This window comes from Capricornis sumatraensis, chromosome 17, assembly GCF_032405125.1.
Source record: "Capricornis sumatraensis isolate serow.1 chromosome 17, serow.2, whole genome shotgun sequence".
Classification (NCBI taxonomy): Eukaryota; Metazoa; Chordata; class Mammalia; order Artiodactyla; family Bovidae; genus Capricornis; species Capricornis sumatraensis.
Window position 1 is genome coordinate 74027749 of NC_091085.1, and position 138566 is coordinate 74166314.

At 45.6% G+C, this 138566-nt stretch overlaps 1 protein-coding gene across 2 annotated transcripts; it reads right to left on the reverse strand.

The window, feature by feature from the left end:
• Positions 1-44675: 44675 nt before the first annotated feature.
• PITPNB (phosphatidylinositol transfer protein beta) lies at positions 44676-108530 on the reverse strand. Of its 2 annotated transcripts, XM_068989573.1 has the most exons (12): positions 108444-108530; positions 103578-103608; positions 100664-100809; positions 89754-89845; positions 88837-88844; positions 88248-88322; positions 86567-86650; positions 66487-66564; positions 53007-53117; positions 51212-51334; positions 47837-47922; positions 44676-46666 (listed from the first exon to the last, which is right to left on the reverse strand). In XM_068989573.1, the coding sequence occupies exons 1-11, from the start codon at positions 108461-108463 to the stop codon at positions 47875-47877; spliced, it is 816 nt and encodes a 271-aa protein (XP_068845674.1). In that variant the 5' UTR covers positions 108464-108530; the 3' UTR covers positions 44676-46666; positions 47837-47874. The 2 variants fall into 2 exon arrangements, with proteins under 2 accessions (XP_068845674.1, XP_068845675.1); XM_068989574.1 differs by lacking the exon at positions 47837-47922.
• Between the last annotated feature and the right edge of the window lie 30036 nt (positions 108531-138566).

Consider the following 138566-nt stretch of genomic DNA (forward strand, 5'->3'; position numbering starts at 1 on the left):
GTCCCCGCGCTCCGCAGCCGGAGCCTCAGCCAAGCACGATCGGCTCGCACAGTCCCCGTCGGCCCCAGCAAGCGGCTACTGCTTCTTCAGCGGGTCGGAGGACTGGAAGCTCCGCTCGGCATCACTGGTGCCCGCCCCCGAGCCGGGAGCTCAGCGGGGCTGAGGAGGAGCGGCGGGCGCCCGAGGTTGAAACCGAGGGTTGGTGGAAGGCGCGGCTCCCCTATTCCGCGGCGGGTGCGCTGCACCCCGGCGCGCCGCTTCGCGGCCACGTCCGCTGCCTGCCGCTTCTGTCCTCTGCTGTTCGGTCTCTGAGTTCGCGGGGATCTCCGAGCCCCGTTCCAGGCGCGGGCGGGCAGCAGACGAGGAGTTAGGACGCTCCAAGGCTAGGTTCCCTGCCTCCGCGCCGAGGTGCTTCGCAAGTCGCCCTCGGACCCGGGGAGGGGGGCGTATGCGGGTTGGGGGGCCACGCTGGGCTAGCAGGCTAAGGCGTTCCGGGTGCGCTTTCGGAGCCCGGAATGGGAGGGGGCGGGGGCAGCTCTGGGGGGTCCGCGCACCCCTCTCCTGGCTGGCGGGGGGGCCCTGCGTGGGGCGTTCCGAGGGTCTCGGCTCCCCTCTCTGTGTCTGCCTCTCGCCTAGAGCCGGGAGAAGCAGCAACAAGTTTTGCATTTCAGCAATCAATTTCAGCCATTACATTTGCACCAATCAGCGCAGCCCGAGCTCCGGGCCCGGGGCGGGGCTCGCTCTTAAGGTGGTCCTGGGTGCTGACTGCTGAGGCCCCCGCCACGAACCCTCACTTCGCCTGCTCCGGGGTCCCCCGCACCGGTTAACCTCGGGGTCCGGTGCCAGTGCGTTGCGGGCGCGCCCTGGCCTCCCCGCGCACCCGGCTAGAGAGGGCGCAGGCGGAGAATGGCGGGAGCTTGGCTTTGTTCACCCCGCTTCCCATTCACCACAGTTCCCAACTCCCCACCCCCAGCTGAAGCGAGACCTGCGGGGTGGCTAGGGGGCGGGGAGGCCGGCGGTTAGCGGTGCGGGGCGCTCAGACAATGGGGTCGCCAGGCAAAGATCCTGGACTCACCGCGGAAAGTCGCTTGCTGTCGACTGCACTTCAGCACTGGAGCGAACCTTCGGCTCTCCACCGCTGTCTGCTTACTTGTGGCACCCAAGTTAACCGACCCTTGGATTTTCCTGGAGGTGAAAACAGACAGGGAACCCCGAAGTTAGGGATCTCCTCGAGAGATAGGGGTGCTTGACTCGCTCCTCCCTCATAGGGCGCGCACAATTGTTCCCTATCCTCGCTGTCCAGGGTTCCCGGTTCTCAGTGACCGGCTTCCATAACCACTCTGCCACTTTATGGGGGCGCGTTTCGGATGAGCTCAGCGCCAGAGCGGCGAGGCAGCGAGGAGCCCCGAGAAGACCAACGCGCCGACGGCCACCCTGGCCGGCCAGCGCACCCTAGTTCAGGCACTCTGGTCAAGGCCCAGGCCCTCTTCCGGAGCGAGGTTGGCTTCCTTAAGAGATCAATTAAACTGAAGAGGCCAAGGAACGGAATTGGGTTGTGATACTAAAATCAATGGGAGTAATTTAATATCTGCCCTGCTCTTTATGAAATATTTATCCCAATAATCTTAGTTAAAATGTTTAGATCTTCCTGATCCCCACTGAGGCTGCAATCTATCTTGCAATTAGAAGTTAGGAGTTAGAGGTGATGGAGGGTAGAGGAAGTGTTTATTCTGTGTGCCTGCGTGTGTTTGTGTGTGTGTGTGTGTGTGTGTGTGTATGTGTGTGTGTTTTCCTCCCTAAAGCGTTTGTAGGGGAGGAAAGGGGAGAAGGCCTTCAATTTTCCTTGCCATAAAATAGCACGAGGTGATTTTGCTAGCAGGCCAGCATTCTTAGGAGAAGGGGGTGGGGGGGGGAGGAACTTCTTTGAAGTGCCCCTGAAATCGCTATTAAATCTAAATAAAATTAAGCATGGTGTATAAAAATGCCTTTTCCCCCCACAAAAGAAAGTGTTTATCGCCCAAGTCTGTCTAGCGTTTGCTAAATTGCGCATGAAATCTGAAATGAAATAAACGTTATAATAAAACCAACCCCTGAGCCCTTTTTATTTAAAAACCTCAGATTAAGCACTCCACTGTCGCAGGCGGGGAGTTAAAAAGTTACCAGGAGGAGCTGAGCAGATTCATTGCTCCCCGGAGTTACTGGTGGGAAGTCTGGGTGTTCTAGAGCTAAAAATGCCAAGAAAATGGGCTCAATTTAGGGCGAGGGGAGTCAGGAAGCAGGGTTTTCGCAGACTCTGGAAGAAAATAACACCTTCCCCCCACCACCCAATAAGAATAAAAAATAAAAGCAAATGATAAAAACGTGCAACTTTAAAAGTCAGAGAGCAGAAGCCAGCTCAGATCCCAGGCCCTTCGTGGGACCTCCCTGTAGTGGATGTCTGCAGATTCTTTTTTTCTTTTTGAAATTAAAAATGAAAATTACCCCCACCAAAAAATGGGGTCCATAAATAAGCATCCAGGAAGAAGTATTTGTACAGGGTGGTGGAGTTTTAAAAGGATTTTTCTGCAGGATCAGGTTGTTGGTCTGTGATTAAATATTGATTTTGTGTAATTAGTTTTCATGTGAACTATCCTCTTGCTGATAGCTTAGAGGTTTCAGAACTAGAAAAGAAATGGAATTGGACATGGAAATTATTACTTAGCAAAGTGACAGGAAAGTGAGGGCCGGAGAAAAGACTGAGGCTTGGCTGATTTCGGCACAAAGAAATAAAGGGCCTGGGTAGGCCTCCAGGGACCACCCCCAGAATCCCCACCCTGGGGCCCCAGGCCAGATCAGGGGAAGGGCCCCCTGAGCAAGGAAGGGGAACTGAAGAAGGAATGGCTGCCAGAAAGAGAACCCTGCATGGGCAAAGACCTGTGCAAAACCCATGACACCTGGCCACATACCCTGGGCTCTGGGTGCCTCAGGAAGCCCCCTTGTGAGGATCCTTACATCTCAGGGTGTCTGGAGGGAATATAGAGAGTCCGGGCCTGACGGGAGCCCTGGGTGGGCAGGGCAGGCAGTGGGAAGAATGGCCCACAGCCCTGCACTCTGGGGAGACCCTGCTTGGACTGTGCTCTCTGCTGAGGCATGACTTCACGCAGGGCTGGGCGGGGGTCCCCTGAACACCTGGGCAGGTTTCCTGTGGAATAATTCTGTGCGTTCCAGGGAGGAGGGGGCGGTGGTGTGGGAGTATTTTTCTGGGGCTGTTTCCAAGAGTTAAGTCTACAAGGTGTGTGAGTGTCTGAAAGCAGGGTATGTTTGGGCCGGGCTGCGTTTCTGTGCAGGATGTGTGTCTGGGTCACCTTTTCTTAACACTGAAGAATGTTGTGCGGGTGTGCAGGCATGCGGGTGTGCAGGCATGCGCCTGCGTTCGTGTCTCCGCCCAGGTGCGGGTGCCCGGCATCCGAGCGTGTCTGTGTCCACATCTGCGTGTGCCCGCGTTGCTGTGGCTCTGTGAGGGGCCCTGTCTGTCCCCCAGCCCCTTGCTTCTCTCTGTGGATGCCTCTGTGTTTGTATACCTGTGTGTGTGTCCATGGCTGTGGGCCTTGCATCTTGTGTGCCTGTATCTCTGCTCACGTGGGTCTTGTTTTCCCCACTAGTGTGAGAGCCTGTGCCCCTTTCTGTGCCCATCTGTGCCCGTGGATGTGCTGGTGCGTACGCCTCCGCGGTGTGGGCGCCCCTGCGCGAGTCTGTCTGTGTGTGCGCTTAGCCTGCACCGGCCCGGCGGCTTCTTTGGAACAGACACACTGCCCCCTAGCGCTCAGATGAATTCCAAGTCCCCGCCCGCTGGCGGCACACAGCCCCAAGCAACAGGAGCGGCAGGATCCAACCTCCTCGGGCTCTTTCCCTCCTCTTCCCCTTCTTTCAGTCTTTCCCTGGAGAGGGGCACTGGGTCAGAGGGGGCCTCCAGGGCAAGGAAAGGAGGAGAGACAGCTGGACGGTGGGCCCCAGATCTGAAGACGGATGCTCTCTGCTGCTGACAAGTGGGGAGCTGCTCGGAATGGCCCCCAGGAACTCCAGTCCCAAACTAGTGAGCACCCCCACTCCATGAAAACACAAAGCAATCGACCCTCAACACCCTTTCTCCAGTAGACACACAACCGTCACCCTCGCCAAAACCAGGCAGGCCCCCCCAAAACTAATACAGACACACACACTCACAGTCACAGACACACACACCTCCATGGGGGATGCATCTGCACACTGGCTGCAGGCTACTGACGGCTCCTGTGTGTGGGGCCTGCGGCTTTTTCATCCAGAGTCCCATTTCATCCTTTGTAGCAACTCCTTGAAGTTAGGATTCTGAACCCGTTTTACAGATGAGGTCATGGAGCCTCAGACTAATCAAACGGCTGCCAGCAGAGTGGCAGAGCTGGGATTCCAAATCCATCTGCCCTACCCTGAGGCCTGGCTCTTAACCACTACCTGCTCTACGTGTCTGTACTCGTTCAGGTAAAGTGATCAGTACAGCACAGAAAACGCAGTAAGTGCCAAGAAATATTTACTACCTTTATCACTATTGCCATTGTGATCATGATTAATATTATTGTGATTATGATTAGTACCATTCTCAAATTAGTGTGTGTGCACACACATACACATTGTTTTATCCTCAGCCCTCTCCTCACTAACCTCCATGCCCTTTAGAGCTGGAAACTCACAAGGATCAGAGTGGACCTGGTCTCTCTTGCAGACAAAGTCCCCCAGGACACCTGGAGGGCAGGTCTTTCTCCTGAGGGCGGTCACCTCTTTCTCCTGAGTCAGTGGCAGAATGTATGTGGGCCTTGGCATTGCACACCCTAATTCAGATCTTGGTTTCACCACTGCTGATCTGTGTGACCTTGGACAAAATACTTTCCTCCTCTGAGCCTCAGTTTCCCCTGTTGGGAGGGGGACTCATCGCCAGTACGTATGGAGCATAAGGATTGGAGACAATGTTTCAAAAGTGGCACAGAGGGTGGCAGATGGCGGGCATTCATTAGAAGGTAGCCTCTTATTACCATTAGTAACATTATCATTTCTTCTGTATTTGGGTCCAGGGACGTAGAAAGCAGTACAAGGATGCCAGAGAAACTGGGTTTATTTGATAAATCAGTTCTGCCTCAACAGCCTGTCTGTGAGAAAAAGGATGACTCTCTTAGGTACTCACATCAAACTCTCGCACCCCCAACTGTGCTGGTGTAAAGTGGGTGCAGACCCAGCTTCTGTTCAAGGAGCACCCAGGGCTGAAGTCTTTGGGGAAGGTCTGGCTATGGCTGGAACCCAGGATTCAGTAGCTGGCTAGCGGTTGGAAGGGATGAGACCTCCATGTAACCATGGGCTGCCAGGTGCTAGGCAACAGCATCCCCCCTCCCTCTATTTTTGACGCCTGCTATCTTTAGGGGTCTCTTCTCCATTGAATAAATACATATTGAGAGCCTCCTGAATATCAGGGTTCAGTCTAGGAACTCAGAAGAAAACAGTGGAAGATCTAGCCCCAACCTTCAAGCCAGATCAAAGGGAACCTAGTATTCTATGCAAAAGGGACTATTTCACACACTATAAGGAATAAAATAACTGTCCTAAGAGAGAGGGATAATCCAGAAGTGTTCCCAGATATGGGTTTTGAAGGTAGAATAGGAGTTCAACAATCCAACCAGGGTGCAAAGACTTCCCAAGCAGAGGAATTAGATTAGAAGGCATGTCGAAAGTTTCAGGCAGCACTTTGTTGAGAGCAGAAGAGGGAGGGGCAGGATCTGAAGTTCAAGAGGTCAGCAGGACCCAAGATCAGGAGGGCCACATAAGCAGATGGGGAATTTTGGACATTGTTCTGGGGAACCAGCCATGAAAGGGTTTTAAGCAAAGCCAAGTGACATAGAGGTGAGTTTTAAAAGGACCTTGGAGACCTCAGGGTCTCCCTCTTCTTTGCCTTTCAAGGTGACTCCAGAAGCCATCTTCACTGGTTTCCCTGGAAACAAGGTCTGGGAGATGGAAAGTTCCAAGTTTGTCCCCAAGGAACAGCACAGATCAAGGCAACACAGGCTGACTCTCCCACCGGGGTTGGTTGAGTGAACAAGAGTCTCCTTGGGCCCCAGCATCGAGGAGAGAGAGATGCTGCTTCCCAATGTGTAAGACTTCCCACCCTCAGCCGGGGGAGGGGAGGCCAGGGAGCATTTACAAAAGAGGCATCCTAGGTTCAAAGCCCAGTTTACCACACCTTAACCACATGACTGTGAGCAAGACCTGGACTGGAGCTCCTCTTTCTGGATTTACCAGTGTCCTGGGCTGTCTTGGGGCTAAAAGTGTGGGAAAATACCCCGCCTACACTCTATAACCTTTTTTATATAGACTAGATATTACCACAGTCTATCATAGATTCTATTATTGTACTGTATAGGCTTCCCTGGAGGCTCAGACAGTAAAGAATCTGCCTGCAATGCAGGAGACCCAGGTTTGATCCCTGCATCAGGAAGATCCCCTGGAGAAAGGAATGGCAACCCACTCCAGTATTCTTGCTTGGAGAATTCCATGGACAAAGGAGCCTGGTGGGCTATAGTCCATGGGGCTGCAGAAGAGTCGGACTTGATCGAGCGACTAACACACACGCACCCTTACACCCTGTGAGGTAGGTTCTGTTGTTTAGTCGCTAAGTTGTGTCTGACTCTTTTGCAGCCCATGGACTATAGCCCCACCAGGTTCCTCTGTCCATGGGATTTCCAGGCAATAATCCTATAGTGGGTTAACATTTCCTCCTCCAGGGGATCTTCCTGACCCAGGGATGGAACCACATTTCCTGCTTGGCAGGCAGGTTCTTTACCATCTGAGCCTCCAGGGAAGCAGGTTCTGTTAGTTTTCCCATTCTATAAAGGAGGAAGCTAAAGTACAGAGAGATGAAGGGACTTGACCGGGGGTCATCTGGCAAACGAGAGGCAGAGTGGGACTCACATCAGACCTGCAGTGACCCCCACTATTGGCCTGCAAACCAGTCCACAGTCTGTACAAATGTGGGCCAGGGCTGAATCTCAGAGGCAGGGGCTGGGGAGGGGCACGGGCAGGGCCTGAGAAACTCCCCTGGACACACCCAGCCTAAGGTGGGGTCTCCTTCCTCTCTGCTCCTTCCTGCACCTTCCTGCTTCCAGGAGGCCCCCTACCCGGCCCCGGAACCTGACACAGGGTCTCAGTATGGCGAAGCCATTGCCCTTTCCCATGAACAATAGCTGGATCGAAAGTGGCTGTTTCCCAGCTCACCTGGCCGGGAAGGGCCGCGGGCACAGGAAAAGAGCTCTGGCCTCCATGAGGCATTTCGGCTTCCCAGCATCGAACCCTCCCTGGCAACCCAGTCTTCCCTCTGACACACTTTTTTTTTCAGGATCTAGCTCAGAACCAGTTCAGACATCCAAATAGCAGGGCAACATCCTGGCTGATCAGAGATTGGGACCACTGCCTGGAAGTGTGAACAGCAACTTCGATAAGAGCTTCCCCTTTTTCTGAGCGTGGAAGTTCTCTGAGATCTTGTTTCATCTCGAAGACACTCCCAGGAAGATGGTGTCACTTTCACCCTTGGGAACTTGCTGGCGGCCACGAGGCTTGTCCGTGGCAGGGCCCAGGCCCAAGCCCGGGTCCACAGGGTCCTGAGGCTATTCAGCAAACTTCTCCATCTATGACGATTTCTCTTCCGCAGACAGCATCCAGCTATGAGCTTCTATTTTCCATTCTCTAAGCGGAGTGCACTGAACCCAGGCCCTGGTCCCAAAATAACTCAAACCAGCCCCACGAGCTGAGGCCCCGGCGACTCCAGAGCCCAGTCCAGCCTCCCCTTGAAAAAGTTCCCATTCAGCAAAAAAAAAAAAAAAAACAGGCATCATACATCATGCATCATGCACCACACAATTAGTCAGAAAATGGGAAAGTTCGGGAGCGTTCATAATTATTCAACAAACCTATTTAGCATGATCCCCGCCACCCCCACTTCTTCAGTTTTCTCTCCCTGCAGCAATCAGCTATGTGGGCTCATTACCACAGAGAATCTATCTGGCAAAGCAGCTTCATAAACGGAACCAAACAAGCATGCATGATGGGAAAACTCTGGACCAGCCAGTCATTAGCCAAAGCTTTTCAAGTCACATCTCTGTGGCTCCCCCCATCCCCACTCCTCCCCTGCTGGGGAAGACTGCTGTTCAGTGGTGTCTCCATGGGGCGGGGATGAGGGCTAGTAGCATCACCCCCAAGGCAAGGGGAAGGTCACCCAGACGTGGTCCCACAGTGCCTGGGGTCACAGACTTGTCTCCCAGGAGGGAACCTCTCTGGGTATCAATCAGCAGCAGCTGCAGGGGCAAGGGTGATCAGGTAGGTCCCTGTTTGCTCAACTCTAACCCATCCCTCTTTGCTTTCCATCACAGAGGAGTGGGCTGGTGTGACTCAGAGCACCACATAGATCTGAGGTCTGTGACCAGGTCATCCCCTTCCCTGTGCCTCACTTTCCTCATTGGGCACCTGTGAAGATAGATTAAGTGTAACAGGCTCACACTTCCCCTAGGAGGTAAGTGGGGCGGGGGGGGGGGGGGGCGTTATAAGGACACAGAGGCATCCTCTATAGGACTTTCTGGAAATGTGAACTCCTGTGTAGGAAATGCAACCCTCCCCCAGCAACTCACAGTAAGAGGGAAGCAGTCTCCAGCCTTGAGGCATCACAGTGTGCTGCGCTCCATTTGGGTCTTTGTCATGGGCTATTTCTCCTATAACAATTGCCACAGCAACCCTGCAACAGGGGTCCTAGGCGTGTGTGCCCATTTTGCAGAAGGGAATGTAGAGGACTGCATATCAGTTTGGGAAAGAGCATGGGGAGAGTTCCTCTGAAACCAGAGCCCATGCAGTTCGCCCAAAGCATCCTGGCAGGAGTCATACAGAACTTCCCCAGGGAAGGCTCAGACTCCCCCGACTCCAACCGCCCCCCACCACGCCTTGCACTCAGGCTGTGAAGTGGGCTCGGGGCTGTTGGGCTTTGAATGCCCTCCCACTCTGACAAAGAGATAGAGCCCAGGAAGAGTAATGTGCTTATTTGAGTCAGATCCTTGGAAACGTTCACAAATTATCACTGTTTGGCCCATGACAGTACGAACAGATCTTCCTCTGAACGTTGTTTCCGTTGTTTGTAACGTGTAGGACAGCGTGGCCTAGGGGTGAATGTGGACAGCGGCCTCAGGCTTGGCCGCTTAGAGCAGCTTTCCCGCTTATAGCCTCAGTCTCCCCATCTGTTCAATGGGGAGAATGATATTCCCAAGGGTTGTTTGTGAGGGGGCACCCGGCACAGAGCACTTAGCACATAGTTAACACTCAATAAACAGCAGTGCTACTGCTGCGGGAGCAGGCCCCTGCCGGGCGGGCCCAGCTCCCACAGGGCTGCCCAAAAAGGATTGATGAGGTGGCTGTGTCACACGTTTGCTCCCTCCCCGACCCCAGCTGTGAGGTCCCGAGGCTCCCAGCTTGCATCCAGAGTCCTCACGATGCCAATGCTCTGCCAGCTCCCACGAGGGGCGACACCCCCTCTACCTCACCCACCTCGGGTTCTCCCGGCCAGGCCCCAGCTGTGCGAGGCCCACCCTCCCGGGAGCCGCCGCCTTGCCACTGGAGGCCCAGCAGCCTCTGACATTGGCCACCGGGCCACCTGGTGAGCTCCGGGTGGGCTCCAGGCGCCAGCTCCAACCCCCTCCCCCACCACCCCCCACTTCTGGCTTGGGTGAGCTCATCTGGGTTTGGTAACATCCAAAGCAGCCAGGAATGTTTGCTCAAATGTTCCAGGCCCAGCGAGCAGAAGAGCGCAACGCCGCCCTCCGCCCCCCTCGAACATGCAGAAAGCAGTGTGCTATAACTCAGACAGGCGGGCTTCACCAGGCCCCAGGAGATGGATGCGGCATTTGGGAATCTATATCACCCAAAAGGAAAATGCCTCTTAAATCACAGGGAGCCGGCAGAGGACAGGGGCTCTGGGGGCGGGGGTGGGGGTGGTGGCCGAGACCCAGGGATGCTCCCGAGGCGGGGCTGAGAGGGAGGGGCGGCACACTGGGCACTGGACCTCCTCCTCTCATTGGTCATAGCTTCTCCCCCTCGAGGAGTCTCCAGGGGAGGCAGGGAAGCCTGAAGGTGTTTGGCCGATGTGGACACTCATGGGAGAATGTGTGGACCTGCACACATACACACACGCATGCACACACATCCTGTCCCTCCCCAGGTCCTGTTGAAATCTCTCCTGGCTCCATCCCTTCCCTGGTCCTGCCCCGCCCCTCCCCAGCCCTGACAACAGCCAGGATCTAAATCTCATCAAATTCAGTCACACTCAACCCTCCTCCTGTCCCGACACCTACATCCTTAAAATGTGCCAATGGATCTCACCGTTTGAAAATACAGATCAAGTTTCTCCCCGTGCCCTCTGTGCCCGGGCCCTGGAGACCTCGCTGTGCCCACCCCAGTCTCCCCAGTGGAGCCCACACTGGCCCCAAGTCTGTCCTTGCTTTCTCCCTTCCGGGACTTGGCAGATGCTGTGCCCAAGGCTGAAGGGCTCCTTCCTGCCCGCACCCCCTTCGCCCAGTTGAGAAGGCACGGCCATCCCGATGCTCGGCTGCCACATTCTTAGAGAAGTCTTCCCCAGCCCCTCCCAGGATGCTCTCCCAGCCCAAGGACCAGATAGTGTGACATTCAGTAAGTAGCATTACCTCTTTAATGAATTTCTGTCCACCCCACTCGAAAGTGAGCATCTGCCTGCTTCTGGGTCCTTGCTGTTTGCAGGTACCATGTAGGAACTCAGGACTTCCCAGGTGGAGTTAGTGGTAAAAAACCTACCTGCCAATGCAGGAAATGCAAGAGATATGGGTTCGATCCCTGGGTTGGAAAGATACCCAGGAGTAGGCTATGGCAACTCACTCCAGTATTCTTGGCTGGAAAATTTCAAGGACAGAGGAACCTGGCAGGCTCCAGTCCGTGGGATCGCAAAGAGTCAGACGTGACTAGGGGATTGAGCACACACAGGAACTCGATGGACATTTGCTGAATGAAGGTACTGTACCAGTTACGAGAAAGTGGCAAGGTTAGGGGTCCACAGCAGCATTTCTAAGACTTATTAGAATCAAACCCAACAGTTTTGCTGGCCAATAAGGACCCCTGACGTTTAGATTTCTCTGTTCAGTCCCACCCACTCTGGGGCCTTTTTGTCTGGTCTCACTGTTACTTGCCCATCCGGGCCCAATAAACTCCTATTCACTCTGCAAGACCCAACTTAGTGTTTTTCAAACTGCAGACTGTGATCAATCCATAGATTATAAGTCATTTAGGAAGTGTGGTATATACATTCAATGGAATATTAGCCATAAAAAAGTGAAATTCTGGTACCCAGCATCCTGGGAGGGACTGGGTATGTTCACCGTGAATATACCTTGAAAACTATATGCTAAGTGAAATAAACCAGACACAAAAGGACAAATAGTGTGATTCCACTTACATGAGGTAATTAGACAAGGGAAACCGGTAGACAGAAAGTAGAACAGAGATTACCAGGGGTGGGAGGGCAGGGGCAATGGAGAGTTAGTTTGTAACGGGGACAGAGTTTCTGTTTGGGATGATGAAAAATTCTAGAGATGTACAGTTGGTGATAGTTTCACAACATTGTAAGCATGCTTAATGCCATTGAACTGTACCCTTGCTGCTGCTGGTGCTGCTGCTAAGTCGCTTCAGTCGTGTCCGACTCTGTGCAACCCTGTAGACGGCAGCCCACCAGGCTCCTCCATCCATGGGATTCTCCAGGCAAGAGTACTGGAGTGGGGTGCCATTGCCTTCCCTGGAACTGTACCCTTAAAAATGGTTAAAATGGTTAAAATGGTAAATTTCATGTTATATATGTTTTACCACAATTAAAAAAAAAAAAAACCTCTTAAGCTAACCAAGTAAGTACACAAGTAAGAATAATCTGGTGGAACTTTTTTCCATGTATGTGTGTTAGTGTGTTTGTGTAAAATATATTTCCAACACTGGGTCAAGGTCAACTGATTCTGAAAAACACTGCGCCCTGGGGTCACAGGTCATCAGAAGCCTGCCCTGACCTCGCAGAGTGGCATCCTGCCCGCTCTGTTCCCTGGCCCCTGTGTGCCAGCTCTCAGCACTCAGCAAGCTTCCCCCTGTGGTCTAACCTCACACCCACCTGTTGATCACCAGCACCGGACCCCAAGCTCATTGGGCCCAAGGGCTGTGTCCCACTCCTCTCTGTGCACTTGAGATGTCAGGTCCGTGCCTGGCGCATAGTAGGTGCTCAGCATTTTTTAGACATGAGCAAGGTGTCTGTGAGTCCAGCAGTCCCAGCTTTGGATTCACCTTGATGTCCACTCCTATTGATAGCTCTACCACTGATATGCTGTGTGAGCTCAGGCAAGTCACTTCACCTCTCTGGCCCTCCATTTCCCGTTAATAATAATAATATGACCTATTGCCAGGCTGAGTGTTTTATAAATGTTGACTCGTCCATTCAACAAATGCTTGAGCACTGACTATGGGCAGCTTTGCAGATTAAAAAGTCAGCAGGACATGCAGGTCCTGGATCTTTATCTTTATGGATCTTTATCTCAGCAAACCCTCCCAGCACCCCACTGTACAAACAAGAAGACTGAGGCCAGGATATTTCATTTGACTCTGAGTCTGACCTCTTTGCTGCCTCTCATTGCCCTATGAGGGTCACGTGGTCACAGCCCCAGGTCTTGAGAAGAATCGATTTCTTCTTCATCCCACAGAGACTTCATGAGCCCTACTTTGCACCAGATCAGTCCTGCACTGGCTGTGCAGATAAACACAAGAATGGTCACTAATGCCTGTATGGGGGAAGGTCTGGGCCTGCGGGAGCACGTAGGAGATGCTAGAGGGAAAAATGAGTCAGGGTAGGCCCCCTGGAAGAGGTGACACTCAAGCAGAGTGCCGTAGGTGAAGCAGGGAAGGGCATTGGAGCCCTGAAGACTCTGGAGGGGAACTAGATGAACCCATAGCAAAAGACTCTGACTAAACCTGGGCACAGAATAAGCAGCTAAGAGTTAACCGGGTTAGAGAGAGACAGAGAGAGAGAAAGGGAAACTGCTCCAGGCAGAGAAAATGCCACGTGCAAAGATCCTGTGGCAGGAAGCAACAGGCAAAGTTCAAGAAATGAGGACGAGCAGAGTGGCCAGAGACGATGGCAGGTTCCAAGCCTGCAGGACTCATTGACCAAGGCGCCCATGGAAGTTTAAGGGGCAGTGATATTCATTCATTCATTTAACAAATCAATCTGCAGTTAGCATCTACTGTGGGCCCTTCTTTGCCCAGCTCAGTTCCAGGCTCTGGAGACACAACCCTGAGTAAAACTGAGAAGGTCCCAGCACGCACAGAGCTCTTGAGGTCAGATTTGTGACATCACATAAGCCTTCTTTGTCTCCCCTCTTCCCTCCCTCCCTTTCCGCTAATTTCTCCCTCCTCCCTCCCTCTCTCCCTTCTTTCCTTCCTCCCCTTTTCTTAACTTCAGCCATCCCTTCCTGTCAACCTCAATGTTCTTACTTATGTCAAGTCACCATTTTGGAGAAAGAGCACCTTTCAGCAGCTAAAACAAGAGGGGTAGTGACCCGTGCGTTAGTGCCCTAGACCTGCCGTAAACAGAGCACCGTAAACTAGGTAGCTTCAAAGAGCAGGAAGTTATTGTCTGGCTGATCTAGAGGGAAGAATCCCGAAACAAGGGGCTGGCGGGGCTGGGCTCTCTCCAAAGGCTGTAGGAGGGACTCTTCCTTGCATCTTCTAGCTTCTGGTGGCTCCCGGAAACCCTTGGCCCTCCTGGGCCTGTAGACGCATCTCTTCAGTCTCTGCCTCCATCTTCACGTGAGCTTCTCCCTGTATCTCTGTCTTGCAGCGTCCCTCTCCTTATAAGGATACCAGTCATACTGGCCGTGGGGGCCAGCCTAATCTAGTATGACCACATTTTAACTTGATGACATCTGCCAAGACCCTATTTCCAAATAAGGTCACATCCACAGGCTCTGGGTGGACATGAACTTGGGGGTACACTATTCAAATCGGTACACTCTGCTTCTTTTAAATCAGCTAGAATGTCTTCCAGCGACACCAGCTTTTTTTCCAAGATACACTGGATAAAACCCATGGATAAAAATTTTATGCAATTTTGTCCAGATTCAGCATGTGTTATTCAATTAGGTGTTAAAATATCTTTTGTCGAGTAATATCACAAAGCATTTCATTTCAGTTACAGTCAATCTGCATTTCATCTCACACAACATTTAATAGGTTCAATTCCAATTAACCAAAAAAAAATTTAATAGCTAATTGCAGACTGGTTAAATATGAGTATCCTTTACACTTACTGTTCACTCAAGGTAGAAGAAAGGTTTGATCTTGATTCATCTCATTATGGGATACACTTCCCAAAATATATAGTTAATAATTATTTCATAATATAGCTATTTTATACTTAAAACATATATTATAGGAAATGTATAGTATTTCCTATAATATATTTGATCCTTTTCTGTTATTTTGATCAATTGAATGCCAATAATTGGGCTTCCCAGGTGGCTCAGTGGTTAAGAATCCACCTGCGAGGCAGGAGACGCAGATCCAATCCCTGGGTCAGGAAGACCCCCTGAAGAAGGAAATGGCAACCCACTCCAGTATTCTTGCCTGGGAAATCCCGTGGACAGAGGAGTCTGGAGGGCTACAGTCCATGGAGTCACAAAGAGTTGGATATGATTTAGTGACTGAACAGCGACAGCAACTATGCCGGTAATTACTGAAATAACTATACAATCACAACTCAAGACAGAAGGAACACTGTAACCCTTAGAGCTTTACAGTCACAGAAAAGATGACAATTGTTAAAAGGTTTTTAAAAGTCTGTGCGCAATACTTTAGCCTGGAGAGGATGAGGGCTGGGTTTGAGCGGTGACGGTACCATTTATTTCTATAGTACACGCCACGGGCTTAAAGAGCTGAATGAGACCGGCCTGCCATTCTGGATCTTTCTCATGTTCTGGCCAGGACATGGCCCAGTGAGAAAGATGCAGGACACCTGGGGAATCGCCAGCATCTCAGAAACCACTCCCCACCTGGGCCAAGGTTCCATCTCTTGAACCCTGATGGTGAAATTCTTTAGGCCCAGAAAATCAGACCGCCCCCCATCCCGCAACCCCCAGAAGGAGAAATGTCAGCACAACTCCTCCAACCAAAGACAACCACCCAAGAAGTACTTGCGACCCTGCAGGCTCTAACTTGGACCCAGAGGCGACCAGAAGCGCGAGGGTTAGTTCTGCACTAAGGTAGAGAAGCCAGAGTGGGAACAGTCAGAAGGGGCTGCTCTCCCCTGCACATCTCACGGTAGACGTGTGTTCCCTGCACCCTGAATGTCCAGAGAAACGTGAATTCCCCAGGCGCAGATGTTGGGGTGTCTCCTGGCAGCTCGAGACATGTGTGAAGGCAGGCAATGAGCCCAATTCACCTGCCCCGTGGAAATATTAATATGTTTCAGTAACAGACGTTTCAACTTGGGTCAATAGGCTCTCCCCACAAGGGTCCTCATTGCGAAGACAGTTTCCTAACAGAACCCCTGGATCACTCATCTGACCTTGGACCTTTGAGGGAACCTCCATAGAGGGCTTGACACAAGCCCAGGGTGGGGGCGGGAAAGGACGGAATGCAAACCCGTTGCCAAGGCCACTGCAGGAGGCGTGGAAAGCAGGGCTGGGCTGCCAGAAAACCATAGGCCAGCCACTGCACAGCCAGCAAGCCCAGCATCTTCCCAGGGCCTCTACTTTCTGATCTGTTAAATGGAGCTGCAGAAATCCTATCCTTCCAGAGTCACTGTGAGGGTCATTTTTATTTTAAATGGAGGTGAAATTCCTGTAACAGGAAATTCACCATTTTAAGGAAAACAATTCAGTAGCGATTAGTATGTTCACAATTGTACAGCCACCACTTCTGTCTAGTTCCAAATGTTTCCATCACCTCGAAAGGAAATCCTGTAGCCATATTAGTCCTCATTCCTTCTCCCCGCAGCCTCTGGCAACCACTGGTCTATATTCTGTCTTTCTGAATTTGTTTATTGTGGACATTTCTTACAAATGGAATCATTCAATGTCTGACCTTTGTGCCAGGCTTTTTCCACTTCATATGATGTTGTTGAGGTCCATCCATGTTGTAGCCTACGTCAGGACTTGATTCCTATTCGTGGCTGAATAATATTCCCCTGCCCAGACAGACCACTTTTGTGTATCCATTTCTCCACTGATGGACACCTGAGTTGTTTCTACCTTTTGGTTATTGTGAAGGATGCTGCTAGGAACATACATGTACATAACCTACTATGTGCCAGGCATGGTGATAGGATCTAGAAAAACAACAGGGAATAACCTGGAAACACGTCTGCCCCTTTGAGCTCTTTGCAACACAGCATGGGATGAGATATGCGAATGATAAAGGGGGTTCCCTACAGGACAGTTCCTCTTTCGGTTCTCCAGCTCCTGATCCATAGTAGGAGCTCAATAAATATTAGCTGAATGAATGAATGAATGGATGGATGGATGGATGGGTGAACTTTTGTCTTTGTCTTGTTCATTACTGGATCCCTAGGGTCTGGAACTGAGGCTACATGTAAGGTACTCAACATCCAATTGCAAATGACTGGGCCTGAAACCTGGGGCCTGGTCCCACAGAGGCACTCAGGGCTTTGTGTTTAGAACCAAACAGAAATTCCAGCCGTGCCATTCACACGTTGGGTGACCTTGGCCAAGTCTTCCGCCAGCCCCTCGTCTGGAAAGCAGAGATGAAGCTACTGCCCTTTTCCCTGGCTGCTGCTGGATCGCCAAGGCCAGAACACACCAGGGAGGGCTGTCAGCCCCTGCAGGGTTAAGGCCGTGCCGTGTCACATGGCTGGTTGCCCTTCTTACCCGACAAAAGGCCAGTTTAATCCATTTGCCGTCACCGCTGCTGAGGCTGGGGGTACAATGCAGCAGGTTTGCCGCCAGCGTCTGCCGATCAGGTTCCGTGTAATATCCCCGCCAGGCTGCCCAGCCCAGCAGACAAAGGCCTCTTTGTTGCGCATATATTTTTTAAATCCCTCAAGATATTAGCAGTGCAGGGCAACTCACACTGCAAAACAGTTCAGAAACTGTTTAAGGAATAGGTTTCAAATTTGGGGGGTGATTGTTTAAATGGAAGCTGCCCTACTGCTTTCTTATCAGGAACAAGATTAGCTCAGGACAGACTTGGCCCTTGGACCTGAGTTGGGACGTCTCAGTGGTGAAATAATCCTAACAGGCGTCGTAATGACAAAGCCAGTTGTGATTTACAGAGTCCTAGACAGGTGCTGGCCCACCTATGTATGTTAATTCCGATCCTAAGCACTTGGATTTGGACCGGTGATACCATTTTATGGATGGGAAAACTGAGGCTTAGGGAAGTCTTGGCCCAGAAGGACAGCTGACGGCCACATGACCCCATGCACACCAACCTGGTTGAAGTTCACCAATTGGATCGCCTTCCTCAAACCTCTGCTGCAAACCTCCTCAAGTAACTCCAGCAGTTCCAGACCACACCTACCCTTGCGTCTTTAATAAAGGACAGTGACAGTTCTTCAGGGCTATGTAGTGGCCTAAAGCATGCAGACGCTTCGTACCCCTCAGCCTCAAGAGAGCAGATGGGCAAAGTACTTGACCTTGGATCAGAAACACCAGCTCTACAGAGATTTTCACAAGCTGTGTGGCCAAAAGCAAGTTAAAAGTGAGTTCAGCATGGGGAAGGGTTAGTTGGGGTGTCTGGGTTCAATGTGTATGCTCTGTTATGTTTAAAATGGATAAGCAACAAGGTCCCAGTGATAAATAGCACAGGAAACTCCACTCAGTGTTATGTAGCAAGCTGGATGGAAGGGAAGTTTGGGGGACAATGAATACATGGATGTGCATGGCTGAGCCCCTTTGCTGTCCACCTGGAACTATCACAACATTGTTAATCAGCTATACTCCAATATAAAACAAAAAGTTTTACAAAATGAGTTCAGTCCCTCCACAGTTGAACTTAGAAACACCTTGCATGCGTGCATGCATGCTCAATCACTTCAGTCATGTCCGACTCTTTGTGACCCTATGGACTGTTGCCGGCCAGCCTCCTCTGTCCATGGGATTCTCCAGGCAGGAATACTGGAGTGGGTTGCCGTTCCCTCCTCCAGGGGATTTCCTGACCCAGGGTTCAAACCTGAGTCTCCTGCATTGCTGGCAGATTCTTCATCACTAAGCCACCAGGGAAGCCCTAGAAACAGCTTATGGCCCAGCAATTCCACTCTTAGGTAGACACCCAAGAGAACTGCAAACAAGTGTTCCAAGGAAACTTGGACGTGAATGCTAGAAACAACCCAATGCCCATCAACAGAAGAATGGATAAGCAAAAAGTGGTTCATTCATATAATGGAATATTATATAAACTAGAAAATAAAAAATGAGCAAAATACTAATACAAGTTACGATATGGATGAACACTGAAAACATGCTAAGCGAAAAAGCCAGACACAAAAGGTTGTTTGATTCCATCGATATGAAATGTTCAGAACAGGCAAACCCATAGGAACAGAAATCAGATTAATGATGGGCTGGTGCTCGGAGGAGGTGCAAGGGAAGGAGAGGGACCGCTCATGTGGATGGGGTTCCCTTTCGGGGTGATGAAGACACTTTGGAAATAAACAGAGGTGGTGTTTGTACTCTGCTGCTAATGTACTATTAAATGCCGTGAATCATTCCCTTTAAAATGGCTAAGATGGTGAATTTTATGTTATGTGAATTTCGCCACAGTTTTTGGTAATTTTACTTATTTATTTTTATTTTTGGCTGTGCTGGGTCTTCGCTGCTGTGCGGGCTTTTCTCTAGTTGCAGCGAGCAGGGGCTCCTCTCTAGTTGTGGTGCTCAGGCTTCTCATTGAGGTGGCTCCTCTTTTTGTGGAGCATGGACTCCAGGGTGCGGGCTTCAGAAGTTGCGGTTCCGGGCTCTAGAGCACACGCTCAGTAGTTGCGGTGTGGGGCTCAGTTGCTTCACGGCACGTGGGATCTTCCTGGATCAGGGATTGAACTTGTGTCTCTTGCATTGGCAGGCGGACTCTTTACCGCTGAGCCACCAGAGAAGCCTCAGTTTTACTGCTATTTTTAAAAAATGTATTTGCCATCTCTGTGCCTGCTTCTCTTACCGTCACATATTATTGTGAGCTCTCGAGAAGATGACACATTTAAAGAACCTGACACCAAGCAAGTGGTGACAGCTTGTTTATTTTACTTTAATTGTCAAAACCACTCTTTGGTTCCCTTTATAGAGCAGGGAGCCAAGATTCAGGGGTGAGGTGGCCCAGCCAGTTGCACAATTGGGCAGGGGCTGTGGCAGACCCCAAACACTGCTCTGCCTGGGCCTCTGCAGTGTCCACTATGCCCTGGTTACATCTCCAGGAAAGAGGATAGTCTGATTACAAGTTGCCTTCAACTCCCCACTCTGTGCTGGACACATTGGCAGTGATTAATCTTTTTAGTGCAAAGTCAAACCAGGACTCAGACCCTGTGCCCAGCCTGGCCCTCGAGTCTGACTTTCCTCATCAGATCAGGCCCTTTGCATTGCAAACATCTGAGAAGAGTCTCCACGTGTATGTACTGAGAGCTTTTACTCTGTGCCTGGATCAGCTGGAGTCCAGCAGAAGCTGAGAATTGGGGCGAGGTGGGGAGAAGGTGATGGACGTTTAATAGAAAACCATTCACGGGAGAAAGGGCCAGGGGACAGGCCTGCAGAGGAAGTGTGTGCACCAAGCACTTCACAAACACAGGCGTATGCACACGGATGTGTGTATACACGTACATACATGCACACGTGCACACACACATACACACACCCTCACCAGGAGGACTCAGGGGACAACACATAAAGGCCCCTCTCATTCTCTTAAAACTGGGCAGGGGACTTCCCTGGAGGTCCAGTGGTTAACACTCCACACTTCAACTTCAGGGTGCGTGGGTTCAATCCCTGGTCAGGGAACCAAGATCCCACATGCTGTGCAGAGATGCCAAAATGAACAAAAACAAGCAAATAAAATTGGCTGGGATCCTCTCTCTCACGTTATGAAGCTTCATGGCAGCATTATTCTCCTGGAGAAGGAAATGGCAACCCACTCCAGTATTCTTGCCTGGAGAATCCCATGGACAGAGGAACCTGGTGGGCTACAGTCCATGGGGTCATGAGTCGGACACGACTTAGCGACTGAACCACCACCAGCAGCAGCAGCGTTATTCACAATAGCCGAAAAGTGGAAACAACCCAACGTCCATCAACAGATGAATGGATAAACAAAATGTGGTCTAGCCATCCAAGAACATTATTCAGCCATGAAAGGAATGGAGTACCAACACAGGCTACACCAAGGATGGGCTTGAACTCATCACGCTATCGAAGGAAGGCAGTCACAAAGACTGATCCCATTTCGAATGATTCCATTTATATGAAATTTCCAGAAGAGGCAACTCTATAGAAACAGAAAGTAGATTAGTGGTTGCCAGGAGCTGAAAGAAGGGAAATTGGGAGTGACTGTTAGTGGGTATAGAGTTTCCTTTTGATGTAAAAATGTTCTGGAACTAGTTGGAGGTGATGGTGGCACAGACTTATAAATGTACTTGTAAATGCCAATGAATCATTCACTTTAAAATGGTTTAAATGACTATTTTATGTGGTATTTTAATACACACACACACACACACACACACACACACACCCCTCTATGACACTGCTCTTTCAGGCAAGAGGTGACATGAGGGAACAGGAAAAGAGCATCAGAAGATGTAGGTTCCAACTGAGCTCTGCCCAACCTGCTGGGCACCCTTGGGCAGGTCAGTGCACCTCTCTGGGCATCTTTGTCCTCCCCTATGTATCAGGCAGATTGCCCTGGGCTCCACAGACCTCACCAGGCTCAAGACAAACTCATGCAGAAGACCACATTTGGAAAAAAATTTTTTTTCATATTATGACATTGAGAGCAAAACAAGAACAGAACCCTTGGGTGCCACACAAACATTGCTCAAACTTCCCTTCTTTTTCCGAAGGGCCCTACTTCACTTTCTCCTCACAAAATCCCTGGAAAGAAGGCAGGCCAGGGCTGGGGGGCATTCTCCCAGCACAAACTGCTGGCACATCCGCCCTGGCTGGCTTTCCAGAGCACCCCAGGGTGGGTATACCGAGGGGAACCTTCAGACGCCTGTCTGTGCTGGTAGGTGACCGTCCATTTCATCGGTGATCTGTCTGGACCAGTAAGGGCAAGGAGGCGCAGCAGACACAGCCGCCTCAGGTCCTCTGCTGGCTCTGTGTTCCTCTGGACTTTGCAGAGGCTGCTTCCCCTGCCTGGAACTCTCTTCCACAGTATTAGTTTCTGTTGGTGCTGTAACGAATTACTACACACTTACTGGCTTCAAGCAATACAGATTTATTATTTCAGCTCTGGAGGTTAGACGTTGTTTCCGGTTCTGCAGGTTAGGGTCTCCCTAGGCTAAAATGCAGCTGTTTCATCCTGGAGGCTCTAGGAGAGACTGAGTTTTCCTGCTTCTTTGAGCTTCTAGAGACTGTTTCATTCCTTGGCTCATGGCCTTCTTCTTCCATCTTCAAGGCCAGCAGCACTGTATCTCTCTGGGCATTCTTCCACAGTAACATCTCTCTCTGAACAGAGTCGGGAAATGTTCTCTGCTTTGGAGGGCTCATACAATTACATCGCCCTTACCCCAGATAATCCGGGATAATGCCTCCCCCTCCGCCATCTGCAGACCCCAAATCTTAATCCCATCTGCAAAGACCCTTCTGCCATGCAAGGAAACACAGTCACAGGTTATAGGGAATTAGGATGCGGACGTCTTGGAAGGCTGTTACTCTGTCCACCACAACCACCTCCTCTTTAGCTGTGCTGTGCTTAGTCGCTCAAAATGTTTCTGACTCTTTGTGACCCCATGAACTGTATACCCCACCAGGCTCCTCTGCCCATGGGAATTCTCCAGGTAAAAATACTGGAGTGGGTTGCCATGCCCTCCTCCAGGAGATCTTCCCAACCTAGGGATCGAACCCAGGTCTCCTGAATTGCAGGCAGATTCTTTACCATCTGAACTACCAGGGAAGCCCAAGAATACTGGGAGTGGATTCCAGGGGGATCCTCCCAACCCAGGAATCGAATCGGGGTCTCCTGCATGGCAGGCGGATTCTTTACCAGTTGAGCTCCCAGGGAAGCCCCTTACCTTAACTAACTCCTACTCATTCAGTGGTTCAATGTGTACATCTTGGGTGCCTACAATGTCCCAGGAACCATGTTGGGGACATAGCAGTGATTAAGACAGATGCAACTTCTGCTGTCATGGATCTCCTAAACTGGCAGGTCTCAACACAGACAATCACTGCCTCCAAGAAGCCTTCCCTGACTGTCCTGACTTCTCCTTTGACAGGCAGATTCTTTACCACTGAGCCACCTGGGAATCCTCAGCCAAGAGACAGGGCCCCTGGAAATTCCACAAGGTCGGTCTCTGATTTCCCGTAACTTGGAGACTCCTACTAGACTCCTAACTTTGGAAAATATTCTCTTAGCATTTGCAATTCTTGATCTGGGCCCAACACTGAAATTACTGCAGACTTTTTTTTTTTTTTTCTTCTTCTCTTCTCCTTTTGACAGCTTGAGCAAAAGGAGCTGTTTTTGAATTTCAGAGGGGAAAAACACACACACTCACGCACACACCCTAAACAGCATCATTTTGCAGGACAAAATGTCCCCTGTGCTCCAGAGCGGGCGGCCCGGGCCCCGCGTTGCTGGCCTCACAAACATTTACTGTCACTGGGGGTTATGTAAGCGCGGTTTGGGCCTGGGAGGTTGGACGTGGCCTTGGGTTTAAAAAGGAGGCAGAGGAGTTTGGGTGAGGAGACGTTTGGCTCAAAATAAGCCCAGGAACAAAATGCAGGAAAAAAGCATAAGAATAAGCCCCAAAACTCTAATGGAGGAATATTTAGATGTATCGTTTGGAACATCAAGAACTCAGAAAAATCCAGCCAGAGTTTGGCCAATGTGGCTTTCTCAGCCTTCTCGTGCACATGTGTGAGGCTGAGAGGCCAAGGGAATGGGGGTCAGGGTGGGGTGGTTATAATGTGACCCCTTCAGAGGAATAAAGGGCAACATGCAGACCGCATCCCTCCTGGAAGGAAAACATTGATTTGTAATATATCTGAAAACTGTTTGTGCTTTTGTTCACTACATCTCTTCAGTTGGGGTTTCCAGCTCCTCAGCTGGGGCCCCAGATTCAGCGATTTCTACTGGCCAACAGGGGCCAAGGCAGGCAAGCAAGATCATTGATCCGAGGAGAAGAAAGCAAGAGATGTAGGGCCCCCAACTCGTCCTGACTTGCCCCAAACCTTCCCAGTTTTAAAAACTAAAAGCCTTACATTCAAGGAAACCTCTCAGCCCAGGGTGGATGGGGCAGTTGGTCACCCTACAAAGGAGAGTAATCTTGATGGCCCCTCATAACTGTTAACGGTGGTGGTGGTTTAGTAGCTAAGTCGTGTCTGACTCTTGTGACCTCATAGACTGTAGCTCACCAGGCTCCTTTGTCCATGGGATTTCCCAGGCAAGAATACTGGAGTGGGGTGTCATTTCCTTCTCCAAATATTACACAGCATCTGCTAAGTGTTCCTGGCCATACTAGGGAATCTATATAAATACTCTTATACTTCATCCTCCCAGCTACATTTTCACGTTGATTATGCCCATTTACAGACCAGGCAACTGAAAGAGGGGAAAGTCAAACAGTAGGAGCAGCAGAAGACCATCAAGGACCCCAGCTTATAACACAATCCCAGTGATTCTGAGCGAGTAACTTCAGTGTGCAAAACTCACCAAGCTCCGCCGGGGATGGCCTTGGAACTGAGCACAGAAAGGCAGCTCAACAGGGACAGGCGTCTGAGTGGAGGGAGTGGCATAAGGAAGGGCGACTGTATAGCTGAATACAATTCTCTCCAGGAACGGAGCAGGAGGAGAGGCTTGAATTCCAGGCTAAGGAATTTTGAATTTATCCCGAGGTCACTGGGGATCCCTTGAGAGGATGTAAACGGTAATGACAAGGTCAAATTTGTACTTTTATAACCCACCCTCCCAAGTGGGCCCCTAGCAAGAGTCCTTCTGTCCAGTGTCGTTGGAATTAATAGAATGAGACCAAGTTTAGTTCAGAAGCAAAGGAAGCCTTTATCCTTTTTTTCTTTGTGTTGCAGGGAATGTGGGATCTTAGTTCCCCGACCAGGGATAGAACCTGCACCCCCTGCCTTGGAAGCACAGAATCTTAACGACTGCATCACCAGCGACGTCCCCGTTCTTTGATCAAAGCATGGAGAGATGCAAACTCAAGCTTTACAGTCCAGGGTATCCGGGCAGGCTATGGGCGGGGCAACTTTATAGGGTCAAAGGGGAGAGGGTGGAGTTCTACACAGCTGTGCTGCTCCCGGCTCCAGAGCACGTGGCCCGCCGCCGCCATCTTGAATTGTGTCGTGTGCCGCACGTCTGCACACCGCCCTCCGAACTGAGGTATCTGTGCAGCCATTTAGCATCAGGAACTCTGGCTCGAGGTCTGAAAGGTTTGAAACCTCAGCATGTGTGTCTCTCTGAGTGAGTGAAACTACGCACAGAGGAAAAACGAAAAAAAAAAAAGGGTTAGACTTCATTATATCCAGATTCTACTTTTATTTCCCGAGAACTGTTAGGGGCTTTGCTGGTGACAGAAAAACCTCTCCTCCGCCCTTCGTCTGGCTCCTCAGTCCGTGGCGGTGCTGAGGGAGCAGGTCTGCCTTCCGTGCTGCGTCCTCCCGGGAGGCACGGGCCTCATGGTGGCGGGTGGGGGAGCGGAACTGCTCCCGCCACGTTCAGTTCTGTTTGGTGGTCACCCGGCCCTGAGCGTCGGCATCTCTGAGGGACCCGAGGTGGCTCAGTTGTTCCTGAAAGAGATAAGCCCCAGGTCTGGGGGTGTCGGGTGGCGCGTGCATCCGGGAGTCTGTGTAAACACTGAAGATCTTCTGTATGGCGAGCTCGCAAGCTCCGGGAGGCCTGTGCGTTCAGCATTTGGGGCAGAAGTCCCTGGGGGAGGCGTCGTGCCTGTGTGACTTGGGTCTGGCGGTCCCTACGTGTCCGGGCAGCCTCTTCCCCTCTCTCCAGCTGTGAACCGCTCCCCGTCAGCGCTTGGCCGGGGCTCACGTCGGAGGCAGGGGCGTCTGGAGTGGATTTCATCTGTGTCCGTACGATCGTGCTTCCGGGCCCCGTTTCTGGGGGGAGCAGGGTGGTTGGGTGTAGCGTGTGACAAGTTTTTCTGGAAACCACTGGCTTGTCTAAAAGCACAGCCTGAGCTTGAATCCACCTTTTGGGGGCAATATCGTTCTGTTCCCTTAGAACTTAGCAAAGCCTGAACCTGCTGTGGAGTCCATACCGCAATTGGAAGACCAAACCACACACTTCCGCTGCCGGTAGGCAGGGAGGTCACTCGTTAGTGGTCCGATCCAATTGTTTAGAGAAATAAACAACCCCCTCGGTGAGGGGTCCCAGGTTTTTGGGTTTTTTGTTTGTTTGTGTTTGGGGTTGTGTGTGTGTGTGTGTTTCTACCTGCTACATAGCTCAGTGAGATTTTATTTTTCCGTAGTCAGGAATCAAATCTGTGCCCCTTGCAGTGGAAGCCCTGCGTCTAAACCACTGGACCACCGGGGAAGCCCAAGGGGAGGTCCCAGTTTTTGAGCTCATACCCCAAGGGTGATCCCCCTTCTCTCATGAACATAAAGGTCAAGGGTTTAGCTAAATCTGGGAGGGCCAGGGTGAGGGCCTGAAGTAATTGCTTTTTCGACTCTTGAAAGGCCCCTTCCCATTATGAATTTCATTCAAAAGGATCGTCATCCTTTCCTTTCAATGTTTCATATAGAGGCCCAGGTATTAGATCATAGTTAGGGAACCAGCTGTGGCAAAATACAGCCATCCCCAGGAAACACCCTGAAGCTGTCTTCCAATTCTAGGAGGGGCAAGACTGCAAGTAGCTTCTTTCCTTACCTGGGGAAGGCTTCTCTGACCTCCTGAGAGAATGAAGCGTACCTAGGTCACCCTAGTTTGTGACATCTGAGCCTCTTCCTTGGACACCTTATATCCCTTATCAGCTAGGTGACTCAGGGTGGTTACAGCTGGAGATCTGATGTCATCTAACATATTGGAGGAGGGTTCCCTCCTCCAGATGGAGATCTTTTAGGTCTTCAGCTAAATTTCCCCAAATATGGTGGGGGAATTTTTGAACCCTCAGGGTAGGACAGTCCAGCAGTAGTATTGTTTTTTGGTTGTGTGTTTGGGCCCTGCCGCCAGAAAGCAGAAATGTCTTGTGACTCTGGGGCTAACGAAATACAGAAGGAGGCATCTTTTAAATCTAATGTTGAATAGCAGGTCCTGGTGGGCAGTAGAGTGGCCAGCAAGGCATATGGATTAGAGACCACGGGACATGTATCCTCAGTGTCTTCACTGGCTGTCCTGTGGTCCTGTGTCATCCGGTATTCCCCACTGGGTGTTATTTATTTATATTTTGTCCATGAGCTTCCCTAGTGGCTCAGAGGTTAAGGCATCTGCCTCCAATGCAGGAGACCTGGGTTCGATCCCTGGGTTGGGAAGATCCCCTGGAGAAGGAAATGGTAACCACTCCAGTATTCTTGCCTGGAGAATCCCATGGAGTTAGAGGTCTGGTCGGCTACAGTCCACAGGGTCACAAAGAGTCGGACACGACTGAGCGACTTCACTTTCTTTCATGTGGCACGCAAGATCTTAGTTCCCCAACCAGGGATCGAACCCACACCCCTTGCAATAGAAGCACACGGAGTTTTAACCGCTAGACTGCCAACGGAGTCCCTCCGCTGAGTTTCTTCACAAGGAGACTGGGGGTATCTCAGGTTGATTGACCTGGTCTAATAGGGTCTAATGGGCTTCCCTGGTGGTTCAGATAGTAAAGAATCTGCCTGCAATGCAGGAGACCGGGGTTCAATCCCTGGGTCTAGAAGATCCCCTGCAGAAGGAAATGGTTACCATTCCAGTGTACCTTGCCTAGAGAAAGGAGCCTGCCGGGCTATAGCCCATGGAGTCACAGAGAGTCAGATACAACTGAACAACTAACACCTTACTTTCACTCTTTCAGTGAGGCTTAACAGGGTCAGTTGGGCCCTGTATGACAGGGCAGTGCCCAACAGAGGGTGCTGTTTTCTACTGGGCCACATACATCCAGGTTGTAGATGGACGATCACAGGACTGGTTCCTCAGCTTGTCCCACCCTGGGGACTTACTCCAGAGAGGTCGACTTGCTCTGTACAGGGAGGTTTGTCTTCAGCTATGAACACTGTCATCCGTGCCCTCTGTCTAGGGGACACCAGTCTCCAGCTTGTCTCCCAGTAGGTGGACGGTAGCTCCCAATTTATGTAGCATATCCAGTCCTAGCAGAGGTATCAGGTATTCAGGGATGTATAGGGAGGAATGGCGTATATTCATCCAGTTTGTGTTCTGATGGCTCTGTGACTGCTCATTCTCAGGCCTTCCCTGATACTCCCGTAATTTTGCAACTCTTGTGATTGAGTTTGCCCTATCTGGTGTTCAGAACCAAGACCATGTAGGGAGGGAATGAAGTAGCCCAGCCTTGAGCTGGAACCCACTGTATTACCGTGCCCCTTTTGCCTGAAGTGGAAGCAGAGAGGTGAAGTGAGTGGCAGAAGGTCACACAGCAACCCAAGGTCTCTCAATGTCGTTCAGACACCGCTAAGGCCAGTGGTTCACCTGTGGCTCCTGTAGGGTGGGGCTTGTGCACACTCCTTGGAAACAGCCTAGAGAAGCTGCCCAGGGACTCTCAGCAGTTGAACAAGCACCTCCAGAGGCCGCCCTCACGCAAGCCCCGTCTCAATAGCCAGTCATTCTGCAGGCGCAGAGTAAAAGGAGGAGTCCTCAAGAAATCTCTGGGCCCGAGTTAGGGATTGAGTGGGGCCTGGAAGCCCCCAGGACAAATCACTTCGTGTGAGAGGCCTGAAGGAAGGGCTGCAGGCCGTGGAGCCGGGGTCCCTGAAGCGTGGGATGGCACAGTGACCTGGCGCCCGGGCACAGCTCACTCCCACATGCAGAGCTGTGGCTGCCTGGAGTGGGGTCTTCGCAGCATGAGAAGGGGAGCAGACAGCCTCAAGCAGCCCCGCAGAGGACCTGCTATGAGGCCACCGTCCTTTACCTCTCTGGCTCCTCTCCCTCTGCCTCCAGGAAGGCAGGGACTGTGTCACCTGTCCTCAGCAACTAACAGGCCTGACACACTGTGACACCCGACAAATAGTTGTCAGATAGTGAATAACTGCCCCAGTTGTCCTCCGCACCTCCAGGCACTGGAGGCTCGCTGCCACCAGTGTGGTCTGTCCCTGTGGAACAGCCCTGCTGGAAATGCCATCCTTAATGTAACCCTTCTCCAAAATGGCAAAGTAACAGAGTAAGACCCAGGGATCTCCCAATTTGAAATTCATCCCCTGGAGATAATTTTAAAACGGCAAATATAAATTATCCATATGCAGATGTTGTCTGCCATGGTGGAAATGTAGGGGCAGTCTGAACACCTCACAGTTGACAAAAATTGTGTGTGTGAGCATGTGTGTGTGTGTGTGTACATTATGTGTCTGTGTACATGTGAGCATGTGTGCTTTAGTTACTCCTGAGACACGGCTATAATGGACAATTTAGCAACCATTAGAAATGTAAACCGTGGGAATTCCCTGGCGGTTCAGTGGTTAGGACTCTGTTCCACGGCAGGGGCCATGAATTTGACCCTCGGTTGGGGAACTAAGATCTCACATGCTGTGCAGTGTGGCCAGAAAAAAAAAACGAAACACTGTAATCCACGAGAAGCACGTAAAAATGTGGAGAACTGTGATCTCACAGAAGGTTAGGAAAAGCAAAATGCACACTATGCCTGCAGCCACGTAAGCCAAGTGTGTGCAGACAAGACGGAGTGGGAACGTGGAAGGAGGGGGCAGTCAGAATGGCAGCATCTTCGGTTGTTTATTTAAAGTTTCTTTCCAGTTGTAGCCCCTCATCCTACAGATGCTATTACTCCCATTTTAGAGATGAGGAAACTGAGGCTCAGGGAGGTGACACTATTTGCATGTGGCTGCTGAGATGAGCCAGGCCGCTGACTGAGTCCCTCTGTAATCCTGTCTGCCTCCCCACCCGAGCCTTCAGCCCTTGGGGGCTGAAGACAAAACTTGCCTCCAAGGTCTTCTCTCCTCCTCCTCGACCATCCCTGCGCCTCTGGCCGTCCCCACTAAGACTCAGTCTCAAGTTCCCCACCGCAGCCCAAGAGGGAGCAAGACCCAGAGAAGCCCCCACACCAGATAAGAGTTACCTGAAAAATACCCTCATGGCCACAGCCTGCCTTTTGCATGAGTCTGGGCACAAAGGCCCCCGTGCCCACCGGGGTGGCCCTGCCAGTCGGGCAAACAGAGTGATGGGTCAGAGCTGCCCGGCGTGGCCATCTGCTCTTCAGAGCGCAGTTAAATCTGACCCAGCAACTACGACCGGAGAAGGCAATGGCACCCCACTCCAGTACTCTTGCCTGGAAAATCCCATGGACGGAGGAGCCTGGTGGGCTGCAGTCCATGGGGTCATGAAGAGTCGGACACGACTGAGCGACTTCACTTTCAGTTTTCACTTTCATGCATTGGAGAAGGAAATGGCAACCCACTCCAGTGTTCTTGCCTGGAGAATCCCAGGGATGGGGGCGCCTGGTGGGCTGCCGTCTGTGGGGTCGCACAGAGTCGGACACGACTGACACAACTTAGCAGCAGCAGCAACTACGACTTCACAGTAGACTATGGCCTCATAAACGCGACACATCCCCAGGCTCCAGGCTTCAGGCTCCAGTCTCCACAGAGAACCCTAGAGCCTCACACAGTGTAGGGTCAAAAGCCCCTTCTTTGAAGGCAACTGGAAGAAGTGACTTGTGTCCACAGAGCTGGCCTTGCTGGGCCAGGCTGTCATGCCAGCTTACTCACTCTTCCTGAGAACTCGTTAAGGTGCATGTCTTTCTCCCTGTTTCACAGACAAGGAGCATGAAGGCAGCCAGTCTGGCCTGGAACATGCCCCTGTCCTCCAGCCGAGGCAAACGAACACAGCTCTTTCTCCTCCCCTACCCCAGCCCCACATACTTTGCTTCTGAGTCACTGAGTTTTCTTTAGACACAAGCTCCTCTGCAGATATTTATCAAGTGTTGACCCTAGGCCAGAATCTGTGCCTGGAGGAACAAAAGGTGCCATGGGCAGGGGAAAAAAAAAAAAAGACACAGCCCCTGCCCTCATGGAGCTTATGGACAAAATAAGGAGGAGGCATTCAATAGTGCAAGAAGCTATACAGTCCGAACAGAAAAAGGAGGGGTATATGATGCCCTGAGAATGTGGGATTCACGGAGGGCTTCCCTGAGGAAGTGCCACACAGGTGGGAGCTGACAGCATCGGTAGGTAACAAAACAAAGAAAAGGAAGAACAGTATCCCAACAGCAGACACAGCATATGAAGAGGGCCTGTGGTGGGACCCAAAACAGTCAGTGTGATGGGGGCACAGACAGTGTGCAAGGAATAATCACGTCTTTCCATCCACAAAAAGGGCCTGGAATCAGTATTTGCATCAGCACGTTGTTGAGAGGATTAAACTGAGAAGTTCCTAGAAATGGTGCCTGTCGTGGAGTGGTGGTGTTCAGTCGCTAAGTTGTGTCCACCTCTTTGTGGCCCCATGGACTGCAGCACAGCAGCCTTCGCTGTCCTTCCCCGTCTCCTGGAATTCGCTCAGACTCACATGTGTTGAGTCAGTGAAGCCATCCAACCATCCCATCCTCTGTTGTCCCCTTCTCCTGCCGCCCTCAATGCTTCCCAGCATCAGGGTTTTTTCCTAAGGAGCTGGCTGTTTGTATGAGGCGGCCAAAGTATTGGAGTTCAGTTTCAGCATCAGTCCTTGTGATGAATATTCAGAAATGATTTCCTTTAGGATGGACTGGTTTGATCTCCTTGCTGTCCAAGGGACTCTCTATAGAGTTTTCTCCAGCAACACAATTCATGGCATGGAGTAAGCATTCCCTAAACAGTAGTGATTCTTGTATTTTTCTCTTCTTATCACCATATGTCATCAAACCTAAGACACCACATCCCAATTTTAGAGGTATTAAAATGCAAGAGGGAAAGAATTACTTTTTTAGAATTGATGGAATACAGCATAATCCCTGTTGCCCAGACTGAGGCTGTGAGGCTTGGGGCAGGGATATGATTTGCCTGTTTTTCTCCCCATGTGCCCTGGGACAGGGTCCTCACCGGGTTATTCTGGTGTCAGGTTCAGGCAGATTTTTGCTGTTAATGACATGTTGCAAGAGGAGACTCAACCGTTTTTTGAGCCATGGATTAACTTATTTTACTGCCATGTCAGAGAGAAGCAGAAGTCGGGAGCAATTATGCTGATGGGGGCCCCACCCACCCCCCCAACACCCTCCTCCTGGCCTCTGCCAAGATGACTCAGACCCAACTATCCCCCTAATTGTCTCAACCTGTGTGGACTCCCCACTGAGGGCCCCCTTCCCCCAAACTCGCATTACTGGATCCCTAAGGGCTACAGGCAGGTGGAGAGATCCTCTCTCTCTGAAATGGACTGTGGGCTTCCAGGCCCTTCCGCCATTCCTCATAAACCCAGTTCCCACTTCCCTCTCCTTTCTGCCCGCCCTTCTCAGCATGTATGCCCTGCGGTTGACGGCATTTGTAGAAGTCCCTGCTTAGCGCTCTTTCTTTGGGCATCCCTGTTTCTCCACCTCTGGCCTTTCTTGTCAATCTGCCTGGGAAAGGAGAGATACTGAATTTGAATTCCACCTGAGAAGAGAAACTATCTTGCATTGACATCTAAAAATCCCACCCAGAAGAGCTCATGGCACAAAGAAGTTCTTCAAGACAAGTCAGTTGATATATGATATTCATTTTTCTCTTTCTGACTGACTTCTCTCTGTACAACAAGCTCTGGGTTTATCCACCTCATTAGAACTGACTCAAATGCATTCCTCTTATGGTTGAGTAATATTCCATTGTGTATATGTACCATAACTTCTTTATATATATGGAATCTAGAAGGATGGTACTAATGAGCCTATTTGCAGGTCAGGAGTGGAGACACAGACACAGACACAGACACAGACAGACTTGTGGACACAGTTGGGGAAGGAGAAAGAGGGTGGAACGGATTGGGAGAGTAGCATTGAAACACACACTTTGCCATATGCAAAATGGATAGCCAGTGGGAAGTCGCTGTATGACTCAGGGAGCTTAAGCCAGTGCTCTGTGACAGCCTGGGGGGCTGGGATGGGGTGGGAGGTGGGAGAGAGGCTCAAGAAGGAGGGGACACGTGTATTACCTATGGCTGATTCATGTTGATGTATGGCAGAAACCAACCCCAAATTGGTAACTATCCTCCAATAATAATAATTAAAAAGAAAAATACAAGTGGGTTGAATAAAAGAGAGGGAAAAAAAAAAAGAAGAACCGAAGAAGAACTTTGGTCTCAGAAGAGACAAGAAGGCCTCCAAGGAAGGGGATGATATGGCTGAATCAGATTCCTGTAGTGGAACAAGCAGAAAAACAATGGCGAAACAACAGCAAGAATGAGCAGACGTGCCAATGTTCCCTGCAAATCTAGAAATCAAGGGATCTGTAGATTCTCACGGGGAGAGAGGAGAAGGCGCTAAGCATGGTCTTCACACTCAGGATTCAATAAAGGACCATTTGGCTGAGAAAGTGCTCCTAGCTATGTCAGTGTTATGAAGGCAGGCGTCCCACGAATTGAACAGGCATTGAAAGAAGCCCCACTGAGCAGGCAGACTGAGGCTCTGGGGCCCAGGCCGGGAGGCAGTAGGAGCCTGACTGACTTGTCTCTAATTGGCGGATGACAGGGATGAATTGATTCCTTCAAGGACCCTCATCTGTGACCAGCTCAGTGTCATCATCTGTCTAGACAGACCCTCCCCTGCCAATCTGTTCCCCTCCTTGCTACCACAGACATGGGCATTATGTATTTAATGTGATTTCAGCCTTCCAGGACACCTGCCACCCCTTTAAAGACATTGCCTTGGGTAGGTGATTTTCATTTATTATTTTTTAAAATTTTGTGGCCACGATGCCACTTGGCAGGTGGGATCCTAGTTCCCCAACCAGGGATCGAACCCACGCCCCACTGCATTGGAAGCAGCGAGTCCTAACCACCGGACCACCAGGAAAGTCTGCCAGGGTTAGTGGTTTTCTGAAAGAATGTAAGTGATGTCATTCTCCGTGGTTCATTTGCCATTTTATTTTGTCAGTGTAAATTTTCAAAGGTTCATCCTTGCCCACTCCTTTTAGCTACTGTATACTACTCCGTTTTATGAACATCCCTTATTTTATCTGTCCATTTCCCCACAATGTAAGTTATCTCTATACCGTACCACACACTTCATTTCCTTTTATGAAAATGAGGTGCCACCAAGGTGACTTCCAAGTTTCCATAAGCTGGCTGCCTACACAGTACAGACTGCCCCCCCACCCCCCCCCAGGAAGCACACGGTCCAGTTGGAAAATTCCTGATCTGTACATACAGACGAGGGATTTCACGGCTTGGCTGGACTGGGTGCCAGATACGCGTCTTAATTTTCATCTCTGCTCTTGGCCCCTCACCCTGAGGATGTTTTGCAGAGTGATCTGATGCAGGGGTGGGGTGGAGGGGGGCCAGTGGGGTGCAGCTCCACGGATTTTGTCAGGGGGCCCTGCCTCGTCCATCAGTAGCAGTCCGTCCTGGCCCAGACCGGTAGGACGAACCTCACGTCACGCAGCGGGAATCCTCTCACTGTTATTTATGTTGGCTGCAAAATCCAGGAAATCGCCACTGGATATATAGCCCAGCGTCTCAGGATTAAATCTTGTTAGCATGAATCTCATTCCTCGGTATTCCCCTGTGACCCAGACCGCAGGGCCTGCCCGGTGCTGCATCCAGGTTTGTTGTTACAGGGAAAAGAAAGAAACCAGAGCCCACGTCAGGGAGGCCCCGAATCAGATCTATGGCCTGGCGGAAACACTGCCATATGCTTAATTGTACTCCAATTACACAGAACGCTCTAGAATCGCCGCTCTGGGGTGGAGTGACGCTAATGGCCATCATTACATTTGGACAGCCCTGTTCGGTTATACTGTGATCTTTGCGTCTACCATGTGGTTCACGGAGAGTCACCAGCCTCTTCTAACGTGGGAGAGATGCTGGGGTGAGTCACTTACACGTGCTGACTGAGCACCTAGTACAGACCACACAGGGTTCCGGGTAGGAGGGCCTCATGAGACGAGCTCTCGTGGGTCTTCCAGTCCAGGGGGAAGAGACACGCAGTAGGCACGTGCACGACACACAGGCGCAGGTGGTGGTGAGTGCCTCGAAGGGTACCGAGCTACGGCAGACGGGGCTGGGGGGCTGTCTTGTGTACGGTGGCTTGAGAAGGCCTCCTAGAGTGGGGAGGGGGCACATGAGGGCATCTGAGGGAGGCAGGAGACGGAGCCGGGAGGGGCTCTGGGGGCCGTGTCCCAGGCAGCGGGAGCAGCAAAGGCCCCAAGGTGAGCGGCCCGGCATGTTGGAGAGCTGGCCCGCGGGAGGCTGGCTTGGCTGGGGTGTGGAGTTGGGGAGAGGCGAGCGGGAAGGGGTGGGCACAGACGGGGCCTAGCAAGCGGCTGTCAGTCACTCGGGAGGACGTTGAGCAGAGAAGGGCTGAAATGGTTCATCGCTTAAGAGAGCCACTCCGGCTTCTCTGTGGGAGAAGAACGGGGCCGGTTAGGAAGGTCTTGAGCCACAGTCCAGGGAGGGGATGGTGGCTGGGCTGGGTTCCATTTGTTGAGGCAGCTGTGGTGAGAAGGGTTGAATTTTAGACTTGTATTCAAGGCGGAGCCCATAGGAACGGGTATGGGGATGTGGGGGGGGGAGGGGTGCACATGACTCAGCCGGTGGGGGTGTAGGGGGTGCTGGGAGGGTTGAGGGGGCGGGATGGGAAGGCACTTCACCCCAGCTCCCTCCACCGCAGCCTGTCATGGGCTTTGCTTCATCCACTTGGACAAGCATGCTTCCTGCCATTAGATCCAGCGGGCTTGACGCCTGTTCAGGTGACCCCTGGACTCCCCTTTCGCTTTTGAGGACTCTGCTTCTTGCTTGCCCTCCTTCTCACCAATGGGATTATCGTGAACAGGGTTTGGGACCAGGACCTCGGGTCAACCTCAGTGTTTTCACAGATGCATAAAACCCATACAAATGATCCTTTGTGTTTGCACCTACTTCAAAGCCATACCCGGAGGAGAGGAGAGTCATCACCTGGCTGAGCCCTGCCCAGGTTGAGGCGTGCAGGATCCTGATGCTGGGATCCTGCCAGGGCCAGACACTGGTTCCCACTCCTTCCTTTCAGCTCAGCCCATTTCCTAGGCTCCCTGGTCTCCATCATCCGGCCTGGAGACCTCACAGGCAGGTCAGAGAAGAGTCCGTCTTCATGCACAGCTGTGATTATTTGAGGAGCTACAGATTTTAAACATTTGAAAGCACTAAGCGATGCTAGGCTTCGATAATCAGGTACAAGGCATCTGGCCTCTTGTTCTTTCTGCCTGCAGAAGCTCCTGTGATGATTAAGGAAGAAAGCAATTCTGTCTTAGGATGTTCATGGTTCCAGTCCATTCCATTTTAGAATTTCTTACATCTAATTCCTTATTTGTTCCATCTTGGAACGCTCAAGGTTGTCACTCCCATAACAAAACATCCTAGATCTAATTCCTGCCCTTCTAGAATTTCCTTGATCTAATTTCTAACTGAGTCTGCCCTAGAACTTTGGAAGAGTACGTGGGAAACAGGTCTGGGTCACTTTCCCTACTGTGGATGTTTGCTTGCATCCAGTTATTTCTTCACTCGGTCTGAGTGTGACTGTGAGCCAGACAGAGAGCTGGGAACTGAAGGCAAAAGCAAACTGGGCTGAGCCCTTCCCTTGAGGAGCTCACCCTGAGGGAAGCAGACGGTCTACACAGGAAAGTGACAAGGGCGTCTTGTGCGGCACGCGTGCAAAGTGAGGGAATGTGGGCCCCGAGGGTACTGTGCTTCCCAGGCTGAAGTGCTCCATCACCACAAGGGAACTGATCAAAATCAGATCCCTCGGCCTGAGTCCTCAGCAGTTCTTCTGGGGTCCGGGGTGGGGCCCAAGTAGAGTGACGTGGGAAGTCCAGGACATGGGACTTCCTGTGCTAAAACTAGGGTCATTCTGAGCAAACTGGGATAGTCCTTCTCCCCCAGTCCAGGAGTCTCCATTTTTCACGTGATCCTCCAGTGATTCAAATGCAGGTGGCTCCTGGGGACCTGGGCAGGTGCAAAGAGGAGGCCCTAAGCCCCAGTCTGCCCCAGGATATTTGAGGGTTCCCGGTTTTCCCTGGGATGGGGTGGGGACATGGCCAGGCTGTAAAGTCCAGAGTGAGTTTGCAAGGACAAAGTTGGCTGGTTGTTGTTCAGTCGCTAAGTCGTGTCCAACTCTGCAACCCCATGGACTATAACCCACCAGGCTCCTCTGTCCATGGGATTTCCCAGGCAAGAACACTTGTGTGGCTAGCCTTTTCCTTCTCCAGGGGATCTTCCCGACCCAGGGATGGAACCCACACTCCCTGCATTGGAAAGTGGGTTCTTTTTCCATTGAGCCATCTGGGTTGGCTGGTGGGGATGTGTAATCCTGCCAGACAGGGCGGTCAAGACTGCTGGGAGTGGAAGCACAACTGAGGGTTAAGCCCCCTGAATCTGCTGACCTAGATCTGAGTATCCCATCCCCGCAATGTGGCAAGCTAGTGTGGGGGAGAAATAACAATGAAAACAGATTGATTACCCTAACTCGGTGGAGATGTCCAAGCTTGTTGATACCACCAGGCCAATTTTCCCAGCAGCCCCCCAGCCAGGCACAGCTAGCTTCAGCTTCTCTGAGCTGCAGGATATTTGGAATCAAGGCTCAACCTTGAAGAAGTATTAATGAAAATGTCACAGGTACTAAAGTCAAAGCAGATGCAAAGCCGGCTCCATGGGCAGACATAGCTGATAAGAAACAGCCCGGGAGAGAACAAAACCTCTTGAGATTAGGTCAAGGGCAGACCGGGAAGAAGAAAAAAAAATGACATCGGGGATCCCCCATGGCAACTCAGAGGAACGCTGTTGCTGCTGTGGACAAGCTGACATTTTTGTGCCGCTGCGTTTTATACCGACATCCCGACAGGGCAGCGTTCGGAGGCCTCCACATCAGCAAATAAATATTACGTCTCCATCTTCAGCTAAGCAGAGCTGTGGTGCATTCCTATTACTTCATGTGGATTAACCATCTGGAAGTTGAATCAAGCCACAGAGTAAAGAATGGGATCCAATTCTGCATTCACCAAAATAAGCCGTACTAGTCTCAATTTATGGCAGATGGTTATGCAGTCTCAGTGGGCCAAAAAAGAATCTCTCTGCAAAAGAATAAAGTTTATGCCAATTACTGTAATAGGAACCAGCACAACAACTGTGTGGGTTGACTAAGATCGCAGATATTGCTGTACAGCTCATAAACCGTGGGGGGCCCCAGGGAACGATGGGGACCCAGTTAATTCATTAAGATAACGCGAGAGAAATGAGGAGCAGAGTTAGTCATAAAACAGAAATATTTCCTCACGAAGGAGGGGAGGGGAGCGAGGTGGGGTAGCTCTTAAACTGGGACGTGGCCTCGGCCGGGCTGCAGGCAGGGCAAAGGGGAAGGCTTAACAGGTAATGGTCGCGAGAGAGCCTGTCTGCAGCCCTGTGGGAAAGGCATGAGAGGGCAGGGGTTAAACCTGGGGCTTCTCGGCTCCATGCATTCCGAGCAGATCTGTGGCGCGTGGATGACTCCGTGGCAGACAGTGGGGAGGCCCTGAGCTCTCGGTGGCCGATGCCGCCAGTGCTCCTGGTCCCTGCGTTTACGGAGCTCCCAGCTTGGCGGAAATGGCAGCATACAGTAGGGATGTTGGCCTTGTTGGGAGGTCAGGGGAGGCGTCTGGGAGGTTGGGCCCCCATCCCCCGGCGGGCTGAGGTTGAAGGATGAACAGGGAAGAGGTTGTCCAGACCTGGCGGGCACCCTGGGGCTCAGGTCTCAGAAACTGGAAAAAGGCGCATGTAGCTGGAGCCTGGAGGTGAGGGTGAGGATGAAGAGGGTGCCGGGCCAGTACAGAACGAGGTTGGCTTCTTTCCTAGAAGCAAAGATGGAAGGAATAACCTGACCCACCTGCTTGGGGAGAGAGGCCCTGGCTGCAGGAAGCACTGCCTCTTGTCAGCCGGGGTCAGTTTCTTGATCTGTGGGAAGTGTGAGGACTTCCTGCTCCCTCCTGGGTGGTGGTAGGGTGGACCGTGAGCTAGAGCAGAGGGTGGGGAAGGGATTCGCTCCCTCCACGATGGGTCATCCTGCCTGAGGAAAGCAGTCCCAGGCCCCTGGGCCAGGCCTCCCCGGCCTGGAGCGAGAGAGGTAGTCTAGGGGCACACGAGGCTGCAAGGCAAGGTTGTCTGTTTCCTATACAATCTGGGTTCGGCTTTCGTATTTGTTGTTAAATGAAAGCTTTTAGCTTCAAGAATATTGATATTTGGGGCTGAGAATAAGGAAAGCAACTATTGTAGTTTGCTCAGGATTGTCTTGGTTTTAGAACCCAAAGTTCAGCTTCCCAGGAAACCCCTCTACCTGGACGAACCAGGATGGCTGGTCCCCCTAGCTGATGAGTCGACCAACCCTAGGGCAAGTCCAGTGCTGGAGAGGTCTCCACACATTGCTCACACATTCACGTCTCCGGGCCACGCCCCATGTTGGTATTATCACCCCAGCTTTCACTGGCAGGACAGTGAGGCTGAGAGAGGCTGAGACGTATTTGTTGGGCCACTGCTCAGTAAGTGGCCATGTCAGGCTTGGGACGCAGGTGGTGGATGACAAAGCCCCCACGTCTAGAGAGACAGCGGCAGTGACCGTTAGTAAACCGGACAGCAGTGGTCACGGTTGACGACCTCCACGTTCTCTGGTGGACGGACTGACAAGGACAGGAACGGAGCTCTTGGCAAGCAACAGTAATCCCACTGTTCCTCGCCTGGCCAGATGACTGGTCCGTACTCACTCTCGGGCCTGAGCAAACACAGGGCCTGCATCTCAGCCTGGTGGCCCAGAGCCAAGGCTGGGCCAGGCTGTCCCCAGTCTCCGACGGAGCACCCCCTCCCCCCTAACCCCAGGATCCAGGGCGGCGAGGAGGAGGGAGAGGGCCAAGGAGGGGGCCGAATTCCAGGGTGAGTCTGAGAAGCCCCTGCCTGAGGCCTGGCGCTCGCATGTGCGGGGAGCTCGCCAGCCGGAATGCAGGCGCTGACCTCAATCACACAAGTGGAAAATCTGAGCCTGTTGGGTTGGAAGGGGCCGGGAGGAATCCTGAAATCCCCCCACCGACGGCTTTCTGGCACACGCCTAGGGAAAGGGGTGATCTCATGGGGTACCAGATGCCGAAGCAAAAATTCCTACCCTCAGCGAGAGAAGGCACGGCCGGGCACACACACGGGGAAGTGCTCTCAAGGTCCCGTGCCTCACAGGGATAGCTTCGAGAGTCTTCTGTAAAGAAAGATACTGAGGACAATTCTCAGAGGAAAAGAAACTACCCCAAATTCCACCATGCTGACAAAACCACCATGGTGGCCTCCCCCTCCAGGGGGCCACGGGCCTTAAGATTACCCGCAGCTGAAGACTACAGTTCTTCTGATTTCTCACCTCGACGGGGCACACATTGGGTTTCTACATATGTCAGAATCATCACTAAACCTTTCCCCCAAGGAGTTTGAGGGGACTTCCAACCAGGAGGTGCGGGCACAGGCCCTCAAACGTCACAGCACCGCCTCCAAGTTCAAGTAGGAGGGGTGGCAAGGGGGACTGGGTGGGTGTGGGTGGAGTGATGCTAGGAAGCCTGCCTAAAGAGGTGGCCTCAGTTTGGACATAAAATGCCACAAGGGCATTTCCTGACATCTAGACTGACGGGGAAACCCAGCACCGTTTAGGAAGAACTGCTTTCTTGGCTCTGAGCACTGGGAAGAATTGGTCATGGAAGTTTGCTCCTAAGTGGTGTTTGAGAACACGAGTGTCCTCAGTGGAATTATCATTGTGGCCACTCCTTATGCCAGCTCCTTATGTCAGTATATGGCACAGGCGTGGAACCTTGCAGCTCTCAAACACAGGGAGACACAGGGGTGATGGGCAGAGGTTGTGCGTGACCCCACAGTGGCCCCTGGGTAAGATCCCTGGCGCCACTGTTTTCCGTAATAATACCTAACACAATTACCCTTATCTGGGCCTCAACATCCTCGTCCGTGAAAGGGGGCGGTAACAGCATCCATTTCATAGGGTGGGGGTGCTTAGTTGCTAAGTCGCGTCCTACTCTTTTGAGACACCATGCACTGCAGCCCTCCAGGCTTCTCTGTCCACAGGATTTCCCAGGCAAGCATACTGGAGTGGGTTGCCATTTCCTTCTCCAGGGGATCTTCCTGACCCAGGGATCGAACCCACATCTCCTGCATTGCAGGCGAATTCTTTACCACTGAGCCAGTGGTAGTGAAGATTAAAGGAGGCCATTTACATGTTGTGCTTAGAACAATGCCTGACAGACACTATTCAATGTTGACTGTTTTGGTGGGGGGTGGGGGTGGGGGTGGGGCAAGAATCTAGAGATTGGCAAACTATGGCCCTAGGACCAGATGCCAGCCCACCACCTGTTTGTGCAAATAAAGTTTTATTGGAACCCAGCCACACCCATTCATCTGCACAACATCTGAGGCTGCTTTCGAGCTACAAACAGTATTGAGTAGCTGCGACAGAGACTGCATGGCCCACAAAGCCCCGAATATTTATGAAATACCACGTGACCTTTCATAGAACAGATCTGCCACCCTCTGATCTACACGAACGAACGGCTGCTCTGGGCCTGATCCTCAGCCTCCCTCCAGCCTTCCTTGGGAGCAACCCCATCCTACAGAGTGCGTCTCTGGGAAAGATCTTTCTGGAGCGATAGCTACAGAACAGCATGGATGGGACGCACCAACAGCCCCTCTTGGCAGGCCGAGTGGTCTCAGGGCTTCCCGGGCCATGGGAAAATGGAGGTGGCTCTGAGCGAGCACGCCAGTCATCAGTATTTGGGGCTGCAGGGAGCTGGCATGCAATGGGATGCCCAGAGGCGAGGCTTTTGTTTAGCACCTACATTAATAAACACCGTAAGCCACTCCTCCGTTCCACTTCATGAAGCCCCCTCAGTCTGGAGTGCAAGGCAATTCTGCTATCGACTGATGAGCAGGTGGTGTCAGAATATATAAGCGATCCATGAGGCAGAGACGTGTCACGGTGCTTTACTGCTTCTCAGAAACCCAAGGAGTAAACAGATTCGACCCAAGGTGGAGTGTCACTGACTTGGGGAAAACTCTGGGCTGTTTTCCAGGCCTAGCCTCACCGTGCCGTCAGGAGCCATGGGGGCCAAGCTCAGGTTAACATGTTAGCAATAGCATCTATGGAAGGAACCAGATTTTAATTATGGAAAATGTACAGGGCATCTGTGAGCTTTCCCACAAGAATAGCATTTTGGTTTCACAGGCACAGATAGTATTTCCTGGGCAACAGACACAGCAACGTAAAAATATGCCAGTTGGGAAGAGTTTAGCTACCTGGGATTATCTTGTATTTTATACGTCAACAGATTTTGTTAGCACAGCTCTACTCTTCAACTTCTGGTCTGTGCGTGTCCGACTCTGGGTTGGCAATCAGATGGCAAACAGCAGCGACTGCTTTCCTAAGGCTGGAGCCTTTCTAGAGACAGCACCCAGTCCCTTCATACATCCAGTGGCCACGAGGTGGACAAGCAATGTTGGCTCCACTTTACAAACAGGAGATTGAAGCTCTCACTGCTCACAGGCCTCAGCTGCACGGGTCTCTGGGGCCCTGGGGAGCCACGCAGGTGTTCAAGCAAGCATGCAGCACCATCAGGAGCCATTCTAGAAAGTCACCTCTCGCAGAGCCACATTAAGGCTTTACAAGTGTAGTCCAGCGCTTGGCACCTACGGCCTCAACAGCCAAATCTGGCCCACTGGCTGTTTGTGTAAATAAAGTTTTATCAGAATAGACACGCTTACTTTACCTATTGTCTATGGCCGTTTTTGCCTTGCAAGGGCAGAGTTGAATAGCTGGGAGAGAACACGTGGTCTATAAAGCCAAAAACATTTATTGTGTTTGCAGGCCCCCTGCCCCAGATGAGAGGCTGGCTCACGGGAGCACAGCTTGCACCAGGATACCTCAAGAGGAGCAGGATTTCACAAGCACTTGGGGACACTTTTAAGACTCAGTGATCAACTAAGATTCCTGGCTTGGGCAGCACAGCCAGTCATGCAGTTAAGTGATGGGAGGAGGAGGAAAGACTTTAAGGAGTTCGGTTTTAGACTCCTGAAGAGTCCACCAAAGCTCCTGTTAGCATCTGGAAAGCGAGGATGACACGCAGACCTGGAGCTCCCTCGTCTGTTCTCTCCACGTACTTTGTATGCTGAGCTACCAGGAGTGCTACCTCCTGCGGCCTCTGGCAGTCAGGGGTGATTCTCTGAGAGGAGAAATTTGATCTTACGGTTTTTTTTTGGTTATGCTCCCCTCCCCTCTAACCCCAGGATTCAGAAGCAGCCCTGCACGGCACAGGCAGGAGTCCGTTGTGGGCAGAAGCAGCTTCAGAGTCAGACGTTCCACCAGGAGAGGCGGTTCTGGGGTGCCACTGTGACCCCTGCCCGCGAGGACTTCCCCAGCTCACGTGGGAAGCGGAACGTACAGACACACGAAAGATGACAAGCAATGAGCATTATTAACCGAGGCGGCAGAGCCTGTAGCAGCTGAGTGAGGGGAATGGGCCGCTGGCGGTCATGCTAGGCAAATGAAGGCTGTGTGGACAGTGGGCACTGGGCTCTGAAGAACCAGCAGGAGTCTGATGACTTAGAGAGAAGGTGGTCTTCTCGACTGTCTTCCAGGAGGAGACTGGAAGTTCTCTAAGCTTTTCCCCTGTCGTTTGAAAACGGCACACTGAACACAAGCCATAGAAAAGCAACTGGTGGGCAACTGGTATTTTTAAAGGTTCCCGTGTGAGTCTTAGTGGAGCCAAGATTGAGAGCTTTTGGTTTGCATGCGCTGAACTGCTTTGAATCAGTGCTCAGCAGTGTAACGGAACACTCAAAGTTGTCTACTTTCCCTAATCCAATCTAGTTTAATAACTGGTTTTGAAGAGATCGTGGTTGCTTAACATTTCCAAGTCAGAAAACGCCAAGTGACCCTGGCAGGGATCCTAGGAAGCACGCCCGGTAGATGCTCCAGGGTCATCAGGACAACCTTTAACCTGTCTTCGAGCACCTTCCCTCCCTCCCTCCAATTGCGTGAAGACCCCAACTCTAAAACTGACGATGAGGGCAACTTGAAAAAAATCAATTTTGGACCCACTCAACTCTATCTCCTAACATCCAGTGGCTCTCAATGGTATTGGGTCTGAGTCTAAGAACAGTCAGAACATTCTCCTTCCACACGGAAGGTGAGGGGTCAGGAGAGGGGCTCCCAGGGACCCCGCTACCTAGCTGCCTTCAGCCTGGACTTTAGCCTTCTCCTACGTATGACGTGGATGACGTCTCAGGTGTCTTTCCACCAACTCTCTACTGTCAGACGACGACTTGTCAGACGGAGCCGTCGCCTACCTGTTCACACGCTGGTCTCCCACACTGGACTCCGCTCTGCTGCTCACTGGGGCACCTCCAGGAGGCCGGAGGGCCAGCTGCGGAAGCAAGCGCACTGCTGAGCCCACGGGTGGCGGGCAGTGCACGAGAATGCAAGCATCACCTCTGAAGTAAAACGCCGAGGAAATCGCCTTGGAACACACACACAAGAACACCTTGGAAATACAACATTACACTAAATCCATCTAGACAGCCGGCCACCTCTCTGAAGATTGAACTGCTCTAGAATGTTAAGCTGGCACCACGAGAAAAGTTGTGTGTCTAAAACCAGAAGACTGGAAGTGACAAAGTCCCCAAAGAGGAGATGTGAAACCCGGCTGCAAACCAAAAAGCCATGGTCTTGAAATGGCAAAATCCTCAGTACTTTAAAAAATACTATGGGTTTAAAAAAAAAACAAAACCAATACTATGGGTTTTCCATAATTTTCCCCTTAAAAAATAATTTTTTAGACAACCTGAGAATAATATATAATCCTTTTTTACTGTTCAGCTTTTAGAGACAAAATTATTTAAGAAATCAAATGTACCAACTTGAGGTGGCATAGGCATGCCTCCAGAACAGAGGCTTGCAATAAAAACAAGAAAAAAGATGCTTCCCCAAAGCGACAGTGCTGCACACCGCAGAATTCCTGAAAAACAGCAGAGAGGCGGTTCACCGTGTTCTGAACCAGACGTGGCATCAGGCGAACCACCACTCAAGCACACAAGTGGCATTTTGTGATCAAATTTATTTTCTGTTTAAATTTCATTTACTTTGTTTTCCTGTAATTTACACAAGAGACTGCCAAGTAAACTAGAGACTTTACACTCACCACACATTCCCTCGAATCTCCACAGTTGTTAGAGAAACATTAAAGTCCATGCGCTGGGCCGTCATTTCCACGTGCGCCCAAGCTCCCAAACGATGCTACAGACGCCAGTTAGAGTTAAGTTCATTAAAAGGAGAAGGCGAGACTCTCCACTTCACCAGATTAGCAATAATCTTCCTGGCATCAGACACTTTGCAGACAATGATTATGCTCTTGACAAAACCCATCTTACAGCAGTGCCCAGAGAGTAGACGTCGGTTCTGATCCTGAGTACACAGAGGACACGTGTGATGTGGGGTCTGCAGCTGAGGGGACCAGGTGTTGCCACACAGGAGTGACCCTGGACAGCCATGTCCAGGCCACTCTGATCACTTCAGTGGGGACACAGGGCTTCCGCGGGAAACCAGGGAGCAGGGAGGGCGGGTTTGTCAGCGAATCAGATAACGAATGTGGCATGACCACGGGGCCTGGCGTGGGGCAGGGGGGGTGGGAGGTTAAAGAAGATGGCTGGGACCTGAAGGCTTCAACGACAACATTCTATTCGAGCGCCCAGGACTGGCAGGAGAACTAGACTTGGACAGAGAAAGATGATAAAAATCTCACCTAGCTATTGTTCTTTTCTTTAAAAAAAAAAAAAAGGAAAAGAGGAGGCCAGCAGCTTCTAGGCTGCGTTTTCCGGATGCGTGTTCAGGGTGTGTTCCAATGACGTCCCGGGAGAGCACAGCCCAGCGGGTGCAGCTGCGCTGGCCGCGGGCCGGGCCTCCTAACCGTGTGCAGACAGGCCTCGAACTGCCTCTGAATCTCTTCCTGTCTCATACGCAGCATCTCCCCCTCCAAGTATATATTTCAACCCGAAAAGAGCAAAACGTCATCACTATCTATGTTCTACCGTGTTAAATTGTGAGGAATCTAGATCATTTGCATAGTCTCCAAGCTGCAATTTCAGAAAACAGTCATTTTAGAAACAAGACTCCATGGAAGTGCTATACTTCCAGTTTTTCTTCCAGCCTACAATCCTATTAATTTCTTCATCAATTTCTGTCTTTGCATAACAGAAGCCTGAAAAATTATACAGTGTTCTTTTTTTTTTAATAAATCACAGACCGTCATTTTCATTTTTCCTAGACTTGATGTAGAAAAATACTTGAAATTTAAAATACAAAAATTCAATAAAAAATGGAATTTTTTTAAAAGGAGCTTTACCTCAGGGGCAAACAAGTAAAAACTGGCCTGTAACTCTCTTTACTAATAGATATTGTCCAATTTGGCTGTATGATAACGAAAATCCAGAAAAATGATTTTAAATACATTCAGAGTTTCATTCCAGATTCCTTGGAATACCAAAAGATTTTTAATAAACTTTCTTGTGGGATTCTGTTGATTATGGGACTAAAATTAAAATTTGTAAGAGACTGATTTAAAAGAACAAAAAAGTAATAAAAGGTTATATATATATATATGTATATGTGTGTATATATATATATATATCTTGGTCCACAACTTGCCATTTACGAAACATACCAGCTAGTATTACATTGCAGTCGATTCATCCATTAATGGCATTACTCTGATAATTATTAAAATCTGTCCCAGGTATATATACTGAAAATACTTTCTTTTGCGTTCTCGCTGCAGACAGGTACAGTACTTTGGAGAAATTGTACTAATCCCTTCAGTATGTTTGTATGTACATATATACACAAGTGTGTGTTCTGGGATCTGTAGCTCTACATGCGTTTTATATACAGCTACAGATTGACACACACCAATATATATACACACATAGTTGGGACCCGTGGCTCTGGGCACAGACCCACAAGCACACGTCTGGGAAACGTCAACACTGCAAGACATGGTCAGATTCTTCTTCATTCATCACTGGCTGCACTGGTTCCCCTTACTTGACCTTGATTACGTAACTGTAAGAAAAGCAAGAGACAGTGCAATGTGTTAAAATACAAAAACACACAAAGACACACAAAAAACATTAGACAACAGCTTGTCGCAAACATTCTCTAGGGAAAAAATCCTCAGTGTAGCAAGACTTCTGGCAGACAGTACACCCCAACTACTACATTTCTAACATTTAACCTCGATTCAGGTCTTACTAAGAGCATAATACTTTGTTTCATCAGAGGGAAAATAAGTTAGAAGCAGAAATAATGGCAGAAACTCAGGAAAACTTAATGAAAGTAACAATAAATTTTTAAAATCTTTTAAGTGAGCACTGAGTTTTAGGCAAAGGGCTTTTGGAGGAGCCCTCCACTCTGACTTGGTGCTGCTCTCCTTCAGGCCTGAGCACCACTTGCTCAGTAACTGAAAAGCAGGCAGCACTTGTCAGGGGGCCGCAGAGCAACAGCAGGTGAGAGGACTGCTCTGTCCTGTCATTTCCTCAACAGACACCACAGTTCAGCATTAACAAACAGCAACAGTATACTGCCTGTTTTTCTTTACCCATCCTGGTCTCAACATGTGGGCTAGATTCTGATGTTCTCTTTTCTCCCCTATAAGAAAATCTCTTATCTGGCATGTAAATGTGTATGAACAAAGTAACACCATACAAATATTTCACACTGGAAATGAAAACCAGTGCATTTACACATATTAAAGCTAAATGTAAAGATTCCTGAAGAGTCAACATGAAGGAAGGCTTCCTGGTATTCAGAAAAACATTTCAAATCCAATGGATTACTGAGACTGACCCTCATGGCATGGGATGAAGGATCTTTGATTTTAAATGCTTTTACATGTTTCCTTGCTAACCACAAAAGGTCCTAGTGAGAAACAGGTCAGTTAACTGGTTGTCGATGGGAAATGAGCTGCATGGTGAGTGAGTGTACTTGGCAGCTGGATTCTAACCTGCAGCACTAAGAAGTAACTTGGGATTACTAAATCCAACCTGCTCCACAGATGAAATTCTTATACAACAGTAACTTGTATTCACTGTCAGTGTCTGAAATATATTAAATTCTCTTAAATTCTAAAAATTAAACCACATTTAACACACTGTCTCTATTCAGCAAGTTAACTACCCATTACCAAAAAGGTTCTGGTGTTTAAGCATTCTTGTCACCCAGGTCTTCACTTACACAGTTTGGTATTGTCTCTGACCCTACAGGGGACTCATCTAGACATCAGCAGCCGACGTGCCTCGGACGGAACCCTTCTTACGCATCTAGATGTAAAATAAAATCGTGAGCTGCTGAAATCACAGGCTCTACAATGGGTTAGTAAGCAAAGGGAGAAAAAGACCTTGAAGAGATTGTGAAGTGATCGCTGCCTGTTTACAAGCAGATATCCACATCAAAAATGAAGTTCTGAGGCCATTCTAGTTACCTTGATCTAAAGAAAATCTTACAAAAGGCTTTTTCTTCTTACACAGCACAAAAAAACATGTTAATATCTATTCTCGGAAATAGGAAACAAAAGCCTGCAGACTGATGACGTGAAATTATCAAAGATCTCCAGGGTGAGCGAACTGCTCACCAACACAGTGTGAGAAAATGCCCTGATGGTCTGGTTCACTTTTTCACAGTCCTTGGACCAGAGAGGAAGCCGTGTGGTGTGGCCACCTCTGGCTTCTGAGACCAGTTCTTCACGGGAAGTTTATTAAAGGGCGGGAGGCGAAAGAAGAACAAGAGCGCACAGGGACAGTGAACAAACAAGAACACAAGGACGCATCAAAGGACAGACGCTCACCCCAGCCTACAGACGACTCGATGAGAAAATCAAGGAAAGGATGGACAGGAAAGGAGCACACGCAATAAGCACATTTCTGAAGCTCAACCCCTCCCACCACCCTCCCCTGAAGGGCCAGGAAGAACAAGCCTAAGGCTGCCCTAAGTATTTCTTCAGCTGCTGGGCCTAATCTCAGTGTTTCTCTGTGGGATGACAAGCACGGGCATTCCTCTCATGCCTGACCTCTCGAGATGCTATGCCTTCTCTCCAGGGCCAAAACCCATTTGAAAGAAATCCAACTCTTAAAATATTTGAGAATTAAGAAAAGAATTACAACACATCAAATTCTACCATCAGGTGTCAGGGAAACAAGACCTCAAAGAAAGGGGAAATGCCTCCGTAGTGAAGAGGACGTGGAAATGTTAAGCACTCTGGGTAGGCACTCTGGCCTGCAGGCATGCTGCTGCCCGGACTGAGAAGATGCCCGCAAACCAACCGTCAGGACTCAGAGCAGCAGCGACGTGATGCGGAATAAAGCTGTCCCTGGTGACCTAGAGCGAAATAACCTATGTGGGATTTAACGTTAAGATGACTAGCACTTCACCCTGAAATCTCACTTGAAGTATTTTTGAAATGCTTCAACAAAGAAACTGCCATGGACTCCCAACCCTGAACCAAAGACAGATTACTACCCACTTTATGAGGGAATTTGTCAGTTTAGGCCACATGGGTACAATCATGATGCTTTCTGATAAGCTGGGTTTCTGTGTGACTGACTACCTATCTTACACCTTCAAGTGCAATTCCCAACACGCGAGTGACAGGTGTGCCTGGAGACGCAGCTGGGCCTGCAGGTCTGCCACAGGTGGGAGACAGTCACCACCTCCTGCCGGCACTGCGCTTGGGTGTCTGAGACTGAAGTGCTCACAGGGAAGCGAGCACACCCCGGGGAAGAGGTGGCCTCAGTCGTCTGCCCGAGGGCTCCGCCCACTACCCTTTGGCCATCACCACTCTTCCTCGTGCTACGAGTGGGGCCTCAGCACAGAAATCAAAAGAAAGCCTCCTTCCTGAGAGTTCAAACCAGTACAAGAAGTCCATTTTCGGTTTTCTAACTGGTGCTGGCAAATCCCTTTTTGGAGATGCCAAGGCTGTACCGTAAGCTTACTAAGGATGAGGGTGTAACCCTGGTCTTTCTCTTCTGTGTTCAGCTGACACCCGTGGCTCGCAGGGGCTGGAGGCAGAGCTGGTGGCTCTCTGGAGCCTGCAGCACCCGGAAGGAGTGGAACCAGGCAAGGCGGGCGAAAGGGGCCGAGACGGTGCGGTGGTGAGGGGCGCTGCTCAGAGAAGGGCGTCTGACTCGAGAGAAACAGCGCGGCAGCTGTGGAACAGAGGCATCGCAGGGAAGACAGCAAGCACCCATGACTTACTCTTGCCTGCTTAAACATCCTGCCTGGGGCCAGCCTAAACACACGGGCAAGGGACGGTCTTCTGTACCAGCCAGCCTATCAGCCCGCTCCCAAGACCCAGAACTCAGAGCCGTGCCGTGTGAGGAACTGAGGCTGGCGAGGCCTCTACTGGCTGGCCTGCGAACCAAACCCTGATTTATGTTGCTACTACGGGGGAAACGTTCCAAATTTCAGAAACTGAACTTAAAAACTTTTGGAACAAAATCCATTCATAAGCTGGAGGCTGCTTAAAGTTTACTTTACATATAAGATAAGGTTAAAACATTTTATTGCCTTATAGAGAAAATATGTGCTGGTCCTCTCAGAAGGTTTGTCTAAAGCTAATCAGAAGCAGATCTGCTATAATCACCAAAAGTAAGCAATTTTAAACACAGATTCTTTACAATGCTACGTGCCAGGCAAATAGATTTCCTCCTGTGCCCAAGAGCCTGATGTGCTGCCGGTCTCCTGCGATTAAACGGAGCTCCTGCCTCACACACCGGCACTCGTCAAATACTCCCTCTCCTGCCTGAGGGGCTTCCCAAACCGGGGCTGCTGGCAGCACTCTGGATGACTGCACGGAAACCACGAGCCTTCGCTGGACATTCCTCGCGTTCGTCTTCCCCGCAGGGCCTTACTTTCAACTGAGAAGAAGCGCAGCCCAGAGCAAAAGCAAAACCAGACACAGGCAAGAGTGAGGGGGGTGGAGAACCATCCGCTCTGGGAGAAAGGGGGTGCTCGCGAGCTGCGGGGCTGGCTCACAGGTGCGGGGAGGAGCTGGGGTGGGCTGTACTTTCTGAGATGCGGCCCGCAGGCCTCTAGTCCAGGGATCACCTGGATTTCTGCCCCAAGCTTGTAAGAAATAAGGAGTCACTACTGGCTGTGGGAGGGAGGAGGCTTCTGGAGTCCATGACAGCACCACTAGCTTTCTTGGGTACAGAAGAGGGAACTAGGACTTACTGTGCTAACGTTAATAGCCTATTGTGATAATAAAATGACAGAGGCAACTTGGCCTAAGTTAAGTGAATGCCTAAAAGGACTGTGAACCAGGCACCAGCACAGAGAACCAACACGTGCAAGAGAATACAAAACCACTGGACATTTTATGGGTAACAAATTCTAGATCAACAGAGTTCTAGGCTACTTGCATAAAGATGCTCAACAAAAGAGAAATCAGAATAGAAGGATATTAGTGTCTAAGAAACCAGAGTTTAACAAGGATACAGACAGCAAGAAATGGCTTTCAATAACACTTTCCCTAATTTTACATCTAAACTTATTAAGCACGGACACAGTTTTAGAAAAGGGAAATCAGAGAATTTCCACAGAATGAAGCCTTACTGTTTCTAGTTCTTTCTGAGTTTCGTCTTCCATTCTCCTAATGTCTTCCATTGTCAGATCAATCCACTTGTCAATCCAACAAAAAAGCTGGCGATGAAAGTTTGTAAATATCCTTTTTTCTTGCTTTTAAAACAAAAGAAAAGTATCATAAGATGGCAAAACTCTAACATTAAAAACATTTTTTGTTTTATATGCCCCAGTTAACCCATGAAATGACACATTCTTGGCTTGAAAAGACCACTGTTTCAAGTAGTGAAAATCTTAATTCCATCCCATTAACATTTTGTAAAGCAAAATAAAAACAAAAATCTCCCTGAGAAATGTGAAAGGATTCTTCTTGCAAAGGCAGAATGATTTGTCAGAAAGTGAAAAAAACGTGGTGGACGAGTTCAGATCCAACACGAGCTCCTGTCAGACCCAACTTATTTTTACATTTTTCTAATGTCAATGACCTAAGGTCAATTTGACTTCTGCTACAGAACCACACATTGTCATTTTCCCCTGCAATTCAAAGAAATACTGTGAGGCAGAATACAACATGTACTGAAAGAAGAGTCTTGGGTTCTTCAGAATAAGATGTTTTATTAACTTAAGAATTACTACATACTCTCCATTAATTTTCCTGCTCTAGTATTACTATTAATAGGTATATATATGTATGTGTGTGTGTGTGTGTGTGTGTATACATAAAATTAGTGACTTTAACGTATGTAATTCGTGGCTTTCACTGCTGGATTATTTAAGTTTTACTACACTTCCCAAAGAGAGAAAAGTGCAATGAACAGTGAGTACTTTAATACTTCTGGACAATCTTCAACTTAAAATTTTTTTTCCATGAACAGAAGGGACCTCATCAATTATATGTGTAACTTCTTTATCAGAACTGGATTGTTAACCAATTATTCTGATCCAAGAGGAAGAAAGAGAGCCAGTATTTAGAATGCCTACTGTGACCAACTGCAAGCAGGCTTAGGAATAATAAGTTTCCAGCACTTTAAGATCCTTAAAAGAAAAAAAAAAAGTTACAGCAGTTACAGTTTAAAAGTAGAAGTTATGGTGAAACTCAGATACAACTAGTTGTCGGAAGTTCCAAGATAACACAGGGGCTTCTAAATAATGACAATGGAGACAATTCACAGACATCTATGAATTATTCACCCTACAGGAAAATTAAATACCAAAGAAACTTTCATATTCCTTACAAAATTATAATCACAAGTATCTGTGCAACTGCAATTCTCCCCTGTCTAGATCAAAACACTTGTGTTACTATCTCTTGAATGAAGACGACATAAGAAAGAGGTAATGAGAACCGGGATCCTCAGATCATGTCACCACAGGTTCGGTGTAACCATTCTCAGTGAGGACCTCCGAGGAGGACATCCCACCACAAGGTGCTAAGTTCAGAGAGAGCACTGTCCGGAGAGACCTGCGGGGAGGCCGCAGGCCCAGCAGGAAGAGAGGAGCCTCAGCAGCAAGGCCTGGCCTCTCCCCTCCAGCCAGGGCCGGGACCCAGCTTCCCTTGGGCTCCCCACAGAAAAGCTGGGCAAACCATCAGGAAAGCACTTGGCTCAAAAAGAATGCTTTGCTCTTCCCCAGAGAAAGCCCCTTAAAACCTCCACTGGTATCTGATTTTGCTGTTTGTAGGGAGAAAAAGGAGGGCAGCGAGGCATTATACTGGGACAAGAATTTCACCCAAATGAGAAGGAAAAGGTGGTGAGAGAGACAACACCCCACTAACGGCTACCTCCAGTCTTAACCCACGCTTAGTCACTGCGTTTGGGACAGGCTTTACCTTCTGGATGAAGTTTTCTACCTTGCTCTGCAGGCCCCACCACTTGAATTTGATGGTCACCAGCTTATAGGCACACATCTGAGGACAGTCAGGGTTGTTTGCCAGCTCCTTCTGGATGAGGAAAATAAAAAATGGGAAATCGTGACTTGAATATTTAAGTCTTGATTAAAACTGACTGCTGTGTAACAACATCACAGACATCTATGAAGAAAATCACATCGTATGTGTTTAATTCGGGTACCTGGGAATCTGAAATCATTTTAGCAAAAGCAGCAGCATTCCCTTGCTGCCGACCCTCCTTCCACAGAGCAGGCTACTTCCTAGTTCTACAATTTAATAGGCACAGCGCTCTGCCTCAAATCACACTATTTGGATTTCACATTAAGTACCAAATTCTATTCACATCGTGTCAACAGCATGCCTTTAATATGTGGAGGTTTTCATAACGCCATTATCGCACTCCCACCGTGGATGTGCTGGGGCCTCATCCATTTAACTGGGCCTCAGTAAGAACACCATGAGGAAGCTTGTCTTTTAGCTCTGGCAAGCACAGGGGCCCTGCTGTTAATTGAGGTATTTTCCAACCAAATGAGGGGACTTGAAAAGGTATGTAGTAGCAAAAATCATCTATTATTACCAAGTATTTGGAAGCAAATTCCAGAAATCAGGACTTTGATTTCCACAAGTAATTATATCTCATAGTTTAAATGTAGTTGAGAGTTAGGGTAAAAAAGGGAAAATAATGGGGCGGGGGGGGAAGCAAGGGAGAAAGGGAGAACTATCTGGATTGGAAAAACAAAATGTTTATAATTTACTTTCATAAGAAAACAAAAAAGCAATTAGAATTTGGATTCTCAAAACACGTTACTCTAGGTCTAAGAGTATGAAAACTTACTCTGGATTTTTAGGTTCAGAAATAAGATAAAAAACTGGAGTGGAGAGGAGGAGTGCGAGGAGGCAGAAAAGGAGGGAACAAACAAACAAACACGACGAAGCGTCAACAAGTGGCAAATCTAGGTGGAGGCGTTTACAGTTCTCTGCTTTGGGTTTCTTGACTGCTTTTGAAATTTTTCATTATAAAAATTGGTGGGGGGTGGGCGCTGCAACCCACAGTACTGCTGCTGATCTCTGTGGTACAACTCAGCGCAGGCGGCTGTCCTGGCACAATGCACGAGGTTTACTTGGGGAAGAGGGGTGAGCTGGGGGAGTGTGTGAACCAGCTCACCGCACACTTCAGTGTCCTCACCATGGACCCACTGCATCACGGGGCTCTCCCACAGGGGCTAGTGCAGGAGACGGACTGCCTGCCTGCTGGAGCAGAGAGCCTGGGAGGGGCCCACAGCAGTGAGCAAAGGCAGCCGCGGGCCCGCGCCTGGAGCTCCCAGTCCAGCCCAGAAGGTAGGTCGGGCTCAAAGATTCCCAGGTGGCAGAGGTGGGGACCGCTGGCAGCAGCGGGGAGGGAAAGGGCTGCCCTGCAAACTCCCGGCTCAGTCCTGGTGTACTTCCAAGAGCAGAGCCGTATCTCAGGACTGTCGTCAGGTCTAAATAAGGCAGGGTATGTGTGCTCCGTGCTTAGCTGGTGGGACTCAGCTGAGCATGCATTAGTTCTCTTTCTCCTTTATTCTTACATAGAGCTCAAAGAGCAACTTGAATATGGAAAACAGCTTTTCAAGAAAGTTTCCCAAAAGAGTAGAAAGTTATAGGGGCCCTTTCTACAAAAACTAAATTACAGAGTGAGAAGGTAGCACGCCTTTTACAAGGGTCCTCCCCTTCTCCCTCACTGCTCTCGGTGTCACCCAGCACTCAAGGCACCTCGGCACTGGCTGCAGCCACACCAGGAGCCGCTGCCACTTGCTGCCACCTTCCACTCACACGCTCGCCCCACCGGCAGCAACTTTGCTGTGTGTGAGCAAGTATTGTTTCCAGCCAGCCACAGGTACATACAGTTGTTAAATGATGAATTTCTGGGTCTTATTCTAAAGCCTCAAGATTATTCTTCATTTATGCAATCATAGCAACCAGGCCACATTTCACTCCCCCCACCTTCCCCTTCAAACCCTCACTAATGTTCCAGTTTGAAGTGAATTCTATGATACATGAAAAAGATTTTACTTTGGTATTATTAATAGGACTCAAAATTTGTGTAGAGTCCTGCATGACTGATCATCTTTCTTCAGCAAACGTCTTCGGTAACAACATTCCACCTTCTGAATGATGACCTGGTACCTGGATTAAATCCGTGAGGCAGCACCACAAGCATCTAAATACAAACATTAAGCACAGCAAACTGTCCTTTCGTCGGTGAGTTCTGTATCAACAGAGGAACCTGACTAGCTTATAGCTCTATTTTTCCAATTTCCTTCCCATAAAACAGAGTACAATGTTAACATTCAGCATGGATGGGTACACACACACACACCCTTAATTTGTAAACAAGTTTAATTCAGCAAGTATTAATTGGGCATCATTTACAACCCAATCTGTGCTAGGTGTTATCAGAGGACACACATGGCTGTTAGACAGGAAAGTAACTATGTATAAAAACAATGATGAAACCACTACCCTCGGTACCAACAAACTCTACCAGAAGGGACACCTACTGTGGATGCTGCGGCCTTGGACTCCCATCTCTGAGCTGCAGGCCCTGCACTTAATTAAGCTGGGCGCTGGGGTCTACAAGTCACTCCACAGCCTTCCCCAGCGGGCAGTGAGCTTCTCAGGGCCCAGCCTCGTTGAAATGTCAATGACACGGCTGGTCGTTTACAGATCATTTTTTCAATAAGCAATGAGCCAGTGTGGAGGTGCACTCTAATCCAATGACGGTCAGTGACAATGCTCACATGAAATACATTGGGGTGTACACAAAATAAGGTATTTAACACAGTGAGGTACACCTGCCAAACAGCAGTGCTAGACTAGGAGTAAGGGGCTTGGGTTGCAAAATAACCTATGTAACGTAGTCAGGGTTCGTTCCCTCCCCCGGCCAGTAGAAGGGAACGATGGGCTCCACTTGACCTATTTATCCCCCACTGACGTGCCACTGAAAGCCGGGTTGTGAGCTGGGTGTGAGGGGTGGGGCTGGCCCAGGGCTGCAGGGGCTAGGCTCATGTCCCTGACGTCCAATGGCTCGTCTTAAAACTGGCTATAGTTTTGCATTTTATTCTGTAATATGCCCAGGCTTAACAAAATATCCCCCTGCCCACCAACTCTGGCTGAAACGTCCTCTCGGGGGAGAACCTCTGATAAACCACTGATTAGCCCTAAGACACCTTCCAGGAATGGAACATTCCAAGGTCCCTATTAATTATGGGCTACTGAGAGCTTCGTTCTCAAACTCCACGTCACGCTACTGAGAGCTTCGTTCTCCAAACTCCACGTCGATGGACAGCCTGTGCTAAGTGAGAACCTTGGGTGTTTCTAGAACACCAGCTCTTCAGAATCCACCCACCCCTCCCCCCCATTTTAGAAAAACCGCGGGATGAAGCATGGTTCTAATTAAAGAGTAAGCTAAGTTTAATACACACATGCCTACACCAAGCCGGGCCTCCAAGAACAGAGCACACACATGTGACTCCAACAATCACCCGAGTTTGCTTCTCACATCTTCCTAGTGACTTTGGCAGGCTGCTCAAGCCAATTAAAACGACTACTGGTAATTGATGAAATCTACTGGTCTACAGAATTTAGTTTGGAAACTGTAAGTGATAGGACAAAAAGGAACCAGTTCTCTGAGCTCTCTTCCATGGATGTAAAATGTATAGTCAATCTGCTTTTGGTTTTCTATCCAATTATTAAAAAAAAAAGTTCAGGGAAGAATATGGAAATCAATTAAAAAATAAACAAGTAAACAAACAGCCTGCTGTCTTTATTTCTTGGTCTAATTCTCCATAATATCAACAAGAAAGGGGGAGGCACCGAGGTGACATATAGAAACATAATCTTAAAGAGCCTTGGAGAAAGACGAGAACACAGAAGTTATATATTTTCAGTTATTATTAACACTGTATTATTATTATTATATTACATTATTAACATCTGTCATATCTGAGATCTCATCCAATCTAAAGATGACTTTTGCAATTCACCTCTTTATCTGTGCTATGGTCTTAAAACTAGTGACAAAATAAAGAAAATAAGAAAAGTCTCTATTACTTAATGACAGACAATAATGAACTTGACTATAAGTGGTTAAAAAAAGAATTCTTTTGGCATAATCTTTCTGGGGCAAAGCGGGTGGGGTGGGGGGGCGTCCTGACACTAAGTAATTAAAAAGTCTTAAAGCTGCTTTTATCTTATATAGATGATGTATACACTTCAACCTGATAATTCTACGTTCAGTAATGTATCACAATTCATCAGGTAAGAAAATAACAACACTGCAGATATGTTTACAATAGCATAAGCCTGGACTTAGTAAATGCCATACCCACTGAAACAGCTGGTGAAATACCTCACAGGTCTTCCAAACAATGGGCTGTTACATGAAGGAGTACAAAGCATAACACGAGTATAAGTAGGTATCTGTGTATAGCATAAACATCTATAACAAAATTAACTATGTGAATTAGGGAATATAACAAATAGCAATGATTGAATGGTGAGGCTACAACTGACTTTTTTCAAAACTTCATAAATATGTATCATTTTCTAATCAGGGAAAAAAACCAATACACTTAAAAAGTAAGACTCTAAAATAAAAGTTTTTGCTGTCAGCTGAGTATTTTAGGACAACAATTTACTTTGCCTTAAATTATTAGTATCTGGGATCTATTTTAAATCTTCATTCATCTTTGATTACAACAATAAATGTTTTTCTGCCTATTTTTGATGGTTCATAAATCAAAGCTAAAAGTTGAATTAAGATCTTTAATATATAACTTTGGTCCAGTCCATATTTAATTTTTCCTCATCTTAAACTTCTAAAGCAAAAATGGAGTATAAACGTAGAGTAAAATATTATCAACTCTTCAGAGTTACCAGAAGTATTCTTATGAAAAAATATGTAACCTTTAAATGGTAATCTAAATGGGACAAAATATTTGTGACCCCCATATTCTGAGCAGTGTTCCAGAATCTAGACAACCCGAAGGAGTTTTGGCTGGTCTGCCCAGCCTTCAGGAGACTCACGTGATGCTGGCCAAGGGCAGAGTCTGCTCTCTGGCCTTCAATAATACAAATGTTTTCTGATTCTTTCCTCTTCCACCAGTTGGAAAAAAAAAAAAATCCCCTAACAAATAAAGCCACAATCTAAATGTGGATCATTCACAGCTAATTCCAATCCAGCCCAACCCTAACACTTCCTAACCTAATATAGGAGTAAATAAAATTATTTAACTTGTATTTAATGAAAATACAAGTTTTATACAGATTACGGCATGAAAATTAAAAAGAGCAACTGAAAATAAAAGGTAAAGGATGGTGGGTTATCAAAATATAAGAATCAGAAGTTCTATAAAAAATAAAGTCATGGGCTAACAGAAGAACCCCAAATCACTCATCTCCACATGATTTAAGTTTCAGCTGTAGTACTAGCTAGTTGTGAAATGTTTCCAAAATTGTATTTAAATAGTTTGTGTATTCACTGAATTCCTTACATTTCACGTTTCTAACTATAAACAAAACCCCTAAACTCAAATCATGTTTTTAATTTAACGACACATATTAGGTTACTCTGAGGTATGTGGACAAGGCCTAAGGGAGAGTAATGTATACTGAAGCCACACAACGTAATTAAACAAAACGTAGCGTGTTTAACCGGGCTGGTGAGCAATCAGCCCATGCGCTCCACAAGAACTGGTTTCCTGGATCTGTGACAAACACACACAAATGTGAAAGGGGGGTGGGGAAGCCCCAAAGGCATTCTGCAGAATCATTTTCTGAAAGCGTGCCCTCAATGTCACCCTACACGTCAACTGCACATATACTCTTTCCTATTTAAAATGTGTCGGGATAAAGACAGAACAGATATATGCTACATGTTACCAGTTAACATTTTGCAAGGACACAGCAGTTTCTATAAGGCTCACACCCCCTTCATATTTTAATTTTTCAATTTTAGACAATTTGAATGCTCAATTTCAGCTGCTGATTTCGTAAGGTTAAGTTTCCAGCCCAGATTTCACTAAAGAAATGTTATGAATAAATGCACTGCTGGGGCCGCTGCCAGTGCACCCATCAGTAAACATCAATAGAAGATCACACGACGTGTGTCAAGCATGTGTGCCGAAATCTCAAGTAGAGCCCGATTCTACCATTCCCAGCCATTCCCTCAATCTGTTCCGATTTTGGTAGCCATGTGGACAGGCCAACACTGGACATTACATTCTCTGCAAGTACATGGCGAGTCTAACACTGATGTTTACTTAAGATGGCTAACCTGAATTCGGTGGATACTAAGTGTCTATGTTGAGCAGACAGACCCCTGTGCTCGGCACTGCACCTATCAAGTGCACTGGACACAGGGCCTACAGGCTGAGAGTCTGGAGGGTGGGGACGAAGGTGGGGACGAAGTGGGTGGGCTAAGGGAGGGAGTGTGAACCTGTGAACTGTGTCCCTGACACGGGACACACCAAGGGCCATGAGCAGGGCATCGATATTGACACTCGGAAGGTTTCAGAGTCAGGAGATTCTTATATGGTTGGGCAAAGGCTGTCAGATGGAAGAAGTAAACGTGGGATCAAGTTCAAAAGATTAAACTAACCCAGGGTTAAACTTACATAGTAAGTTTCACAATAATAAAGACAGCAAAGCTTATTGCCTGGGAGAGAATGATTGGTCACACTTTCCATGTCTCCACACTTAATATTTTTGTAGCTCACACCCATTTTACTAATCAGAACTCTGACATATACTTCATGCTTGTGTCCAATTACTCCAGGAGTGACACCAAGTACAAGTGAAATCACAAGTTCACCCTTCAAGTGAAACGCAAGAAGTTTCTGTCCCTGACAGTGTCAGGAAGACACAAGAGGCCCACCTTGTCAACGTACTCCACGCACCCGAGCGGGACACCCCATCCGTCCACACCCAGTTCTCTGGCTCTGTCCAAGAACAGAGGCATTCAAGGGCCCAAAATAAGGCTGGAACTAATCATGTGCTGCTCCTGGGGAGCTCAGCTTCTGGAAGAGACAGAATGGCTCTTCTGGTATCCTCTTAGGAGTTGCATAATTAATACAGACTAAGGGTAAAACTATGCCAAACCCTTTGACTGTGTGGATCACAATAAACTGTGGAAAATTCTGAAAGACATGGGAATACCAGACCACCTGACCTGCCTCTTGAGAAACCTGTATGCAGGTCAGGAAGCAACAGTTAGAACTGGACATGGAACAACAGACTGGTTCCAAATAGGAAAAGGAGTACGTCAAGGCTGTATATTGTCACCCTGCTTATTTAACTTATATGCAGAATACATCATGAGAAACGCTGGGCTGGAAAAAGCACAAGCTGGAATCAAGATTGCCGGGAGAAATATCAATACCCTCAGATATGCAGATGACACCACCCTTATGGCAGAAAGTGAAGAGGAACTAAAAAGCCTCTTGATGAAAGTGAAAGAGGAGAGTGAAAAAGTTGGCTTAAAGCTCAACATTCAGAAAACGAAGATCATGGCATCTGGTCCCATCACTTCATGGGAAATAGATAGGGAAACAGTGTCAGACTTTATTTTTGGGGGCTCCAAAATCACTGTAGATGGTGATTGCAGTCATGAAATTAAAAGACGCTTACTCCTTGGAAGGAAAGTTATGACCAACCTAGATAGCATATCCAAAAGCAAAGACATTATTTGGCCAACAAAGGTCCGTCTAGTCAAGGCTATGGTTTTTCCAGTGGTCATGTATGGATGTGAGAGTTGGACTGTGAAGAAAGCTGAGCACCGAAGAATTGATGCTTTTGAACTGTGGTGTTAGAGAAGACTCTTGAGAGTCTCTTGGACTGCAAGAAGATCCAACCAGTCCATTCTAAAGGAGATCAGTCCTGGGTGTTCATTGGAAGGACTGATGCTGAAGCTGAAACTCTAAGACTTTGGCCACCTCATGCAAAGAGTTAACTCATTGGAAAAGACCCTGATGCTGGGAGGGATTGGGGGCAGGAGGAGAAGGGGACGACAGAGGCTGAGATGGGTGGATGACATCACCGACTCGATGGATATGCGTTTGAGTCAACTCCGGGAGTTGGTGATGGACAGGGAGGCCTGGCGTGCTGTGATTCATGGGGTCGCAGAGAGTCGGACATGACTGAGCGACTAAACTGAACTGAAGGGTGAAACGCCTATTTTTTTATACTGAATTAAAAACCCAGTTGCCAAAACAAATACTTAAAAAAAAAAGAGAGAGCATGCCATGTTTTAGGGTCTGCAAAGATAATCCATAATGTGGTCTAACTAGAAACTAATTATTAAGTCTCTTTATACCACCCCCCATGGGGCTTCCAATGTGAGATCACAGGCAAGGGGCAGGTTTTAAATGCCTTCACATCCCTCCCGGACTCAGAGCCGGGTCCAGGGGAGGACTCAGGAGAGCACCCCCCAGTCCTCCTCCTCGGGTGGCTCAGTGAGGGGCAGGGCTCATTAGCCTCTCAAGGACCATCTGGGCTGCTTCCCTGCCAGTCTCGACCTCAATGAGGCTTCCACAGCGGGGTTTCAAATTCTCCCTCATCCCCCCATTTTTCATTCTCCCCATTCCCGGTCCACAGAAACCTTTGGTATCTTTACGTTAGGCCACCAGCAACTACATCTGCCTTCTTTTCACGGTGTGAGGGGAACAGGAAAAAGGCGTCTTGGCAGCACAGCAGAAAATACAGCAGCATTCCCATTACCCACCGACGGCTGTCCTCCCCCGGCTTGGAGAATCCAGCACGGCCCCCAGGGTTAAGTCCAAAAGGAACCTAAAGCGTGCCCACGTGGGTGAACGGCGCAGCAACTGCTAGGCCAGGTCAAGCTCCAGCTGCCGGCGCTTCCGTGCAGACTAGAAGGAACTGGCACAGGAGATAAACTGCCCGTGTCTTCAAGATCAGAGAGAGTCTATTTATATAAAGATATGTAAGGAGGGAATATAAAAGCCACCACAATTTCTGCATCAACTTCTTTATTCAACTCGATCCCCTAATACCCTAGTATTCAGACACCAAGTCTTCCAAGACATGTCAAGCAAAGCCTCTGACAAAGACCTTTACAGGCCTAATTATTAACTATCATACACACATACACACACACACACACACACACACACACACACACACGTGTGTATGTGTGTTTTATAGGCACAACAGTTTATGTCTTCATGAGGCATCTGGATTAAATGAAGAAAAAAATTAGACCATGCTATAATCTTCAAAGGTGTTTCAGTTGGTTAACATGACAACTCCTCACCCATCAGAGAAAGCAAAACTGGAAAGTTAAAGGTATCCACATGTGAATGGATAAGTCACTGCTATTGGTAATCACACCCCTGAAACACAAAAGGAACCACAATATGGATGTGTGTAATCTACACATACATATATGTCTAATGCTATTCAGAAGAAACACACTTACATCCATGAGAAATGCATGGCTTTGCCTTGAAGCAAAAATGTTTATCAGGTTATAAAATACTCTATTATTATGCAGACTCAACCAAGCACTGGGACCTAAATAACAAAATATAATTCATGTGCTCAGATTTTAAAAATTCTTTTTTTTTAGAGGGAAAATGAATATATATACATCTAAAGTCTGGACCTCTAGGTTTGTAATTTAAAAAAAATTAAAAAGCTATGTATCATACCATAAACTAAAGAAGTCTGTACTCTCAACAAATACAGAATATATGAAAATCGATTATTCCCTGGTAACCCCATGACCCCCTGCTAACAAAGGCTCTAAAACTGTGCAGCCTCTGCTTTATGGCTGACCCTGGGTCAAGCACTCACTAAACACTCATAACCACGAGGGGTAAGGACGGGTGAACCAGGATGCGATGGACGATCCCCAAACACCGGAACCATGGGAGCCCCTGGACACTAGACAGAGAAAAGGAGTGATTGTGTCCTCAACAAGGCGGCACACTCACTGATCTCAGTACGCCCAGGAGATGATAGAGGCTTGACAACAACAGAAAGCTACCATTTACTGTACACTCCCTCTCTGCTGGGAATATAACACTCATTAGTTCTCACACAAACCTTCAGAGGCAGTTACTAATATCACTCCCCATTTAGAGATGTGGAAACACGCCTCAGTTAAGTTATTTAAGTCACAACTTGTAAGATTCATGGTGGGTTTTTATTTTTTTTATTTTTATTTTTTTTTTTTTTTGACCATCCAACTAATCATTTATTTGGTCACATTGTAATCTTCCCCACCATGTTACTCAGGATCACCACTTAGCCATTTGACATTTACAAGTATAGCTTTGGTTTTTGTGACTGGTGCTACTTCTGTCTTAGTTAATTTCTGTCCTAAAGAAAATTAATCCAAAAGCTCTTCATTCACTGCATATGCATTCACTGTCAATGGTTCATGTAATAATGCAGTGGATTCCCAAGAGGCAATTCTGGGATAATTTTTAATAAGCTTGGGCAAAACTCATTCTCAGCAAACTCTCTGAAAATCCTTTAGTTAATGCTTTACGACAGAATACTCAGAGCCTCTTGATCATGGTGGGTTTTTAATGGGTCTCCCCTAGTGCCACTGTCTCCTAACAGCTTCCCAGACCACTGGAAATATGACTGGTATTAAGAGAAGTATCAAATTCTGGCAAATACCATGAATAAGAGAGCCACACCCCTACCATGATACAGGAGGGCATAAAGGTATGTATTGGTGAGTGGGGTCTCTGGATGAGGAGTGAAAATCTGCTGTGTCTCCATGCCTTATGCATCTCTGGGATGAGTACTGAATCAGGTATGACAGAAGCAGCAGACGTTTCTTCTGTGACTATTATCCGCATTTCTCTGGCCAAGTTTCTCATCTATAAAATGAAGCAACTGTATCTACCCCATAGGAAAATTGTGAAGATTAAATACGACCTCATTATTGCGCCTAGTACCAAGAAAACGGTTCTTTTCCCTTATCCAGTTTGGTGCAGACAAGCAGTAAATACTGCAATAATTCAGAAGGAAAATACCACTGTGGGATAAGTGAAGGGAAGTTTCAGAGAGATCACGGGGTGTGCACGGGGCAGAGGATGCACTCTGGGATGTGTTCTGGTAAGGCGAGTCTGCGGAGGGGCACAGAGCGCCTCTGGGGCGCAGCAGAACCACCACTTGGTCCGGAGCACTGTCCCATGCAGCCCTGGGGAAGCGGGTCCATGACGGGTTTCTCCTTCCCCTCTGCCCCAAGCACCGTGTGCTTCTTCCCTATTCCCGTATTTCAGAAGGACAGAAACCTTCCACTGTCACCCTTCCCTGGGGCTCCCTCTGGTGCCATGCAAGTAGGGCCTGCTGAACAGCGGCAGGAGACGTCGACAAGGGCGAGTCAGTCCCGAGGCTCCTATGATTCCAGCTGTTTCCCTGGAATCTTTCTAGATAGTCAATCCTTCTTACTTTTCATTATCTATCTCAGCAGTAAGAGATGGGTTCCTTAGTTATTCTTGACTACCTGAGTTATTTCTGAGATCATGATAACTCACTGAAATCCAGTTAAACAGTAACCCAACTTATGGAGTAGCTGCACCTGCCATCATCTGGCTCGAGTTTAACAACTGACAGGCAAATGGATAGAATGGTATCACTATCAGCCACACTCTCCCTGAGAAATCAGCTATTGTTCAACCCCCTGCCACAGACACACACACACACACACACACACACACACACACGGGGTAAAAATTCATTACATTGCAACCTGACAAAAATGCAAAATTCACATTTCTAAAACTTAAACCTCTTCTAGAAGTTTAAGTAACCATTAATGGATAATAAAAAGACAAAGCAATGTTAGTTAAAGAGGTAAAAAGCAGAAATAAAAAAGTAGTAAATGTCATATCCCAAGTTCCCAAAGGTTGGAAATCAGGTAGAAATCAGACTGTCAAGCTATGTTTGCTGTCTTCTGTAAAACTGGCTAGGAGTTCCTATAGGAAAGATAGGCACCCAAACATAAATAGCCCACCATATTATATAGCACCACCTTTTCAAGCTTATGCTTGAAAAACTGACAATGTGAAGAAAATGCAAGATTTAATTCACCTCCATGTCTCAAGCTCACGGCCCCCTACCATTCCCTGAAAAGAGGAGCTGGTATTACTGGGACCAGACAGCCTGTTGAGAACCCCTGGCAGCCTCGCAAGCAGCCTCCTGTCCGCTCCAGCACAGTTCTCTCTCTCTCTCAAGGCCTGTGTTAAATCTGTTAAATCTCAGAGAAAAGGCTTCTCCTCTGACTCAGGGTGAGTTCTAAAGTTCACAGCGAGAAATCTTGAAAGGGGTGTTGTTTTTTTAAATCCATTAGAGTAAATTTAGAACACATATACTGAACTTGTCCCTTAATTTCTAAGTGACATATATCACTTTCTGGGTATTGAAGTCTCTAGTCATGGCCATTAAACTGGTAGAATCTTGAACCAAACTCTACTTAGAGAACAAATGTGAAAATAAGATAATTATGAATCATCTCTTAGAGAAGAAAGTCAGACTCATTCTTCATTTTAATTGATGTGCGAGACAGTCCCAAACAGTCCAACACCCATGGAGAGCCACTCACTGGGTTCTTGTGGGGCTGTTATAGTAATCCCCTATCTACAAGCAACAGCTAGCACCTAGGCATCATTCATCAATGACCTGTGACTGGCTTCAGCATAAACAGATTGGTTACCAAGTAAAATCCCATTGGTAGAGAATCTGCTTTGGGCATGTTTAGGTTTTTATGCTCCTCTTCTCTTGTCAAATTAGCTGTAATAACTTGCCATCAACACATTAAGCCTTCTCTAAGGGCTTGTCATTTGGTTTAGCGGGTGTCTTTAAAATCCATTATATTTCTATAGCGATTTAAATTACTACCTGGATACTGCTTTCCTTACTTCCACAAATAAAAATAAGGATGTGCTTTCTATTAGAGCACTTGCCATCAAGACTGCTCTCTGGTGCCCTGCTTTCCAAAATATAACTATTAAAAGGCCAGGAACATGAGCCTGGGGAAGGTGAACTTGTTCAGTTTTTACTAAGACTAAATTTAAAACTATCAACCTTCATTTAACATAGACTTCTGTACTGCTTCAAGTCTCAAAAGAGAACATTACAATCCCCAAAGACTAAATCACTTGTCTCTTGTAAGAGTTATCAGAATAGCATTATGCTGAAAGTGACAGCCTGGCTCTGTTCTGTTTGTTAATGCAGCACAGACTTGCTGGCCAACTGCAACTGGCTGTGAGTCCTTATCGCAAATAAAACTGTTTTTGTGCCATTTCTATTTTTCACTTAAACGTCGCCAGCTCCTCCAAACTCAGGACCTGTCAAGTGTCCTGCTGCCAAGACTCTGCCTGTCAGAAAGGTCAGCATCCAGTACCTTCCAGTTGGGTCCCAGGGGGCCTCTCTTGGTCTTGACAGACTGGAATAATGCTGGGTCTTCATCAGCTTTGTAGTCCTGCAAAACAAAACAAAGTCAGAGGCGGAGAAGAAAACCAGAGAAAAATTTTCTAACCTCGGCCAGAATAGCCCTTTGCAGCTACTAAACACAGGACAGAAACTGACTGGGCTTACTGTGCTTTGCATAAATGCAGGGAAATGCTTCTATGTGACATTAAGTTGTCCGTTGGGTTCTCTTTGCTCTAAGCTTTTACCTTAAGGCAAAACAACTACATAATAAAAAGCAATACAAGTCTTGACCAACAAGTCCACCACAACTGGTTGCTGGATTGCTGTCAGTATCTCTAAGAACAAATTTTAAACACTTCTCAACAGTTTCAGCATTTTGATATACTTATCATCACACTCAAGAAATTAAGCAGACCCACACCAGTTTTGAAATGCTCATGAGACTCTAACACACGCTAGAGAGCAACTACCATGACTGGAAACACAGATCAGAACCATGGGTTCTGTGCACCCCAAGCGCTGCCACGTCTGGGTCTGAGGTGGAGCCTGTCCATGGAGAGTCACCAGTACAAACGCCTTAGGGACCACACTCAGGTCAGTCCCGCATGGCCAAGTGACGTGAGGGAGGACTTCACAACTCCATATGGGACTCAGTTACAAGCATGTCACAGGGCACAGCCCTAAAATCTAGGTTTTATGCAAGGTTCCTGTGTGTATAAATTCTGTTTCCCTTAATATAGTCTTTCTGGTAGAATGGAAAATACAAGAGAAGTAAATCCTTTTAATCCTGCCTGCTTTACGAAAGTTCTTGTGTCATTTCGCACGTACACACACGTAATCCACATACAGAAATTAAAAATTATTTTTGAATAGTTAACGTCCAGATTTAAAAAACGAACTGAGTTATAATAATAACAGTGAACAGAGATCAGGTGAAAATATTACAAAAAGACAGCCCCTTTCTTCTTGGGCAGGGGTCCTTCTAAAGCAGGGGTCCTTCACAGGATTTGTGGAGGACCACCTACTTTGAGAAAAATGCCCAGACAAGTCAATATGAAGAAATATCACTGTTTTACAGATAAAGTCAGTGCAAGCACTGAATGCGCGCCAAAGCACGATACAGACTTTCAAAATCAAAGAAAACGGGCTGAGAAGCAGCAAATCAAGACTCGACAGTCAGTCAGTAAATGCATATGGCATGTTAGCAGCTTCTAAAGAGAAAGTTACAAATAAATCATAGGAGGAAGGAGAAAAGTGAGGTTCAGGTACATAACAGAACTTCTTTAAGGGGCGGTAACTGGGCAAATATGTGACCTTGAACTCAAAGCCTATCTAAACGGTTACAGAGGCGAACCTGACTGGCCGCGCTGGGCCTTGCTGCTGAAACACGCCAACACGGCGCAGACATGGGAGGAGGTCAGCCAGCACCTTCCAGGACAAGCTGGGATGAGCCGACTGCAAGGAGTCGGACAACTGCAGCCACTCGGTGTGTCTGGGCACATCAGCAGAGAGTTCAATTTCTGTCAGCTAACAGGAATTCTTAAATTCTAGTTTAGAACCACACCTTAAAATTAACAACTTTACTGCAGACTGAGGAAAAAAAAAAGAACCAACTGCACAGGTGGTCCCTAGACCTGGATTCACAGTGAGACAGCAGCTCTCCTGCTAACAAACCAAGCAACATTTTCTTTTAGGTCAGAGCCTTGGAAACTCAGAGACGAACTCAATTTCCTCCAAAACTGAAAGCATTTAACATCCTATCAAAGAATCACCTTTGACATCAACTCCCTCGATTCAAGGTCTATTTACTGAACAGCCATCACAGAGAAGGGTGCACTGCATAAGCACCAAGCAGGGCGCAGGATGCTAAGAGATAGTCTGGGGTCCAAGAGCAGAAGAGCCAGCACCTGGGTCCAGATCCTGGGAAGTCAGTCTAGTCGGAATCAAAGTGAGAGAGACAAAAGGTACCCGGAACCGCAGGGATCACATGCCCACTGCCAGCAGGGAATGGAGAGAAGAAATTACAGTCAGAATGGAAGCCGATCAACACCAGCTGAGGAAAACTGTTTTTAAAATGAGTTTTAACATCATGTTTAAAAGAAGAAAAGTCTTTCTGCTAAAGTGCATTGTGTTAAAATCTTTTATGATAAAATTTTAATTATCTGTATAATGTTCAGGGGCCTGGCCAGTGTTTAACACTTAACAGCTCATCCCACTTGAGGGAAAAACACTTTTTTTTTTTTGCTTTTTTACTAAGCGGGGTGTGACCTTACTGTGAGCAAGATGCCCAAGTTTTTTGCTTTTTCACAAAATCTAAGATATTATGGGGCCCTGCATGAGGTGAATAGTAAATAATCACATTTCCTGACTCTGAGAGACTGCCAATTACAGGATGCTCCATTATTTTACGTACCATTAAGAAGGAAAACACCAGGCCAATAAAACATGCCACAACTGGAGGACAAATCTGACTTTGACTATATTAAAATATGAGGAGAAAAATGAGGAAGGGGATCTTAGAACTGACGAAACAGAGACTGCAGAACTACCTCTGTGGATTCTAAACTTGCCAGCTCCAAGACAGAAAGAAAAACAAAGTCCACAAAATACAGTGTACACAAGTGTTAGCAGGGCCGACAGTATACAATAGGGCAGTAGACAAACCAAGGCAGAACTAGTCTAAGAAGAGCGAGCGTGGTCTAGATTGTAATCAGCATAAATGATTGTCATGTAGAGGTAAACTAATTAAGGGGGTGGGTGCCCCAGGAGAAGGGCTGACGCAGGATTAAGGCCGCAGCACTGAATGTGAAAATGGCAGGCGAACTGATTAGATGGACTTCTGGACAACACTCCTTTCTCCGTCCTAACCCCATCCAGCACCACACCAGGGGGACAACTTAGGGGATTTTTTCAATACTTATTTGACATAATTAACTGAAAAATATGGAGTAAGCTATTTCAGAGCCTTCATTATTACTGCTGTCAACTGGGTAACTTTTCTGAACTACGGAGTCACAACATGTTAGAGGGGACTGCACCCTGAAGACCACCCAAGCCGCCTCATTTCACAGGTGAGGAAACCACGGTCCAACAAGGAGGTGGTACGGCCCGCCTACCTGGGGACTTGCACACCAGCCTCCTCACCCTCCCTCTGTCCGAGGCTCATTCTGGGCCATCACACAGGAAGACAGCAGAAGGGCATCCACACAAGCCACACAAACGAAACACATTTCAAAAACGGCAAGCAGCAGCAGCACCATAGACACTAAAGTGGATCCTCCTAGAAGGCACGAGTGTGTGCATATAAAGCATCACATACACACACACACACACACACACACAGAAGGCACGAGTGTGTGCATATAAAACATCACACACACCCCCCTCCAAAGCTAAGTCTCCCCTTTCTGCTCTTTTCCCTTGAATATAAAGCAGCAACATTAAAGATACACTGGAAATGTTAACAAAACCCAATTATTAACAATAGCACCTTAACCTTGACAGATGAGGAAAATGCATCTTGTCAAAACCCAGGAATTTTCGCACTTTTTAATGTTAGTTTGAATACATAGATGTTTAATCAGCTGAATTAAGTAGCAAGATATTAACAAGCAGCAAGCAAGTGTGGTTTTATTAACCTCACTTTTGTATTTATATTAATTTTTTGAACAGTATCTTTCTGGCTACAATTTTATTGTTGGGTATCTAGTTTTGTCTTTCTATATCTGAAATCAACTGGCTGATTTATATCCGTATCACAATGAACAAATATATTCCTTCATGTATGACAGTTTCAGCATACAGAATGCAACCTCAGCTACCAATTATAGCTGCAAATGAGCAATAGTGTGGAATGAGACAGCCTGCTGGCTTTGTTAGTATTCTGTCTCCTTTGGGGTCCCATGGGGAAAGGGGAGGCTCTGATGAAGAGAAGCCCTTGGCTCATGGTTTATTGTGCTTGCCACCAGCTGCAGACTTCTCATCTCATTAGTTCTTTTAGAATACTGTGGGTGAAGACAGCTGTAGCCTACTTGAGTCTTCAGCTCCTGGGTATTCTGAAGGCTGAATTTGCTATGCACTTTCTGTAATCCTTGGGAAAAAAAAAAACCCAGCAGATTCACTGGGCCAAGGAAAAGTATTTTTTAAATGAGTTTTAAAATCATGTTTAAAAGTAGAAAAATCTTATTGCTAAGGTGCATTGTGTTTAAAACTTTTTTATGATCAAATTTTAATTGTCTGTATAAAATGCCCAGAGGCCTGGCCAGGAATAAGGGCTTAGTAAAACCATCATTATCAAGTTAGGTGTAGTGTCCCCAGACACTGCTCGCTCCACCAATGCTGGTGCCTGAACAACAGGAAAACACAATGGTCTCAGCATAAGGCAGATGCGGATCAGTGTTAACACAACTCTGTTTAATCGAAGACTCTGTTTAAGTAAAAAAGGAGGCAAGTCAAGACACCCTTTGGAGAACAAATAAAATCTAATATGGTAAATAAATGGATTAGTGAGTCTCCATGCTGGAGCCACAGAATACATTCACTAAATTCTTATAAATAACTGTTTTCTGTCACTGGAATACAAAAGTTGTGCTACCTCTTGGGTGTACATCTGTTACTCACTACAGCTCTCGATAGAAACTCTCAACAGAAACCAGATTCATTCTGAAGACAAAGAATATTAGTTTTATGAATCTTTTAGCATAGTGGCTGCCCCCCAAACCCCAAACGCAAGTACAAAATCTGTGCTGAGCCAACCCGAACGTCCTTGAGCGAGCCCAGACTGAACTCATGATTATGAATGCGGAAGGGAGCAGGAGGTGGGGGCAGGCTGGTAGAAGCTTCTTAACAGCTTGTGGAAAAATCGAGAGCTCCAGACACCAGAAACTGCTTAAAGAACCACGCCTGGGTCACCGCAGGTGATGCTACCTGTACAGTTAGAAAAGGAAATGCTGGCCAGAACCACGTATGTGAGCAAGTCCTCCACACCTGCCCTCCCTGGCAAAGAGAAACAGCTCTACAGGGTAAACAAAAACTTGAGAGGGATACTAGAATCCTGCAGCCTGCTTGTAAAATGCTGTCCTTTAGCATGATTAATTAGGTGTCTATTCAAATAGCTCAAAGATAATCACCAAGTTTAAAATGCAGATACTGCTGCTCAACTCAGCAGAGCTCACTTCCTCTAATCACACCCTAAAAGTAAAGACCAGGATGGGGAGAGAGCTGAATTAAATAGGAAGATAAATAACAAATATCATTTATTAGCACTGCGCTGGATTTTTCAGTACTGTGGCACTTAGAAAAAAGGGGTTCACAGATACTATCATCACTAACCCCAGTGTGTAACTCACTGGAGCTGAGAAAACTCAAGTGACTCCAAAGGGGAAGCCTATTAAAAAAAAAAAAATGTTTGCATTAAATTTTGCCAAGTAACAAGAGGTGTAAAGAGAAATTAACATTTACTAACTTGTTTAAGAAACTCATTTCAACATATTTTCAAATAAGCAGGTTTCTTTCTGATTTTTAATTACATCTCCCCAGTGACTCCTCACCCTTTCAGGTTCCCACAGAGTACCATTAATATAGTATAAGTAAATCTTATTAATTCAGGTCCTACCACCTTGGAATTTATAATAATTCGGACAGGGGCTGGACTGAAGTTTATCTTTGCATGATCTATGAAAAAAAGATTTGCTACACAAATTAATAGAGTAACAAGATCTCAGGAGGGCTGTTTAAACAGTTCAGAAGTGTTTTAGAGCAATTCAGAAGCATTCATTTGCATATAATTATTATGCTAATTACAAATCATTCTTATCTATTCATTAAAGCAGATTCCCAAAGGACCACTAATTGTCAATAACTTGTTGGCCTAGTTTCTGTTGCTGAATGTACCTCAAAGGAACAGAGTGGCATTAAAAAATATTCTCTAATTCAGCCCTTTCATTAATCCTTACTGGCTTCTCACCAATGAATCCTTAAAACAGAATTTTTAAACAACTGCCCTGAGAACTGAGAAATGCAGTCAAACCTACACACCCAAGCAGAACACTTGCTTGTAATCTTTTCAACCTCACAGAGACCCCGCACAGTGAGAGTTCGGGTGGGCGAGCGTGGTGGACAGGGGAGGGGGATGGAGGCTGTCAACAGGACCCTGTGCTGAAAGGTGGCCCCAGCCTCAGGCACTGCTGGGCTAGAGCATAGCTAGGGCAATCGCCTCCTCCATTCTTTCTCATCTTGTCCGAATCACAGCCAGAGCCTGCCAACCCTGTCATGTTTATGAAGGCAGACCTCTCAAAGTCTTTGGAAGGTTACAAATTAATACAGAAAGAGAAAAAAAAAAAAACAGAATTTCAGCCATGAAAAGAAGTTACAACCAAAAACCTGATGTCGACAACCCAGCAGGGAAACCAAATAGCTGGGGACCAGAAGAGGGGCTTCCCGGGGAGCCAGGGCTGGTAGGTATCCCCCAGGTCTCCCCTACAGGGGTCAGTAGGCTACCGGTTTGGAGGAGCCCATACTTCATGCACAAATATATGCTGTATTTGTTACTGCCACATATTTATTACTATGTATTTACATATTATAGCATTAAAAATATATTTTAAACTCTTCACATCAATGAAATTAAGTACCAACACACCAATAAGTCAGTCTTATTAAAGATGATTGTTAAATATTATATATTTTAAAATTAAACTGCATACGCCTAAAATGTAAATAATAAGTTTAGGAAAGTTTTATTTAATATGTGCTGTGCCTAGTCGCTCAGTTGTGTCTGACTCTTTGTGACCCCAGGGACTATGGCCCACCAGGCACCTCTGTCCGTGGGAATTTCCCAGGCAAGAATACTGGAGTGGGTGGCCATGCCCTCCTCCAGGGGATCTTCCCAACCCAGGGATCGAACCCAGGTCTCCTGCATTGCAGGCAGATTCTTTACCAGCTGAGCCACCAGGGAAGTCCAAGAATACTGGAGTGGGTAGCCTTCCCCTTCTCCAGGGGATCTTCCCAACCCAGGAATCAAACCAGCTTTCCTGGCATTGCACGCAGATTCTTTACCAGCTGAGTTATCAAGGAAGTTTCCCTGATGGCTCAGATGGTAAAGAATTCCTATTTTTAACATAAAATGCATTTCCTTAAATGACAGTAGACCGCAGAATATACTACATTAAATTCCTTAAAGTGGGAATGTCCTCTTGAGAACTTACAGGTGAGCCCTCTCCAGTACAATGTTCATTTTGGTGCATGACCTGGGCTTCAGGCACAGCTGCTCGTAAGTCCCAGGACCCCACTGATTACATTAGCACCAATTTAATAAACACCGATAGGATATGGCTTCCCTGATTCCTCAGCAAGTGAAGAATCTGCCTACAATGCAGGAGAGACAGGTTCAGTCCCTGGGTTGGGAAGATCCCCAGAGGAGGAATTGGCAACCCCCTCCAGTATTTTAGCCTGGAAATCCCACAAACTGAAGAGCCTGGCGGGCTACCGTCCAAAGGGTCTCAAAGAGTTGGACACGACTGAGCGACTAAGCTCAGTTGCTTAATTATAAGTATATAATTAAATATAATATTTAATTAAACAATTAATTATAAACATACAATTTAAATTATACATTTTAACTTTAAAATATATAATATTTAACAATCATCTTATAATTGCAGAAAAAATTTAACTTTTTTTTTCAAACAATAATACAAAATCTGATAAGCAGGATCATTCCTGCTGCTGTTTTTGGAAACCTTATTTTTGTTCTGGGCACACACCTCCTCCTAGTTAATCCTCCTCACAACCTTGGGACAAGGTACTACCATCGCAATTGGGGATGAGAAAGTGAAGGTCCTGCCCAACCAAGCTGACAGCAGCTGAGCAGGGCTAGGACGCAGAGAGATGCTGTCCTGTGGACAGCCAGGCTCAGAAAACTTCACTGCAAAGATGCGATGTGGTTTACACTCATCACCTGATAAGGCTCAAACACTTCACTCCCAGATCAGTCTAAAGAACCTCTCCTTGAGGGCTTCCACTGCTTTGGGCCTTCATAAGGAATACACTTTAGAAACTTGATTCGGAGCTGTTTATGCTGATTTCTTTAAAAATATCTGTCATTAGCTGCTCAAAAACAAAAGAAAACCCGCAAAAAAAGTTTTCTAACTCTTACCAGACCGTTTCTCCCCACCCAGGAAAACTTCACACTTGACCACCTCCATCACCCTCTCTTTTTTTTTTAAACTCTGAAGCCGTGCAAGAGATTTAGAAGTAAACACTAATAACAGGTTCTAGTGGGAAAAGTATCTTCTGCCACATAAGCTGGTATACGCAGAGTTTTCAGGGAAAATTTTTATATTCTTGCCAAGATTTAAGCAAGCAGGAGATAAGCAATGTGTTCTTTTCCCACAAGAGGGCACTGCCATCCAACTATGCCTTCAAACACACAGGACATTCTCTAAGTCCACCCCTGGATGCAAACCTAAGTATTCCAGAGTACTTGACCATGTAAGGCAGCAGAAGCAAGTGGGAAACATTTTCACATTTCTTTTTAATAAGAACCATGCTTACATTTATTTATATCTTCTTTGAGAAAGGGTGGGAAAAAACAAAATGCCTCTGAAAGTCACTACAAAAAGGATCCTGACAATGGTTTGCTTCACAGCATAGCAAAGGGGGATGAGACAAGCCACCAACAAGCGAAATTTCTTAAGCAAAAGCAAGACCACTGCTGCCTCAAAACCTGCAACTTGAGTTGTTCTGTTGCCTTTTTTTCCGGAGCTCAAGGAGGCCACTACTCCAAGTCAGGAACTGAGTCACAGTTCTCACCTCTTTATTATGCACACACTTTAATAAAGAGCTTTTGGAACTCCTGAACACAGGCCAGGAATAAGCAGCACCCTTTGGAGAGAGAAATGAGTATCTGGGTTTATTCTAGTGGCAGAAGGAAGAGGTTCTCAACTAGGCTCGGTGTGTGCTCATGCCAAGGAGACTCGAAGCACTGGGCAACCTCAGGCTCCTCGCACTTGCTGGAAGCTGGCCACAGACTTCTAATAAACAAAAGCTCTTTTCAGGGCTAAAGAACAGGATAGCCACAGCTCTGGGAGGCAGACCACCCTTCTCAGGAAGTGAGAAGCAGCAGCTGGGATACAAGGAACATCTAAGATGCAGGTGTTTCCAGAAAGCTGTGAGCAAGAACGAACTGGAGTGACAATCAGCCCTAACCATTATCATCTACCAAGGGTTATTTCTGAAGTCTATTAGGTTGACCCCCAAAGTGTCATTTTTGCAGCTCAAAAGCTGACAAATATTAACAATTTCATATGGTCCAATCAAATATTTAACTTTTTCCAGTCGAACTTCATCATGTTTCTAATTTTAAAGAGAAAAAAAATGTAATCTTGTAAAGATTATTTAGAAAGCATGTTTTCTGATTCTTACATTTCTTTAAAATTATGAAGTTTTTTTCTGAAGGCAGTGCAATAAAGCACATATTGCCAAGACTATCTGCTCAAATGTGTAACATCTGGGCACTGTCTCACAGAACGTCTGATCAAAAGAAAAGATATGCCTGAATCCTTCCCAGAGCACAAGAAACAAACACTGCTTAAGTGTGACCAAAATTTACACGCCTAAATACATTATACCACGTTTCATCAGCTTTCCATGGCTTACATTTAGGAAAAAGTATGTTTGAAAAGAGCAGTAACTTTAAAACAATACATACTCAAGGTTTAAAACACTTATAAAGTGCCAGACTGTTCAATACTCAAATAATGGAATGGTGCTCAAAGTGAAAAACAGCTGCTTCTGCTGCTGGTAATTCACTTCAGTCGTGTCCAACTCTGTGCGACCCCATAGAAGGCAGCCCACCAGGCTCCCCCATCCCTGGGATTCTCCAGGCAAGAACACTGGAGTGGGTTGCCATTTCCTTCTCCAATGCATGAAAGTGAAAAGTGAAAGTGAAGTCGCTCAGTCGTGTCCGACCCTCAGCAACCCCATGAACTGCAGCCTTCCAGGCTCCTCTGTCCATGGGATTTTCCAGGCAAGAGTACTGGAGCGGGGTGCCATTGCCTTCTCCGAGAAAAACACCTCAATGGGTGGAAAAGGCAAGTCTTATATGCTCGTTTCCAAAGGCAACCGAGACTTCAGAAAATCAGATACAGAGGAGCATACTTCTGCTGTCAACTGCTGCTCTGCCCACCAAAACATATTCACCAAACATACAGATCATAACCAGGGAACAGTCAGTGCTGGAAAGAACAAGCGAAAAGCACAAACTTCAGAAGCCAACTCATCTTCCTGGAGATCGCCATCATCACGGGACTTCCTACAAGTGGCTTGGATGACCCCACCAATCCCATTACTGTCTGTGGATATGCAATTAAATGATGGGGCTCTTCATTTAGTGGCTCAAACGGTAAAGAATCTGCCTGCAATGGAGGAGATCCGGGTTCAATTCCTGGGTTGGGAAGACCCCTGGAGAAGGGAATGGCAAGCTACTTCAGCATTCTTGCCTGGAGAATGTCATGGACAGAGGAGCCTGGAGGGCTACAGTTCACGGGATCACAGAGAGTCAGACACAACTGAGCGACTAACACTTTCACATCTTCATTTAGTAAAGTAATAAACTCCAAATCTCCCATCTTGTCAGCCTACGGACCCGGACTTTGCCGGCACCCTGGAGTCCAGCGCTGGTCTCTATCAGATGTGAGAAAAAAAGCTCTTTGGTGGAGGGCACTACACACCACCAGATTACATGATCAGAACAAACTCACTCCAAGCCACTCAGAAACACTTCAACACATTCACTGACTAAGAATCCTGTACGCTCTTCAGACGGACACAATTCTTACTTTATCTGGAAAAATATTTACCATGCCAACAGAGAGCAAATAGCAAGTTCCAATAATTGTTTGCTAAGTGAACATGAAAATATATGAGTGATGTTCTCTATTTTAAGTACCCACATCAAAAGATATCCCAGGGTCTCTAATCCTTTTACTTTATGCATGCAAATTTCCAAACATGCCAGAGTTTAGGGGTTACGGATGGAGGGAACCAAGGCCACCGATGAAAACTGCTATTACGATGGGGTGGGGGAGAACAGGGGACGCACAGGAAGATGGACGGAAGAGCAGGCACTTGCTTGTTCTACATCAGTCGAGAATGCTCTTCATCAACATCATGCTAAGGAAGAAACGCCATGCAGAGAGATGTTCTAGAAGGAGTAAGTCAGCAGCACTGCTCTTGAGTCCTGGCTGCCCTCCGTCAGTAATGGCAAGTCACAGCACTTCGCTCGGCTCAAACTCCTTAACAGTGCAACTCATGACTGCTGTGGATGTTCTCAACCATGGCCTCCAACTGAGATTTCCTGGGCTTCCAAAATCCTAGAAGAGTTCCCCCTACCCTGTTCACCGGAAACAGGGCACTAAAGCGCTTCTCAAGAGTGAGCAGAGATCACCTGGAGAGCAGGACAGGGTCCAGAGCCCCGGAGGTGCCGACCTGGCCACTGTGGCAGTTATACTCGTGGGCAGGAAAGGATGAGAACCTGGAAGCGACAAACTGGGCAAAGGGGGGTTCAAAAGGTCGGAACAAGGAAGAGATAAGAATGAAATCTGAGCCTCATCTCAAAAGTACAAGCGTACTGGGTCCCCCACAGTGAAAGGGCCCCTCCGAACTCTCCGAGGAAGTCTCCGCCAAGGACTCGATCAGTCAGACCACACCGTGCATATCCTGTCTGTGACCCAGAATCAATACAGCATGTGAGTTTCCAACCTGTCTCCTCCTTTTAGGAATACCATCTTCAGACAACCAGCACCAAGTTTACAAAACTGGGCAACTCTTGGTTTTGAAATGCCTCATTTAGGAAAAATCTTTCACCTTTAATCAGTACACTCTAAGATGCTGACACGAGGGGGAAAAATCATTCTCTTTAAACTTGCTGCATTTTCATTTGGAATGGAGCTATAGTTTTAAACGGCATCTACCGAACAACTTAATACTTTTAGGCCATCAATATTTGCTTATTATTGACATCTAAAAAACAGATGTTAAGCTATGTATCATTTTTAGACTTGTGAGCCTTAAAAATGTGAATCGAACACTTTCTCTATGAAAAAAGAATTGGAAATGGTAAAAATCAAGTCCCATGCATGTACTTTAGAGGAAGCATAGGCTACAGAGGAAGGCCGATACAATCCTTTCTGGTCACACACAAATACCTAAAAATGTGGTTCCAATTTTTTTTCTTTTTTTAAACCATGCTCATTTTCTTTCAAATTACTTCCAAAAATGAAGGTCTCTCTGATGTTAATCGTGTGTACACTTCAGCTCACACTTTAAAGAGTCTCTCTCTCCTGGGAAGTGACTTTTGTATACAAATCATGGGAAGCTACTTAGACAAAGTGCTGGAGATGATTAAAAGGGGCCAGATTCAAATTTATACCTTAGAAACAAAAGCAGAAGCAGATGTCAGCTGACTCATTTGTGTATATTCTGGAAATGAGCTGAAGATATGCATGTGCGTTTCATCAGGACATTTAAAGGATTCTCAGCTTTTTACTGTGGTTCAGTATCAAGAACGACTTTAGAAATTAGAACCACTCTGAAGCTTATATTCCACCGGAACATATGCTGGACACCTTGACTCCTCCTTACAATCTGATCTACCTGAAACACTTTTTAATCTGACAGAAAGGCGTCTGCTCATGTAGAAAGGACAGTTTTTAGAACTGAAGGTACATCATATATACGTCATGGTCTAGGATTAGTGAAGAAGGAACTGAAGCAGCATTTGCTCACTTAATACTCTAACAATAAAAACTTCATTTCCTCCAAACTATTGCCCACCCCATCCCCTAATTTTAATACCGCACAGGGGTAAAAGTCTGCACCTTCCCAGCAAACCTTTATTGAAAAGCTCTTGACATAGGCATAGGGTCCTAGAAACACAGAGATGATCAGTCCAGTCCAGGCCCACAAGGGGAACCCGGTTTACTGAGGAAGGCTTTTTAGGAGTGACGTCCGGGTTATATCTGAAATGGGGGCTGGGTGGGAGGCTGAGGGGACACAGGAGATGAGTGCGGGCAGGGGCATGTGCTTGGTGGCAGAAGGCGCCTTCCTTCTTAAAGACTATAACATCCTAGTATTTCACTCTAATGCCTCTTTTCACTAAAACAAGAAATCTGTTGTTTGGCCAGAAGATGGCCGGGTGGGGACATTTACACCGAAGTCACAGACTGCTGAGCTCTTTCATTAGGCAGTGACGTATCTTCTAGAAACTATACAAAATACTGGCCACATGAAGTCCTATGCAGACTTCCCATTAAGGCATCAAGGGAAAAAACCAAGTAACCCATCACTTTAAACGTATGTATGATTCCTGTAGCAAACTACTCGGTGACTGCGTCACACTGGCAGAAGTTCAGAGTCATTGTGACAATGTCATCCTTCGATTATGTAAAGACGTCAAAGCCCCCAACCTGAGCATTCAGTGTCACTGTGGATCTAATCACACCCCTTCTGTGCGCGGTGAAATATGGTATGTTAGCGTGACCCAAACCCAGAAAGTGTACAATGAGAACTGTCTGACACCAGCAAACCAGCATTGAGAATTAGATACTCAAAGTCATCAACAGTTGCTCTTAACTAAAATGGTGTTAAGGGCTGTGTTTGGGTTAAATCCACCTGCAGTGATGGAAAACGCCCACCAGGTGGAGTAAAAAGATTCAAGCTTCACTCCCAACTTCTGGTTTCTTAACTTCCACCCAATTCATATTCATCCTGATTTGGGAGACTTGGCTAAACCCTCTCAAAATTACTGTTTCCATTTCTTTTAAAGCAAGTAATATGCAGGACAGAAATTCAACCATTTAAGAAAACTTAGCTCATTCAAGAAAAACTAGGGATCATCAAACACAAAACGAAAACCAAGGAATTAAGTTGGACTGAGACTAAAGTGAAGTCATTCAGTTGTGTCCGACTCTTGCAACCCTGCGGACTATAAAGTCCATGCAATTCTCCAGGCCAGAATACTGGAGTGGGATCGAACCCAGGGCTCCCACACTACAGGTGGATTCTTTACCAGCTGAGCCACCAGGGAAGCCCAAGAATACTGGAGTGGGTAGCCTATCCCTTCTCAAGTGCGTCTTCCCAACACAGGAATTGAACTGGGGTCTCCTGCATTGCAGGCGGATTCTTTACCAGCTGAGCTACCAGGGGAGCCTTCCAGGAGTTCAGGTACCAGCCTGAGCTTGGAGGGATCTCCACACCTGCAGGCCTCCCTGCTGGAAATCCACCTTGGCCCATTCACAGGTACCAAGCTCCCAACTCCAGCGTCAGTTTATCCTTAAAGAACAAGTTTTAGGTACTAACAAGTGATCGCTGGTTTGGCAGTGACATCCTAAGATGACCCCTCTCTCTCCCCACTGAGTCATAACCTTGTGTAATCACCTCCCCTGAGAACAGGTGGAGCCCGTGACTTGCTTCCAGCCAAGCGACTAAGGCAAAGGTGATGGGCTGTCATTCTTGAGGTTACATCACACAACCCTTCCCTCCATTTGTGGTGATCTGTCATGTAGAAACAGAAAACCCTACACTGAGTGAGAAGAGGTCGGCCCCCTATGCCGTCCACACCTCTGCAGACTCGGCCTCGTCTACCCTGTCCCCCACATCTAATCTAGCTACCCACGTTTGCTGAAGAATCACCATTACCACCATCTTATACGTATTTCTCAACTGTCTATACGTAAGCAAGCAATAGACATTATCCTGTTCCCTCCCCATTATCTTGGAAAGGATTCCCTATCAGTACAAACAGGCTCACTCCCTTCTGGAAGCTGCACTGAACTCCACCATACGGGTGAACCACGTTTACATTAGTTCCCCACCTATGGAGAAACATCTGAGACTTCATATTGTTTCCTTATAAAGTTCTTACGTTTATGTATTTGGTACTTCACACTGAAGCAACAGATTTTATTTTCTTGGGCTCCAAATTCACCGCAGGCAATGATTGCAGCTGAGAAATTAAAAGATGCTTGCTCATGGGAAGGAAAGCTATGATAAACCTAGACAGCGTATTAAAAAGCAGACATCACTTTGCCAGCAAAACGTCCATCTAGTCAAAGCTATGGTTTTTCCAGTAGTTATGTGTGGATTTGAGAACTGGATCATAAAGAAGGCTGAGCACTGAAGAATTGATGCTTTCAAACTGTGGTGTTGGAGAAGACACTTGAGAGTCCCTTGGACTGCAGGGAGATCAAACCGGTCAATTCTAAAGGCGATCAACCCTGAATATTCATTGGAAGGACTGCGGCTGAAGCTAAAGATCCAATATTTTGACCACCAATATTTTGATGGCAAGAGCTGACTCACTGGAAAAGACCCTGATGCTGGGAAAGACTGAGAGCAGGAGGAGAAGGGGGTGACAGAGGATGAGATGATTAGACAGCATCACTGACTAAATGGACAAGAATCTAAGCAAACTCTAGGACAGAAGAGGACAGAGGAGCCTGGTGTGCTGTGCGCAGTCCACGGGGTTGCAGAGAGTTGGACATGATTCAGCAACTGAACAACACTGCTTCAGACTGAGTAGGACCAATTCCTAGAAGCGGAATTTTGCTGGGGCTAAGGGGACATACATCTGCAATCCTGCTACAGAGGCTGTGCGACTTACAAGCCCACAGGGCTATACGGGAGTGTGCAATGGGTCGCCCCAGCCACCCAGGTGCGAGCCATCAGTTTCTTCATTGCCCTCAAGCTCATTAAGCTCATTTGACACGTATTCACAAGCAGCCACTCAGTGAAGAGCAGATAGGTTCCTGAACACAGAACAAGACACAGCAATGAGACAAACAGGAGCTGAAACTCAGAAGAGGGGAAGACTGATGCGAAGAAAGGTGAAATCCCCCGAAGCAAACTCTGCAGGACACACAGGCTACTGCCCGAGAGGAAGGACCCCAGACTCCACCATGCACCAACCACTTCACTATGCTGGGTCTGTCTCACCCAGAGTGTGAGTCTCTGGAGGGCACTGCAGCCACCTCGAGGAGCTACTGGGGGCGCGCCAGCCACACCGACTGAGCCCCGCGACAGGGACTGACTGCTATGACAACACTGCCCTTTCAGAGATGCAAATACGTCCTCAAAGCCTCCTTTGACACCGTGGGCTCTCATTTCCAAGGAACATAATAAAAGTGCAGAATCAAATGAACAAATAAATTCAACAGAAAACCCAACAGGGATCTGGCAAGAGGGAAGGATGGCTAGGTGGTCTAGGTGTTTGCCACAGAAGCTAATCCTGACGCAAACATTAACTAGAGGAGGCCAAAGAGATCAGGTGGAGCCTGAAGGGAGAGTGTGGGACAGCCGTCCGTGCCAGCAGAGGGCACACGAGAGGCTCTCAGAAAGCAGAGCTCGAGCCCCTCGACTACCCCAGCCTCAACCACCTCCGCCTTCACACACGCCAAACTGTCGAGGGCACCCGCACCTCCCACCACACGGCTTTCCTTCCCCTCTCCCCTTTATAGCAGAAAATATGCATGTTGAGTCTCTTCTCTTTTTAAAAAAATGTCCAAAGGTCTGAGAATCCCTCCACGATACCATCTGCACTTGTATTTTCCACGCATGACACACAGTTCACAGCAGCACTGTTTACAATTGCCAGAGGGTGAAAACAACCCCAATGTCCACAAAGAGAAGAATGCATAAACAAAACGTGGCATTCACACACTGGACTAGTCTGCTCCCATGAAAAGCAATGACGGGCGACGTGCCCTATGGCAGACGCACCCTGGAAAGATTACACCGAAGTAAAAGCCAGACACAGAAGGCCAGACACAGAAGGCTGTATGAAACAGCCACAACAGACAAGGCCATGGGGCAGAAAACACTCAGTGGCACACAGGCTGGGGGGAGGGAGCAGTGTGGGGAGACGGACAGAGTGTCCTGCTGCAGAGATGAGCATGCTCTAGGGCTGGATGGCGGTGACGCACAGGCAACACTGGAAATGCACGTCACACCACTGCACGTTTAAAAGTGGCTAATATGCATATTCTCACAATAAAGAAAAAGGCACTGTAAAATCAGCAAACTTTAAAACAGGCTATTATTCTACTGGGTTTATGGAGAAGGGAATGGGAACCCACTCCAGTATTTCTGTCTGGAGAACTCCATGGACAGAGGACCCAGATGGGCTATACAGGACATGACTGAGCGAGTAACACTTTCACTTCCTGGTATCTAAGCGGTAAATATCCGCCAGCAATGCAGGAGATACGGATTCAATCACTGGGTCAGGAAGATCCCCTGGAGGGGCAATGGCAACCCACTCCATTCTTGCCTTGGAAATTCCATGGACAAAGGAGCCTGGAGGGCTCCAGTCCATGGGGTCACAAAGAGTTGGACGTGACTGAGCAACTTAACAATAATAATTATCTTACTAACCTTTAAAGGGTAACTTGGAAAACGGGAGCTGTGAACGCTGAAAAAGCTGCACATACTTATGTGAAAAACCGCACATACATACTTATTCACTCCCCAAACCATGCTCGTACACAGATTCTCAGAACTCCTGCTACGAATAATGACCACGACGGCGAACATTTATTCCACTGAGCACTGCTCTTAGTGTTCATGCTTAATCCTGTGAGGTGATTAGCCCCATTTTACACAAGATAAAACAGGCACAGAGAGGCTAAGCAACCAAGGAGCCAGCAGGCAGCAACCGCAGAATCTGAAGCCAATCGAGCTTCTGGTTGCACGTCCTCAGCGCCACTGCCCTGGACTCACAACGGAGACCCCTCCCCCGGCCCACCCTGCCTCTCCCTGTCCATCCACCCACACGGCTTTCCGAGAGCCCACCACCTGCTGCACCCCTGCACCGCGGGGCCTTCCACCCGGAGCGGCTGGGGTGGGCTCTCGCCTGCAAACACTGACTGGGGCCCAAGGACAGGAACCAAAAACCACTCCAGTGGCCCTGGAAGCGACAGAGGTGCCCTGCGCTCGGCAGAACAATGTGCAATGCAAACCTGTGGGGCCAGCACGCCTTTGCGGGACACCCACAGGAGGGTCTGAAGGCCTCCCCGGGAGCACCCAGCCCCGTGGGCTGCACGCACTGCTGCTCCGGGTGTCTGAGCTCTCCCGACCGAGCCATCAGCTCACCCACACCCAGTCTTCTGCCACCCTGCCACCACCCTCCCACAAACACGAGCTTGTGGCGAGAAGAGATACAAGAACAATAAGGGGCCAGACAGACATCTGAATGTGGTTTTCAAGAGAGAACATACATTCATTTCTAAGGATAAAAAATAGCCTGATATAACTTCAGAGGTGAAAGTATTTCTGAAACTAAAATAACTTCGAATGACAGCACAACCAAAACTTCAGAATTTCTATGACAAGGTACCCTTATCAGCGCTCACAGCTCTTACAGGGAGTGGGCACAAAGAACAGGGCCTGGCTGAGCAGAGGTCTGATCTTTGTTTTTGAAAGCTTACCTTTCAATTTCAATGGCAAAACCAGACATTCCTTAGTGTTTTTTTTTTTTTTTTGGTTCATCTTACAACACTGCTCAAGTTCAGGGAATAAGTGCCAAAACTGAAATGGAAAGGGACCATAACTGAACATGTTGTGCTGACACAACTAACCGAGGTGCCACCCTTACTGCAAAGTTTCAGCGGCAGAGACAGCTGCTGGCTAGTTTAGCACGTAAAAAGGCCACAGCTGTGCCCCACATACTGTAAGAACTGAGTTAACATTTACTGGGTTAAAGTAATAACAAGGGTCTTAACTGGTGGTAGGGGGGTGGGGCTGGTGAGGAATAAAGTGTCCTTTGCAGGTGAAAACAATTTTAAAAAAAATTAAGTCAAAAGTCTAGAGTACTTGTATCTACATCCAGTAAGACTCAACACAACTATTAAACTGGGATATTCTACCATCACCTGTTTTCCACAAATGACAACTTTAGCCCTGAGTTACTGAAAGAGGAGAGTGAAAAAGCTGGCTTAAAATCCAACATTCAAAAAACTAAGATCATGGCATCTGGTCCCATCACTTCATGGCAAATAGATGGGCAAACAATGGAAACAGTGACAGTCTTTTATTTTCTTGGACTCCAAAATCACTGCAGATGTTGACTGTAGCCATGAAATTAAAAAATGTTCACTCCTTGGAAGAAAAGCTATGAACCAACGTAAACAGCATATGAAAAAGCAGAGACATTACTTTGCTGACAAAGGTCTGTCTAGTCAAAGCTGTGGTATTTCCAGCAGCCACGTATAGATGGGAGAGTTGGAGAATAAAGCAAGCTGAGGACTGAAGAACTGATGTTTTTGAACTGTGCTGCTGGAGAAGACTAGTCCCCTGAAGTGCAAGGAGGTCAAAGCAGTCAATCCTAAAGGAAATCAACCCTGAATACTGGAGGGACTGATACTGAAGCTGAAGTTCCAATACTTTGGCGACCTGAAATGAAGAACTGACTCCTTCGAAAAGACACTGATGCTGAGAAAGATTAAAGGCAGGAAGAGAAGGGGACAACAGAGGATAAGATGGTTGGATGGCATCACCAACTGGATGGCCATGAGTCTGAGCAAGCTCTAGGAGTTGGTGATGAAGAGGGAAGCCTGGCGTGCTGCAGTCCATGGGGTCGTAGAGTCAGACAAGACTGAGAGACTGAACAGACACTGGAAGTTTAAGTTAAAATTCTGCTCTCTTAATCAGACTTTAAATGTATAAGGGACCCATGGTATCTAAAGAAACTAAAGAGAACTCTCGTAAAATAACGTTTTGGTTTTTTTTTTCCTCTCAATGAAAGCAAACCCCTATGTACCCCGGGTACACTGAGACTTCTTAAAGGGATCACTTGTGCAACGCTGACATCCACACGAGAAACAACCCCCTCATCTCCTGCTCTCTCACCTCTGGTGCTGCTCTCATCTCTTTCTGGACCCAGAGCTGAGCTCCAAACTGACTTTAGAGTAGAAAAGTAGGCCAGAGTCGAACAAAGGAACTTGTAGAGGTGAGAGGTTAACAGGTGAAAACGCTATCAAGCTGTGCGAGGTACTTACCGCTGGCTCGACTTGACTTCGATCTGCAATGTCTATGTGGACAATTTCGACCGTTTTCCACGTGTTCGGATCTAGACCGTGTACCTGTGAATGACAGAAAAGAAACAAGGCCAGCTTAAGACTCTTCTTGTTAGGCAAAACTAGTATGCTTCCATACATAATCTTTATCTTGAGTCTCTCAGAGTACATCAAAAGCCATACTAAAAACAACCCAAGCTGCTATTTCATTAAATCAGCTGTCTGAAGGCTGGAGGGAGGGAAGAGAATGCTGCCACATTCACAGAAATCGCTCATCTTTATTTTCTGGTAACTCTTAGGGATGACTAATACAAAAAATAAACCTCACCTATGTTTAACCCAATTGATACATGACAAAGTCCTTGAAACCTCTAAGTCCTAGACAAACAGAAGGTGACATTATAATTAGATTTTAAGAAGCTGCACTGTAAGCTCTAAAACCTCTCCTGAACTTGATTCACCCTAGAGGTATTCTGCTTCAGTAGGATGTCAATTCCTCTATACCTCATGTCATTCAATCATTTACTTCTGAAATTCCATCAATGAACCCATAAAGAGCTGTTTAAAAATTGCCAAAGACAGGCCCATGTGAACGCTAAAGATGGCAAATTAAATCATTAGACTAAAGCATACCAAAATACCTCACTCAGACTCTAAATTTTAGTTTACTATGAAAAAAAAAAAGTCAAGTCAAGTGAGTGATCATCTTGAAGAAAAACTTAAGTTAAATACTCTAAATTATAGTTCAAAAGTTCCTTTGATTGGCACCAGTACCAGAAAAGCAGAGGAAAAACATACTCTACCACCATTACCCATAAACTTACTTTCCTGTAACAGTATATCAAAAGGTTGCCACAGTCGTTCTCAAACTGGAATGCCCACCAGGAAACAGACTGTAGGGCCCCGCCCCCAGAGACTCTGATTCAGTGCACACGGAGTGAGGCCTGAGCATCGGCACTTCCAACAAGTTCCCGGATGCTGCTGCTTATTGGTCCAGGGACCAAGAGCCTGGGAACCCGTGGGCCAGGGCATCAACCTACAGCAGACACAGACGCCCTCCCAGGCTCCCTGCTAAACCTTACAGAAAGTTAGAAGCTACATCGAGTCGTAACCGACTTTCTGGTAATTCACTTGAGGGATAAAAGTGTACCAATCTGTAAAAGTTAGGAGCTTTTCAACATTTTTGTAAATTATTCAAAGTATCTTCTTTCTTCCTGCCTTTTGGGCACTTCTCTGAAATCAACCAATAATTCAGGCCAAATGGAATGGAGGTGAAAATTAAAGCAATCAATTTTGCTATGCACAGGAGCTCTGGCAAATACAGAGATGAAAAAAAATTTTTTTTTTTTAATTTAACAGCTGAAACTGGCTTAAGGATTTCTGTGAGTTTTGTTTACCTACCCTCTCCCAATCCCAGATAAAGAGAGCTGCTGATAAAAACAGCGGCCTCACCAAGTCCACTCACACACCAAGGCAAGGGAACTGACAGGGAAGGCCCACTGGTTTCTGGCGGCAAGCCTGCCTCACCGCAGCAGTCTGACACATGCCAGCATGGCCAGGCGCTCATCTAAAGCCGTTGGCGTCACGCTGGCGGTGACACAATGACTACGGTATCCCCATTTCGGAGGCCTTCAACACTGAAAGCCCAGAGTCAAAAACTTACATTTTCTAACGTTCCCAAGTCTGGTTTGTGCCATGTTTCAATTTTAATGAAGAAATCATCTTTCATATATTCGTTCTGCAGAAAACACAACAGCAGAAGACAGTGACCTCTCGCCGGTTCCCGGGCTTGTGTCTGCAGGAGCGTTCCCCAGGCACAAGCGTCCACGCTCTGACTCTACGAGAAGACTGGTCCTCAGGGGACAAAGAATCATTAGCTGCCGACTTTCACAGACTTCCAGGCCAACCAACTGCTTGCTGTGTGCATTTAAATAACGTACATAACCCTGCTTGACATGCAGCGCACAGGGCTAACACTGAAGAAGCTGTGAGGTGTGCTGAGCGGATGTGACATTCAAAGCAAGTAGCAGAAGCAAAATGAAGTCAAGAGGGAGATGTTGAGGTAAGGCTGCAAAGAGCCCCTTAATAGTGGAGTACATGGTGGAGTGTGAGCTGGTGCCCGGAGAACAGGGGAGGGCCATGCAGCAGTGGGGAGTTTCAGGAAAATAAAGCAACAGATAGTCGAAAGCAATTACTACATAGGGCGAAGTTTAAAGATGAAGACTATGTGATACAGAAACAGTTTTACTCACCGTTACAACTGAGGCATACCGGAACAGGCAGGCAACAAAGGAGGAAAAATTTTCAGAATATTAATTGGAGCCAAAATAGTCTGCCACAACATTTAATGTCACAAAGATTAAACTACCTGCCAACACAGAACATTTGGTTTAGATGTGCAAAACACAATTCCTAAACAAACGACAATACGGGATATGTTCAGACTGTGGCGTTGCAATCTAATCATTTTAAGTAATTTTAAACCAATGGTGAAAGGAATACTCAGTCGTGTCCGACTCTTTGCGACCCCATGGACTGTAGCCTATCAGGCTCCTCCGTCCATGGGATTCTCCAGGCAAGAGTACTGGAGTGGATTGCCATTTCCTTCTCCAGGGGATCTTCCCGACCCAGGGATCGAACCTGGGTCTCCCGCATTGCAGGCAGACGCTTTACCGTCTGAGCCACCAGGGAAGGCATAAACAAACGACAATACGGGATATGTTAAGACTGTGGCGCTACAATCTAATCATTTTCAGTAATTTTAAACCAATGGTGAAAGGAATAATGTCACAAGAGCAAAACACCATTTATAAGGCTCATGGAACAAACAACAGGAGATGGTTCCACCACGTGGCAATGGAAGCAAAATATTGTTGAAACTACATCAAACGATGCTTGCGCACGAGGGTAACCTTTAAGATTTCTGTATTCCTTTTATCCACTGCCTGTGGAGCCTGCTTGGTCAACAAAGATCTCAGGGTGCCTGTCATCTGGGAAGGAACTGTGTCCCTCACCAAGGCTTGGGGGAGGGACCCCAGTAGCTGCTTTTCTGCCACAGCTCGTGCAGCGACCCCCACAGAAGGCCCCACCTGGTGTCACCCTTCTCTAAGGTGTGGACCCCGGGAGTGCAGGGCAGAGGGGCGAGACGGTTTCTGGGAACCAGACTTACTTGTTCTACAGTAGGGGTATGCGTTCCAGGCTTTCTCATGAAACACCAAGGAGCCCTCGGGAGCGATCATCCTCACGAACGCGGGCACTTTGCTGGGAGGAGAGAAACACTGGATATGTTCTCAACAGCACCACTGCCTCTTTGCTGGTTTCCATCAGACTGCTTCAGAGAGTACTCAAGCATACAATTAACGGAGAGACAACAAAATGATTGTGCTTAACCACACAGAAGATGGTGTTTTTAAACAGAAGTAATTCTTTCCTATGGCTTTTGACCTACTTCCATGACACAAGATCTAAGAGTTACCTGAAGCTGTTCAACCTGTGTGTGACACGGAAGTCGTCTCTGGCAATTAGACCGCACCACACTTTCTTAACACAGTAAAAAGTCTCCAGAATAAGGTAATGACTTGGAATAAAAGCCTTTTAACACATTTTACAGAATAAACTTCAACAAAAATGATAATATGAAGGGTCCGTGTAGAGAGGAAGACAGGCAAACATACCTAAGTATAGAAGTGTGTCGACCTGGACAATGAATGTCAACTGCTGCCTCAAGTCTGGTCAGATCAGACAGGTCAACCATGTAACTAACACATGATGAGATAAGTGGGCAAAGCACAGCCAGACACACCACTAACGGAACACACAACTGGAAAATTAGTGTCATCAGCCTTCACAGCAGTGCCAATGAAATGACTATTCTCCTGACTGGTGCCTATGGTACAGAAACTTTTACATGCGCAGGCTTTCCACAGATCGGATTCAAATCCCAGCATCGCCCTGAGGCTATGTGACTTGGAGCATACTGTATCAGCAGCTCTCTGAACTCCCTCCTGTGCTGAATGGAGTCCACATCACCCACTCTGCAAAGTTACTGAGAGAATCCCATCAGACAGGACCTGTAATGTGTTAAGCACCGGGCACACTGCCATGAGAGCTGACTAAATGGTAACTTGCTGCTGTGGTTTAGTCGCTCAGTCGTGTCCGACTCTTTGTGACCCTGTGGCCTGGAACCCTCCAGGTTCCTCTGTCCATGGATTTCCCAGGCAAGAATACTGGAGTTGGGTTTTAATTTCCTCCTCCAGGGGATCTTCCTGACCCAGGGATGGAACCCATGTCTCCTGTGTCTCCTGCATTGGCAGGCGGATTCTTTATACCACTGAGCTAGCTGGGTGCTTTTTAATTATAAGCTGACACGTAACTAGGTGCTTTCACATGCCTTTCTTCACTTTAATCCCCCGATAACACTATGAGTTAACCATTAATTCATTATTTCATATAACCAGCATTTAAATAGCTAAATAACAATGTCAAAATGACATCCTCCAACTTGAAGCCCTATGTATATTCTTTCCATCAGAGCTGCTTTCTGAAAACTTAAGCACAACTTAATTTCCTAAACTAAGAAAGAACAACAGCCCCACAGTAAGACTGAGCAGTTGATCAGAAACACTCCTACGTTGAATTTCAGAAGCTAAGCAAGGAAGGTGGAACGGGCCCTCCACCAGCCAGAGTGCTGTGTAACTACAAACAGCAGTCAGGACAGCCATCTCCTTGTCTCTGCAGCACACGAGATGGTGCCGTTTAGGGATTCCCAGGCTGTCCAGCGCTTAGGACGTGGTGCTTTCACTGTCAGGGCCTAGGTTTGATCCCTACTCAAGGAACTAAGATCCAGCAAGCGACATGGCATGGCCAAATAAAAAGAATGCTATGGTGCCAGGAGCCAGTGTGAGGAACTCCGCCCATGGCAAATGTCATGAGGAACGAGGCTTGGCATACGCAAAGGCGTGATCAAGCCTCAGGAAACCCCCTGTTCCCAAGCATCTAACCCCAAGACCAGAGTCTGTTTTATGCTCTCACCTACACCTCTGACTTTACGGGGGGCTCTCCCCAATAACTGTTTCTCTCGGAGAAGGAGTAAACGTGCAGCTCCAAGGCAATAAAAATTCCTGGGCGTGACAAGAGTGTTTCAGCTCACGGACTCCTCTGAAGGTTATCTAGCCCACCTGTATAGGTTCGTCCGGCCACATGTGATTGTTTATAGCCTCCCAACCTGAGAGGCATGAGATATTTTAGACTTACTAAAGGCAAATTCTTTTGGGGAGTTAGAAATTATTAGTATAATGCGTTGGTTAGGAATTATATTGGTGAAGGGTTTTTCATTTGTTGTGTCAATAATTGCTGCTAATTCCCTGCTCTGGGTGGGACAAGGATGTCTCAGGTCAAACCTCTCTGCTGACAGACTAGCTTGTGTGACAGGATTATCCATACTCCTGCCACATGATTGTTTACTACCTCTCAACCATAAACAGCACAGAGTTTGGGAATATTTTGAGAGTCTTAATTAGCATAGGGCTTTTTCTTCTTGTTGAGTCAATGATTGCTGCCAGGCCTCCATATCCTTAGGCACTTGGGAATATATTAATCAATATATTTGGACTATAGAAAAGGAAATATGGTAGTTTTTGATGTTAGCAATACTAGACTTTTTGAGTTAATGAATTTTCTCTTTCGTAATAGATCGCTGTACTTTGTTATAAATCACTGTGTCCTTGCTATGTAAAAATGTAACTTTATCATATCTTAAGACTAAATGGATCTTAAGGGGAGCATTGGTGAAAGGATTTTCATTTGTTGGGCTGATGTTTGCTGCTAAATCTCCATGTTCCCTACCCTTATAATGAATATAACTAACATATAGGAGAAATAAGTATTAACCTTTAAGACTAATCATGTTAACCTTGGGTTAAATAAATTCCTTTCTTGATTGTAACTCACTACACCCTCACCCTATAGGAATGTACCTTTATTTGGAGGGTGGTGCCTGGTTTAAGAAAAAACACGCTTGGAAGAAATAAGTTTTTTGGTTATCAGAAAGAAAGGATCATAAAATGTCAGCAGGTCTCACTCATGGCCAGAAGATGATGTACCTTTTTTATACATTTATGTGAAGCACCTGATTTTGATAAAGGTCAGGACTGCTGACTCCCTCGTGCCTCTGTATTCATCCCTATGTGTAACAAAAGGTATATAAGCAAACCCCAAAATAAAGAAATCGGATCAGTTTCCGGAAAGACTGATTGCCCCATGTCGCTTCTTTCTTGCCCTCGTTTTTCTGGCTGAATTCCCATCTGGAGCATGGATGCTATTCCACGTAATCCAAGTTATTCAGCCTCTTTTTCTCCACTAATCTTCCTACTACACTATCCATTTCTAATCTCTCTATATCTGTAATTAAATATGTATTTTTCCAAAGACGCCGACTCCGTCCCCACCTTCGAATCACCCTGGATCCACCGGGGCTGGACCCCGGCAAGTGGCGCCCGGAACAGGCTATTCGAAGGTAAGTCCTTCGGAGCAAAAGCTCCCCCCAGAGTGATCTAATCACTCCCCTCCGCCCCAGTGTTGAGTCTTCGGGACGGATAGGACCCCACTTAGGGTGCCGCGGACCCCCCTGTAGGATAGACAGGGCAAGTAGGAGTGGGAAGTGTTGAAGGGTTTAGAGAAACCTAGTTTTCTAGAGGTTGAAGTAAAGACTTTGACAAGGCAGACTTTTACGGGTTACTATTTGTGGCAAATTAAATCGTTAAATCATTGGAAAAGCTTAAGTATTACTATCATATATGCAGTATGCCCATGATTACAAGGGCGTAAACTTAAAAGATATTAATTGAAGGAGGGCTCTGAGCATGTGCTACTTTTGAAATCTTGGGAAGTTCATACAAAGGGGTATAACTTCAGGGAAATGAAGACAGGATACATCAAAGTAGTATCACATTAAAAGTCAAAGAAGATCTAAGTACTCCAAAACATTTCTTGCATTGGTAAAAAACTAGAACCAAGAATGCTTTAAATGCTAAAGAGGTCTAATCAGGGTATAATGTAATCCATGTGGGAAATTTTTTAAAATACAAGCTACAAGATTACTTGCTATCTGTGGGTATGACAAACAGATTATCAACAGTTCACCTGGTCAACTTAGAAAAAGGCAGGAGAAAAACAGCTGGGTACCACAAGTATATTCTTAATTATTCTATTTCTATAGCGCCCAATATTCTAAAAACCTTAATATTCAACAAGTTTCAAAATTTGCTGACACAAGAAAATTGGCAATCAGTTACTGAAGGTCAGCGTAAGACCAATTTCTAAAAAAATGTTAGTATTTCTTCATCGTGCTTCCAAATGCCTATTACTTTAATTCTAGGATGCTTTTTCTACCATGTGTATTTCAACTCATTTTATGTTTGACTTAGTTTCATGCAAGGATGGGCACAATAAAGGACAGAAACAGTAAGGATCTAACAGAAGCAGAAGAGATTAAAAAGAGGTAGCAAGAAAACACAAAAGAACCATACCAGAAAGGTCTTAATGACCAGATAACCACAGTGGTGTGGTCACTCACCTAGAGCCAGACATCCTAGAGTGTGAAGTCAAGTGGGCCTTAGGAAGCATTACTACAAACAAAGCCAGTGGAGGTGATGGAATTCCAGCTGAGCTCTTTCAACTCCTAAAAGATGATGCTGTTAAAGTGCTGCACTCAGTATGTCACCAAATTTGGAAAACCTGGCAATGGCCATAGGACTGGAAAAGATCAGTTTTCATTCCAATCTCAAAGAAGGGCAGTGCCAAAGAATGTTCAAACTACTGTAGAAATGCACTCATTTCAAGTGCTAGCAATGTAATGCTCAAAATCCTTCAAGCTAGGTTTCAACAGTATGTGAACCAAGAACTTCCAGATGTTCAAGCTGGATTTAGAAATGGCAGAGGAACCAAAGATCAAATTGCCAACATTCACTGGATCATAGAGAAGCAAGGGAATTCCAGAAAAACATCTACTTCTGCTTCACTGACTACATTAAAGCATTTGAATGTGTGGATCACAACAACTATGGAACATTCATCAAGAGATGGGAACACCAGACCACCTTAACTGTCTCCTGAGAAACCCGTATATGGGTGAAGAAGCAACAGTCAGAACCAGACATGGAACAAGAGACTGGTTCAAACTGGGAAAGGAGTACGTCAAGGATATGTATTGTCACCTTGCTTATTTAACCTATATACAGAGTACACCATGTGAAATGCCAGGCTGGATGAATCCCAAGGTGGAATCAAGATTGCTAGGAGAAATATCCAGAGAAGGCAATGACAACCCACTCCAATACTCTTGCCTGGAAAATCCCATGGGTGGAGGAGTCTGGTAGGCTACAGTCAATGGGGTCACAAAGAGTTGGACACGACTGAGCGACTTCACTTTCACGCATTGGAGAAGGAAATGGCAACTCACTCCAGTGTTCTTGCCTGGAGAATCCCCGGGATGGGAGAGTCTGGTGGGCTGCCGTCTATGAGGTCGCACAGAGTCGGACAAGACTGAAGCGACTTAGCAGCAGCAGCAACAGCAGGAGAAATGACAACCTCAGATATGTAGATGACACCACTTTAATGGCAGAAAGTGAAGAGGGAACTAAAAGAGCCTCTTGATGAGTATGAAAGTGGACAGTGAAAAAGTTGGCTTGGAACTCAATATTCAAAAAACTGAGATCATGGCATCTGGTCCAATCACTTCACGGCAAACAGATGGGGGAAAAGTGAAAACAGAGGCAGATTTTATTTTCTCGGGTTCCAAAAATCACCGCGGTCAGTGACTACAGCCATGAAATTAAAGATGCTTGCTCCTTGGAAGGAAAGCTATCACAAACCTAGAATGCATATTAAAAAGCAGAGACATCACTTTGCAGACAAAGGTCTGTATAATCAAAGCTATGGTTTTTCCAGTAGTCATGTGCAGGTGTGAGAGCCAGACTATAAAGAAAGCTGAGCGCCAAAGAACTGATGCTTTTCAACTGTGGTGCTAGAGAAGACTCCTGAGAGTCCCTGGGACAGCAAGGAGATGCAACCAGTCCATCCTAAAGGAAATCAGTCCTGAATATTCATTGCAAAGACTGTTGCTGAAGCTCCAATACTTTGGCCACCTATGTGGAGAGCTGACTCACTGGAAAAGACCCTGATGCTAGGAAAGACTGAAGGCAAAAGAAGAGGGCACCGGAGGATGAGATCATTAGAGAGCATCACTGACTCAAAGGACATGAATATGATGAGCAAACTCCGGAAGAAGTGAAGGACAGGGGAGCCTGGCATGCTGCAGTCCACAGAGGAGCAAAGAGCTGGACACAATTTGGCAACTGAACAACTATAACCAAAAAATGAGCAAACCTTTGAACTAGTTTTGTTTCAAATCTACTGGCTTTTCATGTTTAATATGAGAACATGAGCTGACTACATTTAGGGGAAATGAACAAATGGAATAAATAAAATAAAATTTCAATTCTATTTCAAAGAAGAATAATTTTCATCAAGGGCAACTTCAATATATTTCTAACAAGACAAGTCAAAGGTGCCATTTATACACAAGAGAAAAGTATATACCTGTTCTCCCCCACAGTGTCACTTAGGAAGTCACTTCAGCAACATACAGGAAACTCTGTTTTGGAAGCTTAGTCTCAGGAAACGGACAAATAGTAGCCAAATTAACAAAACAGAGCTAGAAATTCAAAAACAAACTAAAAAGGACATTCATCCTCTTGCTACTCCAAACTAGTCACAAAATGTCCTCTCACAATAAACCAATATTTGTGACAGTGTTTACCTCAAGGTAAACACACCTCGACCACAGAGTTTAAGCGTTAGCCATAGAATCATGTCCAGTTGCACAAACGTTCTTTGCCTGTGCACAGCCTTCCCCCACTCCATCTCTAAATACAAAATAAGAATATTTAACTCCAAGTTAAAATTCAACTGAAGTGTTTTATCAGTTGTGTTATCAATATCAAATCTAACCTCGATGTGCTAACAGCTGTGAACCTGTGCATTGTGCAGTAAGATGGCTTGGTCAGAGCGGGAGAAGCGAACAGAGGGGTCACGTGATTTATAACACGTAATAAAGGACCACAGGGTACACGTAGCTTCTCCTGATGCAGGAGTCAACTTAAAAAAAAAAAAAATCCTGTTCCTGAGATAAATAATACCTTGGCAAATCATTTCAAACTGCACTTTCCCCAATGGAAAGTTTACGTCTTCTTGAGTAAGTAATCTTTCACTTTAAAATCAACCGAAATGCACCTTACGTACAATAGAGACCTCGTACCTTGATCCACTCAAGTATTTACTAACTGTCCACTGTGCCAGGGACCATGTAAATAACGGTGTACAAACAAGGACAATTCCTACCGAGAGCTCACCTTCCGAAGAGGGAAGCGGAAAATAGGTCAGCAGACAGCAAAAGGCAGAGAGAAGCAGCGTTCCTGAAGTGCCATGAGCTTAAGGAACACGGCAATGGGCGAGTGAGCACGTGAGGCAAAGGAACTCAGAAGAGGTGAGGGAGGCTCAATGAACTGCAGCCAGCCTCATCCAGAGACAGCGATCACAGAGCGGGCAGAGGGACCTGCATGAACAAAGGGCCAGGCAGAGGCCTCCAGTAAGGTGAAGGCTGACCACGAAAGGACAGAGGGACAGAAGCCTAGCATGGTGAGGTGGGCAGGGAGCAGACAGACCACCCAGGGCCTGTCTCAAAGGTCTGTATCAAACTTTCTGGCTTATTTCAGATGCCCTCAGAGTTCACTGGTGATAATAAAGGGAGGTTTTTTAATGTATTGGTAAAATTCAGTGAATGAGTAAATTTCAATTGCTAGAAAAGTAAAACTGAGTAAACCTAAGTAAATTCAATACTATGAATACTATATAGGTTATACCATGAAGAATGCTAAATTTTCTCAAAAGGCACATTTTTAGATATACTTAAGGTGAAAACAACAGAATGGGAAAGACTAGGTATCTCTCCAAGAAAATCAGAGATACCGGGAACATTTCATGCAAAGATGGGCTTGATAAAGGACAGAAATGGTATGGACCTAACAGAAGCAGAAGATATTAAGAAGAGGTGGCAAGAATACACCGAAGAACTATACAAAAAAGATGTTCACAACCAAGATAATCACGATGGTGTGATCACTCACCTAGAGCCAGACATCCTTGAATGTGAAGTCAAGTGGGCCTTAGAAAGCATCACTACGAACAAAGCTAGTGGAGGTGATGGCATTCCAGTTGAGCTCTTTCAATTCCTGAAAGATGATGCTGTGAAAGTGCTGCACTCAATATGCCAGCAAATTTGGAAAACTCAGCAGTGGCCACGGGACTGGAAAAGGTCAGTTTTCATTCCAATCCCAAAGAAAGACAATGCCAAAGAATGCTCAAACTACCGCACAATTGTACTCATCTCACACGCTAGTAAAGTAATGTTCAAGATTCTCTAAGCCAGGCTTCAGCAATATATGAACTGTGAACTTCCAGATGTTCAAGTTGGTTTTAGGAAAGGCAGAGGAACCAGAGATCAAATTGCCAACATCTGCCGGATTATGGAAAAAGTAAGAGAGTTCCAGAAAAACATCTATTTCTGCTTTATTGACTATGCCAAAGCCTTTGACTGTGTGGATCACAATACACTGTGGAAAATTCTGAAAGAGATGGGAATACCAGACTACCTGACCTGCCTCTTGAGAAACCTATATGCAGGTCAGGAAGCGACAGTTAGAACTGGACATGGAACAACAGACTGGTTCCAAATAGGAAAAGGAGTACATCAAGGCTGTATATTGTCACCCTGCTTATTTAACTTATATGCAGGGTACATCATGAGAAACGCTGGGCTGGAAGAACCACAAGCTGGAATCAAGATTGCCGGATGACACCACCCTTATGGCAGAAAGTGAAGAGGAACTAAAAAGCCTCTTGATGAAAGTTAAAGTGGAGAGTGAAAAAGTTGGCTTAAAGCTCAACATTCAGAAAACAAAGATCACGGCATCTGGTCCCATCACTTTACGGGAAATAGATGGGGAAACAGTGGCAGACTTTATTTTTTGGGGGGCTCCAAAATCACTGTAGATGGTGACTGCAGCCATGAAATTAAAAGACGCTTACTCCTTGGAAGAAAAGTTATGACCAACCTAGATAGTATATTAAAAAGCAGAGACATTACTTTGCCAACAAAGGTCCGTCTAGTCAAGGCTATGGTTTTTCCAGTGGTCATGTGTGGATGTGAGAGTTGGACAGTGAAGAAAGCCGAGTGCCGAAGAATTGATGCTTTTGAACTGTCGTGTTGGAGAAGACTCTTGAGAGTCTCTTGGAATGCAAGGAAATCCAACCAGTCCATCCTAAAGCAGATCAGTCCTGGGTGTTCTTTGGAAGGACTGATGCTGAAGCTGAAACTCCAATACTTCGGCCACCTCATGTGAAGAGCTGACTCACTGGAAAATATTCTGATGCTGGGAGGGATTGAGGGCAGGAGGAAAAGGGGACAACAGAGGATGAGATGGCTGGATGGCATCACTGACTCGATGGACTTGAGTTTGAGTGATCTCTGGGAGTTGGTGATGGAGAGGGAGGCCTGGCGTGCTGCGATTCATGGGGTTGCAAAGAGTCGCATACGACTGAGCAACTGAACTAACTGAAGGTGCTAATGAATTAAAGAAACCATGAAAAACACCGTCTCTGGATAATAGATTAATCAAAGTTATTGCCCTCACTTAAACCTGCAGCAGAAGCAAAGAAATGCTGCGTTCTAAGATAACATCCAAGTAAAACTGAAGGTTCTACAAAGTGACGACCCACTTTATATTCATGTCATTATAAACAAAGCAACTGCCTTAAACTGAGAGGATTATGAAAAATACGAATCATCACAACCCATCCACAACCTTAAAAGGCTCTATAAAACCCCACCATGAATCAATATGAAGAGAAGAGAGCCAAGTGCAGAGCGATTCCCTCCTCCTCTGATAAACTGGAGACTACTGACAAGACACTCGTAAAACCATCACTGATCTGCCGTTACTTAAGTATTAGTGTGCATTTTCTATTTTAAAATATTTATACAAAAAAAACAGAGATCAAACTGCCAAACTTAGCAGAACTGCAAACTAAGAGATAAAAACAATGAACAAAGGATCTGAATGGTCAAGTCACGCAATAAATTCAAAGGGCCAGTTAATATGAAGAACATTTAACTTCACTGACAGAGAAATGCAAATTTAAACAAGAGGCTATTTTCTGTGCATCAAATTGGCGAAAATTAAAAACAAAATTATGAGGAAACAAATGCTCTCAAATTCTTGGAAGGCAATCTGGCAATAATACCAAAACTTTAAAAGAGCATGGACTTCCAGCAATCCTACTGTAACAATCTTCTTCCAGAGAAACAGGAACCTATGGTATAAAGATTTATGCACACACAGCCACCTTCATAGAAATATTACCTGCAACAGACAAGAAGGCAAATACCTAAAACACCTAAATCAACTTATCATTTAGAGAATGGTTAAGCAAGCTGTGCTTCTGGCCACACCAAGACGTTTTACTCAGCTTTGAAAATAAGGAAAGGGCATTAAACAATAACAATAAGGAAGGATGCTCATGATGCATAAAAATTAATGCAGAGTGCAGAACCATGCGTGCGGTGTAGATCCTGTTTGCTGTGGACAGCAAGCAATGACACAGGTGACATTTTTATGTTTCTTAAAAATTGCTTTGAATATGTGTAGAAAATTATCTGCAGGGACAAATTTTAAGTTGTTTCTAGTTTCTCTCTAGGGATATGGATTTGTGATAACATGAGGTGGGTACTAGGTTTTTAACTTATCATCTTCTGTTTGAATTTAAGAAGCAGACAGATCAATTCATAATTTAAAAATAATAAAGGAGAGGAATGCTCTCAAAAATTAAAATGCAACATATCATCACAATGAAAATGACACTCAATAGTCAATTAGGTAGTTACATGCTTAATACGTGGCTGGATAGTCAAAGCATGGTTATTTAATACAATGACTAAGCACCAGATGTGAACACCCTGCTTACCTCTTTAGGTGATAAATTTTGTGTGTATACTGTCCCTTTTCTCCATCCTTTTCATAAGGTTCATTCTTTAAGACTTCAATTCCTTCACCACCACCAGTCTCATTCTTACTGGCTTCTGCCACAGAGTAAAGCTGCCCAACCTGATACTGAAATATCAAAGAGTACAGAACTTCGGTAAGTCGGCAGTAATTGCAAAAACTTCCTGTGCTAAAATCTTTCTGCAGATACAGAAAAGCACATCCCAACCATTGAGCACATATGTTCCACATGAAAACATGACTCAGATGAGAAATTAGTAGGTGTGGAGAGATGAACACCAGATGATCATACAGCTTCAGGAAACTATAACAGTTTTCAAGATTTCCATTATTTAGGGAAACTGTTAGTTACAAATATTCTGGTGCTTTAATACATACTATCCACTTGTTTCAATGTCAAGATGCATTTTTTTTTGAATAATAAATATACATTCATATTTTCCAAATCATCTTCACATCTATGACATCTCACTTTATTTCACAAAATCCTAAAGAAGGTATGACAGGAATATATCTGTTACTTCTTCGCCAAAAAAGAAAGCTGAGCAATCAGAATACTGTTCTCAATAATGAGGAGGGCTATAAAGTGACCAAAAAAGCCTGCAAATACAAAGCGCCACTACAGTGCAGAGTGAGGCAGACCTCTGGGGTCCTGTTTCGCATGCTTATGCATGTGCATGCCTGATTTGGCTCTGGTCCCCCTAAACAGAAACAGTACTGGGTATCTAGGGTCTCAGTTGTTAACTGTGAAGTTCTCCAGTAAAAGGAAACTGGTTTTAAAGTATAAATAAACAAGTATTACCATGAAAAGGCAAGAAATTGCTGATAGTGCTTTCTCTTTCACTTTAAAGGAGATAAGAATTCTCACTGGCTTGCACCAAAACCTGTGAGTGGACACCATTATTCTATGCCCATCTGGAATTTCCAACAGTTCCAACAAATGATAAAAAGCAAAGTTCTGTATTCTAATTTGTTTCAGTAACTCAATCATGGCACCATCTCCAATCTCTTCAAATTTGGCTAAATTTCTTCCTTCTAATGATGAGAGCCTGAAGAAATGTTTTTCTTTTTTTCCTCTTTTTTTAAAGCATATTTTCAAAGAAAGGCTACCTCTAAAAACTAGTAATTCAAAACTAACATTTTATTTTGAGGAACAAAAAATCAGGGTGGTTGTAAGTTCAGCAAATAGTCCTATCTACAAAAGCCCATGGGAATGTGATGCTATATTGACGGTTAATTCACACACACACACAAATCTGGAAAGGTTTAGGAAGCTGGAACCAAACAGATTTCTTAAATACGTCAAAAATCAGTTTTTGTAGAGATTTCAGACTGTAGAAAGGGCTGTCTTCTTTCTTCTGGTTTTTATGACAGACCACCAGGGTTAGTCCAGGAATGCTACAATCCTTAAGTCCTTCAAAATACACTTTTCAACAGTGTCATATTTTAAAAATAGGATTAAAATGTCTCTAAGTCTGAGCATAAACTTGATCTTGGTTAGAAACAGAGTAACAAAAATTTACACAGAAACAAGTGTTCAAAAATATGTTATTAATGGAATGATAACTTGTCACATGACACTAGGCTTTCATTCTCACTTTTAAGAAGAGCTTAAACAATGACAGGAGGCATATTAAGTCTGAATGTAACAAAAAGCTGAGATTATTCTGGGTGACAATAACACGACTCAGAAAGATTTCAACAAGTTGATCCAACTAGCTGAAACGAAAAGAAAAAAACAAAACCAAATGTTAATTTCCACATTCAAGTTCAAACAATTGTGTAAGTAAAGATATGGGGTGCCTGGCTTATCTGAGTGTTCTAATACATTTGAAGCCTCAGACCCTACTGAGGTACTTGTGGCTGTGTTCAAGTCTACACAAAACAGTGCCAGACAGCTACTCGTTTTCAGTTCCTGCATTTTTTTTTTCCTTCTGCCTGCCTTCTGTCAGCTGTCACATCTTAGGTTTATCAGTTTGTTTTGTTCCACTTCCAATCCAGTGGTTCCAGCTGAGTCTCGGCTCCAGGAGGCCCAGATAACCGAGGAGTACAAGCTGTGAGCAAGCTGCAGGAGGACCCTAAGGCCTTCGTGGGTTTTGCTCCGTGGACCTGGATTTCTCAGGAGCCGTCTCTGCTCTTATCTTCATTCCTAGCTGTACTACTGATAGCTGAGTCCACGAGACACGCAGCTTTCTGAACAGGTGATGCCCTTCTGTACTGTGCGCAGGTCGAGGGAGATGATGGCCTCTTGCGCTCCCGTGCAGAGCACTGCTTTCGGCTGAGAGCAACAAGCACAGCACATGCAGCAGCGATGGGCCGGTGAGGAGGCCCAGAGGTGCTGTTATACCAGGCCACACGCACGTGTGGGGAGGCTTAACCTCGGGACCGCAGGCAGAAAAGGTGGGACGAAGGGCCACGGAGAGGAGACAGGACTGCCAGAAGTTACCCTGAAGGGTCACCATGGATAAGAGAGAACAGGCTTCCTTCCTTCCCTTTCTGCTCAAGTGGAAGGAACTGTAAACAGTAGGCAGACTTTACAGGAAAGCAGCTTTTGGTTTAAAGTAACAAGAAATGTTTAAAATGTCCAACAGTAAAGTAGGTGGTTTCTCCAAGCAGCCAGTGACTTAACCCTAAAGTGCCCAGGTTGCAGCTGGAACCTCCATTCTCTGACACGGTGCCGACAGAATTCCTGCGCCGGACAGGGTGGTCAGCGTGCTCAGACTCTTCCAAAACCAGGCAGGGTAACAACAGATATTCATTTACCGTTAATTATCTCTAACACATCAGTATTCACTGTCACATAGGGCAAAGCAAAGATAAATGATAATATTACCTCAGATTAGCATACCAAAATAAACTATGCAAGCAAGACTTACCTCCTGAACCGAACATGGCAGAACCACACGGCTAAAAAGACAAAAGGATAACAAGTGTTACACACGAAGTGGTTGGCTTTAAAACTGATCTCCGCGATTAAAAGACCTTTTGCTTTAAATCCAATGACAGCATAGTATAAGATGTCATTTATGGAAGAGGGTCCTTGCAATGACTACAGATAAGAGTTTTTAAACTGGGGAAATAAAACTACCCACTGCTGACTCTCAATAATCACTTGCATGTAGCACCCTCATTATACCAGGACCCCAAGAACACAGTAGTAGAGATTCTTGTGAGGAGTAAAGGAACAAGAGGAAACTCATCACTGAAAATTGCGGGGTACACAATGTATCATTTGTAGACTGTCTGGTCAGGCTGCCCTCAAGAAATTGTTAATATGGTTTCATTCTCCATCTATACACTATGCATTTTGTTTTTATGGTACTTTCTCACAGAATTCATGTCTTGAATCTCACGATAAATGCCTCCAAAAACTGCTCTCTACTACCCAATTATTGCTCAGTCTTATTGAAAAAAAAACCATGTAAAACATCCTATAGACTTAGTGAGAAAAAACTTTACCATGGAAAATATTTTGAACCTGAGAAATACAACCCCTTTCGGAGCAGATTCAACGTGAGGTTGCTGTGTTTGACCTTGTCCAAGAGTCTGTTCCTGTACACACAAGAGGACTAGGACAGAGACGTAATGCTCCTAGCGATGAATTCCAAAAAAGAACTCTGTGATGAACTATTTTATATCAGGATATTGCATTTTATCTCCAGATTTTTTAGGGAAGTACTCTCATACTTAGCTCCACAAGAAGCTCTGAAAACCAAGGCCATCCCCAAATATCACATGTCTCATGGTCCAAGAGGGCAACTCCCCACCCCACCCATCCTGCCCGCCCAACCTGGTCATTCTTAAGACTGTTTCCTCTTACCATCTAACTACCATAGCAATGCCACTAAAAATCTTATTTTAACTCTAAGGAGAGGAAAAAAAATACCAGAGGGTTCACCTCAATTTTCATTTTACCGGAAATTCCCAATAGTGTTCTTCACTCCAACTTCTCTTCAGCTGCAGTTTTTATCTGTTGTTCTCTCCTTAGTCTTCCTCAAACACTGATGCTTGAGTGCTCACATCACCTTAATCTCTACCAGGTATCTCACGTTACTCCCCCCTCCTCCTCGACTACTGGGGGTCACTCATCACTGTCATTCTGATAATGATCGACTAAAGACAATGAAGGTTCTCCGAGTCACAACGGTTGCTAATTTCTTCTCATCAAGAATAAACTTGTTATACAAAATCCTTCCAATAACTAATCATTTATTTCAGCTGTCTCCTTGGGGTACACACGAACAAGCTCACCGTGTCAGTAACAGAAAATAAAACTGGGGTGGAGAAGTCCAGTGGACGGGGGGAAGACTATGATATAGGCTGGGAGCCTATTTTGGGAGATTAAGACAAAGATACAGGTTGGGAGCATACTTTCAGGGCCTGGAATACAATGGTACGAAATCTATTACATTTATTCAACAACAAAGAATTCTGGAAGGTTGTTCCCAGAACTAAGCAACATAGCTATAGCTAACATGTCCTCTTAGCTACTTAAAGACAATGAGAAGCAGGAGGATGGGGTAAAAAGCCATCTTCTGGGAGGCAGGGCAAGGATTAACAAAGACCCAGAGGAGGATGCTCCGGGTACTGAGGAGCCTGGAGGGCTGTCCGCAGATCCATGACTCACACTGACACATCGACACACACAGGAGAACTCTGAGGAGCCTGGAGGGCTACAGTCCATGACTGACACTCTCACACTCAGTCCATGGGTCCACGACTGACACTCTCACACTCACACAGAGGAGAACGCTGGGCTGCAGTCCATGGATCCATGACTCACACTCTTACACTTTCACACACTCACACAGGAGAACACTGGGCTGCAGAGGAAGTCGAAGGAAGGAATAGAAAGGAAACAGTTAAAGACTTCCGTGAAGTTTCACAAAACCAAGAATCACTGCTGAATAATTTTACTAGTAGGGAAAACTTACTTCACAAAATGAAAGTGACTGATTATGACATTCTGAATGAATGACAAGTCAAGTAACTTCTTCAAGATTTAAGAAAAAGTAAAAGAGATAAGAAACAGAAAGGCTTTAATTTTGCATTATTATTCTAAAAGCAATATTCAACTTTTACAGCACTTTGAAAATTTTCAAACTTCTCTGAAAACTGTTATGAAAATACTTTTCCAAAATCACACAACCTACTAGTTCTTTAAAACCAGGATTTTATGCTAATGGCAATTTCACCTACTGCTTAAATAACAACTTGAAGGTAACCCCCCATCCTGGAAAAGTTATTTCTAACCTTTTAATTCATGTCAAAAATAGCTGGCATTTTTAAAGACAACAAACATTTGCCAAAGTATATTACAGTTTACTAACATCCTTACATAGGGATGACCTACCTATTCATTGCTCCTGACCAAGAACAATTTTAGAAAACTGACAGGTGAGTAGGAAGAATCATTTTTTTCATTAGACAACACTGAGTTCTTACAGTGCACTAAACCAGATGCCATGCTGGATACCAGGAATACTTGAATAAGAAGTAGCCTCTGACCTCAAGAAGTCTAGGAGAAAAACGGGAATTCCCTGGCAGCCCCGTGGTAAGGACCCTGAGCGTTCACTGCCAAGGGCCCAGGTTCAATCCCTGGTTAGGAAACTAAGATCCCACAAGCCACATGGGGCAGACAAAAAAAGAAGACTTTAGGAGGGAAATAAAATCTAGGGGAGACACAGGTGAGGAGTGGACATCAAGAAACGTAACTGAGAATTCCTTCAGAAAAAAGTATTACACCTTGAGCATATTTCAACATTGGTTATATCGGCACATTAAAATTTTTATAAATAAAGTAATGATTCACAAAAAGCATAATGTGCAAATTCCCAATGAGAATTGCTTTCCATGATTTAGCCTGACACTGTTCACGTAACTGTCAAAGGGACCGACTGAATACAATTCACATTACAGAAAGGAGGAAGTAACTCTGATAAAAGAAAAATTACTATATCTGAAGCCCAAATTAGTTCCGCAACTTACTTGCTGTGTGACTTGGGCTAAGTCAATTGTCTCTTATTTCCTCCACAAGTCTTAACACCTGCCAACTACAGACACTACAAAAATTTCAGAGTAATAAATGAGCTAACACTTTCATGCTACATTATACAAATGAAATGGAAGAGAATTTTTAAAAATTTTAATAAAATTTTAACTAAAAACTTGTCTTTTCTCAGGATCGCTGTAACTGACTGAAGTTAGAATGTTTCATTCATTTAACAAATATTTATTGAACGTTTACTATGCGCCAGAGACTTCAAGAATTGGGAATACGAGAGTGAGCAAAATAGACAAATTCATGGAGTTTATGTACAGTGAGAGAATACATCCAGTAACAGAGAAGCAAGTCAGATGGTGATAGCTCTATGAAGAACAATGAAGCCGGAAAGCAAACACCAAACCGTGCGGGTTGCAAATGGATCTTCAGAAAGAGATTCCAAGAAGGTGATATTTAACCAAAGACCTGAAAAGGCGTGAATTAGTAAAATGAAGGTAGAGCTCTTCACCCAGAGGCAAGAGCAAGCAGAAAGGCCCTGAACTGAGCTTATTTTCCTGGAGGAGGAAAAGCAAGAAACCTTGTGAGCTTGGAAAGAGCAAGGGAAGTGGGGTAACTGAAATCAGAGAACAAAATAGTGGTTAAAACCTCCCAGGGTATCTATCCTAAAGGCGTTGGCTTTCACTCTCAGTGAGATAAGGGGGTCCGGAAGATTTTTAAGCAGAGAAGCGACAGGAGTGACTTTTAAAAAGAAATCTGAACTAACACTAAAAATAAGCTGTCTGGAGTTAGCTAAATTAAGCCCAACATTTCAAGAGTTTACAATGAAAAGAGCATTTGAAACACCCAAGAATGGGCCACACTAGAAATCCTCAGTTGCCCAAACAGTGGCTGACATGAACCAGCTGTGACAGCGGAACACTCGCTGCCAACCAGATTTCCTGCGATCAGTAGTCACAGTCCTTGCCGGTAGGAAATGCCGTTAACTTTTCAACAAAACCACTTCGCCGGTCTGATGCACCTGGGAACCCTTCCATACGACCGACCACATGTTAACGCCTGACCTAAACCCGGGGAAAGTCCATGGAGCCCAGAGTGTCATCCCATCTTCAAGATGTGGAAACTGACACTCAAGAGCAGAGAGAGATGGCTCTCTCGGGAGTTTCGCTTCCCAGCGAAGACAGGTTTTTCCCGACTCCCAGCTCCTGCAGGAACTTCGGGGCGCCTACGTCCCACCTCGAGCCCTCGACCACCAGGGCAGCCTTTAGCTGGCAAGCCCACCTTCCGGGGGTTACAGGCAAGCTCCACCCCCGGGACGACAAATCACAGACCCACCGCGTCTCCCCCGCACCCTCGGGCTTCGGCTGCGGGTGGGCCCAGTCTCAGACTGGGGTGGGGGGGTGCTGGGGAGAAGGCGGGTCCCAGCGGAAACTCCCGGCCGCGCCCGCCGGAGCCACGCGCTCGGGCCGGGACCCTGCCACCTCCGCCCCTGGGGTGGGGGTGGGGGTGGGGAGGGCGCTGTTACCACGGCAACAGCGCTGGGGGTTGGGGGGAAGCGGGCAATGCACTGCTGAGGGGCCTCAGGCGGGCCGGGGGCGCGTGCCGGCGGGAGGGGGCGCGCGCAGGGAGCGGCCGGCCCCGCGGTTCGCTCCTTCTTAGGAATATTCCGCCACTTCTCAGTCAATGGATCCCCTACCACTGCCGCCCCGGAACCTCGCTCACGCCCACCAGTCCCACTCACAATTCTTTAATCAGCACCATCTTTCCGGAACCCCTTCACAGCTGCCGCCGCCTCTGCCTCTACCACCACCGCCGCCGCCGCTACCGCCTCTCAAAGCGCCTGCGCGGCTCCGCCCCCTGCCGTCCCAGCCGCCGCGGCGCCTGCGCGTCCACACCCTTCCGCCGCGACCCGTTGCGTCAGCGCGCGAGAGGAGCTGGCCCCGCCCAGTCCCGCGCCCCGCCCGGGGCGCGCGAAGGTTCGTCTGCGGCTGCGCGGGCTGAGCGCGCGCTCGCTTGTCTCCTGGCGGCGGCTCGCGTTTCCAGTCAGGTTCTGTTGAGGGAGGTAGTGCAGCCTGCGTTCTCTGGTGAGTTTTCCGAGTCGGTTCCCTGAAGTCGTTTTCTGGTGAGAAGAGCTAAACTTTCTCTCAGTGCCTTTGAGAGAAGGTTGCCTTCTTGACGGACGTCTCCGTTGTGAAGTCCGCGTTAAAGACTCGAGTCCGAGAAGGGTTGGTCCGGTGGGGGGTTTGCGCGCCGGTTCCACAGACCCAGGCGCGCGCTGGGGACAGCTGTGGCCGTACCAGTTCCCAAAGTCCATATCCCTTACTCTTGGGTCCAGAATTCCGGCCGTGGCTGTGGCCCGACCGCGGGGGCGTCCCACCGTCCCGCCCAGCTCCCCGGGGGAAAAGGCAGTGCGCGTCCTTAGGACCCGGGAAGGGGGCCGGTTGTGAGGAGACGCTAGCGGGCCCCGATGAAGCCCCCACACGACCCGGGCTCCAGCCGGGAGCCAGGAGGTGGCCGTAGGAGGAGTTGTAGCTGGGTCAGTCGCATGCTCAGTGCCAGGCAAAGGTATAAGCCCTGGGTGCAACCAGCAAAACAGATACTATCCCTGTCCTCGCTTGGAAACAAGAGAATTGAGCGTCGTGGAAAGTACTAGTCCAGAAATAAGATAACACAGACTGGTTGGGGAGGCAGACTAATCAAGGGAAGAAGGGCTCTCAGGAGGTCACAGTTGTGATAAATAGCCCAGATTTTATTTTCTTGGGCTCCAAAATCACTGCAGATGGTGACTGCAGCCATGAAATTAAAAGACGCTTACTCCTTGGAAGGAAAGTTATGACCAACCTAGACAGCATATTAAAAAGCGGACATATTACTTTGCCAACAAAGGTCCGTCTAGTCAAGGCTATGGTTTTTCCAGTGGTCATGTATGAATGTGACAGTTGGACCATAAAGAAAGCTGAGCACCGAAGAATTGATGCTTTTGAACTGTGGTGTTGGAGAAGACTCTTGAGAGTCCCTTGGCCAGCAAGGAGATCCAACCAGTCCATCCCAAAGAAAGCCAGTCCTGAATATTCATTGGAAGGACTGATGTTGAAGCTGAAACTCCAATACTTTGGCCACCTGATGCAAAGAACTGACTCATTGGAAAAGACCCTGATGCTGGGAAAGATTGAAGGTGGGAGGAGAAGGGGATGACAGAGGATGAGATGTTGGATGGCATCATGGACTCAATAGACATGAGTTTGGGTAAATTCCACGAGTTTGTAAGGGAGGCGTGGCGTGCTGTACGAGGTCGCAAAGAGTCGGAGGTGGCTGAGCCACTGAACTGAACTGTGAAGTTGGGGGAGGCATCCTGTCCTAGTTAGGGGAAAATAGACCGTGAGGCTGAAATTCCTTAGAGGTAGTAGTTGAGGAGCAGGTGGAGGCCAGGTGTGGCTAGAACGTCTTAAGTAAGGGGAAGGGAAAGAAGCTGGGACTAAATAGATGGTGAAGAGTTTGCGTTGTATTCCAACCATTGGAAGCTGTTGAAAGGTTATTAACAATATTAAATGAGTAATAAAACACTTATATATAAACCTATATAAAATACACCCAGTGAAGTTAGGACTGCCTCCAAGAAAAGTAATAGTAGCGAAATATTTGTCTAAAGTTGGAAACTGCCCCCTGTGGTAGTCCCTGGGATTGCCTGGGTTTCTGTGATGTGTGAAGCACTGTGCTAGTTGTGATGATGAGGATTCAAGGAAACACATGCTGTTACTTAGGGGGAGCTTAGAAAGTGGCAGTCACTTCTACTGGTCAGGCCTCTGTTATATGCCAAGTACTGTGTTAGGTAGTGGAAATGTTTGTCTCATTTCACCCTTAGAACAACATTAGGAGATAGGTGTTTTAGCACGCTTTTAAAAGGAAAAAAAAGTGTTCCTCGAGCCAAGTTAAGTGACTTGGGCAAAAGTCACTCAACTAGCTGGTTTACAGAGCCGTTTCAAATCTAGGTTTTAAAAACTTCAAAATCTGCTCTTTCCAGTACACTGACTTTTTTCTAAATAAAAATGAAAAGTTGAGGCATGTAGGCAATATTTAAGACAAATCATTGTTCTCAGTTATAGGTGATACTTAAGGGTGAGAATAGTCTACCATTTGAATACTGTAGTGCTGAACAAGAGCACTAGGAGGTGCATTTTAAGGTCCAAGGAGATCATATTGGATCAGTCAAAAGGTTCATTGGGGTTTTCATAGCATTTTGAAACTACTCTTAGTGAATTTCAGCTTGATAGTCTGTTTTCCTCTAATTGGGACTCCTCCCTCATCTTCAAACTGGCTGGGCTGTTTGTAACATTAGGCTCAACTGTTGCCTTCTGAGAGTATTTCCCTTGATTACTCTGCCTCCCCCACACTGTATGGTTGTAAAATAAAAGACTGTCTGCTGCCTGAAGCGTAACTCTGAACTAGTATACAATATTGACACTTTCTCTTTCCACAATGAAAGAGTCATAGTAAAACACTCAATTGAAAACCACAAGATGAGGAAATCAACCAGTTTAGATGTATATATTGAGGGAAACAAAACGTGCTAATCCAGAAGTAACTAGTTTGATAGGAAACATGAAATCTGTGTAACTAAATATCTGTACATTGCATCTGCTCAAGAGATAAAAGTGGCAGAATGAGGGAATGTTGAAGAAGACTAGGGAGCAGGAAAGACAACCACCGCCTGAAATGAGAAGGAAGGAAACGTGAACAAAAGACTGTTACACGGGGAAAAGTAAGCTGATGGGCTGTGTGGCATTTTCTTGTTTTAAAACTAAAGATGTTGCATCTGGTACATTTTTGCAAATATGAACCTACAGCGGGATGTAACTTATTCGTAATTATTTCTGGTTCTATAAAAGGTCCTCCTCCTTTAAGCCTAATGTCTTTTGATCTTTATTCTAACTTTGATTCTTCAACAAAGGTAACCTTTACACATTAGATGTCTGAATTTAATTCTGGAAGCCTCCTGTAACCACCAGCCTCATTACTTCTCTTGTATATGTTCTGGAACAAAGAGCTCATTATAGTTAGAATGGTGGTAGATTTTACTGAGGCAAACCAAAAGGTTTCTGATTATAGCAATGTTTGGACCATGTATGCACTAGTTAATAAAGTGCAACTCGGGTCAAAGAAATTTGGATGGGCCTTCAAATATTATCAATGAATATGGTCTGTTTTTGCCCCGAAGAGAAGTTTTTAACCTGGATTCCAAAGGCTTGTTAGTGATTGGTCCCAGGAAATTTGTGAACTGCTGAGATTGTATATATTTCATGTCTGTGTACATTTTTCTAGGGGTGCCGTCTATAGCTTCTATTTGCTTTTCTTACTCTGCGTTTTGCCATCCTCTTTTCTTTATCGTCTCCCCATTCTAGAATTATCTTGATTGAAATATTTTTATGAAAAGAATTATTTTCAAGAACGCTTTAATATTGTCAAACATTAGCACGTAGGTCGTAACATTGTACTGCTGTGGGAGAGACAGGATTGGGCCTTGCAGTGGAAAGCCCTTGGCCTGAATCCTGGCTCTGCCACTAGCTGACTATATTGATAGGTTGAGTAAATCATTTCATTTCAGATGCAGTTTATTCATCTATTTTAAAAAAAAGGAGCTACTGATATCTACAACCTAGATTTGTTGCGAGGAATATCAGATACAAAGTGTATCTTACACATTACCTGATATGTAATAGGGTTTCAGTGAATGGGAATCATTTCATTTTAATTTTTTGGTTGTGCAGGGTCTTCGTTGCTCTGCATGGGCTTTCTTTGGTTGCCGTGAGTGGGAGCTCCTCTCTAGCTGCCGTGCGCAGGCTCCTTGTTTCAAAGGCTTCTCTCATTGCTGTTGGAGCACAGGCTCAGTAGTTGAGGTGCACGGGTTTAGTTGCTCCACGGTGTGTGAGATCTTTTCGGACCAGGGATCAAACCCACGTCTCCTGCATTGGCAGGCGAAGTCTTCACCCCTGAGCCACCAGGGAAGCACGAGAAATCATTTTAAAACCTACAGCTTTCAGAGAGAAGAACAGTAATTTTTTTTTTTTTAAAGGTAAGAACCTTTTTTCTAGAACTTTTTTTTTTTTTGGCTGTGCTGCGTCTTCCTTGCTGCACCGGGGCTTTCTTTTGTTGCAGCGACTGGGGGCTCCTCTTACTTGCTGTGTATGGGCTTCTAATTGTGGTGGTGTCTTCTGTTGTGGAGCACAGGCTCACGGTCTCAGCAGTTGTGGTGTACGCGCTTAGTAGCCCCTTAACGTGGGATCTTCCCGGACCAGGGTTGTAACTGGTGCTCCTTGCATTGGCAGGCAGATTTCCTAACCACTGGACCACCAGGGAAGTCCATAATTTAAGATATAAGTAAGTTCCTCCCCACTCCCTCCATCCCTAGGGTAACTACTATCATTAATCACTATTCATCCTAATGCATGAATCAGAATGCATATGTATGTATGTACATTCCTGGTGGCTATAAGCAAAGAATCTACCTGCAATGCGGGAGATTCGGGTTCAATCCCTGGGTCAGGAAGATCCCCTGGAGAAACGAGGAAACGGCAACCCACTCCAGTATTCTTGCTTGGAGAAGCCAATGGACAGAGAAGGCTGGTGGGCTACAGCCCATAGGGTCACACAAGAGTCAGACACAACTTATCAACTGAACAACAACAAAATTCATGTATGTAGTGATGTATGGTTGTAATGTACCTTTTCACCTGCAGTTTGTAATAGTAGTATAAATTTCTGTTCTCTGTTGCACCAGCATTTGGTATTGTCAGTTTTTCATTTTTTACCATTTTATTGGTTTTAAAATGCTATCTTGGTCACTGCATTTTTCTACAGGAAGAGGATCTTTTCATGTTGACTGGCTATGTTCTTATTCTTTGCTCATTTCCTGTTAGTTTTGTTGTGGTGACTTTTCTGTGCGTTGTAGCATGTTCCACAACATCCCTGACCTCTATCCATTAGAGGCCAGTAGCACACCTCCAGTCATGACAATCCAAACATTGCCCAATGTCCCCTGCGGGGCAGAATTGCCCCTGGTTGAGAGCCGCTGGTTTATAGTGACTCGTGTGCAGAGTTGTTTGTCTTTAAGAAAATTTTGTCACAGTAACATTTTTGAGGTTTATATTACATGCCAGGTGCTTAGTGTTTCTAGAGTTTTCATATCATTGATATACAGTTGACCCTTGAACAACACATGTTTAATCTTTGGGTCCATTTATAAACATTTCTGTCAGTGAATGCAGTACTGCACAATCCTTGGTTGAATACACAGATGTGGAACTTCAGATATGGAGGGCCATCGGTGGGATTTGAGCGTCCTTGGATTTTGTTACTCGTAGCTGGTCCTGGAACCAGTTCCCCATGGATACTGAGGGATGACTGTGCTATAACCTTATTTGTTTCTGGCTTTTTACACTCAAGTGTTTTTGAGATTCATTAATGTTAGATGTAGTTCAGTTCTTTTCACTGCTGAGTGATATTCCTTTGTGTGGATATATCAGATTTTGTTTACCATGTGCTTGGTGAGCATTTGAGTTCTTCCCAGGGTTTGGCCATTACAAATAAAGCTCCAATGAATATTTTTACAAAAGTCTTTCTGCAGATATGTTTTCATTTCTCATGGGAAATTTTCCCTTGAATCATAAAGCAAGTGGACATTTAACTCTGGGACAAACTGCCAAATAGATTTACGAAGTGTTTGTGCTCAGACGGTAAAACATCTGCCTGCAATGCAGGAAACCCAGGTTCAATCCCTGGGTTGAGAAGATCCCCTGGAGAAGGAAATGACCACCCACTCCAGTATTCTTGCCTGGAGAATTTCATGGACAGAGGAGCCTGGCGAGCTACAGTCCATGCAGTTGCAAAGGGTCGGACACAATTGAGTGAATAACACACTTGCTGTTTTGCATCCCTACCAGCAATGTAGAAGAGTTCAGTCACTTCACAGCCCTTTCAGCACCTGTTAGCCATTCTAGTGGATGTGTTGTGGTATCTCATTGCAGTTTAATTTGCATTCCTCTGAAGACCAGTGATGTTGAGTACTTTTTCTTGTACTTATCAGTCGTTTGTATATCTTTCGTGAAGTGACTGTTTAAGTATTTTATCCATTTTAAAATTTATTTTACTATTGAGTCGTAACAGTTCTTTATGCTAGATACAAGCTCTTTCTCAGAGGTATTTGTTGTGAATACTTGCGGCAGCTTGGCTTTTCATTTTCTTGATGGTATATTTCAAACAGAAATTTTAAATCCCAAGGGAGTCTGATTTTTTCCTTTAATGTTTTGTGCTTTTTGTGTCCTACCTAAGAAATCTCCCTGGTGGCTCAGAGGTTAAAGCGTCTGCCTGCAATGTGGGAGACCTGGGTTCGATCCCTGGGTCAGGAAGATCCCCTGGAGAAGGCAATGGCAACCCACTCCAGTATTCTTGCCTGGAGAACCCCATGGACGGAGGAGCCTGGTGGGCTACAGTCCACAGGGTCGCAGAGTTGGAGATGACTGAGCGACTTCACTTTCAAGAAATCTCTACCTACCTCAAAGTCACAGAGATCTTATTTTGTTTTCTTCTAGAAGTTTTAAAGTTTTACCTTTTTACATTTAGGTCTGATCCTTTTCCTTTTTAAAGTATCCTTTATTTTATTATAAGGTCTTTTCCTTCTTTTTTTTTTATTGTGAAATGTACATAATTTATCATCTTAACCATTTTTAATTCCATAATGTTTTGAGTCTATCTTCATCAGTTCAGTCGCTCAGTCTTGTCTGACTCTCTGCAACCCCATGAATTGCAGCACGCCAGGCCCCCCCTGTCCATCACCAACTCCCGGAGTTCACTCAGACCCACATCCATCGAGTCAGTGATGCCATCCAGCCATCTCAGCCTCTGTCGTTCCCTTCTCCTCCTGTCCCCAATCCCTCCCAGCATCAGTCTTTTCCAATGAGTCAACTCTTCACATGAGGTGGCCAAAGTACTGGAGTTTCAGCTTTAGCATCATTCTTTCCAAAGAAATCCCAGGGCTGATCTCCTTGCAGTCTGTGGGACTCTCAAGAGTCTTCTCCAACACCACAGTTCAAAAGCATCAATTCTTTGGCGCTCAGCTTTCTTCACAGTCAAACTCTCACATCCATGCATGACCACTGGAAAAACCATAGCCTTGACTAGACAGACCTTTGTTGGCAAAGTAATTGGCAAAGTCCATCTTCACAGCTCTTATTATTTTGTAAAACTAAAACTTTCTACCTATTAGGCAGTAACTCTCCACTCCCCTTCTCCCCAGCCCCTGGCAAGCACCATCCTACTTTCTGTCTATATGATTTTGACTACTATAAATATCATATAAGTGGAATCATTCGGTATTTGTCTTTTTGTAACTAGCTTCTTCTTTCACTTAGCATATTGTAGCCTGTGTCAGAATTTCCTTCCTGTTTTAAGGCTGAATGATATTTCATTGTATGTGTATACTACGTTTTCCTTGTTCATTCATCTGTTGCTGGACACTTGGGTTGCTTTCACCTTTTGGCTGTTGAGAATACAGGCATACCTCTGAGATAATGCAGATTTGGTTCCCAACCACCGCAGTATAAAGTGAATGTCAAAGTGAGTCATGAGTTTTTTGGTTTCCCAGGCTATTTAAAAGGTATGTACTACATTGTAGTCTATTAGGTTTGGAATAGCATTATGTCTAAAAACATGTACATACCTTATTTTAAAAATACTTTATTGCTAAAAAATGCTAGCAATCTTCTGAGCCTTCATTGAGTTTTTTTTTGGCTGGGTCATGTCTTCCTTGCAACATGCAGGATCGTTGGTTGCAGCGAGCAGGCTTAGTTGCCCCATAGCCTGTGGAATCTTAGTCCCCTGACCAGCCCCCTGTATTGCAGGATGGATTCTTAACCATTGGACCACCAGGGAAGTCTCAAGTTTTAATCCTTTTGCTGGTCAAGGATCTTGCTTCAATGTTGATGACTGTTGACCGATCAGGGTGGTGGTTACTGAAGGCTTGGGTGGCTTGTGGCACCCTAAAACAGCAATGAAGTTTGACACATCAGTTGACTCTTCCTTTCACAAATGATTTCTCGGTAGCATGCAATGCTGTTTGGTAGCATTTTACCCAAAGGAGAACTTCTTTCAAAATTGGAGTCATCTTCTCAAACCCTGCTGCTGCTTTATCAATTAAATTTATGAACTGTTCTAAATCTTTTGTTATCTCCTCAGTAGTCTTCACAACATCTTTACCATATGTAAATTCTGTCTCAAAAAACTACTTTCTTTGTTCATCCATAAGAAGAAACTCCTCCTCAGAGTTTTGTCATGAGATTGCAGCAATTCAATCACATCTTCAGGCTCCACTTCTAGTTCTCTTACTATTTCTGCCACCTCTGCAGTAACTTCCTCCAATGGAAGTCAAACCCCTCAAAAATCACCCATGAAGTCTGGAATCAACTTCTTCCAAGCCCCTGTTAATATTGATGTTTTGACCTCTTTCCTTCAATCACAAATATTCTTAGTGGCATCTAGAATAGTGAATCTTAAGGCAGGTATAGACTTTAATGTATTTCTTAAATAGTAATACTTGAAAATTGATTCCTTGATCCATGGGCTATAGAGTGGATGTTATGTTAGTAGGCATGAAGGCAACATTAATCTTGCTGTACATCTTCAGAGCTCTTGGGTTCATTGTCAATGAGCAATAGTACTTTGAAAGGAATCTTTTTTTTTTTTTTTGAGCAGTAGGTCTCAGTAAACCATATTGTAAACAGATGTACTGTCATCAGGTGTTGTTGCTCCATTAGTAGAGCACAGGCAGAGTTGATTTAGCATAATTTTTAACAGTCCTAGGATTTTTGAAATGGTCAATGAGCAATGGTTTCAACTTCAAGTCACCAGGTGTGTTAACCCCTAACAAGGGCGTCAGCCTGTCCTTTGAAGCCCGGTGTCGACTTTTGGTCTCTACTTATGAAAATCCTGTATGGATGTAAGAGTTGGACTATAAAGACATCTGAGCGCCAAGGAATTGATGCTTTTGAACTGTGGTGTTGGAGAAGACTCTTGAGAGTCCCTTGGACTGCAAGGAGATCCAACCAGTCCATCCTAAAGGAGATCAGTCCTGAGTGTTCATTGGAAGGACTGATGCTGAAGCTGAAACTCCAATATTCTGGCCACCTGATGTGAAGAGCTGACTCATTGGAAAAGACCCTGATGCTGGGAAAGATTGAAGGCAGAAGAAGAAGGGGAGAACGGAGGAGGAGATGGCTGGATGGCATCACCTACTCAATGAACGTGAGTTTGAGCAAGCTCCAGGAGTTGGTGATGGACAGGGAAGCCTGGTGTGCTGCAGTCCTTGGGCTTGCAAAGAGCTGGACATAACTGACTGACTGACTAAACTGAACTGTGAAAATCCTAGAGGTGATACAGACACTCTAAAATTTTTAAATTTCACATTTGGGTCTTTAATCTACCCGGGCATAACTTTTCTGTATGGTGTAAGGTGTTGTGATCCAATTTTTCCCCCTATGTGAATAATAAATAATTTAGCATCATTTATTGAAAGAAATATTCATTATTGTTGACATAGATGTTTGATTTTTCCCATTTCATACTTTATAGCAGAATGTGGCTTAACAAGATAACTGGTAGTATCTTGAGATTCAGATAATACTTTACAAAGAGGGGCAAATGATACTTAAAACAGTAGCTTGAGAAGTTTATTTTTTTTCTTTCAGGTGAATTGATTTATTATGTGTAATATCTTTCTAGCATTGCTTTTACCTGATACTCATTTAGCTAAATCAAGTCACTTTGTGTTAGTACTTGCCCCGGATATCTTTCTGTCTTTTTAAACTTGTTTGTTATTTCGAAAGCAATTTTATCATATGCAGAGTTGGAAGCGTGTAATAAATTCCAATATGTCCATCACCCATCTTTAACAATTATCAATTTGGCGTTCTTGTCTCATTTATCCTCACTCCCCTATTTATTTCTTTGGAGGGGGATATTTTAAAGCAAATCCTGGACATATGATTTCTCCTACAAGTGTTAACTGTTTCCTTTCCCATCTCCTGACTTTCAACTTTACTTTGTATATAAGTGTAACTCTTGTTAACAGATTATGTTTGTTTAACATTTATTCTGATTTTCTATAGTTCTGATATCAGTGTAATTGTCCATTTCATTCATTGTGAGTATATTTTTACAATTTTAGGTTCATCTTACTGTTTGTATCCCTTTTATACCTTCTTGTCACCTTTTGGGTTGAAGGGTTTTCTTACTCAGTTTTGCTACTTTTCTCCATTTTGTGTGTGTTCATGTATTTTGGGGGAATTTATATGCCTTTGTCTAGTCTCTCAATTATTATTCTAGCTTTTAAAACATACATGTAAGGTTTAAAAATAAGTGGTATTTTTACTTTCCTCATGAATAACACAAGGAAGTTCAGTTCAGTCGCTCAGTCGTGTCTGACTCTTTGCAACCCCATGAATCACAGCACGCCAGGCCTCCCTGTCTGTTTATCACCAACTCCCGGAGTTCACTCAAACTCATGTCCATTGAGTCGGTGATGCCATCCAGCCATCTCATCCTCTGTCGGGATCTTCAGTTCAGTTCAGTCACTCAGTCGTGTCTGACTCTTTGTGACCCCATGAATTGCAGCACTCTAGGCCTCCCTGTCCATCACCAGCTCCCAGAATTCACTCAAACTCACGTCCATCAAGTCGGTGATGCCATCCAGCCATCTCATCCTGTGTCGTCCCCTTCTCCTGCCCCCAGTCCCTCCCAGCATCAGAGTCGTTTCCAATGAGTCAACTCTTCGCATGAGGTGGCCAAGTACTGGAGTTTCAGCTTTAGCATCATTCCTTCCAAAGAAAACCCAGGACTGATATCCTTTAGAATGGACTGGTTGGATCTCCTTGCAGTCTGTGGGACTCTCAAGAGTCTTCTCCAACACCACAGTTCAAAAGCATCAATTCTTCGGCACTCAGCTTTCTTCACAGTCCAACTCTCACATCCATGCACGACTACTGGAAGAGCCATATCCTTGCATAGACGGACCTTTGTTGGCAAAGTAATGTCTCTGCTTTTGAATATGCTATCTAGGTTAGTCATAACTTTCCTTCCAAGGAGTAGTGTCTTTTAATTTGATGGCTGCAGTCACCATCTGCAGTGATTTTGGAGCCCCCCAAAATAAAGTCTGACACTGGTTCCACTGTTTCCCCATCTACTTCCCACAAACTGATGGGACCAGATGCCATGATTTTCATTTTCTGAATGTTGAATAGTCTTATTTTGAACATGTTTGAACTTGAAACTTTAATTTTAATATACTGAAAATATACTGAATTTTGTGTTAGTCCCATTCAGTTTTTTTCTTATCAAACATTTTTGTACCAGTATTGTACAATCTATTTTATTTAGATTTGCCCACATTTTTATCAGCATATCTGCTCATTCCCGTTCACATTGCAGCCCTTCATTCTTGCCTGGAATTTGTCTTCTAAAATTTACCTGAATAAAGGTCTATTTCGTGGTAAGTGATGTTTTCTTGGTCTGAAAATGTCTATATTTTGTCTTCATTCATAAAAAAACGCTTTGTTATAGAATTGTAGGCTGAGATATGTTTTTTCTGGATATATTTAGAATACTATCATCCTGTCTCCTAGCTGCCATTTTTGCAGTAAAGAAATCAGTCGTCTAATTCCTGGCCCTTTATAGGTGATACGTCTTTCCTCTCTAGCTTTTTAAGATAAATTTTTACTAAAATATGGCATGCATACGGAAAAGTGCAAAAAATCATAAAGATATTGCTTGGTGGATTTTCCGTAATAAAAACATATAACTACACCCAAAAATATAAATGGAGCGTTACTAGAACCAGAGAGGTCTCCCCTTGTAACCCATTCCAGTATTTACCATCTAATTATTGTTTCATCATTTATCATGATAGTTTTTTCTTATTTTGAACTTGTATATAAAAGGAATAATAGGCTTTCTTTTGTGTCTGGCTACTTTTCCTCAGCACTCTTTGAAATTCTTCTGTAACAATTTGGTCGTTCTCATAGAATATTCCATTATAGGAGTATACATTAGCCACTTTACTGATACTAGTCATTTGAGTTGTTTCCAGTTGTTGACTGTTAGGAATAGTGACACTGGTCTTTTAGTAACATTATCCTTACTTCTATTGTGTATGTACTTAGATGGGAAATTTCTTGCAGTAGGAAACTGCCTAATAGTTTTCAGAAGTGGTTATGTCTTATGCTCCCACCAGAAATACATAATTGTTCTGATTGCTCCATAAACTCATCATCTTTGTTATGTTCAGTTTTTTTAATTGTATCTGTTATCTACTGTGGCTTTAATTTGAATTTCCCTGATGACTAATGTGCTTGTTGGCCAGTCATATATTTGTTAAATATCTGTTCAAATCTTTTACCCAGTTTTTGATGTATAATTGACATATAACATATTAGTTTCAGGTGTAAAATAATGACTTGATATATGTATATATTGCAGAATGATCACCACAGTATGGCTAGTTAACATCCATCACTGTAATTAAAAAGCTTTTTCTTGTGATGAGGACTTTTAAGATTTACTGTCTTCAGTTCAGTCTCTCAGTCGTGCCTGACTCTTTGAGACCCCATGAATCACAGCACGCCAGGCCTCCCTATCCATCACCAACTCCTGGAGTTCACTCAGACCCACGTCCATCGAGTCAGTGATGCCATCCAGCCATCTCAGCCTCTGTCGTTCCCTTCTCCTCCTGCCCCCAATCCCTCCCAGCATCAGAGTCTTTTCCAGTGAGTCAACTCTTCGCATGAGGTGGCCAAAGTACTGGAGTTTCAGCTTTAGCATCATTCCTTCCAAAGAAATCCCAGGACTGATCTCCTTCAGAATGGACTGGTTGGATCTCCTTGCAGTCTGTGGGACTCTCAAGAGTCTTCTCCAACACCACAGTTCAAAAGCATCAATTCTTCGGCGCTCAGCCTTCTTCACAGTCCAACTCTCACATCCATACATGACCACAGGAAGGACCATAGCCTTGACTAGATGGACCTTTGTTGGCAAAGTAATGTCTCTGCTTTTTAATATGCTGTCTAGGTTGGTCATAACTTTTCTTCCAAGGATTCCAAGTGATTCTGGAGCCCAAAAAAATAAAGTCTGCCACTGTTTCCACTGTTTTCCCGTCTATTTCCCATGAAGTGATGGGACCAGATGCCATGATCTTCGTTTTCTGAATGTTGAGCTTTAAGCCAACTTTTTCACTCTCCACTTTCACTTTCATCAAGAGGCTTTTTAGTTCCTCTTCACTTTCTGCCATAAGGGTGGTGTCATCTGCATATCTGAGGTTATTGATATTTCTCCTGGCAATCTTGATTCCAGCTTGTGCTTCTTCCAGCCCAGCATGTCTCATGATGTATTCTGCATATAAGTTAAAGAAGCAGGGTGACAATATACAGCCTTGACGTACTCCTACTCCTTTTCCTATTTGGAACCAGTCTGTTGTTCCATGTCCAGTTCTAACTTGCTTCCTGAGAAACTTCCAAATATGCCAGTGAAGTTGCTCGGTCGTGTCCGATTCTTTGCGATCCCATGGACTGTAGCCTACAACAATGGAATTTTCCAGGCAAGAATACTGGAGTGGGTTGCCATTTCCTTCTCCAGGGGATCTTCCCAACCTGGGGATCAAACCCAGGTCTCCCACATTGCAGGCAGACGCTTTACTGTCTGAGCTACCAGGGAAGCCCTCCAAATATGCAGTCCAGTATTATTAACTATAGTCACCACACTGTAAATTATATCCCCATGACTTATGTATTTTATACCTGAAAGTTTGTACCTTTTGATCCCCTTCACCCATTTTGCGCAGGCCTATACTACCCCTCCAACCCCTGCTTCTGGCGATCACCCAGCTGGTTCTCTGTATTTATGAGCTTGGTTTGTTTAAGATTCCACATATAAGTGAGATTATACAGTATTTGGCTTTCTCTGTTTGACTTATTTTACTTAGTATAATGCCCTTAAGGTCCATCCATATTGTCACACATGGCCAGGTTTCTTTGTTTTCATGGCTGAATAATATTCTGTTTTAAAATTTAAATATATATGTAGCATTTTCTTCATCCACTCATCCGTGTCTTGACTCTTAGTCTAAACAGTGCTGCAGTGAACAGGGGGTGAATATATCTTTTCAAATGAGTGTTTTTACTTTCTTCAGATAAATAGAAGTGGAATGGCTAGATGACATGGTAGTTTTATTTTTAACATTTTGAGGAACTTGCATACTTTTTCCCACAGTGGCTACCCTAGTTTATATTCCCATCAACAGTGCACAAGAATTCCCTTTCGTCACATCCTTGCCAACACTCATTATTTCTTGTTTTTTTGATGACAGCCCTTCTGACAGGTGTGAGGTTATCTCTCATTGTGCTTTTGATTTTCATTTCCCTGATGATATTGAGCACCTTTTCATGGTCTGTTGGCCATCTGTATATCTTCTTTGGAAAAATATCTATTTAGATCTTTTGCCCATTTTTTAACTGGGTTGCTTTTTTTTTGCTGTTATATGAGTTCATATATTTTGAATATTAACCCCTCATCAAATATATGATTTGGAAATATTTTCTCCCATTTAGTAGATTGGCTTTTCAATTTCATGATTTTCTTTGCTGTGCAGAAGCCTTTAAGTTTGATGTAGCCTCCATTATTTATTTTTGCTCTTGATACCTTTGCTTTTGGTGTCAAACTCAAAAAGCTATTTCCAAGACTAGCTATTTTTCAAGCTATTTTCAAGGAGCTTACTACCTATGTTTTGCTCCGTGAGTTTTAAAGTTTCCCAGATCTTGTGTTCAAGTTTTAATCCATTATTTTTCCCTTTTTTTAAATTGGGTAATTTTTGTCTTGAGTTGTAAGGTGTTTTTTAAACATATAGTCCGTAAATGGGTTCTTTGGTTTATTTTCTGTATATGGGTATTAACAGTATATATATATTTTCTATATATATGCTGTATATGGGATCTGCTTATTTAACTTATGTGCAGAGTACATCATGCGAAATGCTGGGCTGCAATGAAGAACAAGCTGGAATCAAGACTACCAGGAAAAATATCAATAACCTCAGATATGCAGATGATACCACCCTAATGGCAGAAAGTGAAGAGGAACTAAAGAGTCTCTTGATAAAAGTGAAAGAGGAGAGTGAAAAAGCTGACTTAAAACTCAACATTCAAAAAACTAAGATCGTGACATCCAGTCCCATCACTTCATGGCAAATAGATGGGGAAACAATGGAAACAGTGACCAACTTTATTTTCTTGGGCTACAAAATCACTGCAGATGGTGACTGTAGCCATAAAGTTAAGAGACTCTTGCTCCTTGGAAGAGAAGCTATGACCATCCTAGACAGCATATTAAAACTCAGAGACATTACTTTGGTAAGGTCTATTTAGTCAAAGCTATGGTTTTTCCAATAGTCATGTATGGATGTGAGAGTTGGACTATAAAGAAAGCTGAGCGCCAAAGAATTGATGCTTTTGAACTGTGGTGTTGGAGAAGATCCTGAGAGTCCCTTGGACTGCATGGAGGTCAAACCAGTCCATCCCAAAGGAAATCAGTTCTGAATATTCATTGGAAGGACTGATGCTGAAGCTGAAACTCCAATACTTTGGTCACCTGGTGTGAAGAACTGACTCACTGGAAAAGACCCTGATGCTGGAAAAGACTGAAGGCAGGAGGAGAAGGGGACGACAGAGGATGAGATGGTTGGATGGCATCACTGATGCGATGGACATGAGTTTGGGTAAATTCCGGGAGCGGTGGCAGACAGGGAAGCCTGGCGTGTTGCAGTCATTGGGGTTGCAAAGAGTCAGACACGACTGAGCAACTGAACTGCTATGGGTTCTTTGATACATTTAATTTATTTAATGCATTGTTTACTAAATGGTGGGATCTTAAGGAACAAAATTTTATGTTTTAAATGACACCCCTTATATGTGGAACCCAAAAAAATGATATAAATGAACTTAAAAAGAGACTCACAGACTTAGAGAATGAACTTATGATTGCTGGTGGGGGAGGGATAGTTAGGTATCTGGAGATGGCCATGTACACACTACTGTATTTAAAATGCGTAACCAACAAGGACCTACTGAACAGCACGTGGGTCTCTGCTCAGTGCTCTGTGGCAGCCTGAACGGGAGTGGAGTTTGGGAGAGAATGGATACAGGTATATGTATGGCTGAGTCCCTTCGCTGTAGACCTAAAACTATCACAACTTTGTTAATCAGCTGTATCCCCCAATAAGAAATACAAAGTTTAAAATAAATTCAGTGTAGCAATTTATTAAGCCTTAGAGCTCATGCTTTTAGAGTTCTGTCTTAAATCTTTTCCTGTCCCAAAGTTGCATAGGTTTTTCTCTTACATTTTTTTCTTGGAAGCTTTGGTCTTCGTCCCTTTAAGTAAATTTCATCTGTAGTATGAGGTAAGGGTTGACATTCATTTTGTTATACAGTTGCATATTCAGTTGTTCATCTCATCGATATGTTATTTAGTAACAGCTTTAATTATTGTAATTTTGTTGTAAATCTTAATATCAACCCTCTATCTTTTTCAAAACTATTTTGGCCATCAATTTCTGTATAGATTTTAGAAAGAGTTTGCCAGTTCCTGTGAACACAGACCTGCTGGGACTGGATTGGTTAGTCAGTTTGGAGAGGACTGACATCTGAACAGTACAGTTGATCCCTGAACAGTGCAGGGGTTCGGGGCCCCCGTCCTCTGCATAGTTGACACGCCATGTATAACATATTGGGCCCTCTTGCTACACGGCTCCTTCAACTATGCATTCCCTCTGTATGTGTGGCTCTACGTCCACCGATTCAACCAACCAGGGTATTGTGTAGTAATGTATTTACTGTTAGAATAAATGTACATACCAGTGGATAACACAATTCACACCCATGCTATTTAACTGTATGGAGGCTGCCAATCCATGAACATAGCTTTTCTCCAGTTTTTTTAGGTCCTCTTTAGTATCTCTGCTGCTGCTAAGTCGCTTCAGTCGTGTCCGACTCTGTGCGACCCCATAGACGGCAGCCCACCAGGCTCCTCCATCCATGGGATTTTCCAGGCAGCAGTACTGGAGTGGGGTGCCATTGCCTTCTCCTTAGTATCTCTAAGCAATGTTTTATACTTTTCGGCGTAAAGGTCAGAAACATGTTTTATTAAATTTATCTCTAAGCATTTTATGTTTGTTGTTCGGTCTCCCAGTTGTGTCCGACTCTTCACAACCCCATGGACTGCCTCACGCCAGGCCTCCTTGTCCCTTGCTGTCTCCCAGAGTTTGTCCAAGTTCATTTTCATTGCATGGGTGATGCTATCCAGCCATCTCATCCTCTGTTGCTCCCTTCTCCTTTTGCTTTCAATCTTTCCCAGCATCAAGGTCTTTTCCAATGTGTCGGCTAATTGCATCAGGTGACCAAAGTATTGGAGCTTCAGCATCAGTCCTTCCAATGAGTATTCAGGGTTGATCTCCTTTAGGATTGACTGGTTTGATCTCCTTGCTGTCCAGGTGACTCTCAGAGTCTTCTCCAGCAGCACAGTTCAAAAGCATCAAGTCTTCAGCACTCTGCCTTCTTTATGGTGCAGGGTGTTCCTGGTAGCTCAGCTGAAAAAGGATCCGCCTGCATGCAGGAGACCCCAGTTTGATTCCTGGGTCAGGGAGATCCCCTGGAGAAAGGATAGGCTAACCACTCCAGTATTCTTGGGCTTCCCTGGTGGCTCAGCTGGTAAAGAATCTACTTTCAGTACAGGAGCCCTGAATTCAGTCCCTGGGTTGGGAAGATCCCCTGGAGAAGGGAACAGCTACCCACTCCAGTATTCTGACCTGGAGAATTCCATGGACCGTATAGTCTATGGGGTCACAAAGAGTCGGACACAAAAGAGTGACTTTCATTTTTCTCACAACTGTATGTGACTACTGGAAAGACTGTAGCATTGACTATACTGACCTTTGTCGGCAAAGTGATGTGTTTGCTTTTTAACACACTGTTTCTGATTGCTTTCCTGCCAAGAAGCAGTTGTCTTCTAACTTCATGGCTGCAGTCACCATCCGCAGTGATTTTAGAGCGTAAGAGGAAATCTTCACTGCTTGCACTGTTTCCCCTTCTATTTGCCATGAAGTGATGGGGCTGGATGCCATAATCTTAGTTTTTTAGTATTTAGTTTTAAGTCAGCTTTTTCACTCTCCTCCTTCACCCTCATCAAGAGGTTCTTTAGTTCCTCTTTGCTTTCTGCCAGTAAAACGGTATCATCCACATATCTGAGGTGGTTGATGTTTCTCAGTCCAGTCTTAATTCCAGCCTGTAACCCATCCAGTCCGGCATTTCTTATGATGTGCTCTGCTTATAAGTTAAATAAACAGGGTGACAACAGACAGCCTTGTACTCCTTTCTCAATCCTGAAGCAGGCACTTATTCCATACAGGGTTCTCACTGTTGCTTCTTGACCCGCATACAAGTTTTTCAGGAGACAGATAAGATGGGCTGATACTCCCATCTCTTTAAAAAAGTTTTCCACAATTTGTTATGATCCAGTCCACACGTAGTCAGTGAAACAGGTTGATGTTTTTCTGGAATTCCCCACTTTCTTTATGATGCACCAGATGTTGGCAGTTTGATCTCTGGTTCTTCTGCCTTTTCTAAACCCACCTTGGACATCTGGAAGTTCTCAGTTCATGTAATGCTGAAGCCTACAATGCAGGATTTTGAGCCTAACCTTACTGGCATGGGAGATGAGTGCAATTGTCCACTGGTTTGAACATTCTTTAGTACTGCCGTTCTTGGGCATTTGAATGAGGATTGACCTTTTCCAGTCCTGTGCCCACTGCTGGGTTTTCCGGATTTGCTGACCTATTGAATGCAGCACTTTGATAGCATCATCTTTTAGGATTTTAAGTAGCTCTGTTAGAATTCCATCACCTCCTCTAGCTTTGTTGACAGCAGTGCTTTCTAAGGCTCATTTGACTTCCCACTCCAGAATGTCTGGCTCTGGGTGAATGGTCACACCATCATGGTTATCTGGTCAGTAAGATCTTTTTTGTACAGTTCTTCTGTGTATTCTTTCCATCTCTTCTTCATCTCTTCTGCTTCTATTAGGTCTTTACTGTTTCTGTCCTTTATTGTGCTCATCTTTGACTGAAATGTTCCTTTGATATTTCCAATTTTCTTGAAGAGATCTCTAGCCTTTCCCCTTCTGTTGCTTTCCTTTATTTCTTTGCATTGTTCATTGAGGAAGGCCTTTTTGTCCCTCCTATTCTCTGAAACACTACATTTAGTTCAGTGTACCTTTACCTAGATAGCATATTCAAAAGCAGAGACATTACTTTGCCAACAAAGGTCCGTCTAGTCAAGGCTATGGTTTTTCCAGTGGTCATGTATGGATGCGAAAGTTGGACTGTGAAGAAAGCTGAGCGCTGAGGAATTGATGCTTTTGAACTGTGGTGTTGGAGAAGACTCTTCAGAGTCCCACAGACTGCAAGGAGATCCAACCAGTCCATCCTAAAGGAGACGGGTGTTCTTTGGAAGGACTGATGCTGAAACTGAAACTTCAATACTTTGACCATCTCACGCGGACAGTTGACTCATTGGAAAAGACTCTGATGCTCGAGGGTTGGGGGCAGGAGGAAAAGGGGACGACAGAGGATGAGATGGCTGGATGGCATCACCGACTTGATGGACGTGAGTCTGAGTGAACTCCAGGAGTTGGTGATGGACAGGGAGGCCTGGCGTGCTGCGATTCATGGGGTCGCAAAGAGTCGGACACAACTGAGCGACTGAACTGAACCTTTCCCTTTCTCCCTTGCTTTTCCCTGCTTTTCTTTCTTTAGCTATTTGTAAAGACTCCTCAGAGAAGCACTGTGTCTTCTTGCTTTTCTTTTTCTTTAGAATGGATTCATTCATTGCCTCCTGTACAGTATTACGGACCTCTGTCCATAGTTCTTCAGGCACACTGTTTAATAGATCTAATCCCTTGAATCTATTTGTCACCTTCACCGTATACGTATGGGGAATTTGATTCAAGTCATACTTGGCTGACCTAGTGGTTTTCCCAGCTTTCTTTAGTTTAAGCCTCAATTTTGATATGGAAAACTGATGATCTGAGCCATAGTCAGCTCCAGGTCTTGTTTTTGCAGATGGTATACAGCTTCTCCATCTTTCTACAAATAATGTAATCAGTCTGATTTTGGTATTGACCATTTGGTGATGTCCATTTATAAAGTCATCTCTTGTGTTGTTGAAAAATGGTGTTTGCTATGACCAGTGTATTCTCTTGGCAGAATTCTGTTAGCCTTTGCCCTGCTTCATTTTATACTCCAAGGCCAAACTTGCCTGTTACTCCAGGTATCTCTTGACTTCCTACTTCTGCAGTCCCCGGTGATGAATAGAACATCTCTTTTTGGTGTTAGTCCTAGGTGGTATTCTAGGTTTTCCTAAAACCAGTCAACCAGCTTCTTTGGCATCAGTGGTGGGGCATAGTCTTGAATTACTGTGATGTTGAATGGTTTCCCTTAGAAACAAACCGAGATCATTCTGTCATTGTTGAGGTTGCACCCAAGTACTGCATTTCAGACTTGTTGATTATGAAAGCTACTCCATTTCTTGTATGGGATTCTTGCCCACAGTAGTAGATATACTCATCATCTGAATTAAATTCACCCATTCCCAGCCATTTTAGTTCACGGATCCTAAGATGTTGATGTTCACTCCTGAGTCTCCTGCTTGACCACGTCTGGTTTACCTTGATTCATGGACCTGACATTCCATGTTCCTGTGCAGTACTGTTTTTACAGCATCAGATTTTACTTTCATCACCAGACGTATCTACAGCTGAGCATCGTTTCCGCTTTGGCCCAGCTGCTTCGTTCTTTCTGGAGCTGTTAGTTGTCCTCCACTCTTCCCCAGTAGCATATTGGACCCCTTCTGACCTGGGGGGCTCATCTGTCGGTATCATATCTTTTTGTCTTTTTATACAGTTTGTGGGGTTCTCACCTCACGGCAAGTATACCGGGGTGGTTTGCCATTCCCTCCTCCAGTGAATCGCATTTTGTCAGAACTCTCCACTATGACCTATCCATCTTTGGTGGCCCTACATGGCATGGTTCGTAGCATCACTGAGTTAGGCAAGCCCCTTTACCACAACAAGGCAGTGATTCAAGGGATTTTATGTTTAGTCTGCTAAAAATTAATTATTACTATGGTTGTTATCACCTCTGTTTTTCTTCTGTTTCTGCTTTTTAACTATTCCTCATTGTATTTTTAAAAAGAATTAGAAATTAATTAATCAAGTTGTTAGGCCTTCCCTCATAACTCAGTCAGTAAAGAATCTGCCTGCAATGCAGGAGACCCAGGTTCGATTCTTGGGTCGGGAAGATCCCCTGGAGAAGGAAATGGCAACCCACTCCAATATTATTGCCTGGAGAATCCCGTGGACAGAGGAGCTTGGCAGACTACAGTCCATGGGGTCACAAGAGTCAGACACGACTTAACAACTAAAGAGAGAGAGAGAGAGAGAGAGAAATTTATTAATCTAGGAATTAAAATATATAAACTCATTTTTCATAATCTACTTAGAGTTAAAATTTATGTACCGCAGCACATAAGATACAAGAATCAGCCATCTCGGTTTATGTACTCCATTCCTTTGTAAAGATCTGTTTCCACCTGGTATCCTTTGCCTTCTGCCTAGTAACTTCCTTGCATTTCTTATAATTCAGATCTGCTGATAGTGAATTGTTTTAGTTTTGTTTTATCTAAGACTCTCTATTTCATGTTAATTCTTGGGATATTTTACTAAGTATAGAATTCTGGATTTATCATTTTTTATTCTTTTAGAATTTTAAAGTTGTTGATCCAGTGTTTCTTCTGGCTTTTGTTGTTTCTGGTGAGAAGTAAGCAGACTTTTAAATCATTTATTATTCCGTACATGAAATGTGTTTTTTTCTTTTGGCTGCTTCAAGGTAATTCTCATCATTTTTATTATGACTGTGACTGGGCATATTTTTCTTTGTGTTTGCTGGGCTTTGCTGAGATTGCAAGTTTATATCTTGCATATTTAGTCAGTTTTTGGCCAGTATTCCTTCCTCCAGGTATTTTTTCTTTTGTATTTTCTCTCCTTCTAGGAATCCAGTTACATACACGTTATACCTTTTCCCACAAGTCCCTGAGGCTCTGGGAGTTTTTAAAAAAATATATAATCTCTTTCTAAATATTTGCTGCTGCTGCTGCTGCTGCTAAGTTGTATCAGTCGTGTCTGACTCTGTGCAACCCCAGAGACGGCAGCCCACCAGGCTCCCATGTCCCTGGGATTCTCCTGGCAAGAACACTGGAGTGTGTTGCCATTTCCTTTTCCAATGCATGATAGTGAAAAGTGAAAGTGAAGTCTCTCAGTCGTGTCCGACTCTTAGCAACCCCATGGACTGCAGCCTACCAGGCTCCTCCATCCATGGGATTTTCCAGGCAAGAGTACTGGAGTGGGGTGCCATTGCCTTCTCTGAAATATTGTCTAATCTCTGTTAATTTCAAATGTCCTCCTATTCCCTCCATGTGCTGTTAGCTCATCCAGTGAACTTTTTGTTTCAGATATTGTAATTCCAAATCTAAAATGTCCAATTTATTCCTTTTATATTTTTTGCTATTGTTTAGTCGTGTCCAACTGTCTGTGACCCCATGGACTGCAGCACGCCAGGCTTCCCTGTCTTTCACCATCTCCTGGACTTTGCTGAAACTCATTTTCACTGAGTCAGTGATGCTGTCCAACCATCTCACCCTCCGTTGCCCCGTCTCCTCCTGCCCCCAATCCTTCCCAGCACCAGGGTCTTTTCAGTGAGTCAGGTCTTTGCATCAGGTGGCCAAAGTATTGGAGCTTCAGCTTCAGCATCAGTCCTTCCAGTGAATATTCAGGGTTGATTTCCTTTAGGATTTACTGGTTTGATCACCTTGTAGTCCAAGAGACTCTCAAGAGTTTTATCCAGCACCACAATTCGAGAGCATCAACTCTTTGGTGCTCAGACTTCTTTATGGTCCAGCTCTCACATCTGTATGACTACCAGAAAAACCATAGCTTTGACTATACAGATCTTTGTCAACAAAGTAATGTCTCTGCTTTTTAATACACTGTTTAGGTTTGTCATAGCTTTTCTTCCAAGGAGCAAGCCTCTTTTAATTTCATGGCTGCAGTCATTGTCTGCAGTGATTTTGGAGCCCAAGAAAATAAAATCTGCCTTTGTTTCCATTGCTACTCCATCTATTTGCCATGAAGTGATGGGACTAGATGCCATGATCTTAGTTTTTTGAACACTGAGTTTTAAGCCAACTTTTCACTCTTCTCTTTGACCCTCATCAAGAGGCTCTTTAGTTCCTCTTTCCTTTCTGCCATTAGAGTGGTATCATCTGCATATCCAGGGTTGTGTATATTTCTTCTGGCAGTCTTGATTTCAGCTTGTGCTTCATCCAGCCCGGCATTTTGCATGATATACTCTGCATGTAAGTTACATAAGCAGGGTGACAGTATACAGCCTTGACGTGCCCCTTTCCCAGTTTGGAACCAGTCCGTTGTTCCCGTGTCTTGTTGGAACTGTTGATTCTTGATCTGTATGCAGGTTTCTCAGGAGACAAGTATGGTCTAGTATTCCCGTCTCTTTGAGGATTTTCCAGTTTGTTGTGATCCACACAGTCAGAGGCTTTAGCATAGTTAATGAAGCAGTAGTGTTTTTCTGGAATCCCCTTGCTTTTTCCACGTTCCAACGAATGTTGGCAACTCGACCTCTAGTTCCTCTGCCTTTTCTAAACCCAGCTTGTACATCTCAAAGTTCTCAGTTCATGTACTGTTGAAGCCTAACTTGAAGGACTTTGAGCTTTACCTTACTTTCATGTGAAATGAGCGTAACTGTATGGTGATTTGAACATTCTTTGGCACTGCTTTTCTTTGGGATTGGAATGAAAACTGACCTTTTCCAGTCCTCTGACCACTGCTGAGTTTTTCAAATTTGCTGACATATTGAGTGCAGCACTTTGCAGAGTACATCATGCGAAATGCTGGCCTGGATGAAACACAAGCTGGAATCAAGATTGCCGGGGGAAATATCAATAACCTCAGATATGCAGAAAACGAAAAAGAACTAAAGAGCCTCTTGATGAAAGTGAAAGAGGAGAGTGAAAAAGTTGGCTTAACACTCATCATTCAGACAACTAAGATCATGGCATCTGGTCCCATCACTTCATGGCAAACAGACAGGGAAACAAAGGAAACAGTGAGAGACTTTATTTTGGGGGGCTCCAAAATCACTGCAGATGGTGACTGCAGCCATGAAATTAAAAGACGCTTATTCCTTGGAAGAAAAGTTATGACCAACCTAGATAGCATATTCAAAAGCAGAGACATTACTTTGCCGACTAAGGTCCATCTAGTCAAGGCTATGGTTTTTCCAGTAGTCATGTATGGATGTGAGAGTTGGACTGTGAAGAAAGCTGAGTGCCGAAGAATTGATGCTTTTGAACTGTGGTGTTGGAGAAGACTCTTGAGAGTCCCACAGACTGCAAGGAGATCCAACCAGTCCATTTTGAAGGAGATCAGCCCTGGGATTTCTTTGGAAGAAATGATGCTAAAGCTGAAACTCCAGTACTTTGGCCACCTCATGCAAAGAGTTGACTCATTGGAAAAGACTTTGATGCTGGGAGGGATTGGGGGCAGGAGGAGAAGGGGACGACAGAGGCTGAGATGGCTGGATGGCATCACTGACTCGATGGACATGAATCTGAGTGAACTGCAGGAGTTGGTGATGGACAGGGAGGCCTGGCGTGCTGCGATTCATGGGGTCGCAAAGAGTCAGACACGACTGAGCAACTGAACTGAAAATTACTGCAGATAGTGACGGCAGCCGTAAAATTAAGTCCCTTGCTCCTTCGAAGAAAAGCTATGACCAACCTAGACAGCATATTAAAAAGCAGAGACATTACTTTGCCAACAAAGATCCGTCTAGTCAAAGCTATGGTTTTTCCAGTGGTCATGTATGGACATGAGAGTTGGGCTATAAGGAAAGCTGAGTGCCGAAGAATGCTGCTTTTGAACTGTGGTATTGGAGAAGACTCTTGAGACTCCCTTGGACTGCAGGGAGATCCAATCAGGCCATCCTAAAGGAAATCAGCCCTGAATATTCATTGGAAGGACTGATGCTGAAGCTGAAACTCCAGTACTTTGGCCACCTGATGCAAAGAACTGAGTCATTGGAAAAGACCCTGATGGTGGGAAAGATTGAAGGTGGGAGAAGAAGGGGACGACAGAAGATGAGATGGTTGGATGGCATCACTGACTTGATGGACATGAGTTTGAGTAGACTCCAGGAGTTGGTGATGGATAGGGAAGCCTTGTGTGGTGCAATCCATGGGGTCACAAAGAGTCGGACATGACTGAGCGATTGAACCAAACTGAACTTTAATAGCATCTTCTTTTAGGATTTGAAGTAGCTCAGCTGGCATTCTATCACCTCCACTAGCTTTGTTTGTAGTAATGCTTCCTGCGGTTCACTTCACTTCACATTCCAGGATGTCTGGCTCTAGGTAAATGACCACACTATCATGGTTATCTGTGTCATTAAGACGTTCTTTGTATAGTTTTTCTGTGTATTTTTGCCACCTCTTTTGAATCTCTTCTGCTTCTGTTAGGTCTAAAATGGCCAATTTACTCCTTTTCTGTTTCTACTTATCTGATGAGTTTTTTGTCTTTTTATTCCTTATAAGCATATTCTCCTTGATGTCTTTGAACATAGTTGTCATAGCTGCTTTAAATTCCTTGTATGTAAATTTCAATATACGGAGTCCTCAGAGTCAGTCTCCACCGAGTGAATATCTGAGTGGGTTCACAGTTTCCCATTTTTGAATCATGGCTGACACTTGGGTTGCATGCTAGACATTATGAATGATATATTATTGTAAAGGCTTTGGATTCTGTCACATTCCTCCTAAGAGTATTCTTTTTTTTTTTTAATCAAGCGATTAGGTTGGTTGAACTGGAACTAGAAACTCATCTCCAAGGTGGGCAGCAGCTGAAATTTTTCTTTAGTTCTTTTAGCCTTTTAGGGCCACATGGTGCCTGCTCTTCACATATGTGCTTCAGGGATTAGCTAGTGATTTGTGCACTGTTTATAAATACTTTCAGGATACTTGTTTTGCTCTCTCCATTGTAGCATTTTCTTCCTTACCATTTGCCCTGAAATCTTTCAATCTTACAAGAAAGTAAGACTGTAGATTTCTTGATATGAGCCTCTTGGCATGGCATGGTTTGGGTCCTGCCCAACTAGGAAGTGGATGGAAAACTCAGCCCAGGGCTCAACCCTCCACTGTAGAATCTTTCTGCTTCTGATTGCCCTCTAGTACTTTTAGGGGAGTTGTTGGATTTTTGTTTTGTTTTTGTCCAGAATTCATGGTTTTTATGTGTAGAATTGTTTTTCCAATAGTTACTCACTCGTGATTAGAAGCAAAATCTCTGGGCTCTTTGTAATGCATGAGCTCTATATATCCTCTTCTGGGGAGAGCAGTCCTGCCTGAGCTTTCTGAGTACCTATTTTAAGACATGAGTTACATGACAAGCAGACATAACATTATCCGTGACTTCACTGCTGAGTTTTTCTGTTAGATTTGGTAGTAGTAACTGAACCAGGAGTCCTTTATTAGAGTTAATTAGATCAGTTTATTCAGTCAGTTCAGTCACTCGGTTGTGTCTAACTCTTTGCAACCCCATGGACTACAGCATGCCAGGCTACCGAATCCATCACCAACTCCAAGAGCTTCCTCAAACTCATGTCCATCGAGTCAGTGATGCCATCCATCCCCTTCTCCTCCTGCCTTCAATCTTTCCCAGCATCAGGGTCCTTTCCAGTGACTTAGTACTTTGCATCAGGTGGCCACAGTATTAGAGTTTCAGCTTCAGCATCAGTCCTTCCTTTGACTATTAAGGACTGATTTCCTTTAAGAAATCCGGTCAAAGTATTCTTCCAAACTGTATGTAATGAGAACACTGCACCTTATACAGCCAGTGGTTTTAACAAGTTGTAAGTTTCATATATCTGTAGAGCCCAGTGAGGCAAAAGCCTACTTCATGTGGTCAGTGCATGTTAAATCACTCTGATAAACAGTTTCAGTCCTTGTAAATGATTCAAAAATAAGATATAATCTAGAGTAGTGATGGATTGGAGTGTGTCCAAGGAAAAGAAAATTGCCTACGATATTAGAGAGTTCAAGACATATAACCATCTGTGACTTGATGGAGGGGGGTGTAACATAAAGATGTATGATGCCATTTGTAAAACTAATTTCTCTTTCCATTTAATTTCTTGTTGCCTAAGAAAATGCAGCTAGTAATTAAGATACCATTTTGGTCTTGCTTGTAAATGTTGCTGCCTTCATTAAATTTCACACTTGTGAAAAGGAGCTATTAAGAGACAGCCTAAGGTAACACTTTTGAATAGCTAACTTTGTTAAAAATACGTTTTCCAAATTTCTTGCAATAAAATGTAATTGCATTTTCTGTTTTCACTTGTGTAGAGTCTTCTCACATACTATCTATTAGAGATAAGATTGGGTGCTAGGGGGAATATTCTGTTAAACCCAAGTAGTAAAGTGACTTCAGAGTTCTCCTCTCCTTGCCTTTCATAATAAATAAAGTTTTCTGGTTTTTCTAAGTGGTGGCAAGGGAGAGATTCTAGAATATATGCTATTTTGAAATAGTGTCATTACTAAGGATTGTCACTGAATTCAAGTGGTTAGGAAGCAATCAATCATTGAGTCTATTGAATTACTAGAGTACTTTGATTGAACACATATATGGTTAAATACAAAAGAGTGTGAGGGAAGAAGAAAAGAGGAAAAAAATCTGTGTAATCTTTTTATTGTTGATAATACAATCATGGCACATGGAAACATGTTCTGTCTTATAAAAATGGGTACCTAGTAAAATTGTTGCTACTCTGTGTATGAACATTGAACTTGTGTGACATGTTTTTTACTGTTTCACGTGTTGTGATTTTTTCATTGGGATTCTAAGTCTTCGCTTCTGTTACTGGTCACTGCTTCATGCGTGCGTGCTCAGTTGTGTCCAACTCTATGCAGCCATGTAGCACTAGTGTTAAAGAATCCGTCTGCTGCTGTTGGACAGTTGGATAGAAATTCCAAAAACTCTTCCTGAGATACAGTGTATGGATATCGCCATCTCAGATCACTATGGAAAAAATGAACTTTGTAATAAGTAGTGTTGCGATTATTGGATAGCAATTTGAAAAAAAATATTGGATCTAAACCTCATACTGCTCACCAAAATACATTGAGATGGGTCAGAGATAAGCAGTTGACCCTTGAACAGCATTGGTTTGAATTGCAGTTGGTTGAATCCACAGGTGGGGAACTGCCGGTGGGCGGGGGCAGGAGGGGAGCTATAAAGTTACATGCAGGTCTTCAACTGCACCCTTAACCCCCACCTTCACTGTCCACCCCCACTTTGAAGGGTCAACTGTAATGTAAGAAATAAAACCATCTAAGATCTAGGAGGGGGAAAAATGGAAGAATTCCTTTATAACTTGGTAGTGTCAAAAGCCTTTCAAACTCTTGACCAGTACATAAAAATTATGGTATATCTGAATACCAAAAATACTATCAAATTAGTAGCAAACTGGGAAATAATATTTGCAAACTGTTTCACAAGAGGCTGATCTCATTAATGTACAGGGAGCTCTCAAAAAAATGAGTAGAGAGATCAGAAACCCAATCAGACACTGGGCAGAAACTCTCATTTCACAGGAAAGAGTGTCAAATGGCTTTTGAACATACTTAAAGATGCCCAAAGCCACTCACAATAAGTGACATTCAAATTAAAACCACTATAATGTAAAAAGTGAAGGTACTAGCCAGTGATAAAGAGGCGCAAACTGTAGGTACCAAAATTAGGCTGCGTGAAAGATGCCACACACAAAGACTTCCTACTGTGAATTCATTTATAGGACATTCTGGAAAAGGCAAAACTTGACGGGACAGAAAGGAGATTGGTAATGGGCAGGGAGATAGGGTGGTGGGGTGGGGCATGAGGGAACAGTTCAGTGAAAAGTGTCTTATACTTTGACTGTGGTGGAGACTGAACCAAGGGGGTAGGTGTTATTTTGGGTAAATTATGCCTCAACAAACCTGGATTTAACAGCAATCAAATAAAAAGCACATCACGGTATCATTTTGTTGTTGTGTTCAGTTGCTCAGTTGTGGCCGACTCTTTACGACCCCATGGGCTGCAGCACACCAGGCTTCCCTGTCCTTTCCCATCTCCCGGAGCTGGCTCAAACTCATGTCCATCACGTCAGTGATGCCATCCAACCATCTCATCCTCTGTTGTCCCCTTCTCCTTCCTTCTTCAGTCCTTCCCAGCATCAGGGTCTTTTCCAGTGAGCTGGCTCTTCACATCAAGTGGGCAAAGTATTGGAGCTTCAGCAACAGTCCTTCCAATGAATATTCAGAACTGATTTCCTTTAGGATTGATTGGTTTGATCGCCTTGCTGTCCAGGTGACTCTCAAAAAAGAGTCTTCTCCAGCTCCAAGGTTCAAAACCATCAATTGTGTGGTGCTCAGCCTTCTTTATGGTCCCGCTCTCACATCCATACATAACTACTGGAAAACCATAACTTTGACTGTTTGGACCTTTGTCAGCAAAGTGATGTCTCTGCTTTTTAATATGCTGTCTAGGTTGTCATAGCTTTTCTTCCAAAGAGCAGGCATCTTTTAATTTCAAGGCTGCAGTGATTTTGGAGCCCAGTAAATAAAGTCTG

What these genes read in the sequence shown, in the direction of transcription:
- PITPNB (XM_068989574.1), bottom strand. Translation starts at nt 108,463, where the DNA reads ATGGTGCTGATTAAAGAATT. An exon ending in ATGGTGCTGATTAAAGAATT is followed by an intron (nt 103,609 to 108,443) that starts GTGAGTGGGACT and finishes TTGTCTTTTTAG; the next exon opens with CCGTGTGGTTCTGCCATGTT. An exon ending in GAAGTCAAGTCGAGCCAGCG is followed by an intron (nt 66,565 to 86,566) that starts GTAAGTACCTCG and finishes TTTGTTTTGCAG; the next exon opens with GACTACAAAGCTGATGAAGA.